This window comes from Hirundo rustica, chromosome 3 (genome assembly GCF_015227805.2).
Source record: "Hirundo rustica isolate bHirRus1 chromosome 3, bHirRus1.pri.v3, whole genome shotgun sequence".
Taxonomy (NCBI): domain Eukaryota; kingdom Metazoa; phylum Chordata; class Aves; order Passeriformes; family Hirundinidae; genus Hirundo; species Hirundo rustica.
The window spans coordinates 86,625,272-86,747,167 of record NC_053452.1 but is presented as its reverse complement, the minus strand read 5'-3'; the positions used below and the strand labels follow the sequence as shown (position 1 = coordinate 86,747,167).

General features: G+C 39.9%; 2 protein-coding genes across 10 annotated transcripts; one reads left to right on the top strand and one right to left on the bottom strand.

The window, feature by feature from the left end:
* The first annotated feature begins 1,244 nt into the window (after positions 1-1,244).
* SMAP1 (small ArfGAP 1) lies at positions 1,245-99,645 on the top strand. 7 transcript variants are annotated; one of them, XM_040058325.2, is made up of 11 exons: positions 1,245-1,627; positions 33,241-33,374; positions 34,062-34,147; positions 37,157-37,232; positions 50,146-50,220; positions 54,331-54,411; positions 76,342-76,420; positions 87,209-87,336; positions 95,216-95,408; positions 96,046-96,377; positions 98,664-99,645. In XM_040058325.2, exons 1-11 carry the CDS (start codon positions 1,510-1,512, stop codon positions 98,796-98,798), a joined length of 1,437 nt encoding a protein of 478 aa, XP_039914259.1. In that variant the 5' UTR covers positions 1,245-1,509; the 3' UTR covers positions 98,799-99,645. The 7 variants fall into 7 exon arrangements, with proteins under 7 accessions (XP_039914259.1, XP_039914262.1, XP_039914258.1 ...); XM_040058324.2 differs by having other exon boundaries at positions 1,247-1,627; positions 76,336-76,420; XM_040058326.2 differs by having other exon boundaries at positions 1,250-1,627; positions 76,336-76,420; positions 95,240-95,408.
* A 113-nt stretch (positions 99,646-99,758) lies between these two features.
* On the bottom strand, positions 99,759-119,471 carry B3GAT2 (beta-1,3-glucuronyltransferase 2). Of its 3 annotated transcripts, none has more exons than XM_058419685.1 (4): positions 119,325-119,471; positions 106,875-107,019; positions 100,280-100,428; positions 99,759-100,200 (listed from the first exon to the last, which is right to left on the bottom strand). In XM_058419685.1, the coding sequence occupies exons 2-4, from the start codon at positions 107,017-107,019 to the stop codon at positions 100,114-100,116; spliced, it is 381 nt and encodes a 126-aa protein (XP_058275668.1). In that variant the 5' UTR covers positions 119,325-119,471; the 3' UTR covers positions 99,759-100,113. The 3 variants fall into 3 exon arrangements, with proteins under 3 accessions (XP_058275668.1, XP_039914266.1, XP_058275667.1); XM_040058332.2 differs by lacking the exon at positions 119,325-119,471 and adding an exon at positions 118,063-118,651; XM_058419684.1 differs by lacking the exon at positions 119,325-119,471 and adding an exon at positions 118,282-118,647.
* Between the last annotated feature and the right edge of the window lie 2,425 nt (positions 119,472-121,896).

Here is a 121,896-nt window from a genome sequence, read left to right as displayed (position 1 = left end):
TGCTAAACCCTCTATTAGAATTATGTATTTATACCATATCCTCATTTTGCAACCTCATACCCAGTAACTCACTGGCCAGGAGACTCCCAGTGTAGAGGCAGACCTTACCTCTCTATTTAAGGGTGATCTAAACACATTTTCTCATGTTAGGTGATAGTTTAGCTACTAATTAACTTGACGTGTAGTATTTTCATTTTATTTCTGTTGCAACTCTTCCACATTTGGGGGGATATTTAATTCACTGTTGTCTCTGAGAAAGATGTAGGGAATGATTCAGTGATTTAGTGGCTGAGAGGGAAAAGACCTGAATTTCCATCTGCCTCATATAAGCATTTTATAGGCTATATATAGGCTTCAGCTCTTTCCAGAAGGGTTGGATTAGAGGCAAAAAAAAAAAAAAAAAAAAAAAAAAAAGGCAGCAAGCTAGAATTGATCTGACAAAAAGGATGTTACTGGTGAAGAGACTGTAACAGAGTGCTCAGCAGTGGCAAAGGGAGCTGATACAAAATGGAGGAAGAGGACAACACAGACGTGGTATTTTGAGGGGCAAAGTGTAGAGGTGCAGTCTTGGGCACAGAAAATCAGCCCGAGCCATGCTTTTCTGCAGATATTTTGGATCCAACTCTGACTTCCCTAGAGCATCTCACCACCCACGCAAGAGCGGAAAAGCACCAGTTTCCTCATTGTAAGGTCTCTGCTGCCTGTAAAGCTTTATTTCAGACAGAAACATGTACTCTTGGAGAAAGTTCAGAGGGCAAATTCCAGCTATGGCAGCGTCCATTCAAGCAAAAAGCCGTAAGAGCTTTTTTTCCTCCCCCAGCACTGGCCTGGAGAAAGAGACAACTATCCCAAGGTCACAGGGAGCCCCACTCTTATGACACCGGCAGATTCGTGGGCTGCGCGTTTTGGGGTATTTGCCACCGGTGGGTCGGTGAATACAAGGACGCGGGTGTGCCATCCCACGCACGCCGGCGGATGCCTGGGCTGTGTGTTTTGGGGTGTTTCCCGGCGGCCGGAGCGCCGCGGGCTCCGGGCCAGGCCGCGCCGCGATCCCCTCCCGGGCGGGGCGGGGCGGGGCGGGGCGGCGCGCGCACAGGTGCGGCGGCTCGCGCCGGGCCCCGCCCTTCCCTTGCCCCGGCCGCCACCTGGAGGGCGGGGTCACGCGCCGGCGGACGGATACATCAACTGCTGTCGCCAGGTGCCGCCCCTCATCCCCGGGAACCGCTCCGTGCCCTTCTAAAGCCGGGACGGCGGTTTTGCTCTTTGGGAAGCGCCGCGTAGGGGCGACATCGCGGCCTTAGGGACCCGGCGGACTGTTTGTCGCCCCGGGAATAAGGGACTGTCGCGGCCAGGGTGGGCGTGGTGAGCGCGCCACCGCGGTGGCGGCGGGCGGGGAGGGAGGCGGAGGCGTCCGCAAGTAGTTCCGGTTGAGGAAGTCGGCGCTCGCCGCCGCCGGTTCCCGTGGCCGCGCCAGGGCAGGAGCGTTCCCGGCCCCGCTCCAGCCCCGCCATGGCCACCCGCTCCTGCCGGGAGAAGGCGCAGAAGCAGAACGAGCAGCACCAGGCCATCCTGGCCAAGCTGCTGCGGGAGGAGGACAACAAGTACTGCGCGGACTGCGAGGCCAAGGGTACGCGGGGCGGGGGGCGCGGGGGCCCGGCCCGGGCGCGGCGCGGCCCCGGCGGGTCCCGGCTCGGGGCGGCTGCGGGGCCCGGCGCGGGGCCGCGCCACGTCCGCAGGGGCGGCGGGACCGGCGGGCGGCTCCTCCCGACAGCGGGCCCGGCGGTGGCAGCGGGGTCGGGCTCGGGGGCAGCGGCGGGGCGGGCGGACAGACAGCCTGACTCTTCCGTGGGCCGTGCTGCAGCCGCCTTGTCCGCCGGCGAGGAACCCCCGGCCGGGCTTTATGCGATGACTGGCCTAGCCCTTTCTTGAAGTTTCACGGCCGCGTCCGCTTCCTGCGCTGCCAGGTATCGATCCGGAGCGGGCTGTGGCCTTCGGGAAGGGACTGGCCGATGCCAGGGATATATGCCAGATGAGTTGAATGTCGAGTGTCCAAAACAATATATCCTGCCATGCTGACTCAGTCAGAATGCCAGGCTCTGTGAATCTGGATGTCTGAGTCTGGTTGAATGTGTCACAGATGTGGCTTTGGCGATAAGTGGAATTTTAAAAATCGTATCACTGGCAAATCTTATAGTGCTTTAGTGGTTGGTTGCGTGGTGTTGTTTTTTGTGGGTTTTTTTTTTTTTTTTTGTTTGTTTTTTTTTTTTTTTTTTCCCCGCGCACAGAGGTAGATATATGTTTGCATTTGTATTTACCTTGGATTCTGTAGCCTTCAAATGGAAAATTGTAGCACATCCCTCTTTCATCTAGAGTCAATTTATTAAGGTTGTACTCTAGGTAAGTTGTTAAGTGTAATGCTTCCTGAATAACAATTGGGAGTTCACTCTATATGGTTAATGCCAGAGCTGCTTTGTTCAGTTCTTCTCTGCATAAAGTGGAGGTGAAGTGTGAGTGAGCTTCGTTTGAGCAACCAGAAATGGCGCTGTTTGTAAATTCGCTTCCCATCTGTGTGTGCTACTTTTTTTTCACTGTGCTTACAAGGCATGCCCTGCACTATCAGAAGGAAGACGGTATTGTCCTAATATAAACTCTTAGAAGTACATGATATGGATTACAATAAAGATAATGGGTCTTTATATTTTGTAAATAACTCTGCCTAGCGCATTTCCTAACGCAGCCCCTCTTGCCCCTGACAGCTGGTTACCATGTACATGACCCTTCATAACCAGTGACTTTCTGGAGAAGGAATGTATGTTTTATATATTATTGGCACTTTGTATTTCTCTGCTGAAGGCTGCTTGGTGTTGCTTGCTGATGGAATTCCATATGAGTTGTTCTCTAGCATCGACCTGAGGGCTGTATCGCTCAAGATTAGAGTCTGGAATTCTGATTTCTTGTCCTGTCCTCCGAGTTTTCTCTTTCTAACTCTCTCTTAGTCAAAATGTTTGTTAGTCTCTGTAGCCCTCAGTATCTTTTGACATTTCAGTTCAGCAGTGCTGACACTTTCAGCTTCATTTTTCTTATGTTTGTGTTAATGAGTGTTTTTATTCACGGTTCTGTTCTTTGTTTCATAAGATAAGCTTTCTTTCATAAGATCAAGCTTTGGTGTATCTTGAATTTGGGTTTTTTTTTCTGTTCAGGTTCTGAAGGACCTACCAATATCTTGAGCAGGCTGTCTTCTGCTAGTACATATTAATTCAGTTTTCAAATTTCTACTAGAAATTTTTACTTAGGTAAATATTTTACTTAAGAAATATTTTACTTAGGTATCTACTAAAATCTGATGGCACTTTTGAAAGCTTCTTGCTTTTCTCTTTTGCTCAGCTTCTCCTTTGCTGTCTCTCTGCATGCCAGAAGCATGGCTTGCTTTCACCCTGTCCCCAGGAAAGCTGGCATGAAAATACTGGGTGATGCAATGTGAGGGACTTGTGGTTTGGCGGTTTCTTTTTTATTTATTCTGTTCTTCCCTTCAAGTTTAATTTGCATTTGCTTCATCCTGTTGTAGCAATTTTTGTTTTAAATCTTGTATCATATTAACTTTGTAGTGCTATCTGACTTTGCCTGTACTGTGTATGTTCAGGGAGTTTTTTTATAGTTGGAAGAAAGAGTATGGAATGAGAAGCTTGCTTTAGTTGCAGCTCTTCTAAAGGCACTTGACTGAGATGTGGCCATATATACACAGTTAGTGGAGTTTAGGAAGTTTCCTTCTGGGAAGGAGAGTTGTGTGAACAATGTTGAGATACCTCCGCTGTACCTTGAAGTCTGCGTTTGTGGATACTCTTTGTGTCCAGAAGACAGCTCAGAAAAAAGGAAGCATTATCAGTTAAGCTGAAAATCAAGCTTGTCATGAGCATGCAATGCCAGTGTTGAACTCTTGCTTATTATATTAGTCTTTGTTGAAACTTATTTACCAAAGGAAGTGAAAAGGCTGCAGCCAGCTGTTTTTTCCTAATGTGTTTCGTGTTTAATCCATGGTGTTTGAGTGCTCATGACTTTCTGCTGTCTGGCATAGCTGTAGTTTTGCTATTCTGGAATGCAGAGCTGTCTGAGGCAGCAGCTATTAACGTGGCTCTGTTAGCTAACCAGAGCCTGACAGCTGTCTGGCGTTCCCCAGCCTGTGAGGTCTCCTTCACCTCTTGCACCACTAACAGCATCCCTTTCATCTCTGGTCATGTTTTTTTATTAGTCTGGAGTTCCCTATGGTCAGCTCCACTGGAGAGCCTCTTCATCCTGGATTCTGCAGAAATTAACATGAAGCCATTTGTTTTTAACATGACAAAAAGTTTAGGACTTCTCTTGTGTCAGTCCTAGTTCAGTATGTTTTTAGTTTTCTTAATGTAATGTATTGTTTTTTCTTTGAAATATTGTCTGCTTTAGTTTCTCTTACTTGCCTCTCTTGTGTGAGCTTTGCTCCTTTGTCTGTCCTTCTCCTTTCTGTTGCCCAGTAGGACCCTCCAAGTTCTGTGTTTTTTCTTTTTCTGTCACCTAATTGTGGGGTAACAACTTAATGATTAACTCTAATTGTTTTAACTGAGTTGCAGTTGTCTTGGATCTTATTCTGGCAGTGTGGAGAAACATTGTTTTCAGTATGGTCTTTCGGGTAGCCTAAGTTCAGCATGGGCACTTAAGTGAAACTAATTCCTTTCTCTCACCCTAGGTATTATAGTATCTCTTAAACCCAAAATATTATATTTACCCTGGGCTTCTTTTGAAATAGTCACATCCAAAGGTTGTGGAAATCTTACAGATTATACTTGTATATCCATTTTAACTGCTGCTCTTTGAGGCTCTGGGAATTCTTAACTAGCTAGATATAGTTTAAAATTGTGCAAATATCCTTTTGACCCTAAAAATGTAATGTGGTCCTGTTAGCATATTTACCACTCGTTACTTTCATTGCATCTTCTGTAATGCTACTGTTGAACTATCCCTTCATATCAGTAAGGCTTTTTCTGCTGGCTTGTATTTCTTGCATCTAAGAAGGTGATGCAGGGTCTTGTCACCATCCTATCACTCCCAAGCTTTCCTTGCCCAGGTATAGAGCCACCATATGCATTACCTGCAAAGAAGTTTGAAGTATGCACCTTTCCAGTATTTATTGCATGCCTACTCTGTGTAAGAATTAGAAAAGCTATTTCTTGGTTGTCCTCAAAAGAATCTTTCTGTCATTAGCAGTAGTCTTGTGTCGATAACAAATCCATCTTTTGATTTGTGCAATGCAAGGTATGCAGATACATTGGATGGCTTTGTAAGGTGAAGAATGCAGCTGAGGACACTTCTGCCAGAGCAGCATTAAGTAATAATTAGGATTTCTGACCCTGGCAACAGTTGCTGGAAGTGAGCTTTATTCTGTATTTGCCTTTTGCCTGTTTAAATAGCTGCTATGAATCTGACTGTTGCTGCTAAAATGTGTTGGAAACTATGTGTTGTAGGCCATACGGTAGCTGCCATATGTCACCTTCAAATTGTAGTTCTTGCAGCTGTCAGAAAGACTAGATGATACTTCTGTGGGGAGGAAGCCTGAAAATTAAAGGTTCTGGAACCGTCTTTGCAATCACTGCGACTTTTGAAAAAGTGAGGAGGTAGGGATGACATTTGACAAGGCAGTTCCTGTGTACTGTCTGTTCTTTACATCCCTATCTGAACAGCTGTCTGCATAAGGCAATAGACGTCGTCCCAGTGTTATATTACTGGGAAGTAGTTGCACTCCTGTTTCTGATATTTGGAGGAAATAGTAGGGTGTGCTGACAGTAGCTTAAGCCACCCTGAAGCTTTGGGAGCGGCAACTGAAATTCCTTTGTGGTCCTTGTGTTTGTATAACTAAGTAAAGCTGGCAGGAATTGTAAGGATCTAGGAGAAGCTGTATCAGGTATGCAGACTATGCAGAAAGCTATTGTAAGGCATTTGAATTTTTCTTACTTTTCATTGTAGAGGGAGGGTAATGCATTTTTAAAATTACTTCAATACTGATATTTGAATCCTTTAAGCAATAACACCTCTTCAAAGTCTGTCAAATGAAACCAAAATAAAAAAGCTCAAACTGTTAACATCATTTGGGGACCCTTTGACTATAGGGACTATAATTTGCTATTTCTGTGTAGTTTGTACCTACTTATAACATGCTAGAAGCCTCCTAGACTTGTGTTCTTATTTCTTGGCAGTAAGGCTGGTATTGCTAGGATGCTGATATTAAATGCTGAATCAAGTACTTAGAAGTTGAAGTGTGTGATGAAGCACAAAAGGAGATTACTTTCAAACATCATTAAGAACAGTAATCAGTGTGTTATTTACAGAGACAGTCACACTAGACCAAGACATGTCCTTCAGTTTACAGGCTTGCTTCCTTAGAATATTTGTCCCCTTCAAGAAAAAACAATGTGAGTGTCCTCTGACATACCTTTTCTGTCTGTTGTGCTTGTATTTGGATGCTGTCTTTAATATCAGTGGATTGACTACTGAAGTCTGTAAATTCATCTCCCTATCAAGAAGGCAATTACCTGAGCTGTAAATCAGCTGCTTTAGATTTTTTTAAACTGTAATCAAGTTAAAATAACTTAATTGGAAACTTTCAGACCTTAGTATAAACAATTAAATAGATGTTTTGGGCCTTCAGGAAAGGTGAATAGATTTCTGTGTCAGAGGAAGTGTTCTGGGTGTCGTTTGTTTTTTTTCTTTAATGCTTCCTTCCTTTGTGCCTGCTAGTGCTTGAAACCTGTTTAAATGATCTGTTACCAAAATCCTGGTACAAAGAAGCACATTGACACTGTTGCTTGTTCAGCCAAATTAAAATTTGTTTAATTTGGTTATAATATTAATGAAAATACTTTTCAGTATTTAGAGTTGTACGGTACAGTCACTGAATATCTGTATGTAACTGAAGATTTGGCCTTCTGTCTTAAGAGTGGCAGGTACAGGGACTTGGGAGCATGGAGAGAGACTGGACAGGAAAGATTGTGATACCAATGTTTGTGTAGCTAGAACTTAACTTTAACTTCCCTGACAACTAAGCAATCCCAAACATGGTGTCTCTTAGCAGTGGGGGAGAAAAAAAAAATATAGCTTAAATAAGTGGGCAAACTGGCTATGGAAAGAAATCTGGAATATTCCAGATATGTTTATAGCTGTTCAGACTCTTTTGTGTAGACATTCAAGTCTTGCATGTGGTCTCTTCTGTGGCTGGGAGACCAACTTAAATAGTTGTGTATGATCATCACTTTTTGAGAAGGTACTTTGCTATTTACTTGTTTGATGTCTGGTCTTCTAACTGTCTTAATCTTGCCTGTATACTTTAATAGATAGTGCACTTCTTTCTCAAGCAGATGGGTAACTCTCCCAGCTCACTGCCCTTAGCCTGTGCAAAGCATCAGCTTTTGCCTCACTGTTAGTGTAAGAAAGCTCATTGGCAGAGCTCTCACTAGGGCGAGGCACTGGCTGCTCTACCTCCTCAGGTGAGGATCTTCCCTGTCTTTCTCCTAAGGTGGAGAAACCCCTGAGAGGACACTTGGGGGAATAGAACACAGCTGGATTGTGCTGGAGGTCAGTTTCGTGTGTCATGTCCAGTGCAACTTCTAGCTGTATATTGAAGTTCAAACACAAAGTACTAGCTTACTAGTAGCTGATCATGCTGTATGGATATTCTGTACCAATTGTTGCAAATATCAGATGTTACTGCAGGTCACTTGGATTGTTCACTTGAACAAATCACTTGGATTTGTTCTTGATACAAGAAGTTGCTGGTATTTCTTTGTGGTTTTGTTGCAGGGTTCCATTGCTTCTGCAAGATAAGCTTGTGAAAGATCATGTGAGCGTAACAGACTGGAATATGAATTGACAGATACAACTGGAGGTTGCTGGCCGTCCACTGAGGCTTTGTAATACCCTTCTATAAGGCATTTTGAAGGCAAAATTTTGATTCAGGGTTGTTTTTACTTAAACTTAGCAAATGGAATGATATATCTTGATCTCTAATAATAGCAAGGAACTGTATCACTAGAAGTCTTAGTGATAATCTGGTACTTAGCTGATAGTTTTCTGGCCTTTTGGTCAAAGATAGTGCCTCCAGAGACCCTTAGGAACCAGAAACTCACTTCAGTCTCTCTTGGAGCTGAATAGCTAGGATTTTTTCCCTGATTTCTTCCTACTAAATAAGACTATCTCAATGCTCTTGTTGTGTGCGCTCTTTCCTGTTGCTGACACTGGTTGGATGAGACTGAAAAAACTGAAGAAGTAACTGCTGTTGCAGCCCTGAGAAGGATAATTGTCTCCCCCAAGAAAAGAGCCCTTAAGACACCTCATTTGGTGGGGAAAAAGTATGGCAGCCTTAGCTTAGGACTTCTGAATGGTATCTTGCAGTGTTAGGTGACACTAGTGGCCCTGTAAGGAAGGGAGTTGTTTCCATCTCCTGACCCTTAGAGTGCAGAAAAATATTTTCAAATAAGTCACAGGAAATGTGTTTCACTTATAATAGAACAGGGTTATTTGCAAAGTTGAATGCTTTTACCCAAGTGGATCTATTCTTCAGGACTTTAGTGAACTTGACTGGGTGAGACCTAAAGCAGCATGGTGTAACTTTGAACTTAGCATTGCTTTGATAAGAGGCTGGACTGGGTGACCTCCAGAGGTCCCTTTCAACCTAATTATTTATGTGACTAATAATAGAAATATTTGTGGGACTTGTTATTTTTATTTTTTTATTATGTTGCAAATCTTTAGATTCTCTGAGGTGTATTAAACAGATGCAGAAATCCTTATGTGTTTAGTTTGCTGCCCTGTGTTCAGAAGTTATTGACAATCTAAGCTGTTTCTGTTGTGTGGACCACAAGGATGGGACAGCTTGTGAAAAGTGATTATTGCAGTTGATGAAACCATGCTCCTGCCTTTTTAAAGTGCAAAACAGCCCAGTTCTTTTGGTCAGGGCTACAGGTGTGTGTCTTCAAGTGGTCCTGAAGCTGCAGTTCTGCCACTCTTCAGTGATGTGAAAAGGTGCTGCTGCAGGATGCTGTTTTTATACCACTTGATCTTTGCTTTGTTCCTGGATTTCCTTTTGCAGAATGGAATGATGCTGTCTTCCCTCTTTGGTCTGAATGCTATAAAGAAAAAAGAACAACTGTGATGCAGCCTTAAGAGGTCCTTGTACATGATACAGAGGAAGCAATTAGATATATCCATGTGATAAGCAGACTTTTAGGAAGGTACCCTCTCCTGGAAAGGTGACTCCCTCTTTAATGCATGCATCCCATAGGATTTAAAAGCATCAATTATCAGACATTACTCAGAGAGTAGTCAGCAGTTGATTTAGCTCAGGTGTCACATTGTCTTAGACTGGCTCAGTAAGGTTCATTTGAGCATGCTTCACCTTTACTTTAGGAACTTTGGTGCTTCACCATGTCTCTTATGGCCAGAACTAAACTCTCCAAGACATAATGGCTTTGCCTTGTGAACAGATAAAGTTGTTCAGTGATACTTTCATGTTGAGGTGGTTCTGAAGAGTTAGGCTGATAAACCCATGACTAGTTAAATCCATCTTCACTGTGCTGTCAGCAAGTTGTTTTCAGATATTATAGCAGAGTAAAATGAGATAGGACTGAGCTATGATTTTTATTGCTGTTGCTGAGTGGGATAGCTCACAGCTGGAGGACTGAAATGGGTCAGTACAGTGCTTAGAAAGGGTGGGCTGGGATGGTGGTGAAGGGAGTTGCCTTTTGCTGTGAGAGCAGTGGGGCTGCCTGCAGCTTTACCTGGAGATGGGTGAGCCAGTTGAGAGCTTAGGGGCCAGAAGTAGTAATGAGGATTTCCTCAGATGACTCAAGCCTTATGTTCACAGGCTTTCTTGCTTATAGGGTGCTTGGACTACCCTTATTATTTTCTAGGGGGATAGCACAGCAGGGAATAAGTAACCAAGGAAGCTTCTGTGATGCATTGATGCCCATATCTCAGTGTAAGTGGTTGAGGACCTCTTTCTTGCAAACAAGCAATGGCAAGTTGAGGATGTAAGGGTTAAGAGTAGTCTTGGCGGCAGTGGTCATGAAGTAGAAGAGTTCAGGATCTGAACTGGACACAACAAAGCAAAGTGTGAGATTACAACCATAATCTTCAGAAAGGAATTCTTCTTGGAAGAATTGTTGGGAAGATTGTTCTGAGCAGAGAGAGCCAGGAAAGCTGATTGACTACCTTAAGCACTAGTGTGGCATATTGCAATGAATAGGAGACGGCAGAAATGCATCAGGAGTCTTGCTTGAACGAATGGGGAGCTTCTGAAAAAACTCAGACATAAAAAGAAAGCATGTAACAGGTGGAAGCAGAAACATGTGGTCCAGGGAGAGCCTGGAGACATCATCCAAGCATGCAAATGTGTCTAGGTCAGAAAGGCAATGTCTATGTGGAGTTTAATCTTACCAGGTACATGTGAATGGCAACAAGGGAGGCATTTACAGATGGTTGGCAGAAAAAAGAATGGAGAAAATTTAGGCCTGCTGCTGGGTGGGGAGGAGGACTGCTCATAAGAGATGTGGAAACAACTGAGACATTCAGTGTTGTCTTCACTTTGTTCTTTACTAGTAAGACTTGCTTTCAACAATTCTAGGCAAGAAAAGGGTACTCTCAGTAGAGAAGGATCAGATTTTGGATCACTTGTAGAAGCTGGATGTACACGAGTCTGTGGGCTCTGATAGGATGCAGCCAGGACTGAGACAGGGTGGCAAAGGTAATTTTGTGTGACTCTCATTAACTAAGGTCATGGTGACTGGGGGGTGGGTTTTGGGGGCTGAACTCAAGCAGATGTCCTTACTATCTCTGAAGAGGGCAAGAAGGAACATCTAGAGAACTGCCAGTCAGTCATCTTTGCCTCTGTTCCTGGAAAAGTGACAGACCAAATAATCCTGAAAACACACGCAGGAAAATGATGGGCCATAGTTGGTATGGATTAATCAAAGGGCTGTAATTTGTGACCAGTCTGATAACAGCCTTCCACACTGAACCAAGCAAGATGACCAGCTTGGTGGATGAGAGCAATGGGTATTTTCTTACCTTGACCTTTCACGAGGCTTTGGAAACTGTCTTGTAACTTCTTCTTTGGTAAGTTCATGAAATGCTTTCTGGATAAAGACCGTGAGGTGGATTGGAAATAGCTTAGAGGCTAAAATGCCAGGCTCAGGGTGGTGATCAACATCCTAAAGTTGAGCAGGAGGCCAGTCCCTTTTGGTGTAGCTCAGGGGTTGTTATTGAGGCCAGCACTGTTTAACATCTTCATTAATAACCTGTGTGACAGGATAAACCCCTCCCTTGGCAAACTTGATGGGATGCAAAACTGGGAGGAGTGGTTGATAAACCGGATGGATGTGCTGCTACTTAGGAGCAGGCAAATGAACAACTGGAAGAAATGAGCTAATGTTACCAAGTTCAACAAAGGGAAGTGCAAAGCTCTGTCCCTAGGAAGGAGGTGATGGCGGTGCAGAAGTGATGCTGTGGATCAAAAATTGCTCATGGATCAGTAGTGCACCCTTGCCACAAAGAAGGCAAACAACATCTTGGACTGAATTTCCAGAAGAGAGTGGTGAGTGTCTGGGAGGAGGAGATGCTTTCATCAGCACTGGTGAGACTGCATCTGTAGTGCTGTCCTATTCTGGGTTCCACAAAGAAACAGGGATGGACTGGAGCAAGTATAGCAAAGTGGCACAAAAAGGAAGGTTGGTGCACCTTACAGTGAAATAGAGGCTGAAAGCAGTGAGATTGTTTTACCTGGCCAAGAGAAGGCTGCTGGGGCTTTCTTATGCATGTGTATAATAAATACATGGTGACAGAAAGTAAGGATGGAGGCAGACTTGAGTGGTATCTAGTGATAGGACCAAGTGACAATGAATGCAAATTAAAACACAGGAAATTCCACTGCAAGATAAGTAGCGTTTTGTTTGTTTTACTGCAGGAAAGACTGAATAGGATCAGGTTACCCGGAGAGGCTGTGGAGCATCCAGTGTGGAACCAACAAGAATCTGACTGGGAACAGCCCTGAGTAACCTGCTGTGTTTTCTGTGCTCTGAGCACCAGGGCTTGGACTAACTGATCTTCCAGGGTCCCTTCCAGTCTCTGCTGCTTCAGATTCATTTCAGTTGTTGTATCCCTTACAAGCTGATATGGAGTCCCACTGCAGATGACATGTAATTTGTTTCCTCTTTCTCCCGAGTGTGCAAATATCAGTCTGTGTCAATTCAAAGTATATTCTTCGTTTAAAGTTGAAGTCCTTTATGGGAAAGTGATTAAACATTAGTAAATCCAGACTGTAGTAGAGCTTTGGATTTTCAAGAAATACAGAAATCTTGCTGTTGTTTGTGCATCCAGAGACAAAAAGGACCAAATCTAGCCATTTGAAGCAACTGGGAATTGAGATGCTATGGTATAAAGGGTTACTCATATGTTATTTGAAATGTTTAAGTCTAGCTAGGAGCATGCCTTCACAACTTTAACTGCTTTGTAGAGCTGGTAAAGTTGCTTAGAGCTAGTGTCCCTAGTGCCAGCAATTTCCCTGGATCTTAAAACTATGTGGTTTGAACTCCATGTTATGAGTAATAATGATTTCCTCTGGAAGACTGGAGAAAAAAAAAACAAACTATTGCAGATTCCTGTTTTTCTTTTGTTCTGGTCTTTTACTTGATGAATGTTTGCTGGGAGCTTGAGCAATATAAATTCTCTTAACATTTTTTTCTTGAATGATTTTGCAATAATCCATTCAAACAAAACTGCTTTATTGTCTTTGTGATAACTTAGCAAATTTAAAATTTGAATGGATACCTATTTAAAGTCATCTTTGTTTACAGGAGACTCTGATATTGCTAATTCCTGCTTATCTTCCACCATCTTGATCACTTGCTTTCCATTACATGCTAAACTTGTTTGTCTCAGTACATATTCTCAAGGAGCTCCTGCCCAGTGGTTTGAAACAACCCAATCAAGAGAACCTGAGTTCCTGCCTTGTTTCCTACTTATCCAAAATACTGATGAGGTTTGTCTTCCTCTGACCAGAGAAGCCAGATGTTTTTTGCTCTTAGGTAGCTATATGAAGAGGAGGAAGAACATGGAGGAACAGAGAACATCCTTGTGCTGCAAGTCTGTGGGAGATGTAGAGATATAGAATGCTGATGTTGCACCTTATGGAGTTGGTGGCAAGTTTTATGGGGGCAGCTGATCATTGGGGGTTTTTTGTTCTGCCTTTCTCAGTAGCCTTAAACTGTCAATTGCCCCTTTCTTCTCTTCAGAAAAGGTGTTTGTTTCTGGTAGAGTGGAGGAAAATGAGGTAGAGACTGTAGCTCAGTGCCTGTCCGAGTGGAGCTGTGGACAGCCATGTGTAATAGTTGGAGGCAATGTTGCCAAGCAACTGACTTTGCAGGTGTGGTTTGGTAAAGGAACATTTCTTTCTCTAAAAGCTGTGCCAGGCTATGATTTTGTTTTTAAAAAAGAAGAAAAAAAAGTAAAAAGCAAGTAGGTAACTTTCTCCTTTGCATGGATGAGAAAAGGAATGCAATATTCCACATTCAGCTGTTGATTGTATATAAGAATCTGTTGCATATTTGCTGAACTCTTTGAATGGAAGTGAATAAAGTTTCATATTATAGGACTACATTGGTAGGATTAAAGGCTGTAGTAGACCCCTAAGTTCTGCAAAAGACAATAGAAGTGATTAATCATGTAACCTGGTATTTTTGAAAGCAGCTGAACTTGCAGGTGCATTCAAAATATGACAGTGAGGGACAATCAGGAATGAATGATTATTTGAAATAAGCTCCTGGCAATGTGTGCTGAAGTAATTTGGGTTTAAATTTTTCATTCATAAGAATTTATAGAAGCAACCAATGTACTGATGTTTTTATAATACAGGGACTGATTATCCCATTAAGGGGTGTGTGTGTATATATATATGGGGTATTTGTTCAGTTGCCTGTTATCTGTGGAATGACAGAAGTGTCCCTTTAAACATGGCAAATGCCACACATTAGGAGCACCCTTTAGATCTTCAGGGGAAATGTGCTTAAGCACTTAAGCAGGGGCGAAACCAAAGAGACATGTCAGTAAGACACTGAGTACAGGCTTTTTGGTCTGTGTTCTCATTACCAAGTGAGATATACCATACCTCGTTATCCTCAATGTTAAATGCATTGAGCTGCTGTAGCAGTGTTGTCTGAGAGGGGGCTAACTTTCCATAGCAGCACTCACGGTGCTGTGCTTTGCAGCTCTAGAGGAGTGTTGATGACACATCAGTGTTTCAGATGGTGCTGAGCAGTGCAAGTGCAGCATCGATGTCTCCTCAGCCTACCCCCAAAGGCCACTGGATTGGAGGTGGGTGAAATTTTGTGAGGGGATGTAGCCAGGACAGCTGACCCAAATGAACCTAAAGGATAGGCTATAACAAGCAACCCAGTAATAGCTAAGAGAAAGCGAGGGGAAGGGGAGGGTTTATTCTTAGGGTGTTCGTCTTCCAGAGCAACCAACTGTGTACTGAGACCTCACTTAGGAAGTGGATATCACCTGCTGATAGGAGAGTATTTGTCTTCTAACTTCTGTGCGTGGCCTTTGCTTTTCTTTATTGAACTGCCTTTATCTTGACCCATGGGGTTTTTTATCTTATTTTCTCCTCTTTGGTGGATTCATGATGACCAGACAAGGTTTATCCACCACAGCTGCTGAGGGTTTCTTGTGTGTTCTAAGTACAAAGTAACTGTCATTCTTATTAGCAAAGACTATGGAGCCTTGGTTCAGTTTTCTAGGTGTTCTGCAGCAGAGAGCAAGCAACTTCTGAAAGAAGTGATGCTAATTACCCCTTGACACTTGCCTTGTTCACTGCGATTTCTGTGGAGCTTGGGTGTTCATGGCATTCCTGCTTAAAGAAGGTTACTCCAAAAATATATTTATTGAACTAAAGGATTCTGTCGAGTGTTTGGTCTTAAATGAGAATTTAAAAAATACAACAGATTCAAGATGGCATGCTTGAGAGTCTTGCTGATTTTTCAGAGCACATCTGGAGAATTAATAACTTCTTAAGCAAACTTAATCCTACTTGGAACTCATACTCACAGTTCTGTATTCCAGCCTTGAATGCAGCTGACTGCTTTGGTAGTGTAGTCCATTTCTCTTCTGGCATCTGAAGAAAATAGTATTTTGAGGAAAAATACTGTACATTTTGGAAAAATAACTTGCACAAAAAAACCCTTCCAATTTTCTCTTCTTTTTTTTTTTTTGAAATGCAAACCTACTTAAATCAGCTGTGAAAAGCACTACTTAAAAGCAAATTTGTTCTTTCTTTTCTAAGTCACATGTGGCTGATATAATGGTGTCTGAGTATTGATGATTGTCATGCTGGAATGTTTAATTGTGTTAGTTTGAATTATATTTAATTTAGTGTCATCACGCAGGAGACCAACATAGTTTTACAAAGCAAAATGAGGCCTTTAGAAGAATGCAAAGCAGATTTAAGCCTTGAATGTGTGGCATGGTGCATTTGAATTGGATATAAATAAGTTACTCTGTGGTTTAAAAAAACACAAAATTTTCAAATGCTGAACTGAGTTTTTCCTCAAAGAGAGGGTGAAATATACCTTAGAGCTGCTCAAAACAACTGAACAAAGCCCTAAACAGCATGATCTAATTAGATCTGATTTAAACATCAAATTAATCTAAGTGACCTCAGGAAGTTCATTTATGCCTAGATTATAGGTATTTTTGTTCACTGACTGAGGAAGTACAAAAGTTGTTTAACTGCTCTTCAAAAGATACATCTTGCAGAGCACAGATACCTTCTGTTGTGTGTATTGGCTCAAACCCAGCTTCAGGGAGGAGTGTTGAAGGTGTGATCCATTTGCTGACACTTGGGCAGGGTGCAGTATTGGGGTGTAGCTACCTTGGCGTGCAGGTCCTGGACATTTGTGCGAAGGGTTTGTGTCTATGACACTGGAGCTTCAAGGGAGAAAAGGTGTGATTCTGTCTGTCCTCTTCAGCCTGTTCTTTTCCCCGGTCTTCTGTTAATTTAGCACCCTGAGCTCCACTGCAAGTTGTGCTCTGAAGATTGATAATATCGTTACAATAAACTCAGGGGTCAAGACTAGAGTTGCATTTGTGAGGTAGGCCATTCCTGTGCCTGAGAACTGTGGTATATTAGTGTTTGAGGGTGGGCCAATACGTTCTCTGTAGGTGAGAGATGAATGGTGCAGCCTAAAAATCTACTTGATCTGATCTACATAACCTGAAGAGGAAGTGAGACAGTATACTGAGGAAGAATGTAGAAGAATATCTGCAGTGAATGTGGATTTTTTAGATGTGGATGCTAGTGGGATGGCAGAGCGACTCAGAAGATTGAGTGAGAAAACTCATGGGTTGAGATAAAGACAGGTAAAGCAAAAACTGTGCCCACAAGTGAAGCAAAATAAGGAATTAATTCACTATTTAGCAGCAGCAGGTGGGTGTTCAGCCTTTTCCAGGAAAGCAGGGTTCCATCACATGTAACAGTTTCGTAGTTACTCACTCCAGATGCCTCTCCTTTCTCCTTCTTACTCCAGCTTTTATTGCTGAGCACAGTGTTTTATGTGATGTCGCTTTGGTCAGATGTCTCAGCTGTGTCCCCTTCTGGCCTCTTGCCCACCCCAAGCCTCCTCACTGGCAGGACAGTCTGAAGAACAGAAAAGGCCTCAATGTTACATAAGCACTGCTTAGCAATAGCCAAAATATTGGTGTGTTATTGACACTGTTTTGGTCACAGATTCAGAACACACCTCCATAGGGCTATCTACGAAGAAAATAAACTCCATCCTCACACAAATGAGTATAGCAGAGAGGACTGGTACAAGAAACGATCTGGCTGGTCATCATAGATAATTTCAGTGTGTTTCTACTGTCTAGAGCCTGAAATTTGGTGTTTACTTTGCCTGCTCGTGTGTAGAAATATGCCTCTTCCTGCTGCTGAGGACTCCAGGACGGTGTAGATGAATGTAGACGAGAGATCTCTGAAGTTAGGTTTTAGAAGATGAGGTTTATTGTAAGGGATGTGGAGGCCTTGCTCTGAGCCGCCAGGCTGCAGCTCGTGGCAAGGCCTAGGAAAGTGGGGGAAGGGAGAAGTAGGGAGAGGAAATTCCTCAGGGAAGGGTGCAAGCAAAAAGAGAGCAAAGAGCAAAGAGACCGTCCAGCCCCCCGGGACCCCTTATCAGGGGTCTTCAAGGTGGGCTGGAACAAGCCTTGTGCCAATGGGGTTACAGATACCTGATACTTCAGGGGAGGGGTACAGGTGTGGGATGAACCATACATTGAGGGGTGAGACAGAACATTCCATTTGACCTCTGGGTCTGGCTGCAGGTAACTTTCAGATGGTCACATAACTGTTTTCCCAGAGATCCAGTATCTAATACATCTCAAACATCAAAACTTACTTTCAATTCTATCTCACTTACAGGTTTCTCATTCTCAGAATCTAAGCAATCATATTTATAGGGTTTTTTGGCTTCTTCCTTCCCAACATCTCCCCCGTTCTTATTAACAACTAAAACACTAGACACTGTCTTACTCATTACTTTTTTCACACACTGAAGTATGCAGGGAACTGCTACTAAAACTACAACTACTACTATTAAAACAATCAAACCTATCTTACAAAGTTCCTTTAGCCAAGGTGCAAAGCTCAAACCATCAAACAAATTGTCTAACCAGGATGGGTCATCTATTGTAATTTGGCTAGCTAAATCTCTCAATTCTTGCAATTGTTTATGAATGGAAACAGAGTGATCAGATAAATTCATGCAGCACAAACCTTCAAAATCTTTTGGAAAAGTTACTCTAACTAAACAGGTTTTTCAGGGCTTCTGTTGGATAGACAGATGGTATCAGAGCCTGCAGACTTAGCTAAAACAACTCAGACATTTGTCTTTGGTTGACTTAGGTAAAGCTTCACTACAAAAACTAAAACAAAAGAACAAAAGTAACATGCAAACAATAAAACTTCAGTCTTTTCTTGGGCTGCTTTTGGCGGATCATCTTCTCTTGATGATTCTGCGCAGCTCAGGTCTGGGTGCTTGCTTCTTGGTTTGCAGAAGTACTGGCTGATGTGGGGGTCTCAGCAGGCTTCGATGCGTGGTACTGCTTCACATTTTTCACTGGAACCCACTTGAGTCCTCTTTCTGTGGAGGCAAATGCAAACCTCTTCCCCCATGTTACAGGATTATATGGTCTTTCTAACTGTCTTGATTTTAAATTTTTAATTGAAACTGGGGGGTGTACTTTCAGTTTTACTTTTTTAGTGTTCAAGAAATGTCTGTAAATGTGAGGGTGAGGCTCTTTTGCAGAGCTGTTCAGAAAATTATAAACATACTGAGCTTTCTTCAATCTCTTTTGAGGTGTAGCTTGGGCTTTCCACCTTTCCACTTGACTTAAAATGCGTTTTATGGTTTGCTGTGTTCTTTCTAGGGTATTTTTCAGCAGTTCTTTAAAATATGGAGAGCAGATGCCACTGTCCTTTATCACTTTTTGCAATTCTTTCATGTCCTGAGATGGGATAGGTGTCCCTGTTCTGGGACCTCCAGCTTGCTGGCTGAATATCACAGGCATAGCTAGAGGATTTAGATTTTCTTCTTTGCAAATTTCTCGTGTGACTTCATGCCAGTCTGTCAGTTGAAGGTCATCAGAACATTTCTGGGGACCTTCCAAAATCGGGATTGGTGGTGGTGGACCCTCAGATTTGAAACGGCTGGCATCTGGAAGGGCAAAGCAGTTCTCTGTCTGTCCTGTATTTGTTAAAGTGGCTGTCACATTCCATCCTCCCCCTTCTCGTTGCAAGGCTTGTGTGCCAAGCTGTGGTTCTGTCATGCTTGGGCACGATGCAAGATGCGGCGGCAGAGGCAGGGATGCAGGAGGCACAGGCAGGAATGCAGGAGGCAGAGAGCTTCCCAGTGAAGACATCTGAGAAGAACTTGAAGCCGCGGGAGGAGTCGTCAGGCATGAAGCTGTTACTGCAGCATGTAGGTCTGGCGGTGGAAGAGGCGCGGAAGGATACATATAAGTCGCTGTAGAATCGTGTTGCTGTTGTGCTGTGTGCAGGGTCGTGGACGGGGGAAGGGCTGCTGGAGGCTGTGGTTGTGCAGAAACTGCTGAAGTCTGTGGCGTCGGGGGCTGTGCAGCACGCGCGGCAGTGTGGACTATTTGCGATGGCACTGTAACAAGTTCCGGCTGAGCGTAGGTTTCTGCATGGGGCTGTATCACAGGCGGTGACGCGGCCGGGCGCGTTGGCGCGAAATGCGAATGCGCTGCGTGCACAGGGTCGGCGTAGGAAGTCATCACGGCGGCGGGCTGCATGGGGCGCGCGGGACGTGGCGGAGGCGCAGGGATCGCAGCAGGAACCGTGGGAGGGATCTCTAAGAAGCCTGTGGGCACAGGACACGCCGGAGCCGCGGCTGGGGGCTCCGGAGAGTCACCGTGCGATGGGGACACGTCGGCAGGGGGTCGTGCTGCGAACTCGGCCACAGCCCCGGCCTCCGGTGCAGCCGTCGCTCTGGCAGGGACGGGGGGGGCGGGGTGGAACACGCCGCGGAGCAGGGACTGGGCTCGCACGGCCATCCGCCGTCCGTGCCGCGGCACTCAGCCGCTGGTAGCTCGCAGGCTGGGCCGGGGCACGCCGCGGAGGGGGGACAGGGCGTGCACGATCAGCCGCCGTCTGTGCTGCGGGAGTGAGCTGCTCGTAGCTTGCGGGCAGGGCCAGGGCACGCCGCGGAGCCGGGACTGGAACGGGCTGTAGCATCCGCCGCGGCGCGGGGCTGGGGCACTCTGCACGCGGCCGAACACGCGGGGGGGTGGTGGACATCTCCGCGTTAGTGTGCGCAAGGGGAACTGCAGGCACAGCCGGTACCGGCAGCACCGTGGGCGCCGACACCGCTGCAGCCGGCACCGCCGGCTCATAGAAGGGCGGCGGCGGCGAGGCAGCGGCGGGCACGGGCGAGAGCGGTGGCACCGCCAGCGCCGCATCGGCTGCAGAGAGGGGACCCTGCGCCGCCTGCAAAAGCGTCGCAGCCTGCCTGTGCAGTAGGCCTGCGACAGCAGCAGCTACAGCAGCAAACGCTGAGGCTGGCGGGCCGGCGGGATCCGCGGCGGGGAGGGGGGGTAGAGCCGGGGCCGCGTGGTATGGAGGGGGCAGGGCTGCCGCCGTGCCGGCAGCGAGAAGCACCGCAGGGATGCTGTCAGTGGGCGGGCTCGCAGGGGCAGAGACGGGGACGGGGCCTGGCACACTGGAGCGGGGGGAGGGAGCCCCGGTAACAGGAATTCCAGCCGTGAACGGGACCGAGGGCGCGGTGGGAGGGGCCGCAGGGTCCGGTGGGGGCGTAGGGGCCGAGGGAACGGGTGCCGCGGCCACGAGGGTGGGGAATGGGGCCGCGGCGCTCGGCGGGGCCGCGGAAACCGAAACCACGTGGCGCGGCGAGGGGGGGGAGGGGGGCGGGCTCCGCTGCAGATCGGTGGCCACGCGGAGGGGATCTCCGGGAGCGGCGTGACCAGGTGCCGCGGCTGCAGAGGCATTTTTTGTAGCAAAGATCTCAACTAGGGCCCTACAAGCTGGAACGAGCTCAGCAGCAGCAAAATTCTTCAGTGAAATATCATTAAAAAGTCTATTTCCAACTGAGTCCCAAAAGTCTCTGGTAAAGACGGCTGAACGGTCAGCATTGGGAAAGTTAACTAGAGTCCATTCTAAAAGGTCTTTCAGCTCTTGCTTATGTAAAGTACTGTGATTGCAGCGTAAAAGATACTTAAGTTTCTTATAGAGATCTCTATCAAGGGTAGAATGGCAGTGCCCCATTTTTACACCAGTGTAGCTCACCTCGATGTCGCAGAAGCAGGTCCTCACTCGAGATCCGACGTGGGGGTTGGCCAGACACTCCAGTCGGCTCTCAGGACGCTGCGCGGGGTCCCCTTCAAAGTCACGGCTCCAGGCACTGCTCCGGAACAGCTCTTCCGTGCTCGGGACTCCAACCTCCCCTCGGCGCTTCAGTGCGGGCAGTGCAAAGCAGTGCCCACACGCGCTCAACGCACGTGGCAACGTACCACGGCAAAACTCCCTCCGTGAGCCCCAGTGGCCGCCGCTCAGCAGCAGCCGTCTGTGCTCGAGGGACGCCAGACAAAACCTCCTCAGAGCTCCGAGTGTTCGCTACTTAGTAACGATCGTCGTGCTCAAGGTTTTGTCTTCGGCAACTTTAAAGAGCTCCAGCCTCACGCTGCCCTGCAGCGATATACTGTGCTCACGACACCGATTAGCATACAACTGGTAATTTACCGTCCATGGGGAAGTCTCTCACAGCTTGAAAGGCTGGGTCCGGCGTTTTCCACGTTGTGCGCCAATTGTAGAAATATGCCTCTTCCTGCTGCTGAGGACTCCAGGACGGTGTAGATGAATGTAGACGAGAGATCTCTGAAGTTAGGTTTTAGAAGATGAGGTTTATTGTAAGGGATGTGGAGGCCTTGCTCTGAGTCGCCAGGCTGCAGCTCGTGGCAAGGCCTAGGAAAGTGGGGGAAGGGAGAAGTAGGGAGAGGAAATTCCTCAGGGAAGGGTGCAAGCAAAAAGAGAGCAAAGAGCAAAGAGACCGTCCAGCCCCCCGGGACCCCTTATCAGGGGTCTTCAAGGTGGGCTGGAACAAGCCTTGTGCCAATGGGGTTACAGATACCTGATACTTCAGGGGAGGGGTACAGGTGTGGGATGAACCATACATTGAGGGGTGAGACAGAACATTCCATTTGACCTCTGGGTCTGGCTGCAGGTAACTTTCAGATGGTCACATAACTGTTTTCCCAGAGATCCAGTATCTAATACATCTCAAACATCAAAACTTACTTTCAATTCTATCTCACTTACAGGTTTCTCATTCTCAGAATCTAAGCAATCATATTTATAGGGTTTTTTGGCTTCTTCCTTCCCAACACTCGTGGCTTGAGCAGGGGCACTTTTTACTCAGTATAAACTGATTGGGTGGCCAGGCCCAGAGAGGTGAATGGAGTCACATCCATCTGGTCACTAGTGGAATTCCCCAGGGCTCAGTCTTTGGTCCAGTCCTGTTTAATGTCTCTATCAATGATCTGGATGAGTGGATTGAATGCACCATCTGTCAGTTTAGAGATGATACCAAGTTGGGTGGGATTTTTGATTTGCGGGAAGGAGGCAGGAAGGCTTCACAGAGGGATCTTAACAGGCTCTACTGAGATCAGTTGTATGAGGTTCAACGAGGCCAAGAGCTAGGTCCTGCCCTTGGGTCACAACAGTGCCTTGTAGTGCTATAGGCTGGGGGCAGAGCAGTTGGAAAGTTGTCTGCTAGAAGAGGACCTGGAAGTGCTGGTTGACAGCAGCGGAGCGTGAGACAGTGTGTGCCCAGGTGGCCAAGAAGGCCAATGGCATCCTGGCCTGCATCAGCAACAGTGTGGCCAGCAGGACCAGGGCAGTGACTGTACCCCTGTACTGGGCATTGTTGGGGGTGCGCCTCAAATCCTGTGTCCAGTTCTGGGCCCCTCCCTACAAGAAGGACATTGAGGTTCTGGAGTGACTCCAGAGAAGGCTAACAGAGCTGGTGAAGGGTCTGGAATGCAAGTCCTGTGAGGAGCAGCTGAGGGTGTTTAGCCTGCAGAGGAGGAGACTCAGGGGAGCTCTAATCACTCTCTATAACTCCCTGAAAGGAGGTAGCCAGGTGGAGGTTTTCCCTTTCTCCCAGGCAGCCAGTGACAGGACAGGAGGAAATGCCCTCAAATTGTACTGGGGAAGGTATAGATTAGATATTGGGGAAGATTTCTTCGCTGAAAAGTTTGTCAGACATTGGAGCAGGCTGCCCAGCTCCACTGCCTGAAGTGCTGAATCATCATCTCTGGAAGTATTAAAGAACAGGTACATGTGGTACTTGGCTGTGTATGGTTAATGGTATCTTTTCCAGCCTTAAAGACTGATCCTATGGCTCTTGGATAAATGAGTTTGAATCTCTAGGTTCTCTGTATCCTTTTTCAAATTTAGGTTCTTGTTGCAGTGGTTATGGGGGTGCATTTACCTTGTTTGTTATGTATGAGAAAGCACGTCTCTGGAGTTGCTGGGGACTGCACAGAGGTTTTACAGTTTGTAAAGTGTTTTCTTAAGGATCTCTTCAGTTTATTTGAGGAAAAATGGTAAAGGGAAGCTGATTAATGCAGTTGCTAGATAATGTCTCTTGTAGAGAAAGGTTCATTCTTTTTTATGGTGAACAGGTTACATTATAAGCTTGTCTTGCAAACAAATCTTACTGTAGTTAAAGGAAGAATTTCAATTACTGACTGAAGGGTAGTTTTGAAGCAGGTGCTTATATAATCTTTATCCTTTGCCTGGGTATGCAGAGAGGTTGTTACATCCTAACAGAGTAGTGTAGATTTATACATTTCTTTTTTTTTTTCAATGATGCTTTTACTTAATGCTTAGCTATCAGCTTATGAAAACATTCTGTAAGAGCTCACTGTTCCCCATTTTCCTTTTATTTCTGCATATAAAAGGAATATAAATTTTAAGCTTAAAACTGTGCTTTAACATTTCCTTGCTGACAAGGGAATAATTGCAGTCAAGACCTGCTCCAGAAGTTTCCTACTAATACTGTAGTACGTTACATAACCTTGTCTTTTTTAGAAAGTCCCAACTGCTGCTAACAGGAAGTGACAGCTTGCACACCTTGTTCTTGCAGCCTGAACTCTGACACAAGCAGTCTTTCTCTTCACGAGTGAGCAGGCAGGATAAAATTGGAATGCTACCCCTTAGCCAAATTGAAATTTTATTTCTGAAGCCGTTAGGCTATTGAATGTACCAGGATTGGCACCCCTGTCATCTCTGGTACTCTGGGGCACTGACTTTACTTTCCAAAGGGTGCTGTAGCACCCACAAGGCTGGTGGGTGTGCTGTGGCTGTGTCCTGTGTACTCTGCATGTGTTCTTCCCGTAAGTCACAGACATGTGCTCAGGCTGTGCAGGTGTGGTTGCCAGCCGAGGGTCAGGAGCTGCTCTCTTGATAGTTCATAAGTTGCTTATGATTCTACTTACCTGGGTAGTGTGAGGATGGATGAAATCTGAGGTGTGAAGTACTCTAAGTCAGGGATGCAAACTTTGGAAGATAGTTTTAAAGGAAGTTTCACTGTAAAACACTGAGAATACTTCTGTTAAAAATAAGTGTTTTAATGAGGTAGGTGTTCTTTTTAAATCCTGTCATCTCATTTCTAAGATAAATAGGAGGTCTTAGTGATGTTTTGGGGAACAAATCACAAAAACCATTAAAATCTCCTTTTTCTTCTAATTTGTGTGAGGAAGGATCAACTGTGTATTTGTGTATATAACTTTATGGTGAAATCTAAGTATTGTGTTTTATCTCACAGCTTAGCTTTTATGTCCTATAATCACCTAATATTTGATAAAATGGCTTTATTTTGGAAAAGAAAGCTTATCTTCTGACAGTCAAAAAGATTTTTTTTGTAGCTGATTGTTAAGAAGGCAAAAAAAAATTCTTTCACTTTGTCAGCTTACAAGATTGCTTGCGCCATGGCTGTTAGACAAGAAAAAGACCTGTTCATTTCAAGAATAAACTGACATTACCTGTGTATCTCCGATAGCTAATGTAACCAACCAGTCCTCTGATTTACAAACTGCACTTTCATATTCCACACTTAATTTTCTATATAAAGCTTCTGCTGTTTGAAATTACGTGGATGCCTTCCAAAATTAAAGTTGTTATGAAGCCAGCCACTTGATTTTGTGGCTTAAACATAGAATTGAAGGAACGTTCATGTTGCTGTACTTATTTTTTGGTTGAGGCTTGCTACAACCCTTGAAATTTCTTTGAAATCCTTTTAGCAATTTTTGATGTGACAGAAGCAAGTGGATAAGTAAGCTGAAGGAATAATTGAAACATACGTATTTCTCTCTCTGACTGATAGAGGTGGGATATGGTTGTGCAGGGGAAGAGTTTCATTCATGATACTTCTACAGAAGCTGTATTTGAGGTTATGAATAAGTTTGTACTTAATGGATTTTTGATGGCTTTCATGAAAAATGGTTAGCCGAACCGAAAGACAAACTTGGAGGAATTCTGCCCATTAAACTCTTTATCACCTACCAGACTCTGGCTAAAAACAGCTGAGCAGTGCTTCTAAGGCTTGTCTTCCCGCTGTTCCTGCAGTATACCATGAACCATATGAATTTAGCTGCTGTTAAGCTGGGCTCTGGAGCAGTGTACTTGAGTTGTCTGCCTTCAGTGCAACTTCATGCTGTTGAGTTTGATTTTATTTAAAAATATGAAAATGACCTGTTACAAACAGTTCTTGTTCAGACTCCTGTCAAGTTTTCTAAATGTGGTAAATTTTAAGTTCTCAAATTCTAGTCCAGATTCTTTGAACACAGGCTTACTAAGCTGGCAGTCAGACTTGCTAACAGCTACCATTTATGCCCTTTGTTGCCTTTGGTTATATAAAACAGTATTTTGCTGCATTCTTTGACACCTTAAAAGCATGCGGAGACTGAGCTTGTATGGTTTTCCCAGTTGTGGTATGGAGGTAAAGTAAGAAAGCCTCTTCTACTGTAAGGGAAATTATGCTTGATGTGGGGAGTAGATGTGATGTGAGAACGTGCTTCAGGCTATTTGTTCTGTTTAATCAGAAACTAATTCAGTGGATCAAGTGACAAGTAAATAGTCCTTTATCAGTAGTCTCAAAAGACTTAAGGTTCAAGGGCCTTGAAGAACATTTCATAGAATAAAGGTTCTTGTACTGTGGTTCTTGCATGATTTCCTTTGCTTCAAGATCTTTATGCAAGATCTTTTATTCTTTCAAAGACTTGCTTAATTCACATAGTCTGTTTCAGTGGACATTAACATTTCAATTAAGCTTTTTGTGTTGGGGGAGGGGTGGGTGCTGTTTTCTTGAAGGATTTGTATCAATTCCTCCACCGCATCCAGCCCAGGAGTGTGTGAACCAGAAGTGGAGATGGTGGGTTCTAGGTTCTATCTTTTTTATGAAAAACTAAGCAACCACCAATGAAATCAATAAGAGAACTGGTCTTTGAACCAGCAGGATTAGACCAAAAATGTATGATAGTAAATTATTTGTTTGGACCATTTCAGTATTATTTTGATTTAATTTCTGTCTCTAGTGTGTTATGTTTTGAGGAGAGGAACTTGGAGAAATCTTTGTAAGTTTTGCCTTGTTCTTTTGTTGTTGGAAGAACAAGTAGCCACTGGAGAAGGGACTGTTTTGCGTTGACTCCAATATTCTTGTTCTGAATTGAATTACATAAAATACAGCTGCTGCTTACTTGTTTTCCTTTTTTTTTTCTCTCTACCTGCTATGTAAGGGTGCTTGTCTCCTGTTCACAATCTTCATTTGTATATCTCAGCTTGGAGAAATCACAGATGTTTTTGAAAGATACTCTTTCCTAACTTGGTTGAAATCTTGAGTGGCAGAACACTTGAACAGTATGAATTGTGTGGGAGTAATGCAAAGAGAGAGAGAGAGAGCACTGCATGAGTATGCTTGGGTTGATGCAACGACTGAGGCTTTCTTTGGCCAAAAGTGATAGCTATTAACCAACCATTCAGGATGAGTCAAGTGTGTAGATTTTCTTGTAGTTAATTCTATATTCCACAAGATGGAGCCAGTTCTTTGGCAAATCAAGTCTGTCAACAGCAGCAGGATTTGGGGAAACAAATGAGAATTAAACTTACTTCACTGAGCTTTTTTAAAGGACAGGCAGGGTGCTGTTGAAAGAAAAAAGGAATTTTAATATGTCAGAAGTCCTTTTAAGATGTTGGCCCAAGATAAGTTTGCTGCAGACAATATTAGAGATGCAAAGTTAGTACTCTCTTATGTGTAATGCTTTGCTTCCTTCATTGTAGAATTTCTAACTGGTAACTGCAAGAATGTAAAGTGAAAACTAACTTTGTGTTTATGTTCCTCTATCATACATAGCTTAACCTAGCTTTAAAAAGCTAGTTTTGACAAGCTTTTTTCATTTAAAACTTTATCTCAAGACTTATTAATTTTTGGTGAACTGGTTTTATGCACATATTGCAAAGGATTCTGAATTGTTTGCTGAGCTGTAAAACAGTTGTCCTTCCCTCTGGCAACACGTGTGAAATTGAAAGGCTTCATGCTTGTTTTTTTCACCCCAATTCAGACCTCTGTGTTCTCGCTATAACTTAAGATGTTTTGTGAGAGGCATCAGCAAAGGGAGCGTTTCAGTATTAACTGAAGTTAGAATAGGCTGAACAGATGGTTGTGGACTGATGAAGGGAAGGAGACTGAATTGGTATAATAAAGGAAGCATCATTATCATTTGACTTCATAGTCAAATCTGCAGTGATATTATTCATTCTCCTTTGTGGATGTCTCCCAGTTATATACTTTTTGTTTGTTTGTTTGTTTTCTGCTCTTTTTAGTTTATTCTGCTCTCCACTGCTTGCCTTCCCCCCCGCCCAGCGTGTTTGTGTGACAGGTTCTCCTACTCTGGACCAGTCTTGCCTGATAATGTATAACATTTCCCACTAATTTCTTACTGCAGGTGGAAACTGAGTAGAAGATGGAATGTTGAATAAAATGTTTAAAACAGTTAAAAGATTTCTTTAACTAATCAAGTGGAGAGCTAAAGCAATGTTTCACACTGTCTTAACTGCTTGGAGTCATATAGAGTTAGTATATGAGGCTTTCACATTTTTTGATAAAAGTACTTTTCTTCAGCATTTAAAATGAACCATATTATGTAAGCCTTGTTGTGTACCTGATCCAGTACTATGTGTGTGCTGATGCAAAATAAAACTTGAGCAGCTGGAGTAAAACTGAAGTCTTGGACATACAAACACTAATATATTTTGTATTTTGTTTCCTTTGAAAGTGCACTATACCAGCTTCAGCATTACAGTTCCTGTCATTATTCTTGCCCAAAGGTGTATGTCAGCTGTAGTCACAAATAGATAGTTGTATCATCTAGAAGTGCTTTGGGAGATTTGTCAGCGTGTGAATTATTGTGGCTTCTTCAATCAGCTTCTTTTTAAAATAGTGGAGCAGAACACATGGTCCTTACTGAGTGAGTTAATGGGAACAGAGAATACAGTTGTATTTGGGAGTATGTGAGTATGTGCACAAACATTAAGCACGTGCAAGCTATGAGTCCAGCTTAAATAATACGAAGGAGAAATCTGTCATCAAAAGTTGTATCCTGAAAAAAGAAAAGTGTGAGGAAAAAATAGGAAAGATTTTGAAATACGTGGAGAGAAAAGCTTTTGCTTCACCAGAGAATATGTAAAAATGATGCCTTTTTCACAAATTCACACTTTGATGTGCACTTTAGAATGAAAGAATGGCATGTGAGATTGGATAACTTTTTCAGCAATTTAAAAATTGGCTTGAAATCAACTTATCTGAAGACTTTTATCTAAAATTATGTAAATTTCTTTCAAGCTCTTTATTGCTTAAGTTTTAAACAGCTGAAGTTGGTATTTGAGATGTTCACAGTTTTTTACTAGCTGTAGATATTTCTGTGAGTGGGGAGAATGTTGGTTCTATACAGTAACTATACTGGCATGGAAGTCTACTGTAACTGGAAATAAACTCTCCAGGTTTTTTCTTAAATTCATGAGTTACCTAAAACCTCTGAAAACTTAAAGATGTAACAGGCTATGTTGTTTCTTGGTAGCTACATATTTATTTCATTCTTAGAACCAGACAGTCTCTAATAAAGGACTCCTTAAATACGATGAATATGTCGAAGTTAGTGCTGTTTCTATGTACCTGGTTGAATTCTAATATATATTTGGGACATCCCTTTGATCAGTTGGGGTCTGATGTCCCTGGCTCCCTTCCTGGCCTCTTGCCCACACCCTGCCTGCTGGGTGGGGATGGAAAAGCAATCCTTGACTGTGCAGGACTGTCCTGGACTGTGCAAGCCCTGTCCAGCTGCAGCCAAAGCATTACTGTTACCAGCACTGTTTTGGTCACAAATCCAAAGCACATCTCCTCCATAGGAGCTGCAATGCAGCAAGTTAACTCTATTCCAGCCAAGCCCAGTATTGGGAAATGTTGCTTGATGTTTTCCATTTAACGTGTAATAGCCAAGACTCCAAATTAATTTTTGTGAAGCTGTATGATGGCTCAAATCCACCTTTCTGTTTAGCTCTTACAAGAAACTTGTGCTTGTGCTATGTTTAATTTTCCAGTCAAAATTAATAATTCCTTTTTATGAAAGCATCTAAATTAGTTGTCATTAAGACTAAATACACACAATAACCTTGTGGGCCTAAAAAAATAACCTCATTATTTTAAGGATTCCTTAGATTGTATATGACCTAATGCATTCAAAATCTTTTCATAATTTCTCTGGAAGACAGTACATACCTTCACAGCCACCTGCTAAGAACTGAAATGGGAATTTAGGTCTAACCAGTAGATGATGTATAGAAATATGGGAAAGAAAGTTTAGAGTGAAGAAAAAAAAAATTATTCTTATCTTGGAAGCAGCAATCTGTCTTAGAGTTGCTGAAGTTTTTTCCCTTATTCAGCTGGGCAGTGTTCCAGGGACTTGATAGTATTTTAGTGTATAGTATAATTATTGGTCATTTTCAGTTCTATGGCTTTTTTCCTAGAATTAACTTTAGTAATGGATGAAAGACACTGAAGATATTTTCATATCTTGGGTGACTGTAGAAGTAATTTCAAGTGTATTTTTATGTTGGAGGGGTGCAGCAAGCTGCTGAAGTGCACACTGACACTTCTAGTAAAAAATTTGATGGCTTTCAGAAGAACAAAATTACAATTCTATTAAAACTTATGTCAAACTTGACAGGTGTTTCGTGTTATTATTGGCTGACTGCTGAAGCTGTAGTGTATAATGCAGTTCTTGGTAGGTAAGATAGCATTACTAATGACATGTAAAGGTGTTTTAAATAGTATAAAATAGCTGTCATCAAGATTCTTGATGTCCAGTCTTCATATCTGATGCCAAATATCCATCTTCTTAATTGGCTAGCAAAAATATGTGCAGCAGTTAAACCAGGTTAGTCTTGAAAATTTTTCTAAAGGAATCCATATGTATCTTTAAGGACCCAGAAAAAGAAGCCTGTAAATATTTCTATTTCCTGTATACAGAAATAAGGATCCTGACTTCATAAAGAGTTAACAAAACTGTAAGTTGTTTATTGAGTCACTTTGAATTACTGTTAAACATTTTCATACAGAAATGTTTGTAGCCTCAGCTTTAGTTGACTGGTTAACTCAAGGTTTGATACACACACAGAAAATATTTTCTGACTTCTCTTGCCTAGTGCTTAACTGTGATTATGATTGATTTGGATTGATGAAAATATTTTTCATTTGAAGTGTTTAATATTGTATATTGTCATTACTCGGAATTAAATTCAGAAGTTACACATGAATATTTTTTATAACAGGTTTGCCTGTTATTCCACTGTTTAACTTGTTCCTTCGTTGCTTAAATATATTTGATTTCCCAAATTTATTTCATAAATAAGTACAAATTAATGAAATTTGAGCTTTTGGGAAAATACAAAACTGCTCTTTTCCCGGAGAAAACCATCTACTTCAAAAGTTGTCTTATTTTTGTTAACAAAGTTTCAAGTTGTTAAACTCCTCCTTCCAGTCTTGTTTCATTAATGTAGAATTTGCCTATCTGGGATCTCACAGCTGAGGCAGTAGCTGAATAATAGGAAACTCCTGTGATGTGTAGTTGTACAAACTCATCCGTGGTATAATGTTTGTAGCGGTTGTGTAAACACCCTGTAGGGATAAAAACTTGGACAGCACACAGATACTATCATTAAACACCTTCTGTCCCTGTATTAACCTGATCAAAACTGACTCCAGTTTTTGAAAGACACACGGGTTATACTTCAGGGGGAAAACTGAAGAAGCTGTTGGGTACACAAGACTTTATCTGTTTCTAAACTGTCGTGGCTAGATGAATCTTTTGCATAAACTGAGGTACTTGATCTACCTTAGTGGAGTGGCTAGGAAGGTTTTTAATTAAATTCTGGTGCACTGTTTTAGCTGAAACTTGATTAATAGGTTGATGCAAATGACCTGCAAGACTCAATCCTGGAGCACTAAAACTAAAAGTAGTATAAATTTTAAGTGGGGCCTTCCTATAATATAAATCTACCAAGTGTAAGAGTGGGTATTTTGTGTCTGTAGTGTTTTGTAGGGGGAAATAAAAAGGCAGATCAATAAGTTGCTAGTTGTTGAAGTATTTAAGACACAGTACAGTCTGACCATTCTTATGTGACTAGTAGTAGTTGTAACGTATAATTGTCACGTGGGAAAAGATGTGTTAGTTTTGCTGAATAATTCCTAGATCCCTTGACCCTTGAAATCTAATTTTATGATAGCAGCACTTATTTTGAAAACTGACAGTCATTTTAATGGCTATGGTCTTAAAGGTCAAGCAATGGACATCAAGTGCTCTGACTTTTTGAGATATTGAACAAGATAAATTAAAAGCAAGGTGATTACCCAAAATATTACCAGTATTTCCACTAGTAAGAGTAATGCTTCTTGCAGCAAACATGGGGATTTGTGAATGTGTCTTGGGATTTTCAAATACCAGTTCTAAAGAATGAAGTCTAACTACAAGGATTTCTCCTGCTTCCTTGTTTTGGCTATTGCTTGAACAATATCAGAGTTTTTCTTTTTTTGTTCCCCCAGAGTTAAAGGCTGAGTGGTGGGTGGGCAGGAAGCACACCTGCCATGTCTGCTGACTCTAATTGACTATTCTATGCCATATGGTAAAGTGCTCAAGCAACAAATGCTCAAGGGAAGGAAGAAAGGACAATCTTGGTTATGGTGGTGTCCAAAATAAGTGTTAGGAGTGCTGAAATGCAGCTTTCTAGGAAGGCTGGACAGCTGCCTGACGATTGAAAGTAATGAAGAATCCTTTCTTTTCTTTTTTTCCCCCTGTGTGTGCAGCTTTTGCTTTACTTAATAAAACAGTTCTCAGTCTGCAAGTCTTCTCACTTTGCTGCACCTTTCTCCATCCTTAGGAGAGGGGAGTGAGTGAGCGAGCATCTCTGGGTGTTTGCTGGGTCACACCAACAGTCCTAAGCTAAAGATCAGGAGAGGGAAGCATGAAGCTCTTTTGTAGGTCCCAGGAAAGTGTTCATACAGTATATTGATATTGTAGTGCAAATGACTGCAATTGCAGGAGTGGTCCATGTGTATATCTGTCATACAAAAGCAGAAAATAACTGCTTGAATTGTTTTCCAACTCTTCAATATGCCTTCTTGCTTTTGATGGTAATTATTTAATCTTTGCACTCCTTAGAGTTCAGAACTAGATGGGCTTCAAGGTAGTACTTTTAACAGTGGTGACATACAGGGTTGGGATAAAATAATATAAATGTCTTTAATCAGAGAATGAATAGTAGCTTCAAGTGAAAAATCTTAAGTGTTACTGTGATAATTTAGGCTAGCATACTTTGACTGTCCCAACATGCCACTGCAGTTGAGAAACAATGGTGGTTAATAAATCAGCCTGATTCTGTTAGAAAATCCAGTTGGCTGTGAATGGTAGTTTAGAAATCAAGGATACTGAACATACTCAGTTTTCCACCATTCTTAGATGAATATTGTTATCAGCTGGTTTTGCAAGTCTCTGTATAATCATTTCCCAAAATCTTGTATGCTGCTGTTGTAGAGTCTGTGCTATATGAGGTATTTGTTGCGTTAATATAAGATTGCCCTGCATTTAATTCCAAGTTAAGTACAGATGCATGTCTTAAGAAGCTTTCAAATGGAGAAAAAGGAGCAGCTTCTACTGGTTTCTGTTGATGCTTCATCTGAGGCATAGCCATAAAGATTATTCAAGATGTGAGCAAAAATCTTGTTGCTAGTAAGCCAGCTTTCTAAAGTTTGTTTGTTGTGTTGTTTTGGAGGTGGGTAGGTGGACACAACATACAACTTTCTAGATAAATTTTACTGGTTAATGTTTTGTGACATTATTTAGAAGTAGAAATCTGTGAATAGATTTGTTAACACTGGCAATTGTTAAAAGTGATAGATATTTTAGAGGAGCAGAGGTGAGCCTTTATTCAAGCCTGTTCATTCACATTGTTGGTATAGAATTATGCCAGAGAAAATTCTCACAGTATATGGAATTTTGAAAATAATTTATTTATTTCCCTATTCCTTTTAGGACCAAGATGGGCTTCTTGGAACACTGGTGTTTTTATCTGCATCAGGTGTGCTGGAATACATCGAAATCTTGGGGTTCATATATCAAGGGTCAAATCTGTCAACTTGGATCAATGGACGCCAGAGCAAATACAGGTGAAATATCTTCAAATATGTTTCCAATTTGGAAGGGATGCCAGGTGTACTTTTGAAAGGATTTGCACTTACCATGATGCCCAGCTTACATGCAATCCATTAACTTTTGCGTGTGTCATACTTCTACTGTAGTGCATCTAAGTTCATAAAACTCACTTCAGAAGTTGGTTTACCTCTCATTTCTGTATCGTTTAGAGGTATTCTACCTTGCCCCAGGGACTCTAAAAGCTAATTCTTGGTTGTATCTGTTGAAAAAGCATTACAAGCCTTTTTAGTAAGGGACAGTACCACTCACATATCTCCATGATAACCTGGCTGTGTTCTTTCAGTGTATCAAGCACTGACTCATCCAGCTATGCTCCAATCTGAAACCTCTTCCTGCCATCAGGCAAATTTTATTACTCTTTGTCTTCCTGGTGTCTGAAGAGCCATCCTGGGAGATCAAACCTTGTCTTTCCCTGGATGGGTTAGTTAACATTGCAGACAGCATCAATGTTGCTAGTTTTGTCCTCAAGTCAGGGCAGGCAGCCCTCCTGTGCCATGGTCCTATCTCCCAAGACTTAGGGCAACAGGGAGGTCTCCAAGTTAAAAACTCGTAATGTCATTCAAGTACTCTGGTAGCGTTCTGACTGTTTCAGAGTTTAAAGTATTGACAGACCTGAACTGTTTTCTGCCACTTTTCCCTAGTGCATGCAGGAAATGGGAAATACTAAAGCAAGACTACTCTATGAAGCTAATCTGCCAGAGAACTTCCGAAGACCTCAAACAGATCAGTATCCTTTTGTTTTGGCTTTCACATTGAAATGACTTTTAATGCAATTGAGATGTTACGACTGTTTCAAGGAACTGCTACATTTGTCAGCTTATGTTATTTATTTCATTGATATTGTTGTATAAGAAATGACAGTGGAAGTTGAGAACAGTTCAGAAAAGATTTAAATTACTTCAGTCACAGGAAATCTACTTTGTAATGAGATTTGGCAAGCACCATTTATTTTTGCTTTCGGAAGAGGTGACTTCATAAATTCCCTGTATGTAGGAAGTTAGTGATACTGGAGAGCTCTTGAATATTTTCTTTATCTTGAGTAAATGCTATCTGAAGTTTAGAAGCATTTGATCAGGAAATAATGAGCTGAATGGTAAAGTAAAATAAGCCATTGCATCTCACTTCAGTGAAGCATGGATTTCTTTCTCTAGGTGACTAGCATGGAAATACATAAATAAACCCAAGCTCTCTGAGGGCCACCAGTTGTGTTTCTGTGTGATTATCACTGTGTACCTGGACAGGAGGGGTTGGAAGAAAAACTGTCTGCTGGCAATAAATAACTTTCTTATGAAATACGTTTACTGAATCACTAGGATAATATATAACGGCATTTATTTAGATCTGTGTTCTTTTCTTGATTTGGTGAAGTTACTCCATAGATATGATTTGCTTCACCTGATCTTATTGTAGTCTTTAATTATAATGAGATCCTAAACACCTACTCTTGAGTGAGCTGAATCTTTCCCCAGCTACAGGAGCTGATAAACAGACTTTGTAACTTGATCTAAATTTACTATATACAAAGGTGATTCTGCTTCTCTTTATTAGGTATTACACTTGATATGTTATGACAGAAGATTTTTGCTTTTGAAGGGTTAGACTCTTCATTATAAAATGCACTTGAGCAAAATAGATACTTTTTTAATGTTATAGTAGCTTTTGAATTAAGCATACATCTTCATAAGAAAAAAATAACTAGAACCAGATAGCATCATAGTATTCTAGCTGTAATATTCTAGAACTTTATTTTAGCCATATGATTGAAATATTTTCACTAAAACTTACTCAAAAATGGATCTTGAAGATTTTCTTTTGTTTGTTTTTGCTGCAGCTAACTTAAATTCAATGGTGCTACTACAAGAGAAGTGATAATGCTTTAAGCTTTTGTTGTCAGATCAGACCAAAATTCTTAAATTTAGACTTTCAAAATAATTATTTTTTCACACTGTATGCCTTGAATAATTACATATCCTTTTGAATAGTTTTTACCTCTTAACTGCTGGACCTAGTCAATTGAATATATTTCATTGCCTGTGTTTTCTTTATTTATATTGTACTGCCAGGAGAGGCGATTCCAACATTTTCTGATTTATTTCTCAATTATCCCATAACTTTGGCAGCTAGTTACTTGGCATTCATGACAAGCTGTTGTGTTACGGTTGTTTTTAACTTTTTTTTCTTTATCCATTGTATCACTACAAAATCATCTTCGTATGTCATCAGTGTTCTGCTTGTGAACATTCCTATATTCTGAACATTCTTTCAGATAAATATTGAAAATATTTTGTATGTGATGGTTAATTTTGTATATGTTCTTCTATATTAGTGTTTAACTTCCTGTAGCACTATAATATGCTTCTAGTTTTAAGGCAGTAAAGTGGAGACACAGGAAAAATGTCTGTGGGATCTGTCCAAAATCTCCTGCTAAAGATCCCTCCTCATTTCTGCTTCTTAATCACAAGTGTGATTTTTCTAAGCCTTTTCTTTTTTTCCCTTCCCTTGTTCTTGGCAGGGATGCTGTAGTTTAGAAGCTAATGTTTAGGATAATTGTGATGATTTTTTTGTATGGCAGCTTTAGTTTCCCATTAAAATGTTTTTCTCAACAACAGCGAATAATGTTTTCGCACTTAGTACTAAGATAGTTGTACCTTCAAAGTGCTTAGGATGCCCTTTACAATTTATATATATTTGGAAAGAGGTAGAAAGTAGTGGTTTGATTTTTGTAACTTTTATGAAATAGTCTTCAGGTGACACTTGCATACAGTTTGAAACTATGAGTTTTGACAATATAATGTGATGCACAGAATGAAGGGATTGAGCACTCTGAATTCAGTGTTAATCTTACCCTTATCTCCACATACTATGTGTTATCTTCCCATCGATTGAGGAGAAATTGCTTTGGAAGTTTGAGGCAGTGGGTCTGAGCTTCCACAGTTGTAGTATCAGGTTTTGAATGGATAATCACATTGCTGGACAAAGTAGTTAAAATTTATTCTTCAGATCTTGGGGAGTCAGCTTTACTAAAATTAAAGTACTCACACTGCTTTGGATGAGCTGCTTTATGAAGCTGAGAGAATAATTGAGGAAAACAATTGGCTTTCCTTCTTGCAATTTGAGCTACTGAGTTGTCAGTTCTTGTTTTCTACAGCAATATGCTTGCTGCTGTTTCCATCTTTGCTTCAATATCTCTATCACTAGTTGTTTTGGCTTTTTTTCTCTTCCACAGGGATGTTTGTTTTAACAGAAGAATCTCATGGAGAACTCAGTGTAGTGTTTATGATCAGCATTTGATAAATGGTATAACATGCAAATCAGAGAACCGTTACATACATTTCACCTTTTTTATGGAGAGAAAGTATTTTTTTCAAGTTGGGATGGTAAACTGTAATTATTTACCATAAATGAGTACTATTGTTTGAGCATTTTCAGTACTACAGCCATGGAGTTTATAAATACCATATGAAAATGTCCTAATTGTGGAACACTGAGTTACTTATACTCTATCTTTCTTATATTGTTTTCTTCAGAGATTAAACTGATTAACTTTGCGTAGTAGAAAGAAGCTCACTTTGGGCACTGCAGCAACAGTTCTGTGTGGAGTGGATTGTTCTGCCGTTTTAAAAGTATGAAATGAGATGAATCAGGTGTAGTTTTTTAATTTGAATAACCAGTGAGCTTTTAGGTTGATGTTACTATTTATACAAATGCATATTTTCCTTAAACTATCTACTTCCAGAGCTGTGGAATTTTTCATCAGGGATAAGTACGAAAAGAAGAAGTATTATGATAAAAATGCAGTTAATGCCTTCAATGTAAGTACACACTTTAACCAAGAATTGTCTTTTTTTTTTTTTTGAAAGCTGTGTAAGAGAAATATAGCAAACATTATGCATGTTAAAATGTCTTTTACATTTGAAAATCTTTTGACTCAGAGCTAAGTGCTTTCTTTGCTATCTTTTGAAGACTATTCCTAGGTTCGATAAATTTTACCTGCATTGTCTATTACATTTACATCAGCAAAGCCTTATGATCCAACAGGTAGCTTTTTAATAACCCTTTATATTGTGTTTTTCACTCATTGGGTAGTTCTTTAAAAGTATTGTTTGAGTGGGGGGTTTATTTATCTTTTTCCATGTTACAGGGGTAAGATAGGATTACTGTTTCTGGTAACATGGTCTTCCCTCATTCTCTGTAAACCTTGATGAGAAATCCTAGGGTGTTTTGAGCCCTTCTGCTGAATTCCAGACTGTTGTTTGTGGTGAGGTGCACTGTAGTAGCAAACACAGGTGGTACAATGAGCCTGCTGTTAAATCCTGCAGCTGTGTGTTCACTACAGTAAGTTGGTGAATGTTTCTCGGGCAAAGGAGTTGTGAGAATTTGAACCTTTACTGAAGTTCAGTCTTGTTAGGTTATGTTTGTTTTTTGATACAACTGTTTCTGGGATGTATCATCTAGTTCATACATTTTTCTTCGTATAGTTGTATTTATGCTTTAACATACACAGCTTTGTACCTGCTTTGTTTAAGTATGGCCTAACATGTAGCTTTACTACTCTGCCTTAATAGGCAGTGAACTTTGACAGGGACAAGTGCAAGTGTAGGTGTAAAGCATGAGAGTTTATGGTGTATTTCCCATTTGAGAAAATGGATCTTTGAATGATGGTTTCATTTTAGAAGTGTGAAAAAAAAGCTCCCCTGGGAAGTACAGAAGGGTGTTTCATTAAGTACTGATGAAACGGGGGAAAATTGCTTCTCTTAAGATAGTAAAATACGATTGTGGTTTGAATTACAAATTGGTTACCCTTCTGTACTTTTATTCCAAAACAGAAAGTAGGAAGAACAGTTTAAAATTATACTTTTAAAAGAAGTTCTAAAGACACTCAAGATCTTTCTAAACAGAGAACCTTGATATCTAATGTGACAGTTCACTCCTGCCTTAATATATTTGAAGGAATTATCAGATTTTGCTTTATCATAATGCAGAGTAAGATGAATCACTTACCTGCCATAGCAGCAAGGATAGAATCCAGACAAGCTGAAGAGACACATGTTACTGCTGAGTACTTATTTCCTACTTGGGCTTTTCTTTCATTGGCTAGTGTAAATGGCGTAATCTTTCTGGGAACGAAACCTGATGGTACAACATTTTAGCAGCAGATGAGTTGTGCACATTCAGAGTCAGCTGTGTTTCAAGACCACAAAGCATCAGGTTTGAGGTGGACAGTCTGTAGTCACAGTTATGGCAGATCTTAAAAGTACATGATATTAAATGAGCTGGACTAACGTAGTGCCTGCAGTTGTTGTCTGATGCTCCTGCTGCTTATACTCCCTGGCTCTGGCCCTGGCCCAGCTCACGTGTGCCTGTAGTGCTGCAGCTGGTGTTCAGTGATTGTCTTTCTACTGGGTCTGGACCTGGCAAGGAAGAAGAGGAAAAGCTGAAGCTGAACCTCCATCCTGCTTGTCTGGTACACTGCATTTCTGCTTCTGGGTACTGTTGGCAGAGAAGAGGGGAGGTTACCCTATGCTTCCAGCACATGGGGGTCTGTGGGAAGTTTGAGGAGTGTGGAGTGAGAAAGGAGTGCATTTTTCCATGCCCATGTGCAGGGGGTTGGTGACAGTTTTTAAAGCTTTTGTTTTGCAGTCCTAATGACATCTGAACCACCTTCCCTCTTTCTACCTTGCTAGAAGATAGATGTAATTCCCTGGGAACTGAGAGGCAGCTGTGGAGAAAGGGGGAGTTTCCTGCTTGTAGCCTTCAGCTCCAGCCAAATGTTTTGGTAGCATCAAAGCACTTGCTGGTACAATACTTTGGTGAACAGTAGTGAATGAAAACAGTTCTTGTGAACTGTTCCCATGGGGTGTCAGTGCTGTACCATGTCCAGCTCTTCTGGAAAATTACCATATTTTTGTAAAGAGCACCTTGTGCCCTATTTTTAATCAAAATTAGTATTCTTGGTGGGACACATGAGCTTTTTAGCACATTTTTTTTGTTATCACCTTTGAAATGGAAATGCTTTCAGCTTGGATTAGGACTAATTTAAGTTAGAAGTGCATACATGTATTTTCTTTTGGTAAAATGAATCCCTTCTAGATATAAGCAGGTGATGCAGAAGTGCAGAAAGAGGGTTGCAATGCCTAAGGGTCACTTTCTTTAATACGGCGATTTCACTGAGGTGGCACGTAAAGATTTAAGGGGCTTTCCCAGATTTCATACAAGTTGCTCATGATTATTCCCATGGCATAAAAGTTGTTTTGATAGGATGATTTTAAAACATGCAGTACAGTATTTCTCTTAGTGTGATTTTGGTGGGTTCATGAGCCTTTCAAGTTTGTCTACCAGTACATCTCTGTGAATGTATTCTGTGTCTTGAAGCACAGGAGTATATGTCAAGGTTCAGTTTTTGACCGTCAGGATTCTTTTGTTACAATGAGTTACAAATGTCTTTTGTTGCAAATCTTTTATTATTCTTAAGTATAGAGGATCTTATATTTTGTAACAAGACTGTTATATTACTAAGTTTGATTTTTAGAGTTGCATAGTATAATGAAATTAGCTAGTGCAGAGGCCAGTAGTGCCATCAAACATGCAGATTAAAAATATGCAAATATGAAATTCTTTTTTTTCATGATTCACTGAAAAGTGATGAAGAATAAAGCTGTGGGCAAAAAAAGCATCTGTGATTTTATTGGCTAGTTGCATTTTAAATAGAATAATGCATTTAAGTAGAAATCAAATATACATTAGACTAATCTAATGCTGATTAAAAGCAACTTGAATTTAAAAATCTTTTAAATCTACTAAAATGCGTATTATCTCAGCGTTTTCTGATCTGTCATTTTTGGAAAAATGTGAGATGCTTTTTCTGTATCGCTTTTCAGGATTAAATGTGTGGCACAGTTTACTCAGCTGTTTTAAGTGGGTTATCAGTAAATAGTTATTCTCATTTTCTTGCTTAGATCCTGTGCATGCTTGTGGCTAATTTACAGAAAGACTTGAGGGGCTGATACCCTGGAACAATATATGTATGTTTGTCCTGTGAATAACACATATGATGTGGTATTGCTTATTGGAAAGAACTGGTTTTGTTCTCTGAATAATCAGCTTAGGAGCAGCAATAGCTGTTAGCAAGTAAACGTATTTTAAATATCTTCAGCATAGTACTGATGTCCTGGGATTAATTTTCTGCCAGACCTCATTCTCGATTTTTAGGCATACATAAGCTATGAATGATGTAAAGTATAGCTTAGAATTCAATAAATTGAGCATCACATAGCAGTGAAACAATTGGGCATCTTTATAAATAGTGCCTTAAGATACAGTAATAAGAACAGTTTCCTGTGCAATATGCTGTGCTGTTTGGCTTCATTTATTCTTGAAGGCTTCTACAATGCAAGTGAGAGCTTGCATTGCTTCTGTAGTTAACAACAGACTGTTGCCGTAGGTCAAGCAGCAAGCGGTGATTTTGGATGGTAAAACTGTCCTTCAGGTAGTACAGACATGAAACTAGGAATATTGTTCCACTTCAGAATTGACTTGATCATCGCTTTCAAGCCTATGCAAATCCTTTTATGTTCGTCATAGGATTTTTTTTTTTTTTTTTTGTATACAGCAATCTTAGAACTAAAAGGTAAAAGGTGCAGAACAGTTTAATCTGTAACCATCATAGTCTTGAAGACTGTTAAACCTTTTGTTTGCTTTGGACTCTTACTAAATTACAATAAAATAAAGGAGCTTAAGTATTCTAGAACACTCTTAAAAGAGTACAGCTTACAATTATACAAATACTTTTCCCCAAGAATCTGAACTTGTATGCTTAAATAAATGACTTCATGGATATTTTTCAGAATGGTTGCAGTAAATATAAGTGAGACAAATATGAGCCATGGAGAAATGCTCTGGAGTGTGGGGTTTTATGAAAGTAATGTCTGAACAGAGTATTCATCTTGACTGACAATCTCTGTATTGAGTCCCAGATACTTACCAGAGCTATGCAACTGGTTTTGTGGAGGAACAGTTGTTAATGAGGCTCATGATCTTACATGCAGTGACTAAGAGAAGTGGAAAAAAAAAAAAAAATCCTGTGTGTTTTAGGTTTTGTGGAGTTAGTGAGTCCAAAATTATTGGCCTAGAGGACTTCAGATTTGAAGCAGATGATTACAGTTTATCAATAAATAAAGAGGAAATGTGTAATTTTTAGAACCAAGCTTCCAGAAACAGTAAAATCTGTCTAGAATATACAGTAGGAACTGCTGGGGTTACTCCTTGAGCAACAGGACTGCACTGAAGAAGTTTTTTCTGGTTCACAACCCTAATAATTGAATTTGATCCTATCTACGTGCTGCTAAGTTAAAAAAACTGCTGAAGTTGCACAGAGATTCAGGAAATCAAGTTTGAAGCATACTTTCCCAATTGAAAAGAAAAAAAAAATTAGCACCTCCTCTTTTATGTAAAATAAAACCTGTAAAAAGGTAATCTTTCTTCTACTATTGTTTATTTTTTATCTAATTGTCTTGGTTTGAAAGACAGGTATCTGCTAGGGAGGGACAGGGCCTCTCTAGGAATGGGGAATTCCAATCCCTTCCCTCCAAGTTATTATAATTTAGAAGATTAAAGAGGCTTTTCAGGCAGAGCTATGGAGAAAGGAATAACAGTTATTTACTAGTAAGTATAACAAGGCAAACAAGCAACAACAACTACAGCATTAATAATAAACAGAACCAGGAACCTCGAGGGACTTTGTTTCACAAAGCCCGGGGCAGTCTGATCTCTTGGGACTCTGAGAGCACCAAGCTGGAACGGTGGAAACTCCCGGGCTGGTGGCTGGAACAGCAGGATGTCCCCGGCAGGCAGAGGGGAAATGTCCCAGCAAAGTGAGCAGTGCTGAAGGAGCTGTGATGGCTGGACAGGGCTGGGCCAGCTCCAGCAGGGCAGCCGAAGGGGGCTCAGATTTCCTGGGCACACAAGCAGATGATGGTAGATTTCCCAGGACCGGACTTTCTGTTGACAGCAGACTCCTCCCGCAGCAAGCAGTATTCTGACCGTCCTCTCCAATGCTAAGAGCAAGACAAACCCCCAGCTCCCCCAGTCCTGTCCTTTTCCCTCCCCCAAAACTCAGGTGATCTTCCCCCTCCTGACTTTCCACTTTTGTGGTGGTCAAGCACCAGCATTTAGTCTCTTAGCAACTTATGGGGAAAAATTCTCTAAGACAAAAAAAAGGAAGGAACCTAACCCCCAACACTAACACAATGACCCTTATGCAGTACAAGTAATGAGGAAAAGCAGTGAGGATAAAGGTTAGCTCTGTGGGTATCATCATAAACAATCTCTGCATCTTTTAATAAAAATAAGTGTATAGGAGATTGCAGATAGGAATTGCCTTATTCAGGAGAGATGATGACTCAGCTGAAGTAGATTTCAAATACTTGAAATCTCAAAAATCATGAACTGGAACAATCCATTCCACTACATGAAATGGGAATATATTATCACATCCTGACAATCTTTAGAGAATAGGAACCAAAATTTCTGTATTTAAGAAAGGGTGTGAATTATGTATGGAGCTGAAGTTTCATGTAACTCTTAAGTTCACTGAAGAAAAAGAATTATGGGTCTACATTTTTCATGTTTTCCTAAGACATTGTGTATAATTTAAGAACTATGAACTTAGGCAACTGGCTAAAATGTGTTGTGCACTTAGAGATTGTGATGGCACACTTTCCAAAAAGTTATCTTAAAGGAGATGAAATCTGTAATACATTTACTGCACTAAAATGTTAGGTAGGCATGTTAAGATGTTCAAATTGGGGTATGAAAGGGCACATGAACATTTCAGTTTATTGCAGCCAGCATTCAGAAGCATTCAGTCGTTATTGTGGAGGGAGTGGTTACGAATTACCCCTCCCAAAAGCGCAGTAAACTTACTGGGTTTTTTGGTGGTCTATGAAAAACTTTGGAATCAAGTGATAGGAAGTGTTTTTAAAATATGTTAGTCAAGATCAATGATCATCAGAAGGGACCCTGGATGAATTATGACTTAAAGCCAGCGATAAGGAAAGGAGGGTAAATTATTTTCAAGATCATTTTGTTAGAATGGGTTAAGTTATATTATTTGCAGAATAGCTATGGTTGGAAGCAACCCTTGGACATCATCCTGCTCCAAGGCTGCCTAGAACAGGTTGTTGAGTCTCGTGTACAACTGAGTTTTGTATGTCTCCGGGGGTGGAGACTCCATGACCTCTCTGGGCAAACTGTTCAACCACTCCACAGTAAAAGAAAGAAATAAAATACATTTATTCTTATGTTTCAATGGAGTTTCCTGTGTTTCAGTTTATGTTCGGTGCCTCTTGGTCGTGTTTCTGGATGTCACAGGCAACAGTCTATCTGCCTTAGTCTTTGTTCCCTGCTCATTCCCCACCCCCCCAGTTTTCTTTCCTTCAGACTAAACAATCTGATCTCACTAGGCCTTTCTTTGTCTGAAAGATGCTCCTTTAATCATCTTAGTGTGCCTTTGCTGGACTTGGCTTCAGTGTGCCCTTGTCTCTCTTGTGCTTGTGAGCCCAGAATTGGCCATGGTGCAAACTTGTGTCCAGCTTGTCTGCCAGCCCCTCCAGGTCCTTTCCTGCAAATCTGCTTTCCATCCACTTCATACTGAACCCATACTGGTGCATGGAGTTATTCCTCCCCAGATACAAGTCTTCACTTTTCTTTGAATGTCAGGTGACTCCTGATGGCCCATCCTGTCAGTGGTGCTCTGAATGGCAGTACACGTATGTAGTGCATGAACCACTCTTCCTGTTTGTACCCTTGGCAAAGCTGTACTCTGCCCCACTGCATGGCTCATTACTGAAGAAGTTAAACAGTGTTTGCCCCAGTCTCAATGCCAGTACCACAAGTGAAAGCCCTTCAGCAGCACTTTGCCAAGCAATGAATAAATGAAGGAGCTGGAGAAGCCAGGCTGGATTTTCAGTAAGCCAGCTGCATTCCCAGTAGCTCTGACACACAAGGTCCTGCTTTCCCCACTTCCATAAGTACTTCAAGGAGTACTTCACACAGCTGGACCACATTGCTACGAGTTGCTATGTCCAAGTGAACAAAACTTTGCCAAAGATGAAATCTCTAGTGACTACCTTGCCAGTTTAATATGGATCATGAAAATGTAAATGATCTTGCATGCAGCAGAGCAAGGCACTAAGGGGAAAAGAAGGTATTGTTCTGAAGTGCAGGGAAATTCTCACTAAAGACAATTTTCCCTAGAACAAATGCAGAAAACACTGGTTAGGCTGGACAGGAAAAGATGGAGAGCAGTTCAGTAAGAGATGAAAAGCATTTGTTTTGTTTATCCAATGTCAACATTTGACTAAGCCATGGCAACTGTCTGTAGTTATCTCAAAGAGCTGATTATTGAAAGAAGAAAATAATCTAAAAAAAAGTGAGCAATACATGTGTTCTGGGTTAGAGTTGGGAAAAAATGTTTTTTATCAAGTCTACTAAACATATCTGTATTTCCCAGAACAGTGTGTAATTGTGTCTCTGATGTAAATGTTACAAATGCCTATAGCTCTGCGCACGTTCAGAACTACTACTGGCTTCTTCCATAGCCGACCATTGCTCTGTTTTGTGAAACATGGGACTCTGAATCTCTCTTATGGGTGTCCAGTGTTACAGCGTAGAATAGGGGAGCATTGTGGTTTCATCCCAGTCAGCAGCCAAGTGCTATGCAGCTGCTCGCTCTGCCACCAGCAGGATTGGGAGGAGAATTGAAAAGGGTAAAAGCCAGAAAACTTGTGGGTTGTGATACAGACAGCTTAATAGGGAAAGCAAAAGCTGTGCACAGAAGCAAAGCCAAACAAGGAGTTAACTCACTGCTTTGCAAGGGCAGGCAGGTGTTCAGCCATTTCATGTGTAATGGTGACTCAGGAAGACAAATGGCATCACTCTAAATGTCCCTCTTCTCCTTCTCACCCACACCTTATATAATGGGCATGATGTCATGTGATATGGAATATCCCTTAGGTCAGTTTGGGTCACCTATCTGGGCCATGTCTCCTCCCAAACTCCCATGCAGCCCCAACCTCCTCACCAGGCTATCAGTGTAAAAAACAGAAAAGAAGGCCTTGGCTGTTTGTAAGCCCTCCTCAGCAATAACAAAAACATCTCTATAATTAATCAACCCTGCATTCAGTGCAAATCCAAAACACAGCCCTTTACTGGCCACCGCGTTTAAAACAATGCCTTGTTAGTTAGCCTTAAGAACTTCTAAAAATTCATCGGTAAGTGTTGTTAATAGTACATTAGTATTCTTATGCTTCTTTCAGTATTTCAAGAATAGACCTCTTTAAAAAATGTCAGGCAATTGATTTGTGTGTTTATATCCATCTACTAGCAGTCCATAATTGCTACTGCTTTAGGATAAATTACTGATTTTAGTATTGTCAACATTTGTTGGAGATACATAGTAATAAAGTCAAAAGTCTGCTGAAATAAGAAAAAACATATGTAGCTGCTAAACTTAAAACCTGTCAAATGAAATAGAATAGAATAGTCCTCTTCATTTAGGCTATTGCCCTGCATATTGTGTGTGTATAAACTGGCCACGCGAGGGCACTTTTGTATTTGGTTCAGCTGCAGACTTCCTGAGTGGTTTGAGAACATGCTCATTCTTTAATGTCTTGAATCTTCTGCAGGATAGCACCCTGCATTTCATATTTAAATGGAAGCTTAGTGTAGGCTTATAAAGCTTCAACATGAATCCTTTATAATAAAAGGCTAAATAATGACATGCATTACATCAATGCAGGATTTCAGAAAAACTACAAATAAAAACACATGAAAACTGTGCTTTGTTAAGTACTTACACCTTAATGACTGATAGTGTTTGTATGACTGTTATGTAGCATCAGAAGCATGTCAGTACAAACTAAACTAAAGTAAAATCATTCTTAGTTTTTGTAGGTGGTTTTCTAATAACTTCATTTAGTTCTTGTTTAAAGCTTACTTGTTTTTTACTTAGAATGGTAGTCTGGTCACCAGATTACAGCAATACATTGGGCCAGCTACTCTTTGTATTGTTGCTTTTACACGAACCGTTAACTTAGCATGGGTAAGTGCCATTATTTGGGCAGTGCCACCACTAAGTAATAACAGATAATACAGAAGTGTTTTAGGGAGGAAAATGGGACAGGTAACACATTTATATGCAAAAGGGGCCAGGAACTGGACTGTAAATCTGCAGATTCTTTATTTTCTGGTCTTATATTTTTTTATGCACCAAAGGGTTTCTTACAGAGCACCAGTGAAACTGAAATCTTACAGTACTGTTGCATGTGTATGTAATTTCTTGCTCAGCACTAAAGGTACCAGATGCTTTAAAGAGAGTATTGAATTTCATTATGCAAAATGGTTAGTTTTGCTGTATTGTCTTTCTAAAGAAGAATCACAAAGCACAAACAACGGAAGGAGATTCAAGAATTGCTAAAAATTAAGTGACTGCAAGTCTTCCAGTCTGAAGTGAGATCAAAGTTTTGTGGAAAAATGAGAAATGTGAAAACTTAAGAAACAGCTCCTTGCTGTCATTCTTTGTTTTAGGCAATTCTTAATTAATTTCTTAATTAAAATATGTAACTCCTCTGAATTTAAAAGTTAAAATTATGTACTCATATGCTAATTGTCATTCTGCAGTACATTGGTAATACACACAATCACCTAACTTTATTCTTTTTCTAGCTGTATGTATGATTAATTACAGAGGTCACCACTGATTTTGTTTAATACTTTAAGGTGCTAATAGTCAAAGACATTGTAGGTGACTGCTTTCCCGAGCATAGTGCAAACGTGTTGGCAGAGTAGATCAGTGTGTGCTTTTTCACTTGGATTCTGGAATGGGGTTGGAAATTGCTTTTTGGATTTTGATGGAGAAATTTAGGTGGCTGTCAACCAACATTGCCAGATCCTTTTCCCCCAGGGCAATTTTCCAGTCACTCATCCCCAAGAGTCCCAAGTGCAAGAGCTGGAACTTCATCATGTTGAACCTTGTACTGTTGGCCTTGGGCCATTGACTGAGCCTGTCCAGATCCCTCTCTGGAGCCTTCCTGTTCTTCAGCAGATCAGCCCTCCTGCCCAGCTTGGTAACATCTGTAAACTGAATGGTGCATTCCATCCCTTCATTCAGATCCTGGATAAAGAAAGATATTAAACAGCACTGGCCCCAATACTAAACTCAGGGGAACCCTGCTAGTGACCAGCCACTCTTTGGTTGTGACTTTATTCACGACTGCTCTCTGGGTCCAGCTACCCAGCCTGTGTGTACCCAAGGAATAGTGCACCTGCCTAAGCCATGAGCAGCAAGTTCCTCCAGGAGAATGCTCTGGAAAATGACGTCAAAGTTTTTGAAAAATTCTAGGTAGACAATATTTACGTGTTTAGCTTTGTCTAGCCACTCATTTTGATTTGATTTTTTTCATTTAGCTTTTCTTATCTGTTGCAGACTGGTAGATAAATTCAACACAATGCAGTGGTGATAAAGCTGTTCAGCAGCTCAACCTTACACTGTTGCTTTCATTATATAAACTTAATCTGTTCTTTATGCACTGTAATGTGTTTTCTCTCAAAGATTAGCTTCAGTCATATGTCTTTTGCTCTCTTGCTTAGTTGAATATTTGCCTGTGAGAAGTGTGCTTTCAAGTGCTCTTTTTTGCCTGAAGTGGTTGTAGTGATGCTGATTGTCTTTAAACATTATGCTTGGGCATTTCTCAACTTGTACATCCTGTTCCGTATCTCAGGCTAGACAGTGACTGCTTTTCGCTCTGTCTCATGGCTTGCATGACACTTCTTCGTTGGTTCTATGATTCCATTACTTGATTGGCAAAACTATAATAATTGCTTTCAGGCCTTCATAGGATTACCTTCTTCTAGGTTAGGTAATCCTTTATATTATGAAGAGGATTTGAAGCTTGAGAACTATTATGGGAGGATGGAAATTGATGAATACGTACAGTGCTGATTTTCCCCCTAGCCCCCAAATGAAATTCTGCTTTCCTTGTTCTGTGTGGCGAGTAGCCGTTACCTGCTGTTCACCTGTGAGAACTATCAAGCTTAAATTCTCCTAAAATCCGAAGTATACAAAAGAATGAAAAAAACTCCAAATCCAAACTAAAAATTCCACTTGTTAGCACCTTGAAAGTATACCTGAGATGATTTGTTACATTTTTACTCAATTGAAAACTCAGAACATGATGTTGGAGTACATAGTTCAATATATTGTGTAGTTACCTAATAATTTTTCTGACATTATTTGGTTACAATGTGGTGCATTTGGAATAAACAGTATCCCAATGTTCCTACAGCAGCGGAATGCTACTGTTTGTGAAACTGCATCATTGCAGCAGGTGTATCCATAACTCTGCTAATAACCCAAGGATTTTAAAACAGTAAATTTAAAAAGGAGAATTCTGTTTCACATTTCTGCAGGTAAAATTTGGTTTTAAAATTAAACCTTATAAAAACCTTTCCTGCAGCTCTGCACCACCTTCCAGCATAGACATAGTTTCTGACTTTGTAAAAATTCTAAATATGTAAATTCTATTAATATTCTAGCTGTATAAATAAAGAAACTGGTAGGATTTTCTGTAAGAAATAGGCAATATTTAGACATGAGATATGATGGGGTTTTTTATCAGCTTTTCTATCCATGTAGTGCAAGCTACTTTTTTTAAACTAAATAAAAACATGTCATTTAAATTGCTTATTTTGGTCCAACATAATGACCTACTCTGTTATAGCTTCATTTATTTCTAAGTTTTCCTTCTAGATAATAGAGGCGATACAAAACAGTGTAGAAGTGTCAGCTTTGTAGCTCTGAAGATCTTCTCCATATTTGGAAAATGTATTTCAGTTGCATTTTTATAATAAGGGGAATAGAAAGCTAGTGTTTCCATTAAAGTGATCAGCTATGCATAAAAAAATTGGATAGGAAGATGAATGAAGGTTTCTTTAGAGAAATCCTATTTTTTTGAGCAAACTGTATCTGTTGCACATTTAACTTATACCTTTTGAAGACTTCTGGAAGTCTGGTGGTCTTAATAGCAATTTTACATACCAGTTCCCAGAAAAGAAGTGTGACTTGTCTGAGATCCTTCAACCTGCTGCTAAGATGTGGCTTTATATTAACCCTGAGCGCTTTATGTACTTGGAGTGCTCTTAGAGAAGAGTTAATTAGAACTTTAATTAATGTGTAACTTTCAGAGTTATTTTGCATTCCTCTTAATAAAAATATTCAGTTACATTGAACAAGAACAAAGGCACTGTCTTTTCTCCCCCTCCTCTGGGACAGTCTGCCTTCATGCTTCAGGACATTAATATTTCAGTAGTGTTACACTGGATAAAAATTGAACAATGGATGAAACCTAATTATTTTTCTTAAGCCTTTGATATGATCTTATCCAGGTTAATTTTCTTATATTCTGTCCTAGTGAATTTCATTATAAGTCACACTTTCCCACCTGAAACATTTCCTTTAACTTACTCAGAAAAAAAACCCGCAACCCTTTGTCTCTTTTTTATGTTTCTTCTATGTTGTGCAACCACCACCACCAAGATAATTAAAAAAAAAAATTTAAAAATGAAAAAAAAAAAGGAATGAAAATCATGTCTCTCAGTGGCCTCTGCTGTCTCCCTTCCCAGCTGTTCTTGCTTATTTTCTTTCTCATTTCTTTCCTCTGTTTTGTACAGATATCATCTGATGCTGCTCAGCCTTTGGCATCTTCTCCTTCTCTGCAAGCTGCTGCTGAGAAGAGCAAAGCAGAGGTATATTGGTTTTGGGTGTAACTCTTATCAGGTTACTGCTTTGCACAAATGTCACTGAGCTAACTTGAGAGTTTGAATTGCTGTTAATACATCATGCATTTGAAATATGTCTCTCCTTTTTTCTTGGACTAGCTAAATGAAAAGAGCCAATACAGCTGCAAAGTATATGTGTGGTTGTTACCTCTTGGTGTTTGTATGTCAAAATTCTGGTTATCTTCGGATTTAGTGTCACAAAACTGTGGAAAACCCACTTAATTCCCAGCTAATGGGCATGAGTGATACTGTCCTGTCTCATCAGAAATAATTTCTGATTTTTTTTTGGTATTATTTGCTTGTTCCAGATTCTAAATTATAGGTATTGTTCCAGCCATTTTGTTAATTCTCCTTGGAGATAAATATAGAATTAATTTGACTCATACTGGTTTTAACATCTCTTCTGGCTGGGATATGTGTGTGTGCTAACACATTTACTTTTTAGATGGGTCTTTGAAAAACAAGCAAGTAGTAGATGAGGCATCATTTATATAAACTTGTCACAATTTGCAACAATAATAAAATGCATTTTTAGAATGTCAGTGTCCAGTGTTAGATTCTTTTGGATACTTCATTCTGAATTGAGACTATACAGTATATTAAATAATTTATGATGTGAACATAAATCAAGCTTTTTCCTTCTAAATACAGAAAATTTGGAGAGAAGTTAGAAACTATTTTAGCTCAGCTATATTGAAACATTAATTAAAATTTAAATGACAGTGTCATGTGGACTAAGACCACAAGCCTTGTTGAATTTGTCATGTGTTTTAAGTTGTACCAGGAGTAGCAGCAGTCACTAAGAATAAAACTTGCCTTTACTTTCTTATCTGCCTCTATTGGTGCCTTCACATTTGAAAGTTCTTCTGAGTAACTAGTATGCCATGTTATAAGAAATGAAACTTGGAAAAAAATTTAATAATCTTTGCTTAGAATTTAAGACCAATATAAAGTCAATTTAATTTTATTATCTTCATAATGCTTTTTGACTGCTTTTGCAAGTAATGAAGCACTTGAGTTGAAGTTCTGGCATGAATGCAACATCTGAGAAATGTTTTTATTTAGTCTGAATTCATTTTTATCTAATGGAGCTGAAGCAGAATATTGGAATCAGGAAGTGTGAAGATGAAGGACTTGCGGGTTTTCAAGTCCGCAGTGAAATTTAAATGAATGAAAATAAAGTTGCTGGGAATCAAGACTGTTTCTGTATACTCTTTGAGGTGTGGAGGTAGAAACATGGGAGAAAAGTTTATTTTAAGTCTTAATATATTCACTATTAAGCTTTCAGAGATTTGTTAAGGGCAATAAGAGGCATATATTTATATTTGGTCATCTTTATGGAGTGTTTGCCATATGAAACTTGCTGCACACTCTCCTTGTTCTTGAAGTCCTGGAAAATAAATGTTTCCAGATACTTTTTACTCCAGAAGTGAGGTTTCTTTGACAAAATATACTTTAAAAATGTTGTAGTAAAGCTGGAAATAAGGACATACTGAAAAAAATGCAAAAAATTTTAATCCTGCTTTCACTTAAATGTATTCAAGGAAATTTAAGGTACTGTGATTGAAAAGTAAGAGTACTTACACGACACTTCAAACAACCTTTCCCGGGAGGAGAGAAATCAAATCATAGAATTGTAGAGTCATAGAATGGTTTGAGTTCCAACCCCCTGCTATGGGGATCCATAGACTACTAGACCAGGTTGCTCAAAACCCAATCCAACCTGGCCTTGAACACTGACAGGGATGGGGAATCCACGGCCTCCCTGGGCAATTTGTTCCAGTGCCTCACCATCCTCACAGTGAAGAAATTCTTCCCAGTATCTAATCTAAACCTGCTCTCTTTCAGTTTAAAGCCATTCCTCCTTCTCCTGTCACTGTCCTGATAGAGCCCTTACCCATTGTTCCTGAAGCCTACTTTAGTTACTACTATAGGAAGACTGCTATAAAGTGTCCTTGGAGTCTTCTTTCTTCTCCAGACTCAGACAACCACAGTTTTCTCAGCCTGTCTTCAGAGAGAGGTATTCCAGCCACCAGCCATTTTTGTGGCCCTTCTCTGGGCTGCAGTGGGTCCGTGTCCTTCTGCTGCTGGAGGCCCCAAATGCAGAGGAAGGGTCTGTGAAAGAGAGCAGAGGAGTAGAATCATGTCCCTTGACCTGCTGGTCACACTTCTTTTGATGCAGTCATCTAAGTTTCAGTGGGAGAGAAGATTATGTTTATTTAAATTATTCAACTTGAGAAGGTTGGAATGGGATGTGGGAACAGAAAATGAAAGACTTTTCAAAAAGCTGTTGCTCTGACGGTGTAATTTCTGTATTTTTTAGAATGCAGGTTGGTACTAGGGTCACTGAAACAGTAATGGAAGAAAGGCTGAGCTTCATTGAAAGGCATGGCTATGCATTTGTAATCCTAGTTCAGTAAGACTGTAAGTCTCAGGTTATTATGTGACCTCAGAATAAAATACTGCTCTATACTTGTTCCAGTCATACAGACATTTCCTGAACACCTTGTGCTACCACTGGTGAGATACAGTATTGGCAAGGCCTCTAGTTTGGACCACTGTGTTCACTTTTGTGTTCTTATATTCAGTGAAATCTAAGTTGGTCTCTGTTTCTTTCCATCAAAACTGATGTTCCAAATCCTCCTACTGGGGTTTCATGACTGTGGTCGTTGCTTTCTGTTGCTTGTAAGCAGGTGTTTGGTGTGGTAGTCTAATTATCCAGGAACAGAGAGTTCAGGTTAATGCCTGATGAAATAATTCACATGGTTTAGTTGGGACTTGGGTAGCCCCAATCCATCTTATAAATTTAGTGAAAGGTTTGAAAATGGATTACTGGAATTTTTGAAGAATGTGTTACTTGGATCCTCCTGTGCCCAGTCACCTCCATTAAAAAAAACCAAAAAACACCAGCAAGAAAACCCCTTCATCTGAGTGTTAGAACTATATTAAGTAAATGCCATGCTATAAAAAAAAATTAATTGTATATACTGAGTATTAAGGAAAAAAAAAAAAAAGAAAAAACCACAAACATTTCTTACTGACACAAACTAGTATCTTTTATTTTTAATACTGGAGCTGCATGAACAGATCCAGCCTCTCAACCTTCCTCCTAATATTGGGAAACTTGTAAACAATAGTGTTTTCTGAAACAAGGCTGCTTTGAAGCTTTGAACAAATGGGTACAAGTCTAATGGCTTAAAAAACATTTAGGTGCTACTGTTTCACTGTCTTTATTCCAGATGGTGAACCCTTGTTTTATCCATTTAGTGTTCAAATATACTCACTGGTGCTGCGCTGTAGTTGTACAAGGTAAATGCAGGCAGACTAACACTTGGTCAAAGCAATTGCTAACCTAGAAAGTATGTATCTTCATGTTATTCCTTAAGGAATATTTTGTGCTTTGCTTCAATCAGATGGGTCAGTAATTTTGGCACATTCCTTCATTAGAAACTAAAGTGAAGAAATTTCTGTGATGTCATTATGATTAATTCAAAGTAAAGGGATCTTTATATTCACTTTCTGGAGCAATGTAGTGTCTCATGAGTCAGCTGGCCTGTCATATGGCCCAAGTCAACTTTTTTATGTTCAGGAGTATTTTTTAAGACTACTGGATTATCTTTTAAAAATTAGTACCTTTCTGCAGAAAGCAGCATGCACTTTACCTTAGTCTAGTTCCTTGGTCAAAGCAGCTGATAACCATCTCAGTGGCAGAGACTATCAAAGTTAACAGGTATTTACACTTGTAGATGTTTTTACTTACGCTTGTAGATTTTTTTTTTCTCTTTAGCTCTACTTAGCTTAGGAGAAGCAATACTGGTTCTTTTTTTCTTCTGCTTATTAAGCAGAAAAGCAGATGAGCAGGTGAAAAAGTGAATTTCTTGAATTTAATCTAAAAGTTATAGTATTTTTAGTATTAGTATTTGAGCAAAATGAGTCACTTCAGGAAGGAGAGCAGATAGAAGCATAAACTCTGATTTAAAAGGGAGTAACCAAAGATCTCTGTTTATAGTGGTATGGCTGTAGACAGTCAATACGTTTGCAAATTGAGTACTAGCTAAATTCTTTTTCTTTTTGCAGAAGGAAAAAGAAAAAAAGAAAGAAGAGAAAAAGAGAGAGAGAGAATCAGAAAAACCATCAAAACAGTTAACAGCTGAAAAGGTAATAAGACTTTCTTTTTTTCCAGTTATTTAAAAATAGCACAAAGTATTAGATATGTTTAGAGATTTTGGGGAAAAAATTAATGTGTGTATGCATATATATTCCCAGCATTCCAACATGAGAGTTGTAATCTGGTTAATCCACATGAATTGTTTGCTTGTGCTGTTGCTTGCATAGAAAGGTTGGTTGACCATACGATGAGGAATGTGTTTAGGAGGAAGGAAATGGGTTAAGCTTTGTTAAAGTTTAGTCTCAGACCATAAATCTAATTAAGGTTTTTAAGATCACAGAACAGTCTTGAGATGGAAGGGACCCACAAGGATCATCATGTCCAGCTATTGGGTGCACAGCCCGTATGGGGATTGAACCCACCAATCTTGGTGTTGGTGGCACCATGCTCTGACCAGCTGAGCTAACCTCAGGGTCATGGACCACTGCTATTCTTGCACAGAAAATTGTATGTTTGATGGAGTCCTGTATTATCATCTAATACTGTCTTTCATAAATGAATCCATTTTAAGCATAAATGTATAATCTATAGAATTTAATTAGTAGCACTAAGTAACTTGAAAATTTGCAACTAAGATAACGTCACAAAACATGGCAAGCGAACAACTTAAGGTGCTTCTTTTCACAGCTATGTTAAAGCATAATGAGCAGCCTTAGCAATGTATATACAATTAAAATTTCATGTGCACTTCTTTGGAGAGTTACTATTAAATAAAAATGAAATGGGTAATTTTAGTATTAAATATATTCATTTCTTTTAATACAGATGTTATCTCTCAGATCTTATGAATCCATTAATAAGTTCAGGTCTGTAGTGCAGTCTGCAGAATGCATTGGAGCCTCCATCTGTCAGTTTATTCCCTGACAGTGCTGTGTCACAATTATGAGAAATGTTTTGTGTTCAGAGACTATGATTGCATATGTGTTTCTAATTCCGTTTTCAAATAGAGTATTTTTTCATTTTACATAATAAAACAAGATACAAAAATAATATGCATGCATACTTGGAGCGGGGGGCAGGGGAAGCCCTTCCCCAATACAAGTATATTTTTTCTTAAATTAGAAAGCAAGTTCGGAATGAGTTTGTGCAGAAATAGGTTTTGTTAGGATAATTTGTGAAACTTCACCAAGCTATTATTATTGATATGGTACAAGGTTCAAGTAAGTTTATGGATGACAATAAAAACATTAGACTTGTTGTTTACTGAAGCTTTATTGGGTGTCCAGCCAAGTTAAATGTTTTATTTTGGTCCTTATAATAGTATACTTTAGTTATAAAGGCTAAAAACATTGCTGTGGTTTGGAAACATTAACTTTCTAGACCCCAAAGATCTATTTTAGGACTAGGAGAGAGGGTTTCCCTTTGTAAGGATACATGCACCTCGTTATGTGGCTGGGAATATTTGGTTAAGTGAGGGGAAGTGGCAGCAGAGCATAGTTACAGCTGAGGGATTATCCTACCACTTGAAATTAAAACCAATTCTAATGCCACTGATTAGATTTACATTTGAAAAGTCATTAGATTACCAGTTAATGATTATGTAAATAATAATAAGTATTTTGATTTTAAATGCTGGTACTATGAAATGTGGAATTTGGTAAATATATCTGTATTAGATAATAATGCCATTGTAACAGCTGCAGAATGTTTGAAGTACTGCAGCATATTTTATTTCCTTATTAATCTGTCAGCACTGACTGCTCAAATGGAACTCATCTGTGTGTCATCTTTTTAATTTAAGACATTCTTCAAGCTTGGGCTTTTAAAGGATCATTCATTCAAAATAAACTGCATTTAGACTGTTAACTTTATATATTTTTAAAGTAGTTGTGTTCAGTAGTCCGAATAAAAGAGAGCTGTATCATATATTTGTTTCTGCTGTTGTGTTGGTGAGGTAGAAAACCGAATGTTTTTATTTTCATACATGGAATAATACATTGTTGCTTTTGTGGTGTGATTCTGCTTTAGGGAGCTGATAAACATTAGCATTTCAGTAATACTGATACACTTCACATCCAGGTAGAGACTGGCTACAGGATCTTTTAAATATTGCATCTTGAATCAGCAGGGGAGTGCAGGCATCTTGACTATACTATGCATCATGTTTTCAGCAATGAAATCAAGCAGTAGATGGTTATTTTTCTGAGTTCCTGGAGGAGGAAACACAGGAATCTGCACACTTCACATGTAAACTCACTGGTTGCCTTTACTACAAGGATGTTTTATCTCTAGTCTAGTTATTCCAGGCTTGGAAAGATAATGAATTAGAAAGATGTGAGCAAGCAGTTGGCAGTTCTGTCACAATTTTGAGACTTCTTTTAGATTAAGGTAATTCAAGCAGTGTTTTAGCTATCCTATAGAAGAATCAGTAAGGATAGAAAAAACTGGAGAACTTAAACTGATAAAAAGATGAATCTAGAGAAAACTTCTTATCTATTCTCAAGTGTCATTTACTCCTACAAGTCTTCAGTTCCTAGTAACTTCGTTTTTATCTTTTGTTGAGATTAAATTTCTTAGCTCTTAAAACAAGAATATGCATCCTAAAAATTTAGAATGTTCACATTCAATTCTCATGTTCTTATCTGTGCTTCGTAGAGCTGACTAATTTGCTCCTACATCCATTTGAGAGTTTCTCTTGTCACTAAATACATCCTGTCACTAACTGATCCTTAGCCTTTAGCAAGCTAAATTTCTAGCATGACTTCTTTTGCATTTTCAAATATTACTGAAAGCTTCTAGCATTGCTTTAATAAGCTTGTGATCCCAATTTTGCATTAATGTGTCAGATAATTACGGCATAAAATATACTTTGTCGACTATCATGCTTTAATAAACAAAGAGCATCACCTTTTAACTGATTTAATAATAGTGACTTTTCTTACTGAAATTGCTTTTCAGTAAAGAATTGCAATGTGCTTGATGTGGTTTTTGGGGGAAATATTTTTTTGTGAGTATTCACATCGGAGAGTTCAGATGTAGTGTAGAATTTCCTCAAGATCAGAGAGATTTACTGCAGAGTAGTGAGTAGCAAGGATGCTTGTTTGACTCTTTCTGGGCTGTTCACTTACTCTGATGAGATTACTAGGTAATTTGTAGTACAGCAGGATCTTACTATGTCAGCTACTGATTGAGTCTAGTCCAGTGATTAGCATTATATTAGAAGCAGCCAACAATGAGATGTTCCACATCAGATGTGCAGAACTCTTAATAAAAAACATGACATTGCCAAGCTACTGGCAGCTGTAACGTTTTTTTCAGTCTAACTGAAGGAAGTTAAGAAACCTGCATGAGTTACCCAGAATCTGTCTTCCCTTTCTCCCTATGCTATTTCCACAATTGCAGATCTCAAGTTTCCTTAGTGCTTCTGCCTAAAAGACCTTATCCTTACAGTTACTTTGGAGAAACAGGAAAAATAACTGAAGAATACTGCTGTAACAATTATTTTCTAGTTTTTCATGACATGAAAACTGGGGCCAGGTTTTTTGAAGCTGACATGTTCACTCAAAGCCCAGCTTGTTTGCAAGCAGCAGAAGTGCAAATTTTAGCAATACAAAAAATGTGTTGAATTGTAGGAATAAATAATCAAACTGAGCTAATTGTCTGCTTCTTAACGTTTCCTATGGGCCAACAGCAGGATAATAGCATAAGACAGACTGTAATGTAGTGAAAGCAAGTTTTACATGTTCTGTACAGACAATAAAGATTAAGAGATTTTTAAATTGCCTAAAAAAGTAAATCTCATGTTATAAGAGTGCATTTTGTTAATGGAGAGGGGAAAGACGTCTGTAGTTTGGCCACCAAACATGTTTTTGTTGGTCGTTAGATAAGAAAATCTTTAATTTATAGGCAGGAAAAAGCAGATAGACTTGGGCTAGGCATTTTTAAACTTCATCATCCTGCCTGCCGTTTCATCAGCTGTTGAGGAGCTTTCCCTTCTTATTAATTACTCTTCTGCACAACTGAAGGTAGTGAAATTTCCCAAATCTGCCATGATTTTCTTTTTTTTTCCTTTCTTTTCTGCTTAAGCTGACTGAATGAGTTCTCTGTTCAGGAACAGAGTAAACTACTTTTCTATTTCTAGCATGAGTAGAATTTTTGTTCATCCTTGAGTAATTGGATGTGTTCAATTTAGAATCATTTGGTAATTAAAAAAACAGTATATAGTATAAATATTCTACTTGTGCATGAGAGAGCTCTCAAAGCCTCATAGCAGTTTTCTGAAATCAAATTTAACCTGTGTAGATAGTTCAGGTAAAGTTTCTCCTTGGAGCATAGAGGAGCACTTCAGGTAAGCTCCACGCTATTCTTCATGCAGCAGGTTGGAGCAGGTTCTGTGTGCACTCCACCTGCCTGTACCTGTTTTCCACTGAGAGGAAACACAGAAAAGTAGATGAGGTGCATTTAGGTCATTTGGGCTGAGCAGTCAGGGGCATGGCTGGGACATGGCCACTGTGTGAACTGGGGAGACTGTGCCCCAAGGATAAACAAGAGCTGCAGAGTGAGCTGAGGAATACTGTTCACAAGCAATCAAAGATTATAAGGAATAATATTTCATTTTTAGTAAAGGCATTTGCTTTGCGCTACTTAGAACAGAGAAGTTGGGCTGAGCTGTGTGAATGACTTCTTGAATGTCAGAGCAATCAGGACTGTTTGGTTTTTCAAGACATATTTGTTTTTGTACTTCTGCAGTACAAATTCAAATAAAAAAGGCATCACTAGGTATGATGCTGTGAGGCTCTGGAGTGCTCCCAGAGTAAAGAAAAAGAAAATTCATGTGCCTAAATGTTCAGATTTTTGTAGGGTTCAACTTTTTATGTAGTCTAATTTTTAAAGAAAGGAAACATGGTGTGCAGCAGTGCTAACAACTCGGAATTAAGCCAGAAGTTATTTGGAAAACTGTCCATGGAAAACTTGGTAAGTATTTCTAATATCCAAAATTAGAAAGTTCAGCTAAGTCTTATGACACTGAATGCTTTGGAAGTGTTTGGATTCAGCACTGTGTAGCTTTCTCCACTGTTTAGTTTAGAGGTTTCACATGAGTTGAGTACTGTCATGAAAATATTGTGATGTTTTTGCTGTAAAATACTGCATGTTGAGGACCATCTAAGTTATGGAAGTAAACCCCTTTAAGACAAGATTGTGTTGTACTGGGACAGTAAAGTTACATGGTTAGGATATAAAGAACAAACTGCTGTTTTTTCCACTAAGTACTTGTGCATTTGCAAACTAATATCAACACTCAAAGATTTTTTCATTCTGCTGAACATATCAGGATGATGAATGGTTCTGAAGGACTGCAGCAGTTACACTTGATTAACTGGAGTTCAATATGACACTATGAGTTAGTTTGTTTTATTGTATTGCATTTTGAATTTGAAACTGGCTCTTGTTTTTGTATAAAGTTATTTCAAGTGACAGGAATGGGTCAGTTGGAGGTTATTTTTTCAATGTAGTATATCAAATGCTGTTTTTCTTCCCCAAAATGAAGACTAAATTTGCAGATTAAACTTGGCAGTAACAGTGAGCTGCCGCCTCTGAGTCAGCTGGTACCAGGCAGCACCAGATGGCCTGTATTTCAGAGGTACAGACATTGGTTTATTTGTATTTAAAATGAACTGGAGAACCCCTCAAAAGTGGGGGCAAGTCATACTAGCAGCCTTTCCCCTTCATATAGGGACAATAATATGTCATTTAACCAAACAGGAAGAACTTAACATAGCTTGTTAGGATGGTGTGTTTGTTTTCTCCCTAAGACAGCTAAAACTCCCACAGAAATCAACCTGCCTGGACAATTAATGCAAGAGGAACTATCAGTCCCCCTAATTTCTCAGGGATGTAATTTGCTTATCCAAATTATTACAAATTATCATCCTAATAATTCTGTACAAGGAGAAATGAGTTGGACCAAATAGTGTTTTAGTGTTCTTCACTTCTTTAAAACTGAGTAGCTCTGTAAGAATGCATGGGAGAAATGAAAGCCTGCAGAATATTTGGTGTCCACCTAAACACCGATTTGGTGAAAGTGATCTGTTTAAGTGTTTACTTTTAACTTACAGGAATAAGTGGATTCACAAATATTGACCTGAATGATAATTTAAATGCAGAATCCTATTATAAATATTCTAAATGTTTTCTTTGGTTTTATACTTTATTGTTGATAATTTGCTAAATCACTTGAACAGTTGTAATAACATTTCCCTAGACATCCTAGCATTATTTGCCTGAGTGATTTCTTTTTAAAATACCTTTTCCTTTTGATTTTTATATAAAATGAAATATTACTTTAAATTGTAACTTCAAAAAATCATGTGTATCATGGGAACAGAAAAATAGAAACCTGTTTTGCTCTCTGGTTGAATGCATAGTCTTATTTATACTCTTAGGCCTTGTTTTATTAAATTCAGACTAAGCAGATAAGAATTAAAGCTCAGGATTTAGGATTATGTGATAAGATACAGGGCAACCTGTTTCCCTGCCTCCTACCCCCACAAAGGGTGAAGAGTTTTAAGGCTTCTTGTTCTCTCAGTCTGCATTTTACGGTCAATGGGCCTGTCCCAGCCTGGTTTTACATTTCTAATCATACCTTCTCAGTCTTACAGAAGAGATCAGATTATTTTGGGTTCTTTAGTTGTTTTTAATGCTAATCTGGAGGAAAGCAAATCAAATTAGATTCTTCCCAAAATAGTGCTATTCATTCATTTTGCAAGTAACAAAGGACTTCTTCTGTTTGAGGATTGCCATGAAAAATAGTCTTACTTAATGAAACTAATCTGTCATGGCTCTTATTACGTATTTGCAGTTGTAGACAAAGAAATTAAGAAATAGATATTGCAGGTAGAAGCAATGAAAGAAACCCCTTTTTTGTCAGAAAAAAAAGGAAAAAGTTTTTATCTTTTTAATGTTGGAAAAGGAGTCAGCGTTCAGGAAGGGTATCACTTTTTTTTCTTCAGCCCAGTGTATGTTTACTAAATTAGCTTCATCCTCTCAACTCTGGTCTGCAGCAGAACTGTATTTTAATGCAATTTTTAAAAATTCTATACAAGTAGAATGTAAAAATAACGAGAAGGAGCTAGAGTAGGGGCTGCTTTGGTTAAATTTGCCTTTGTTTAACTTGCCAAACTGTTTTTAGCAGAAAGCTCTTTTAAGTTTGCTTAGTTGAAATTGATCCTCTGTTGCTTTTACTCCATGCAGCTTCAAAACATAACACTGCCTTGGGTTTCAGTGGATAACACTTATTAACAGATGGCATTTTCAGCTTGTGATAAGCTTCATCTTTTTTCCTGGTGACATTGAGACAATTAAGACAACACTACATGTGCTTATTTGAAGAAATATATTGTTTAAATACATATGCTATATTGAAGAAAATCAGGTGGACACATTTAAGTAAGCACGTACTAAATCAGCCTTAAGTAATTTAAGTAAGCACGTACTAAATCAGCCTTCCTTGTTGGTGGATGCTGTCTTTAGAAAAAATACATTCTGAGACATTTGAAACCACAGGACCATGCATGATTAAAACTGCAAATATACAATTTAATCTAAAAAGTTTTATAAAAATTACAGTACTAGTTAGGAGATTATGTACAATCAATCAAATGTACAGGAACAAAATGCACGATGCATTTACCTAAGTGGTACCAATACATGGAACTGAATGTAAAGAAGGATAAGGATCAGATAAGATGAAGCTGATAAGAGGAGAAAGACTTTAACTTAAATAATGTCTCTCAAAATATAAATCTTATCTTGTTTTGAATAATAGGCTTCCTTTGTTTTCCTAAAATAATGCAAGTATTGGAGCATGGGCGAAGCAATCAAGTGCTTTTGTGTGTTCTGTTTGATTTTACCATGCTTAAGATAGAACGTGCTTAATCTCACTCTGGTGTGTGACCATCAAGATAGAGCAGTGGGCCTAGTGGGAAATCCTGTCAGATGTGCAAATCTCACTGAAGAGTAAAGATACTGACTTACTTTTAATAAAAAATCATTTTAGATGTCACTGGAAATATTAACTCTCAAACATGAACTTAAGCTTTAAATGGATGATGATAATAATAATATGCCATAAGATGTTTCAGCAATCTTCCGGTGTCATGCAACAACTTTGTGTGTCTTCCAGTTTAAATTCGTAGTTGACATAGGTATAGATTGTGCACCTTTTTGCTAGAAAGAGTATTTCTTTGGACTGCTGAATTTATTGCATTTTAGTAGTTGCTTTTGGCACTAGAACAGTTGCGTGGAACCTTTTATGACTCTGGCATTCATACTGTTGCATAATTATGTCTTCACAAAGTGAACTCAAAGGTAGTTGGAAAACAGCCCTGTAGCTGTGGTAGAGGTGGAAGCAAAAGAAGATAGAAGCAAGGTCTTTCAACGCAATTGAAGGAAATGGACAAGTTTCTCACTCTAGGTAATTTTGTCATGTAACAACTGTGATGCAAAATTAAGTTACCAGTTGCCTAGTTGTTCAAATAACTGGCAGTTCTTTAATGCTAAATTCCTTACATGTATCAGTCAGAAATGTTAACCCATCTGCAATGAATTGCCTCTTGGCTCTGTTGAAAAAGGAATTGCAACCATATGAGCTTGTGCTTCAGTTTTACTTGAAATTTTTCTTTTATACAATTGGTACCGGCAGCTAGAAGAAAATGGGGCACTTCTGAGGTTGGTCACCAGGCATGCCACTGTACTGTTGTGAAATAAATCTGTCCTGCCTCTGCTCACCAAGTATTGTCTCTCAACTTGAGAATATTGTACTTCATGTCAGAGTAAAGGTACTGCAGGCTTGTCTCTAGGCAGAAAGTGTATTTTACACTGTGTAACAAGGGTGCTTCTGCTCAAGAAAACATACAGATTTTTTTGTCTTACCTGTTTAACCCTCAGTTTACATTGTGAGTAGATACCATTGTGTGTATCTTTTTTCTTGGTTTAAAAGTGGATTATTTTAGTGTAAATGAAACAGGTTGAGCTGAATCTTAGCATAAATGTTGAAATGGATGACTGAACAAACAAATCAGAGACCTTGTAATATCACTCTAAAGGGCCAGTTTTAAAACTTTGGCATCTTTGAAGCTGCGAAGATAAAAGGCTTTGAGGCTGTAAAGATAAAAGCTGTAAAAGGCTTTTACATTTTATAAGGATGATTTAAATATTCTATTTCAGAATACACAGAAATTTCATATAGGTTCACATTTATTTAAACTGGAGGATTAGAAGCAGAAAGAAGCTTGACTTACTTCCAGTTGAGATGGAGGCAGTGCTTATTGATAGTTCATGTTAAAGATTATGATGGTATGGAGGATAAAGACACAAAAAATGGAGCTTGCCCAAGTACAGAGAAATCCATTTTGATATTGCATATGATAGGCTGAAATTACTTAGCTTTTAAAGTAATTGTTTCAAAGTGATTAACTTTGAAATGAGAACAAAAATGAGGAAAAAAATACCCTGACTGGCAGAAGAAACTAATGTAGCTAATGATGCATAAGTATTTATTAAATATTTCTCCCTCTCACTAACTTCTGCATTTATGAAACAGAATTATATATATGTACGTGAGGATGATAAAGTACCAGTCAGCTCTCTCCTAACTTCTCTAGTAGTTAAAGAAAGCAACAAGCTGATACAGAAGTAAGAAAAGTAAACCTGTGGGGCTCTTTCAGTTGGATTAGCTGCCACTGAGAGAATTGAATTTCTGTGGAGCTAACTGAGAGATTTTTTCAAATGCATCTCTAGAGAAATCGTGTGCTTAGACTTCATAGAGTGTTTGTAGTATACTGTTCGTGATAATCATAGAAATTATACCAGCCCAGAGTATGAGTCCAACACTGAGTAAAATGTCCTAACCCAGAGGTTGTTTATATGAAACACTATTCAGTGTGGTGTTGTAAGACTAAAACATGAAGACTGTAAGAATCAGATGGATGACAGCAGGGGACAGAGTGGAGTAATCTAATCAGTAAAAAAGAGAGCCAGTGATCTGCTTCTGGTACATTGAAAGAAGGTAGTGAGGTGGGTCGAGGAAAAATATTCTGTCCCAGGAGTACCAGGTATGTAAGGGGTGATTACATAATAGGGTATAGGACTTGTTCTGGGATGTAGAGAGAAAAGAATTGGGGGATGGGACGGATAATATCGTAGCACGTTATTATGGGATGTTTAGGTGACAGAGACCAAACCAGGGGAATATGGAAATCAAGGTGGACTGGGGTGTAACAATCATGAGGAATCGAGGGGAAAGTGGATAAAAGGAAGCAGTCACGTACGTGCTGGTAGCTGGGCAGGTTGCTGGGCAGTAGGATTGTCTGAGCCTTTGTTCGATCTCTGCAGGCTGTTCTGTATTCTTGCCAAATGCTATTTGCAACTATTGAGTGCGAGGGCATTGTCTCTTCTGTGCCTGTGTGTGAACACTTGCAAACTTCAAGCTCAACTATCAGACAAGTGGTGTAAGAGGCTGGTGCTGGCCACTTGAAAGAGGCTGCAGGCCTGAGGAATTTGAGGGTCAGCACCTGCAGAGGCCAGTATATGGAAGCCAACTATTTGCAAAGGCAGCATGCCTAACAAACATACTGTGATCACGCTTGTGTGTTAACGGGTAGCACATTTCATGCTGGATTAACAAGTGAGTAAGATACAAGCACGTGGAAATTTCTAAGGTATGAGCTGATTGCTGATGTGGGGTCTTGATATTGAATGAAGTTTCACATAAAAAACATTTTTCAGAAAAAGAAAAACACTTTTGTTATAGTTAAGGAAAAGGCTGAGAAGCATACATACCTTCATGAATAAGGATGGAAAACATTTCTTTGATTGCTTTTTTACTATGCGCTCAGTCAGTTGCCATGTCTGAAACAGCTCGTTCTTTTCTGCAAATATATGAAGGAGGAATTAATTACAAATAAATGCCCTTTAGTTCTGATTGGGCACAATGATGTTGTATTATGTATTACTTGAATGGTTTTTGAAAAGAAAGTTATAAAAGGAAATAGTTTCCAGTTTCATGAGGAACTGGAACTAATATAGTGGCATTATTGTAATCTTGCTGGAGCTAATGAGTGCAATAGAAATCAAATAGAAATCTGTAATATATAACCATAATATGGGATTTGAAAACTAAAGGTGTATTTAAAATAGCTTACAAAAATACAAACCATGTTTATTGCATTTCATAGCTTGCAAACTGAGATGCATTAAAATACTTTGTCCCTAACCCGATTTATAGATCTCATAACGAGATAGTGGATTAGCTGTAAGATGGATCTGTCTAGGTTTTTGCTTCACAGTGATTTCTTCTGTAAGATGCAAACCTCAGGTTTTATTGGATTAAAAGCAGAATTCTTCCATTTTATCTAAATCAAGTTCCATGACAAGATAATACAAAATAGGAAAAGGGTTGATAAACAGCCTTTTCTCTGCCTTTTGTGTCCTTGTAAACAGGTCCTTGCTTTTGGGCTCAACTGTAGTAATTTCAAAGATTTACAGCTGCAGGGAACTCTGCTCAAGTCTTTGCCCCCAGAATCTCTGGAAAACTTGGATACCTCTGCACTCAGATTGTGCACCTCTGCTGTTCTGCAGTCTTGCCATCCCTAGCTCAGCCTCAAGTTGCTACATCTTGTTGTGACCATTACCTAGCAATCATCTTGCTGTCTTTTGATAATTTTTTGAAGTATCAAACTTAGGAAAAAGAGCTTTTGCTCTTTTTTCCAGAACCTAATCTGAACTTTTCCACTTTAGGAACCTAATATATTTGAATCTGAATGTGTAGAACTATTATTTCAAATGTGGCTGTTATTATATAGATTTAATTCATGAATATAAGAATAAGGATTTTTCTCTGATACTTTGCTGTAGTCTCAGCAGTAAGTATAAAAAGAAAGCCAACTTATTTTAGGAAATTGTACTTCTATGTGGTTCATACATCGTTTTGAGCAAGGTAAAAGGGCCTCTGAGATTGTCTGATGAATTAGAAAGGAGCTAAACCAATTCAGCTAAGTACAAGACAAAAGGTTTTAAGCCTTCTTGGAATACATTGACTACAGTAAATGAGATCTGAGCTAACATTTTAAATTCAGTTAAAAAACAATGTTAGTACTACTTGGTCAATAAGTAAGAACAAAGGAATAGTCTTAATCCATTTTCACAGAAATTATTACCGTATTAGCCTAGACCCAGATAAAATCGTATTAATGGAATAAGATTATGGTGCCGGGTCTGTTATTTCTGCCATGAAGTTTTTAATTCAAATGACTAAAGATATAATGCACTTTACATAATCCTGCTCAAGTATCTTGCTTTAATTGTGAAAAATCTAATGAAATCCACATACCCAGGTTTTTAAAGTGAAGAGGTATATCAAGGACCGCTTTAAAAAGTCTTCCTGTGGGTATGTGTTTTGACTGAAGGACCTTCATGTGTACAGAATCATATTTAACAAAACAAAAGGCGGTTTGGTTTGGTTTGGTTTGCTTAGTGTGAATGCCTTAAATAGGCTTACCTAGGTAAGTGTGAGTAGTTCCATGTCTGTGAGTGATCCACTGAAATAATCACAACAGACTCTTAAATAAAAATCTACATTTTCCCCTTGGCTTGGCTCTTTGGTTCAGGGTAATTCTGGTTTGACAAATAAGAATGGTGACTTTTTTGTTGTTGACATGCAAGGTTTTTCTCTTGCAGAGCTGCTACAGTCCATACAACTTCACAATGATACTGCCATAGTTTTCAATATAGTACAATGGTTTTCTGGCTTTTTTTTGCTAGTTAGGCAAAATAGGAGTTTATCACTTGATAAAAGTATCCTCAGTTCTGAAGAGTTAGTCTAATTTCTGAATTTCTTCATCTTTAGTTGCAAGTCTGAAATAATAAGTGCTGGTATTTTATAGGAGGGTAAACAAAATAGCACATTTCATCTTTAATGCCATTTAGATTAAATATGAAAATATTAGCTTTTACTTTTCAGGTCAGGTATGAAAGCTATAAAAAATATTCTTTAAAAATGCTAGGATGTGTCTATGTGAGTAATGCTGTAAATGGATACAGACTAAACTTTTTAGAGCATAACTGTCAGGAAAAATCGTATCTACAAACGTATTACAAGATACAGTAAATTACTAGCATTATTTTCTCATATGGCAATTCTCAAACGTTTGTGCTCTCCTGGAAGTTTTATTGCAGGCAAGTAACGAAGAGGGAAGGAATCCAGTTACTTTATGCACAAGGCATACAATTCCTATGTATTAAGAGCAAAGGAGAGCTTTTGTTTAGTAACCATGGAGGTGTATATGAGCTCTAGTGAGTAAACTGGAAACTGCTTTTAAGTAAGCTAGGAGTGCTTTTCACAAAATTAATTGATGTATCTTCAACTTTCATAAGGCTTCTTGTAGTTAAGGCAGGGAATGTGAGTTAGAAATGCATTGTCATCAGATGTGTTTTAAACAGACTTGAGTTCTAGATTCATATGAATTTTTCATTGAAGTGGAAAATTGAGGAAAAGGTGTGAAGGAAAATGAGAGCAGGTAAGTGGACTGGACAGCTGATGAATCAGATTTTTGGCAGTGACTGATGTCTTACTTGAGAGTAGGAGAGATTTTTAGATTGGTAACTTATGACTGCTCTGACTGTTGTGTTTTTCTACTTTAGAGCTTTTAATCATGTGGCTTGTGTCCTGTGCTATGTATGCTACTCCTTTAAGTGCTCTCACCCAGTGTAAATGAGAATAAGGTCAATGATAATCCTAAATGCTGGTGTTGAAATCTGCTAAATTATTTACATTATCATCTTGCAGTAGTGAATTCGGCAAAATCCTGCTTGTTTTTAAAGGATTTGGTGTGGTTTACATTTTTACTGGGTGTCATGTCTTTTAGAACTGTTAAACCCTTAAAATCAGTACACATCATGATAACTCGCATAAGGTTACAGAAGCAGAAGATGGAAACTTGAATCTGCCATTTATAAAGAAAAATAATCACAGTGTTTTCACTGTGTGCTGGCACTTTTGAACCATGCCTTACCAAAAAGGTTTGTTCACTACTGTCAATTCCAGCACAAAATGTCCTCAGCTGCCTGTCAGAATTTTTCGGGGAGCAGGGATATGCAGAAAAGTAGCCCATAGATTTAGACCATAGGCCCTGGAATGTATGATCATATTAAACAATGTTTTGAAAGGATACCAGTGTCCTTACTCATTTAACAAACTTGTATTATTTTCCTATTTTACTACAATAGTAATTTTAAAAAGGCAATGGGTTTTGACTGCAGAACAATGTATTTGATGCTAGATCTGAATATTCTTACTGTTTTATCATTCAAAGTGTAACACTTATTAGAAAACCTCATGTATGTTGTCTGTTCTGTCAACCAAGCAAGCTGGCGTAAAGCTTTCTACTTCCCTCTTGTCTTTCCCTGCCCATGTTGTGCACCCTATAGCCAGATGTGTTTGGGCATGGTGCTGAAAGCTGGGAAAGAACAAGCCTATTTTGCAGTAAGGGAGCATCAGTTGAAGCAGCTGTAGACCTCTTAGCATTCTGTTATGTATGTGAATTTAATAGCTGGGTGACAGTCAGTCATGGTGGTACTGATCCTCCTTTTTATTTTGCCCATATATAACCATGTCCCCAATAGGCAACATCCTATGTGCTGTACTATAATCTGTACAGAGGAAAGAGCAGAATTGACTTGGCAATGTGCGCTTTTTTTTTTCTTTTCTTTTCTTTTCTTTTTTTTTCCTTTTCTTTTTTTTTTTCTGAGCTAGAATGAATCACTCATTTAATGATTATCTGGCTGAAGAAAATTTGATGAAATACCCCACTGACACACTGGACTTCCTACAGTATGTGACTTAGGCTTTAGGTGTTATTCAGTTTTCTTTACAGTCCCATCTCCTGCAGACTTGCAGTCCAAGTTTCTGTGAGAAAGCATTGCTGCTTATTCTGGGACTTGGAGTTTACCTTTGGATGAGTCAACTGCAAAACCGTAATACTCAGTTTCAGATCTTTGAGGCTTGTGTACATTGAGCTTCAGTGGGAAAACTGAATTTGGGAAGTCACCGTTACTTGCTGGATGAGGTTTGTGTATAGGTTGATTGACTTAGGTTCTCCTTGCATCTGTTTGACAAAGTCTATAGATTGCCAGAAAAAGGGAAGAGAAAGTGGTTGTAAAGAAAATCTATCAATAGGGAAGTACTGCTGACTCTAAGTGCTTGACAAGGTTCTTAGAGGCTGGCTTGCTTAAAGCAGCAAAACAAGAAATATAACTGTGCAAAACTATCAAAACTAAAATAATACGGTTATCAAAATATCAGCACTCAGCAATAGCCAAAACACTGGTGTGTTATCAAAAGTGTTGTAGCCACAAATCGGAAGTATATCATTGTATCAACTGCTGTGAAGAATGTGAACTCCATCCCAGCCAGACCCATACAGGCAATTAGTTTGTAAAATATACAGAATAAAGTATAAAGTGCCTATTAGTTTGTAAAATATGCAGTATAAAGTACCTATTAGTTCCCTTGTCCTTGTCAAAAAAAAAAAATAAAAAAAAATCTTTATTCACTAATAATTTGCTTTAGAGTAACAGATAAGAGAGAGAAACAAGTCCGTAAAATCAACTCTAGAACTTAAGGTGTGAATAAAGTAGTTAACACTGTTACTTGCTGATTTATTTGGTTTCATTTAATGCAAGAAAATTATTTCGCATAAATTAGGTTGAACTAGAATGGTGTAACTAGTATATTGAGGGCAATACATTGTGAGAGCTCAATAAAGGCCAATATTGATTTCTATAAAATGGAGCTTTCTTTTTTAATTTGAGATATAGCAGAGACTTGATTTTGTGATGAGTTTTTTTGTGGGTTGTTTGTTTGTTTGTTGGGTTGGTTTTTTTGGGGAGGCGGGGTTGGAATTTTGGTTTTTTTTTTTTTTTTGTGGTTTGTTTGTTTGTTTGTTTTGTTTTTTGGTGGTGGTGTTTTTTTTTTCTGGCCTAAACTGGTGTTCTTACCCATTTTTTAAAAAATTAAACCTCAGATAACTTCTGTCGTTGCACAAAATTAGTAAAGAAAGAATAAAGGAGGGTGGCACAGTAATGCAACATTAAATGCAGGTTGCTGAGTTAAAAGATGCTCTTTCATGATGGAATGGAAAACATTCTCATTCTGTGTAAATTCAGAAGTTTTTGACAATGGTGTTCTTTTCATCTTTAAGGACATAGCCAAATCTGCAGCAGAATAAACCTCTAAACTTTGGTACAAATTTTTGTAGCTTTTCCATCAAAATCTGATAGACTGGAAATTACCTTAAAATCTTAGCGCTGGTATTGGATAAATGAACAAGACTGACAAGTGACTAACCCTGCCATTTTCTAATGGTAGGGAAATCAGCAAGGTGAATGAAATCATAGGCAATATCTCTATGAATTACAAGAAGACTAACTGGTGTAGCTTCCACTAATTTCAGTGTGAGATCAAAGTAGGCTTTTGCACTTGGTTGCCTTAAAATCAGGTAAGTTAGAGGTGACCTGGTTTTCTCCACTTTTGGATTTTGTTTGTGATGGTTTCTTAGCACAGAACAATACAGTCAGCCAAGGTGCACTGTGGAGGTATATGGAGATTACTAGCATATAAATTTCTATCCAGTAATTTCAAGCCAGTTGATTTACAGTGACAGTGTCTGGGAAATTAAGTGAAGGTCCAAATAGTCAGTTCTGCATTTCCATTTTAGTTAAATAGAAAAGAGGTGCTGCTTCTTATGTGCAGATATAATTTCTCAGTTGTCCATTTTGGTAGAGGTAAAGTTATGAGGAATTCATAAATATTTTTAAATATTTGCTTTTTAGATACTGAAAGATGACCAATCTTGTTGTGTAAGGACTACTTACAGATGTGGTATTAGCACCCTACTGTCACACTATTGTTTTGCAGATGCACAGCAGACAGGATTAAGACATCACTTGATTTGGGTATAAAATTAGGAGTCATTCATCACTGGATACTAAGAATTAAATGAGAGCAGAAGCTTGAAGAGGGAATTCTTTCCATGATGGCACCTTTATCCGTTATCAATGCCATCAAAAAACTTACTGAAGTAAAGGAAGACCTTTGTGATGCTCTGCCCTTGTCTGCCAAACCAGTCATGACTGTTAAAAGTTGTTGGTTTGGTCAAGCATGGCTTCCTCTTGATGAAGCCATGCTGATTCCTCCCATTAACATTCTTATCCTTCATGTGCCCCTGGAATTGGTTTCCAGGTTAGTTGTTCCACTGCCTTCCTGGGTATTGAGGTGAGGCTGAGGAACCAATTGTTCCCTGAAGTAAGGACTGACAGAAGAGCATAAGAAGAGTGGAAAGTTAAAAGGACAGCATTGGAAAATAAAACAGTGAAAGATTATTGTATCCCAGTTACCTGTCATCTACAGGATTCAGAAATTTATAGTGCCAATACTGGATCTGAGTAATGAGTGTGTTGCTCCTGTACTGAAAACATGTGCTTTATAGGTGAAAATATTTGTAAGAGGTTGCAAAGTTAATTCTTTATTTGCCTCCTTAATTTGGCCAAAGTATCTAATACCTGCTGAATGTGGGGTAATTTAAATTGGGCTTTGTAGCTCTTTTCATAACAAGGACTCAAGTTTTTTTAGGTAAAAAATTCCAGGTCATGCTGGAAAATAAGCTGATCATGTGGAGGACGTAGGAGAATCAACTCCCTGGAAGCTTATTCTGGCTTCAGGTTTTTTCAGTGATATTTGTAAACAAACCATTTTCAATAATCTCAAAATAATTGAAGGCAGCAAACATTTCTTGCCTTCAGTAGGTCTCCAAGATGAGAACCCTGAAGGGTAATGTAGTGGCCATTAGTGACAACTATGAAAAATGGCCATGTAAGGCCTGCATATCAAAGATGTCTTGATGTTCTGCTGTTTGCAAGGACAGTATTTCAGAAGAATGTACTGGCAGCATAAAAAATGATTTTGAATGAGAAGCTGTTAATACATGATTTTGAATGAGAAGCTGTTAATACATGACCTGAAGTAAATATATCTAGAAATTTATATAACCATGTACTTCATTCACTAAACCCACATATATTACTAAGACAGTCTTGAATGTAATAAAAAAATAGTAGCCCCAGTAACCTTGAATTCTCCACTTGAAAATAAATGCACAAAATTGTGTACCTGTTCATTCTACTTGCCTTTTTCATATCAGATCCTTAATGCTATTTTTAGTTTACCTAATGCTGCTGAGTCTCCTATTTTTAATGCGGTCGTATTCCAAAGGGCATAACAAGGAATAAGTTATCTAGTACTGGTGTCAATACTTAAAAATAATTGCTGTGGGAGTCAAGGAGACTAGTGATAGAAACTGAGATGAATCGTAGTGCAGCAAGACTCCCAAGCATTTGTCATGCTGCCTTGCATCTCTACAAAATGTGGTATTTTTTTAGATAAAACACAATACTAAATTAAACAGCAAGTTTAAGAGATGTCACTGTCTTGTTATGCAGGTTTTTTTCCTGTTGCACATTTCTCTGCTCACTGAGTGGAGTACTTAACATCACTCTCTACAAAAAGCTTAGTCATAAATGAGTCCTATTGGGGCAAAACTGCTAAAAAGAAATTAAACATCACATTTCTCCTTATGATTTGAAATAAAATTTTCTAGTGACTCCAATGTGGCTTTCTTTTTGTTCTTGTCCAAAAGTTTCAATACCTTGTTTATGCCGGAATTGTATGGGCTGGAAGAGACCTCTTGAGGTTCTCTGCTCGACCCAGAAGTACAGCATGATCAGAACTACAGAACACTGAAGTAAGCCATTGCTTTTTGTTATACCTACTTCAGGTGGACTGCAGTGCAGAATCCATGGGACTGGACAGAGAACAAGACTCTCTCAAGAAGCAGCGTGGTAGTGAGGGTCATTTAGGTATTCTTAAGAGTAATTGTGTCCATCAAGTTTATTATTCTTCTTCATCCTACTGGTGCCAGTCGTACCTAATTTATGCCTAAGTACAGGTGGCTTTAGAGAAGTCCCTCTCTATCTGTGAATCATGGCAGACCTTGTGCACCAAACAAATACCTACTGAATTTGCACGAAAGCCCTCCTATGTGCCATGAAGCATCTTAAACAGAAATAAAGGTATTCCAAGTTACAGGATTGATTGAAATCTCAGACAGGAGGATAGGAAATTCCAGGAAATGGTGCTTGTTATGGTGAGAAAATGGGGGGAACAAAATAATTTTGCAGGTAAAATTAAAGAGGAAGATCTTTTGTTCCAGATTGCTTTGTGTGTCTGCTGTTATACGGATGTATTATTGGTAAATGTTAGGTGACTAATGTGTTCTTTCATTTTTCAAACTGAAAGTTAGAGTATTGGTGAAAACCGTGTAGCTGCAAAAATGTTGAATAGTGCTTTAAGGAGAAAATCTTCACCAAGGAAACAAATGCAGTACTAATGGGTAGAAATATTTGATGTACTAATGAATTTGAAAATAATTTTGCAGCTTTTCTTGAAATAATTAACTGTGAAGTAACCTTAAAACCTAGTCATTTACATACTGGCAAGGGGAGCAAAATGGGATGGAAACCTTTATCAAGAAATAATAGTTATAATATTGGAACGGGGCATCTTAAGGGATAATATTTTTATAGAAATTCATATTTTTATACCTTGTATCTTCATTGCCTTTCTTATTTAGAGAGTGATGACACAAATATGCATTTAATATTTATTGAAAATGTTTATTTGAGGAAGCAGAGGACCTAAGTAGATTATCCCTCCCATATTTTTAAATTTTTAGTTTAGATAATGAGATTCATTTGCCACAGTAATAAGTACCAAATAAAACAAAGTGCTATTTGAACTCTTTCTCGTTAGTTTTCATTAATGTATGCAGAACTGTTTGACTTCGGTGAAAAGTTTGCATTCACAACTAACCTGTCGAGCTTTAAATTATTTCAAAATTGTGGGTTTAGGTAGTTATCAGACTTTTAATGCAGTGTAATGAATATTAGGACATTTAATATCATTCTAACAGTTTTTCTTTTCAGTTGAAAGAATTAATTCTATATTCATAATTTTAAGCTGTTTAAGCAAAAGGAACAAAAGCCAGTTTGATTAAATAAAGGAGCATGTCAGAAATGCTTCTTTTTACAGCTTCTATTACCCACAGCATTTCTTACAGAGATGGAGAAAACTCAAATGTTCAAGGTTTTATAGCCCATTCTGTTCTGAAATACTAACTGTTAATTCTGATTCACGTTTATAATAATAATTTTGTTGGTTTATGGCTGTCGTTTTATGGCATATTTGCTGAGATACGGTCAGTTGTAGAAAACTTAATTTTGAATTGTCACTTTTAAAAGATTCTTGATATGTTGTCATGGTTTACTTTCAAAAATGATATTTTTTTTGAGCATTTGGAATCAGTGTGCTATGCTCCAGATTGTAAATGCAATGTTGAAAGCTGTAACACAGTATAGAACCAGGGAATTTGTGGACTGTTTTTTCATCAGGCTATTTCCCAAACAGCTGGATCTTGAGCAAGATATGTCAAGTCAACGTAAGGATTTTTGGCAAGAAGGAGCAAGTGTTTCTCTGAGAGTTTAGCAAGGGTCAGATTATGTGTGATGATACCTGTTCGCAGTAGCTGCAGGAATGGAGTTCGGTTAATTGGAGCTCTTTGCTGAAGGTTTTCAGGGAGGATTTGCTCATGCAAGATGAGTGTCTGTAGTGTAACAGGCTTCTGTTCACTTGGGCTGCCCTTGAATACTCTTGAGTTTTCCTCACTGCTCTTGATGAACACCAAGCTCCTTACTCTTTATCCCCCTTTTGCAGGAGAGGAAGAAAGTGAAGGATTACCTAAACCAGATCTTTATACGATTCTGTTGAACATTAAAGCTTTCCTAATGCTAAATACTAAGATTCAATTACTTCAGCAACCTCAGGAGCCTCAGTGACCCTGTGAAAGCCACATGTATGCGATAAAGATGTGAGTGAAGCAGATTCTGTTGGTGTCAGCCCAATGCCCAGCCTGACAGTGTCCTGCCACTGTTACTGGGTAATCTCTTCTAGTTGAAGGCTGTGCTCATTGCAGTCCACTGCGGGTTTTTGTGATAGGTGTGGAGCAAAGGCACATTAAATGCACGTGAAGAAATGCGTATGTCGCTACTATTAACCCGTTGATCTTCATTTTAGAAACAGATGTTTTGATGGATTCAGGGGATAAGCCTGATACTGGTGTGAGAAGAACTATAAACAGGTTTATGGAGTAATTTTCATAATCAAATTTCACATCGATACATCATATATTTTGAAGTCTCTAGGCAAGAAAAGACTAGGAGTTCCCTTTTCAGAAGGAGAAGAGTGTTGTTATTAGCTTTCAGGTATATAAAGGAAAAGGTCATGAACTGGTTGTGTGCATTGGTGCTCAGCATCTGTAAATTCTGCATGTTCTGCAGATGTTATTTGCAGAAAGGCAAATTAATGTCATTAATATGCTTCTAATTTTTAAATTTAAGCTTCTAAAAACTTTATTTTTTTCTCTTTAATGCAGCAAAACTGTGTAGTTTGGTTGCTGAAATGAGTTGGTAAATTATAGACAGCTTTTTGCTTACTGCATGATATGCAGTGGTTCAATTTAAGATTTCGGTTTATTTTAAGATATCCAAGGTATCCTCAAACTTAGATTTATTTAGAATTTATTACATATCAGTGAAAGTACAACAATATTTTTTACAGTCTTGTGCCATGTCCTTTTTAACTAGAACTGTTATATACTTCATTAGTACTTCATCAAAATCATTTTGATAAACTAATATGGAAAAGGACTTTTACTTCTGATACTGAAGCAGCATCTTGAATGAAAAATTTTTAAGCACTGAATCTTTTCAGACATGTTACTTGTGTTTATTTTTGTTTCCTTTACAAGCCGCAGAAGAAAGAGGATCAGCAAACAGAAACTAAAGCAAGTCCAAAAAAGTCATCAGAACCCACTATTGACCTTTTAGGACTTGGTAAGTGTTGTGGTTTCACGTTCACTAAATTCTGGTTGCCAAATTTAGTATAGTAGTTTTAGTGTTTATTCTTTTTTTGTGGGAGAGAGATTAGGAGAAACAGCAAAGCAGGTTCAAGCTTAAAAATGAATAAATAGTTTTATTAATGCACACTAAAAGAATGGAAAAAGAAAGTTGGGAGGAAAAAAAACTAAAAAAAAACCAGAATGAAACTCTAAAAACACTCTTCCCTCCCCCTACAAACTGTTAACTTTCCTACAAAACAACATAAAGAGACAAAACCTGTGATTTTCAGTCAGTTTCACCATTTGAAAATAGTCTTTCATCAATTCTTTAGGAGAGGAGTCTCTCTTAGAGTCATGGATCCCACTGACAACTTAGAGCAGTTCTCTTGTGGGTTTTTTAGCTGTCACAAAAACACCCGCCTGGAGAAACCTGCCTTTGTGACCCTCCCAGGAGCAGTTTCCCAAGCTGCTTATGGGTCATGGGTCTTAGACTTTTGCATACTGGGGTGTCACCTTTTAAAGATGAATAACTATAAAGGCAAAGGATTCTTCATCTCAAGGCACAGAGATATCTTCTCACTTCTTCACTGGCGCAGAGGGCTTCTCATGTCTATATCTGTTCAAGCGTCTTATAGGATTAATATCATTTATTCTATCACAAACACCTTTGCTTAAATCCACACACAAATCTAAACAATCATCTCCCCAAGTGCATATCTTTCCCATTATTTAAAGGGATAGTCTACATATGAAGTTCATTTCCATTGCTCAATAAGGATGGAATAGCAAACTCCTCAATCCCCTGTCCCAATGGTCTTTTCGCTCTTGCTCCATTGACTTCATGCTGTTTATTCTTTATGTTCACTCTGTTTCTTTCTTTTCTCTCTCAGAGAAGGGTTAGGCTTTGGAAGCTTCATGTTGCCAGGAAAGGGTTAAATCTGCCCAGAGTCTTTTCTGTCTTGCTGCAGTTCATGGTGTTAGATTTTCAAGTCCATGCTGGCGAGGGGGGAAGAACTCAAGAAGAAACATCAGAGATCAGAGCACCTGGGCAGTCCAGAATCACAAAAAATAAAAAAAAAACAGGCAGGATCGTAAGTGCCTTTCCAGCCCACCCCTTGGTGTAAATCAGGGAGGCCTCAGCCTAAATGGTGCCCATAGCTCTTATCAGGGGCCCAGCAGAGATCTAGAGATCTCTCCCTGCTCCGGGGAAGTTTGGAGAGAGCAGTTGTTGTAAAGCAGCAATCTCTCCTTCCCCCCTTCACCCGGGAGCCGATGGAATCCGGCCAGGGCTCAGGCCAGCTCCCCACAAAGCGGGGGGGAAGCAGCAGGCCCAGCTCGATGTTACCTGTCTCTCTCTCTGACCAAAGGGAAAAAGGCTGACCTGCAGGAAATCAAGGGGCTTTATATGGTACTTACAGAGTCGTAACTGACATTTTTCAGTGGTCAGAACAGATGCCAATATTCCAACTAATCCTCTGATAGGTCCCTCTCCTTTCTAAAGCAATTCCCAGGTCCTGACCCAGAAAATCATTCCGCATTCCTCTATGACTTAAAAACTAAATTGTGCTAACCCATGACAGTAAGCAATACATAACTGGCTGAAAATCAAACATAGATATGTAATTTTATATTATAATAGATATACTTTTATTTTTTCTATGATTACTGAAAGATTAATTTGAAAACTATAGAGTGCATGCTTGAATTTAAAACTATAAAGGAAAATGCCCCTGGGATGCGGGTATATCAGTACTTACATTTTGCTAGGGAGAGTAATGAGATCCTGTGGGAAGGGGAAGTTATCAAAATGATCTTCAAAGGCCTTGTGGATTTCAGTATTTCATTGTTTATGGTAGAAGTGTACTTTTTAATGAAAATGCTGAGGTCTGAATATCTGTAAAATACATATCATACAATTCCTGTATTAGTTAAATAATGGTAAACTGTCAGACTGCAGCTAATACCTTGTAAAACTAAATACAGTGGGCATTTCAGTGTTCTTTACTGACTGTAACCATCATTCTTTTTATCTAATCCACCTTTTTGTTTTCTGACTGGCAGGTAACTATGGGTTTGTCCTATAAATAAAATAGTTTCTAGTAAAATAATTTAATTGACACTGTCTGCCTATACTGTTGTGTATGAGCCAGTCTCATAAAATATGTCTTTCATTTATCTAGTGTTCCTCTAAATGTGTTTTTTCCTTTTGATGGAATCTTAAAATTGAAGTGGAAGAATAAAATATTACAGTATTTTTATTTCGTTTTGAAATTAAGCATTAGCAAAATCTTCTACAAGATGTGTGTCGATATTAAGAGTATTCACTTTCTATCAATGTAGTGGTTACTCTTAATTTTCTACCTAATTTTTACATTATATTGGAGGAGGCTAATAAGTCTTAAATGTAATTCTAAAAACTTTGCTTTGTATAAAAATGTTTCAGGATTTTTTAATTTTTTTGTTTCAAGGAATGGATGTGACAAAACAGTAAATGTTTTCTCTGTTTTAAAATTCACACTCCCATCCACTTTTCCCTCTGATGTAGAGCTAACTGTAAAGTACTATTTTTGCACGGGTTATGTGTATGTTGTCCATATCTCATTCCAAGTAATTGCTACTATAGGTGTGCAAATCTTAATTAACACCATAGAATGAATGTAGAATGAGCCTGTTAAAAAAAAAAAGTCATTTAGACTTGATGGAAAGCTGATTCTCCTTTATTTTCCTTTAGCAGACCAACAGCCTAATTAAAAACTAAAATTTAATCAATATGTGGTTTTGAGATTGCTAGGCTTCTGTATTGTTTTGGTCATGATTTGAATAGTATCTTGGTAACACTGTTTTACGATACAATAATGAACTCAGATTACACTGGCTAACTTGAGATGTAATGTGCAATTGAAAATAGTATTATAATTGGTATTCAACAGCTCTGCTTCTTCAGTGAGATATAAAAAGGGCAAAGTTTATAATATGTGTGTTAAAACCCCATAATTTTAGAGGAGGGAATGCTTAAAGATCTTTTAAATAACAAATTGAAAAGCAGTATAATAAGCCAGTAGCACTTGGAATCCACTGAGCTGCAAATGAGATAGGTGTTAATGAGATCAGACCTGCATATTTCATTTGAAGAGTTGTCTTTTAATTAGCACCTGCAATAGAAGACTTCAGATAGTAAAAAAAAGATAGTATTAAAAGAGAGGTCACGTCAATCCAGTGCATCCTAGAACCACAGTGTAGTCCAGGTCGGAAGGGACCTCAAATGACCTTCTGGTCCAAGGAGTCCATGGCAAGGGGAGCGTAGAGATCATTTTGCATCCTACCTGGGCACAGCCTGCAAACCTCCAGCAGTGGGAATTCTGCTACATCTGTGGAGTTGTTCTAGTAATTGATCTCATGGTAAAAAATTACTTGTTGACAAACTTGTACCTGTTGCCCTCTGTTTTCCATGTGTGCCCTGTGTGTTGTGAAGAGAGAGGCTGAGTCCTCTTCTTAGCTGCCCTTTAAGTACTGGCATACTGGGATGAGTCTCCCTGAGCCTTCCCATCTCCAGGGAGAAAAGACTGACCTCCTTCACTCTTTCCTCAGAGCAGGTCCTGCAGTCCTTTGGGTTCATCTTCATGCCTCTCCTTTGGACCCTCTCCAGTCTGTGTCTGGCTTGAATTGCGGGGGCCAGAACTGGACACAGGCTCCAGGTGAAACCTGGCAAGTGCTGAGTCTAGTGGGATGATCACATCTTTGCGTCAGCAAGTAACACCCCTGTGGATACATCCCAGAATTTCACTCACCCTTTTTGCTGCAGTGATGCACTGCTGATTAAAATGTTTGATATGTCATATCAAATAATATTAAAATGGATATGATTACTTAGCTCGTTCTTCTTACTGAGCAGACATTTTTCTAATGAGGATTCATTCTCTTAGGACTTCATTTCTGCAAGTGAAGAACTAGCTTTTAGTAGGGCAGCTCAAAATCACTTGTGATAGCAGATTAAGTAATTTTAATGGCTCAGAATTCATGCTAGAATAATTTTGGCTTTCAGAACAGCCCAGCTTCTTCACAAAGTATTTTCTTGAGTAACCCTCACTGCTAGGTTTGAGTATGGTGTTAGTGTCTGGGTCATTGTTCTTTTTGTCTCTGTTTTGCAGTAGTGACCTTGTCAGAAGGTAAACTTCCTTAGGTAGGATTTATCCTATGAAAATTGTAGCTGGGCAATTTTCTAAAAGGAAACTCTCTTTCACTTTTCTTTACAAATTGCAGACATATCAAGAAAATAGGCCTTGGTGAATTGTATCTTTAAATCTTGTAATAGGAGAAGAGGCATAATATGCTCAGTGACCATACTATCACATTTGTGTTTGTTCTGAGCCCTTTTTAAATAGATTTTTGTGGTTCCCTTGATTTTCTGATCGGGGGTTGTAACTGAGATGCTGTTTAGGTACTTGCTTTTTGATGATTCAACAACATTCATGGGTTTTGGCTTTTTGATTCAGAATAGATTTTAGTTCAGAACTGCGCATACAGAAAGGTAGGGAAATGGACCTGTACAAGCTAAATATTGTTATGCTCTCTACAAACAGTAGTATTAGTATTCTTGCTGTACAACTCCAAATTCTTTCCCTCTCTTCCCAAGCAGTGGGAAATAACAGCCTGTTTCTGTAGGCCAGGCCTAAAGCTGCTTTTTTAGTCATGACTGCAATTATTTGGATCTTAGCCGTGCTGGAAGAATGCCCTGTTGAAAATGTGGAGGCCTAAAACTGACACTAAAATCAATAATACAGGATTTTATAAAATGAATTTTTAATAGGATCATTATAGGAAACAGTCTTCAGTTTAAAAGTCACAGTGTGTAAACCCCAGTTCTTCAGCACTTAAGTGATTGGTAGTGCTGTATTTTCATCTCTGGTGTTAACCTTGTGTTCTGTGCACTTTTTTGTTTGGGTTTTTTGTTGTTGTTGGTTTTTGGGGTTTTTTGGGTTTTTTTCTTACAAGGTAGGTGTCTCCACTTATGCCAGGTCAATGTAAATTATTTCATAATATTTTGAAAAAGAATGTGTGATAGCTGTGTACAGATGTCCATGGAATATTGGAATGTTACACAGGCAGTCTGTAATCATTGTGTTTGCCAAGGTATACCACCTAGAAATTACTTCGACATATAGAGGAAAAAAAGGAAAAAATAGTATTTTTAAATTATATTACCTTTCAGAATTACCAGAAAGAAGAAAAGTGCATTTTACATATTCTGCATCATTTGCCATGTTTAGATGTGCCCTTCATAAAATAAACAACTGCATTTTTTGGATTAACCACTGTAGTTACAACAAATAAGTTGAAGAAAACAGATTTATTATGTTGTTATTTATTGAATTTGGTGTGTGGGGCATTCATCTGGCAATGTTGGAGGTAAAATATTGTAAAAGCGGCTTATCTTCTTCTGCATGGGAAGTATTCTCTGAAAGAGTTCTCTGAAGTTTTGACAGATTAATCACGATATGAAATGTGGCTGAATGTTGCATAACTGAGAAATGTACTTTTGTCAGGACTGTTGGTAAGTACCAAAGCAGCATGATTGGTCCTAAGTCAGAAAGTTGCCTTTAAGAAATAGTAAAGATACATTCATAAGTACATAAATATCATAAATGCAAATATAGATCATAGACTCCTAGAATCATAGAGTAGTTTGAGTTGGAAGGCACCTTTAAAGATGATCTAGTCCAACCCCCCTGCCGTAAGTAGGGACATCTTCAACTAGATCAGGTTACACAGAGCCCCATCCAACCCAGTCTTGAATGTTTGCAAGGAAGAGGCAGCTACCACCTCTCAGGGAAACCTTTCACAACCCTCATTGTGAAAAATTTCTTTCTTGTATCTCGTCTGAACCTATCCTGTTTTAGTTTAGAACCATTACCCCTAGTTGTATCACTACAGACCCTAATAAAAGTCTGTCCCGATCTTTTCTGTAGGTCTTTAGGTACTGAAAGGCTGCAGTGAGGTCTCCCTGGAGCCCTCTCTTCTCCAGACTGAACAGCCTCAACTATCTCAGACTTTCCTTACAGGGGAAATCCATCTGATCACCTTCATGGCCTTTCTCTGGACCTGCTACAGCAGGTCCATGTCTTTCCCGTGCTGGGGACCCCTTAGCTGAATGCTGCACTCCAGGTGGGGTCTCACTTGAGTGGAGTAAAGAAGTAGAATCCCTTCCCTCAACCTGCTGGTCACGCTGCTTTGGATGCTGCCCAGAATACAGTTGAGTTTCTGGGCTGGAAGTGCACAGTGCTTGCTCATGTCCAGATTTTCATCCTCCAGGATCCAAGGGTCCTGCTCTGCAGGGCTGATCCCAATCCATTTGTCCTCAAACCTGTATTTATGGCATGGATTGCCCTGACCCCATGCAGGACCTGGCACTTGGCCTGGTTGAACCTCATGAGGTTTGCATGGCCCCATTTCTTGAGCTTGTAAATATGTTAACATTTATAGTATTGCTGCAATGTTCAGATTATGTTTAGGTAAGCAATATATCTACCCAAAAGGAAAACATTTTTAACCAGTTGAGGCATTACTAGCTTTCTGACTTTCCTCATTTTATTTTCAGAAGTATTATATAGAAATTGCCTCCCTATGAATGCTTTTTCCCTTCTGCAAAGATTTTAGCAGTAAATACATTTTTATTAATGCGTTAAATAATTCTGCAATAATTTTGACCAGACAGACCTTGTTTGAATCTTCACCCCAGATTTTTGTTGGAACTATTGGCTTTTTTTCTCAGTTCTGCCTTTCTGGTAATGGTATAAAAAATAATCATATGCATATTCTCTATTTAAAGGCTTGGTATGTCTGTCATAAATATTTGTAGATACAAAAACACATGGGTGCTTAGTAACTAAGTTCTTGTAAACAGTTTAGTCCATAAAAAATGAGTTCCAGAAATGCAGAGTTTAAGACCAGATCTGCTTTTTTGCTGTTTCCTCTCCTGGCGTTCCTTTGAAGCCCTTCTGCTGGTCTTTCTCACTATTGGTGCAGATAAGTATACCAAGAATTGATGATGTATATGAAAGCTATGATGTGTATGAATAACAGAAGGTGGCACTGAGTTGGAAATTGTCGAGTCAGGGATTAATAAAATCTATACAGAAGAGGAACTGTAAAAGTAAATTTCACTGGAACCCATCTGCTATCAAACTGAAACAAGACTTTGTCATCTGAAATCAGAAGCATCATCTGCTGTTACAGTGTGGCATACAGCAGTCAGATATTATCTGTAATATTGTCATAAACTGTAAGAAGAGAAGTTTTGGAACCACATGTGGGAGCAAGGGTGAAGAACAGCATCTATTGACTCTCCACATTCCCTTCTCTGCCTTGCATTTGCTCTCATTGCAGTGGTTTTTTGCTACATGTGAGATTTCATTCCTGTGGACGCGTTCTCCAGAAAAGTGATGGAAATACTGTTTCTTAAAAGCTAATTGCTTCAAAGTAATCCTGTGATGGTTGAAGCTATAAATTTCTCAAAATACTCAGACAGGCCCATATAACTTAATCTGATGTTTACCTGTTCCCTGGAAAGGTCATAGCTGTGTTTCCTTCTGTCATATACACACAAAACCTTTTTTAATTGGGTTTTAATGGTAGATGACACAAGTCAAATGAATAGTGTTATACTTAGAATAAATTAAAACTGAGAACTCTGCTGAAGTATCTTTCTTATATTACAGAAATATTTTAAAATGAGAAGGGAAAGGAGGAAATACATCCCAATCCGTGACCTGGTGTGTTGAAGTTGAGACTATCCATAATCTCTGTTTAAGAACTGTGAATTATTATATTGAAAAACAAGACTATTCATACCTGCATGCAAATATATTTAAATGGAAGCACAAATATTGCTACAAGTAATTAACTGGAGTGAAAACGCTGTTAGTTTTTTTAATAAGAAACTTAGTTCTTTCAGTAGGGAAGGGGGAAGGTTTTTGGAGTCTCTTTTTAACAGGTATAAATATTCCACCTATTACATTTTGAGAAATCAGTAAAACAGGATCATCTATTAATACTATTCATACAGGCTTAAAACAGTGTTGTAAACAGTAATTCAAATGTCTGGTTTCTGCACCAGTGGAGACAGGGAGGTATTTATTCAGTAAGAGATGAAAGGCATGTGCATTACCAAATAACATTCTTACAGAACAAATCTAACAAAAACCTGGGTTTTCATAATATTAGTTTATAAGCACCATATTAAATACTTGAAAGATACTATATTTTTGCAAAAGGGTTCTGTCATGAATGTTCTAAATATGTGAAATGCTTGTTTCAGTAAATGATTGCATTTGAATTTCCAGTCTTCTATGTTAAACACCTTTAACATTCAGAGAATCTAAACTATTTTGGAATATGACAAGGGAGATTTTTTTAATACATGTGCCTGACTGATAAAATTAGAACATTAAATTATTAATTCCTGACAGTCTTTTTGCTTTAAAATTATGCACAGTTCATTCCTAAATTTATCTGAAACAGTGAACCTTTGGGGAGATGTTTTTGGAACTGCCAGTCTGCAGAATGACCTCAAAAGAAGCTTATGCTTAAATGGCCACTGCATTTGTTTACACACATCTCAAAGCACTAATGTGCATCAAATAGTGCAGCAGATTGTACAGATGGTCATTTTGCTGTCCATTGGCTTCCATTCATCAGAAATAAGGGAAGGAGGAGACCTTTGCATTAAGGTGTAAGTAGCTCTGTCATAATCATTGCTGAGTTTTTAACTTTGCTTTTCAGAATCATTGCAACTGCAGCCCCCACAGCAAAGTCAAATCACAGAAGAGCAGTAAAACTGACTGAGGTGGCTACTTCACATTCCTCAAGCCTCTCACTTTTTACTCAGCATAGAAGATCTAGTAGTGTCAACTCATTCCTGTGGCCACTTTGCCTTCATGGAATGCAGACAGAAATGAGAAGGCATCTGTCATGGTTTGACCCCAGCTGGCAACTAAGCCCCACACAGCCACTTGCTCACTCCCCCCACGGGATGGGGAAGAGAATCAGGAGGGTAAAAGTGAGAAAACTTGTTGGTTGAGATAAAAATAGTTTAACAGGTAAAGCAAAAGCTGTGCAGGTAAGCAAAGCAAAACCAGGAATTCATCCACCATTTCCCATGGGCAGGTAGGTCTTCAGACATCCCCAGGAAATCGGACTCCATCATGCGTAACAGTGACTTAGGAGGACAAATGTCATCACTCCAAAGGTCTTCCTCCTTCTTCCCACTGCTTTATATACTGTGCGTGGCATCACGTGTAGGGTATGGAATATCCCTTTGGTAGTTGGCATCACCTGTCCTGTGTCACCTCACAACTCCTTGTGCACCCCCAGCCTCCTTACTGGTGGAGTGGGGTAAGGAGCAGAGAAGTCTTGGACACTGTGCAAGCACTGCTTGGCAATAATGAAAACATCCCTGTGTTATCAACTCTGTTTCCAGCACAAATCTAAAACAGAGCCCTATACTGGCTACTGAGAGGAACATTAACTCTATCCCAGCCAAAACCAACTCAGCATCTGTGGGTAATGGTCTTCTGAGTGGATTGTTTGTGAATGCAGTCTTATGATGTTAGTAGCAGTGCACGGTTTTCAGTGTACTGAGTGTAGTGTTTTTGGAACACCCTCCTGTGATGTATAAACAGCTGTGCCAGTCATGGTAGTGTTTCTTTTGCAGAGAAAGTTTTGACTTAATTCAGCTAGTTTGTTCTTACCAGAGAAGTCTGACTTTTGCACTGAGACTGGTTAATTTTAGACTTAACTTCTTCTATTGCCTATAAAAGCTTTCTTAAACTTGCTGTTAAGACTATTCAGTCATAAAGTTCGGCAGAATCTAGAGTCACCTTTGTATTTGTCAAGCTCTATATGATGGCAACCCACTTGTGATATGCTTAGGTATAAATTTATTAGCCAATTCTTACCACTTCTTCTTGGGCAGCTTGAAATCAAAAGAGAAATGGTTGCTTTGTTCCTTAAAAACACTGTTGTGATATTTTTGTCCCTGTATCTTTCAAAGTACTTTATTGCAAATTCTCTATAAAGCATAATTCTTCTTTATTTGTCATGCATGCATCCAGTTTGACCTAGATCAGTAAATGTGTTCATATGTTAAAGTGGTTTACAGACACCAAGGCTCAGAATGAGAGCCGTAGGTTCTTATGGATAATTAGCTCAGTGTGCCTGGCAGGTGTGTTCATATGGAGCTATGGAATAAAGTCTTTGCAAAGTACTTTTGAAAAAGAGGAAGAATGGACTTTTTCCCTAATGCAAAGTTTATTTATGTACTTTATGAGTAAATTGGCATATCAGGAATAACTTCATGGATTCTAAAATGCAAATTTTAATTCTGGAGCACAGATGATTGTATTTTGTCTGATACATGGTTACCAAATTTGGACCTTCTCAGTGAGACGTCTGTTTAAAATCTTACTAGAAATGTTGGTGTGCAGAGACTCCTGAAAAATGAGTACTATGTACTGCTGTTGGTGTGGTTGCCCTTAGGGAAATTTTAAGTGGGTTTTTTGTGATTGATTGTTTTTTTTCTTTTTTTCTGAAGGACATTAATGCGCCATCTTCTTTGGGAAAGAAGTCTGTACAAAATCTGAACAATATCACAGTCTGAAAAATATCTCAGAAATTGAGCACATCTTTGATGGGGGCAGGGTAGGAGGGAATAGGCAGCTTTAATTATTCCCATGTTGTTAAGATATTAATAATTTTCACTTTAAAAGTGATTCTGTTGCTTTTTTAGATGGTCCAGCTGAAACATCTGTTACAAACGGAGGCACTGCTGCTGTGACAGCACTGAATGATGACCTGGATATCTTTGGCCCAATGATCTCTAATCCTTTACCAGCAGCTGCAGTACCTCCTGCTCAGGTAAAATTTAATGACTGTATTTACTTATATCTATGTGTAAATATGTGCATGCACATCTGTATTTTCCTTCAGGGAATTCACAGAGAAGGAATGCATACTTCTCAACACATCTGAAGCACCTTATGACTGGAGATGCTTAAACTGTAGCATTGATATTTTTCTTATCTCTTCAAGCTTCTGGACTGCTTGGATATAGAAGTAGATGGTGTGGTCTTTCCATCTGGTTATCCAGCTAAATTGGATTCTGTCTTACTCTGGTGATGGTAGTAATGTTTTCTTTTATTATTATTATTTTATTTTCTTAAGACAAATAATGTCTTGTTCTTTTTTTAATAGGTATTCCTGTTCTCAGGTTTTGGGCATCAAGTCGTCCTTTTTAAGACCTCTTATTGCTTTGTGATGTTGATATTTAGGAAAGGCTGCAGCACATGCTTCTCTCTTAGACCTGCTAAAAATTCAGGGTCTAAGGTTTCATACTCAAAATCAAGAGTGGATATCAAGAAAAATTAATACTGCTACCTGGGCTTATCTGTCTTTTCTCATCTTGGAACTGGTATGTCTTGCTTTCCTCGAGGGAGAGTAGCGTAACTCCTGCACCTGGCCTGCTCCTTCTTATAGCCATGATAATTTGGAAACAAACCCAACACCATGCCCATTGTAATCTGGAAAGACAGCTTTGGGACACAAAGAAACTGCTTGAAGCTGCAGCTCTCCTAAAGTAGCTGTCCGACTTGAAGAGCAAGGTGTTGGTGATGGACACGTGCAGGCTTCCTTAACCCAGACTAGCTTCTGAGAGGGACGTTTTGTAGTAGTGGTGGGCTAACTTCGCCATCTGGGGCATCTTGTTAAGGCCATTTAGAAGCTTACTGTTGTGTAGGGCTTTCTGTCTCACTCTGCTGAACCAGAAAGAATTGTGTGTATTCTTGAATTTATGATTTTGGGATATGTGATTTGTACTTGTTTCTCTTCATCCTTTAGTTTTCGTAGTATGTACAATGGAAGGGCTAATGATGAAGGGGAGTTCTGAATGCCTCAAAGTATAGATGTGTTATTCAACAGATTTTATTTGCTATCCTTTGCTCTCCCTTTCCCTGCTTGCTGCTGAGGGCTGACTGTGTAACATGCTAGACAAGGTTTCAGAGACTGAAACCACATTTCTTTTTAAACACAATGCTACAGATAGAGCAAACTTCCCACCATGCATTAAACTACCCATAAACAGTGAGGGAAATAACATGTATATTTGCATTTAGATTTGGACGCGTTAGGTAAAATTGCAAAGGAAATTTTTGGTGTAGATTTTCTTATCTCTTGTAGAAGTCTCTAGTCAAAGTACTAGGAACATCAGTATTTGAATGCTTGTTGTCTGCTATTCTAATGACTTATGTCAAAATTGAGCTCTGTAGAGCTAGATGTGAAAAGCAGTAAACTCCTTTCTAGCTTCCCTGAGTTGTTTTTAATTTATTACATTTGGGTGTAGACTGAGTAAATTCAAATCTAGAATGGTGACATTTTTACTTGGCCTCAAAATAAAGGGGCCAGTGATAGTATTGTACATAATGGGTGGCGCTGAATTCTGGTTTTCCCCCTTTTCCAGCCGTTCTGAAGCTGGAAGTGATGACTTCTGTATGTAGTTACTGCGTGCCCAAGAGAAAAGAGCAGCCTGAGAAAGAAGAGAAGAGCCTTCTTTTGTTTCTGTTCCATGGACATGTGATGTGACCTGCTGGTTAAAGAATTATTTAGCTGTAGAATGCAGGAAATCCAAAAAAACGCAAAATGTTTAAGAGTGAAACCAAAGCAAAGTGAAGGGTGATACCCTAGGTGATGATGAGTAGTGATAGGTTAAATAATGGAATAGCTGCTAAAGCATACTGAATTATATGTATGTATAACATTTTAAATGCATTTCTGTGATAAAAATTTGATCATTGGACCTTTTGTGAGAGGAACATTTTGTCACGTTGTTCATCTTCATGCTAGTTTCTAGCATAAAGTATGGTACTTAATAAATTGATTAAAAAGCGGTAGAAAGAACAATACTATTCTCAATATCTGGTATCACCTTGTTTATATACTAGAAAGCATGAATATATTCACTTGCTGTAAACAAACCTTTCCAGATTTGTAGTGACATTTTTCTTTCTTCTGACTGCTGTAATAAGGAAGAACAAACAGAACTCTCAGTGAGCATTTTTTTATCAAGCACACGATCCTTATGGTGTATTGCAAGATTTAATTCTTTATTATCTTCCATTTTTAATCAGTAACCTCAAAGAAAATGTAATGTAATCAGATAATCTCTATCTGAGATAGAGACAGGAACATGGGTAGGTAGCAGAAGACAGTCTTCTGATGGTGATTACATGATTGTTTAAGTGGGGCAAAGAGAGTATTATTCTGTTTTTCTTCAGGATTATCAAGACCTTGCACGCATTCTGTTTCAGGATGGTGGTGTCTAGTCTGGGAACTGAGGCAGGGAGGGAGTTGCCTCTCATTTAGCAGTGCTATGAGTATTTGTAAGATCTTCCACCTTGCAACATGGATAAAAGTTGTAGGGGAGTCAGAGAAGAGTTAGGAGAATACAGGGTGCCTTATTAGAGGGTTTAAGGACTTCGTCTGTTTACATTTATTGAAGTAAATAAGAGGTGTGATTATAATGTGAAATTATTTTGTACAAGGCTGTAAATGGTGAAGTGGGCATGAACTCAGATCAGCAGTTGAGTAACCCTAACATTCAGTTCCTGTGCTTGAAATTGGAAAATTTAAAGTCCATGGCCAAACCTTAACTTGAACTTGTTTGAATATCTATTAACAGAATGTACTGAAATTTTAAAAAGTTAAGTAGAAGAAGGGGATCAAATGTGAAATAGCGTGGCTTGCTTTCTCACTGAGATATTTACTATTATGTTCTGCATTGTAGGTGTGTCTGAGATGCCACAGTGGGATTTGAGAGCTTTTCTTTTGAAAAATAAGGGAATTTATTGGTCCTCCTCAAACTGATATGTATGACCCTTGAGTTTTCACGAGATTGCTTTTCTTTTCCATTTTAACCTGAAAGGCAGCATTTTATGCTAAATGCACTCCATTTCATGGCACTGTGGAGCACAGAAATGTCTGTTTGAATGTTTTATTATGAGACTGAAATATCATGATGTCTGCAAAACTTAAGATTTATGTCCATTGTCAGAGCCAAGACATGTTTTTCAAGTGAAGACAAAAGCATTTGTTTCTCCTTTTTCAAATGTGACTTGAGCGTTGATGATCATGAGCACTTAGACTCTGCTTTCAGATATGTGTCTTTTCACAGTTTTCAAAAACATTTAAAATGTTTCTTCCCACGGTTCTTTATAGCTGGATGCTAGTGCAAACTGGTGAATTTGTAAAGGACTGGTAAAGAACAATATGTGGCAGAGTAATTTTTTTTAATAGAATTTTGCCTATTAGCTAACCAGGGGAGGGTTAAGAAGAGTTACCTTAATCATCTCCTACAGTAGAACTAGATAAAAGGCATGTGCCATAAATTATGCATTATTCATGGGCACAGAAAGGAAAGAAGAACATTTCATATGTTTAACGATGTTTTTTCAAGTGAAGTGGACATAGCTAAATTATAGGTATTAGAATAGGGTTTGTTGCCAAACACTGTATGGGAACTGAGCAATAGTCTATCATTTTTACCAAACAATTTCCTAAATTGTTTTAGCCAGATGGTAATTTCAAATTTTGTATGATATGTCTTCCAGCAAAATTGTGATCTTCATTATTTAGTGAAATTTTTAGGGAGGGAGAGAAGGGGAGAACTGTGAGGTATTGAGTTTGGAAGTATTAATTTAGTGAAATATTTAATGTAAGTCTTTCTCCAAGGAGGATACTAAAATCCAGACAACTTAAACTTTTTTGGATTTTGTGTGTACGTGTGTGTCTGTGTGGGCCTGATTTGAATTGTACTGTATTGGGAGCTGAGAATCAGTTCAGTGGCTACAAAAGTGTATTTTCTTAGAAATGGTGTATATTTTTCAATGATTCATATCTAAAAAACTTTGGTGGCATATTTTAGATAAAGAGATGTGCATAAATACTTGTTTTACCCTGAGGCCAGGTGTGTGTACCTAGTATGGTTGCCATAGATTTGCAGACAAGCTTCAACTTACTATTGGGTGATCTTAATGTGTCAAAGTCCTCAGATTTTATGTAAAAATGCATTCTTAATAACAAGGGCAGGTTTAGATTAAATATTAAGAATAAGTTCTTTACTGTTTGGGTGGTGAGACTCTGAAAGAGGTTGCCCAGAGACATTGTGGATGCTCCCATCCTTGGCAGTGTTCAAGGCCAAATTGGACAGGACTCTGAGCAATCTGATCTGGTGAAAGGTGACCTGCCCATGTCAGATGGTTTGAACTTGATGATTTTTAAGGTCTCTTCCAGCCCAAACCACTTATGAATCCATGATTTGTGCTCTCCTTATATTTACTATTAAATAGTAATATACTGCTATGTTAAAGGTTCTTTAAATGTCTTAGATGGAGCACAGTGGAAGAGCTGGCATCATACTCTAGAATCAGAAGGAGACAGCTAAACAGACTAGCGAAACAGGATTTTATTAAGGGAAATCTGAAGAAGGAGTTAGAAATGGGACTGCAAGGAAGATAAATATTTTCAAGCCTAGACAAGGATGATTGCAAAGGAAATGCTGTATTTCTTGTTGTGAGTAGTGGACATGCATCAAAAAATAAAGTTGAATTTTTAATCTTATTGTAAGGTTAATTATGTTCTTGGATATGATCTGAGAAAGTGATAGAAATCTTAATCTGACTTTTTCAGATGTTGCTGATAATTCCTAAAAGCAAGAGAATAAATGAGATTTCTTAGTGTTTTTCTTTGTGAACTGAATATAGTTGTGCTCATTTCCTCATCAGTTATTGCCAGGAAATAACAGTTGATTATTTTTAATGGAACTGGGTAGATGTCTAGAAACAAAATTTGCAAAATCAAAACCAGGAAGAATTGAAATAAACATTAAGACCATTTACAATGCAAAGATAAAAAGAGTAAGCATTGCATACAGAATTTAAAACCTTAATAAGAATTTAAGACTTCAAAATATTTGGTACCTCACTTACGTAAGAATAATTATGTGCTAGGCTGTATTTTCTCTATGCAGGTAGCTCTTCCAGTCAGGAGGGAGAAATTGAAAATGTTGTGTTGTGTGATAAATAACCATATAAATGGAAAACAGTAGTAGCCTGGCTTTTCTACAGATCATTCCTGCTTTCCTAGATACCAGACAGAGACATGCAGGTAGCAGGAAAGCAGGAAAGCGCAATATGCTTTTTTCTCTCCTGCAGTCCTTCTCTCAACTCCATGTGTCCCACTGTCCACTTCCCTCTTTCATTTCCTCTGTTGCCACCTCTCTTTCAATTTGTAGGAAACATTCTGTTGCACTAGTATCATGAAACTGCTTATCAGTATGATCCTTAAGCACCTGATGAGCATTCAGGTTTAGCATAGCAACTGTCTGAGAGTACTGTGTGTAGGAAAATGATTCTATGAATGCCAGGTGTGTTTTTACAGAGGTCTTGGGTAGCATGACATGTTAGAGATACAAAAATGTTAGAGATACAAAAATCATGTCAATGTTGGTTGTTTTTTAACTTGGATGCCACCTGCTGTTTTCTGCCACGTATTTTGCATTACCTTCCATTTATTCAGCTGATGAACACTTCAGGGAGTGCTTGTCCGGTGCTTTGACTCCTTTGAGGATCTTCCAAAACCAAACTGAATGAAGAGACATTAAATGAACATTTAATCTTAGGTTGTAAACATAATATGATCAGACCTCCAGGTTTCCAGCGCTGCCTCCTAGAGAAAAGCAAACCCCTTCCTTGCTGCCTGCTGGCAGCGGAGGGGAAGTCCCCTCTGCCTCTGCTCACCCACTTGCGCTGCTCCTGTGTCCTCCTCCCTGCAGCCTGCTGAGCACGGCTGTCGCACGGGGGCTGTCCCAGGCAGGCACCCTGTGTCAGCAGGAACATTTCACTCATGGGCCTGCCTGGGTGTATGCACAGAAGAGCAAGTACTGCTGCTCAGGATGGGCTTTTACCTGAATGTACTGTTAAATCTGATTCTGCTGGTTTTAAAGACTGGTAATGTCACACTGATCAAGAATTGTCTCAAGTAGAGAGGGCTTCCTACTACCCACTTAAATAAAAATTGATTTGCTTTGCAATCAGAAATTATTGTGAGAAGGAAGAAGAAGAAGCTTTTTTAGTATGTACAGAAAGAAATTGATAATAATAATAACACTGGCCAGAGAGGTTTCACAGGTCTTTTTCGGTTTGCTTTCCCTCTGTAGTGCTGTCAGCCCACTCTTGATTGCTCACTAAGTCCTATTGACTTTGGCCCAAATTGGCTGTAGTATAAATGCAGGCTTTTCACTTTTCATAAAGTTCCACACCACCCCCCCCCCCCCCTTTTTTTTTTTTTCCTTTCTACAGCAGTTTTGGAATTTTTTCACCATCAACTATGTGAATATGCACTCCTTTCTCTTGCTGGTTCCTGGCAAATTTATCTGGTAACAGAATTGTTCTGTGGTTTTTTTGTTCTTTGTTTTCCCTAATCTATAGCACCACCTTATGCTAGAGGTTTTAGCACTTCAGAAGTCACACACATTATGAGTTTTTTGAAGCTGCATATTGAAAATTTGTATTGTGGTGTTTGTAACAAATCCAGTGTGACCATAGTGGACTTAAGTCAGCAGCACACCAGCAAAAGCAGTATATCGGAGATAGTTGCTTTAGGGAAGACTTAAAGGGGTGCTCCATATCTGGGTATTTTTAGTGTCCTCTGGTCTGTCTGCTAAACTTGGGTATGGGATCTGAATAAACAGACCTGGTTACATGTTGAGTTCATTGACAGTGGTATTCCAAGGAAGATTTTCCTTTAGTGTGGAAGAGTTCATACAAGCTGTGGGTATACAGTAGGTACATGCTAAAGAGTTGGGGATCATTTAGCTGGGCTAAACTAAGACCATAGTTTAAGTATGATTTGCAGTCCTGGCTCTTTTGCACTGTGCATGCAGTTGATTTGCATTAAAAGTTCCCACTGGTAACAGGATGAGTTGTGTCTTTTAAGGAGTATAACAAGAACTTGTGTGTTGCCTGGTTCCCCGAGAAAGCCCCCATATGGAACTGTAAGGGTATGAGCAGCAGTGTAGCAGCACTGAGAGACACTTGGATGTAATTTGTTTACAAAACATTCTATTCCAAGAGCAGTACAAAGCCTGCCAGCCTGCCTGTATTTTAGTTTTTCAGTTGTAGATTGCAGTAAGTTTTAGATAATTACACTTTCTCAATAAGTGAAACGTACTTAAAGAATTCTAAGCCAATTATAAACAGTGTATTTTAGAAATTTTATTACTTGAAATAGATAACCAAAATTTTGCCTTTTCTCCAAAGATACATTTCAAAGCACTTAATCTTTTGTTTTAGCTCTTCTCTAATCTATTCTGCCTATGAGAGGATTAATGAGATGTGAATTTTAATCTCCTTATTGATTTCCTAATTATTCTTCATAATCTAACTCCAGCTCTTGAGTTATTCTTCTCACTGATGAAAAATGTAGAAGCAACAGGAATGAATAATCTGTATGTGTACGCCCTGAGGCTGAGGTTGAGAATTTAGTTTTCTTTGTTTTGTAACCTCCATCTGGTCTGATGGTTCTTCCATATTGCCTGTACTGCTTCTTTCTGTGTTTAGTCATACCACATACTTTTAAATTGTCATCCACTTAAATTTAGTTTCCGTAAATTAATGAGGTTTTATTAAGTTGAGGGGCTAGTCTGTACAGTAAATATTTATGATCTTTTACTGGTTTATTTCAGTAGTCTGTCTTGTCTTTTATTTCCCAGAGCACTTCCACTAAACCAGCAGCTGCCACCTTGTCTGGAGCAGCCGGGGATCTTGATCTATTTACTGAGCAAACAACAAAATCCGAAGAGTCAGCAAAGAAACAACTCTCCAAAGACTCCATTTTATCACTGTATGGCACAGGAACAATGCAGCAGCAAAATGCTCCAGGTAAATAATGTTGTGAAGGTTTCTGTGCAGTCCTATTTTTAATCTTTATCTAGAAAAGTTATCTTCTACAGGTATAAAGCTGAGGTTGGATACCTGCTAGCTATATTCAAATGAAGGGTTTTATTCTCAGCTTTTATAAAACTGAGAAAAATTACTGAAATGTAATACGGATGCTAAAGAAAAAACATAAATGTGATTTTAATTTATTTATAGCTGTTCAAATTTTCAAGTGTACAATTTACTGACAGATTTGTGAAGTCTGCTTCTGCCATGTAATTCATCAGTGAGGTTCTGAGTCTCCAGTGTTCAGCCAACAGGCTGTCAGGATCCCTACAGAATTGTCAGAGCTTTGGTTTATCTGGTTTGTGTGAACACAAAGACCTCCAGTAGAGCAGTTGAAAGATTCTGGTTCACCAGAGGGATGCCAAACATTTCTTGGCAGTTAATCTTGTGGTGAGTCCCTTTCCTTTGAAAGTTTAAAAGCAATTTTTCGCTTTTACCAGAAGCTAAGTTGGCAGCACTGACATAAAGATGGACAAAGTTATCCTTAAAATTATCTTGGTGCACTTCTGACTTATGGGATGGGGGAGGAAAATCACAAGACACTTCTGCTGAAAACTTCCCTTCTCTGGTACAGGTATGTTCATGGGGTCGTCTTCTATGCCATTTACCACACAACCATCAACTCACTTTCAAGGCTTTCCAGCCATGGGAGTTCCTGTGCCAGCAGCAACTGGGATGATGGGAAACATGATGGGACAATCAGTGCCAGTCATGGGACAAAGCACGGGCATGATGGTAGGAGTGGGAATGCCCAATGGATTTACTGGTACTGCACCAACTGGTGTGATGGGACTTCCTCAGACTGTCGTTGGACCTCAAGGTGGCATGGTGGGACAGATGGTCACACCACCACAAAATAAGTATGGATTGCAACAAAACCAACAAGCTCAATGGAACCTCTCTCAGGTAAAGACTGGCCATTCCCAGACAAGAGTGCTTTAGGAAGGATGATGCTTTTCAGATACAAAATGTGTGGCTGTAGGAGGAAGGTCAAGTGTAGCCAAGTTAAAGACTACTGGCTGTGAACTGCTCAGAGGCACATGTTAACAAACCAGTGAATAGTGCAGTGAAAGATAACTACTACGAAAGCAGAGAGTAATTTTGCCAAGGTAGACCAAACTCAGTGCTCTGCTTCCATAGCTCTTCTCATCCTGTCATCAGAGTCAGCCAGGTAAAAAACTTAGCTCAGCTAGAGTTACAAAATTCTGGAATGTAAACACAGCCTTATAGCTAAAAGTGGAATTCAACTGCTTGAGGATAGCCATTACCAATGAATACTTTCATTCACAGATTTCAGGATTTTTTGGTGGTGTGTGAAGTGCTTTGTGCTCTTAACGTTTTCCTGTAGATAATTTGTTTAGGTGCATCTGCTATTTATCTGTAGCATTTCCATCACATTTTTAAACACGTTTAAAAAGTTGTCTAAATGTGTTAATGTACATGTAGTACTGTATTTGTACATTTTCCAAGGAAACATCTTGAAATCAGGTATTTGAGGGTTTATTGGGGCAGGGTGAGGCAGAGGGATCAGACCTAAATTATTCCCTTGGAGTTCGATGATAGCAACTATTTTTTTCATGCTATTGTTTGCGTTATGATAACAATATAATAATTCCATGCTGCTTACTTAATAAGGCAGGAAGAGAATCTTAGTGACTGACTTAAATTGGATGATATAAATTTTTACTGTTCTCCTCCGTCTTACGGTGTGAACATTTATGAAAGTAAACAGCATTTCCTACATGGATAAAACAGCTCTTGTTTGAAAATAAAGGCTGTCATTCTGCTTTGAAAAATAATTCTTAAAGGTGAGAATTTCAAAATGTCACATCAAAAAAATCTGTGGATATACTGGTGGCAGTCTTTTCCTAGGTATCTAGCTTTAAAAAGACCCGTATCGGCTTTGAAATTAAAATCTTGCCTCTTATCAATTACATGTTAAAAGTTGGCTCCTAGAACAAGCTCTTCACATGTTCCTGTACCCCTTGCACATGAGATGTCAGTGTGATGACATTCCACAGTCTGCAGAACTCTGATCTAAACTCTGTCTCTAGCTGAAAGGGGGAGAGCTTGCTTTACCAGACTAATGTATTTTATATAGTCTGCTGCTTAAGAATTCTACTCCAGAAGAGGTGAACTGCTGGATAATGTTTTCATCAGCTTTTTTTATATTTCCAGGTTCAGTGGTGGCTTGTTTGCTGCAGATACACAGTTCTGTGTGAAAGCACACAGAACATAATTTTACCCTGAAATACTAGTTTGCAATTTTAAGTAAAATTTTCACCAGTGTTTCATTTTGCCACCTGGTATTGTTTGCTCATGTATAAATGAGCTCTGAGTTTTACCTAGTGCTGCCTTTAGGTTGAATCAAATGTTATTTATCCAACCTCTCTATTCATTGGCTCTAATTATTAATTGCTCCAAATGCTCTTTTGCTCTCAAACTCATTTTGACATTAAGCACTTAAAATTACAGTGACTAGATATTTGTAAAGACTACAAATAGTTTTGCAACAGCCCTGAAGTGAATGTGCTGAGTTTTGAATTCCTTCCTACCTTTAACTAGATGTTAAATTCACGTGAATTTACTTTCATGTGGATTATTTTACTCATTTTTTTAAGGAATTACAGTATCTTGAGTAGATTCTTAAAAAAGGATGGTTAGATAATACTCAAGTTTATAAATCCACCAATTGTTTGTTGATTGTCACCTAAATGGACTATTTCTGTAAAAACTGATGTAGTCAAGATTATGAAGTCTCCTAAGAAATGTTGCTGGGAAAAAAAAAAACCTGGAGTTGCAAGTGCAGGCAAGACTATATTACTGGCTTTGGTGTTTCCTTATTGCAGCAGCTAGTTTTGTTTGTTAGCTTTCAAACTCTGAAAGCAAACTTTTACCAACCAGCCACACTGGCCACCTCTTTCACATGCTGTCAATTCTCATGTGACGCATACACCAAATGCTACAGCCCCTCAGCTTATGTATATTTGTGGTTGAAGGGCTCCAGAAAAGCTGGTAGTGTGAGAAAAAGCTTAGAAATTTAGATGGAGTTAGTATTTTTATTTAACGGAAAAATATTCTTAGGGCAATATAACGGGTGGCTGGTTGGAGGCAGGATTGCTTTTGGCCAGCCGCATGCTGTGTTTCAGTGCAAGTGCTAACCAGGCTCGTGTGCGTGTGTGTGCTTTGCAGATGAATCAGCAAATGGCTGGAATGAACCTCAGCAGTTCCAGCAACGTGATGGGCTTTGGCCAGCCCCCCAGCACAGCCGCAGGATGGACTGGAACCTCCTCTGGCCAGACTCTCAGCACGCAACTGTGGAAATGAAAGTTGCAATAGAAATCTTTCCCAGAACAGCCACCTAACATTCCTTGTTCAAATACATTTACGTTTGCTGTTCCTTCCATGTACATATATATTCTTTTTCTTTTTCCCCAGCTGTTCAGATTAAGAATATAATGACTGACCGTGTTGTGGTCTATATTGATTTAAATTTGATGTAGTGAAAAGCAGATCACGAATATATTTATACATCATTGGAAGCATTTTCATACAATGCATATGATTTCATAGACCATATTAAGAAGCTGCTTAACCACATACTGATTTTATCCCTCAAAATTTTAGATCAAATGTTTGCATATAAGGGATGTAGCTATCATGTTAGTAATATCCAAAAATATGAACCCCAACTCCCCAAAATGACCCAGTAATCCTGTAGAAGGTACTGTATGAACAAATGTTTAATCATATATAAATAGAATGTAAATGTATCACTGAGCAATGTTTTCTAGTGTATCAAACAAATTTTGTTTCATCATACATTTCACTGTGATGTTGTTATGGTGTGCATAACAAGGAATGTGGTTATTGAAAGAAAGATAAACCTGGATGTTACTGTATTTCTATAAATCAATAGTTTATTCTTTTAAAAATGAGCATTTGATGCATTTGAGTTTCCTGTGGTAAAGTCTCCCGCCTGGCTGGGGAGGCAGGCACACAGTGTTAAAGCTGAGAACTGACAGCACAATATGCATTCAAGGTAACTCAGTGTGAACAGATATATTTTGTCTTGCAGAGAGATCCAGGTTTATGACAGTGATTGTGTTTACATTTTATGGTGCCTCGTAATGATAAAATGTTATTTCCCTATATTAAAAGGATAAATCCATAAGTGATTGTGGTCTTTTTATTTCATCGTTGTATGATCTATTTGACCGCTACTTTTAATGAAATAAAACATGTTAGGTTTGGAGGATCCATTTATACAGATATTTAGACCAACAGTTTGTGAGTTAAAATCAGTTTATAATTACACCATTAAGCTGGATAAATACAAAAAGTATATACATAAATAATGATTTTGAAAATACTCCATTGCAGCCATGTTTCTGTATGTGGAAACAGCGTTAAAACAAAGGTAAGTGTCAGTTTATTAAGCTGAGAGTTCAGAAATGCATGCAGACAAGTTAGAACAAAGCACACCCACTTGATTTGCTTATTAGAGTCTCTGAAAGCTTCATTTTGTTTCCACAGCAGTCCGTCAGGTCTCAGGCAGAAGCGGATGATTTTAGCTGTCTGAACTGGATCACGCGCTGGTGCGTCCGTTGTCCTGCTCTTGCCGTGGGACTGTCCCCCCACGTCATACCTCAATATTGACTGTGTCCAGGTGGTACTTTGGCTCGTTAGCTAGATTCACTTTCTCTGTTCGGGTGTGCCATACAAGAACCTAGAAAACACCCTGTGTGTCAGTAAAGTCATCTACAGGGATGACTCGAGAGCTTTTCACAAAGTGTGGCGACCGGTACCTTTGTGCAGTTGTTTGCTTTAGGCTCCAGTTCCTCCACTGTTGTTATCTGTTTCAGAAAATCCGATTCTTGCATTCCTGGTTGAGAACCACGACGCTTGAATACGGCTTTGGGATGTGACAGGATCACTTGAAGACTCACAGCAAATCCTTGGAGAGAGAGAGAGACAGAGAAAAGGGTTGAGAAAAACCTTTAGGCCTTACATTTTTCTGCAGTTATATTATGCCTAGAAATATTCCATGTTCTTTTTAAAAATGTGTATATTTGATTATGTGGATAGACAGTATTTGGTAGGTTTGTACATCCTACATTGTATTGTTTTGTTTTGTTTTGCCTTTAAGATACAATCAGATTTTTTTTAATTGCACCATATTTTCAACATGTTTAATGTGTTTCCCATCATGTAGGTATTATATGCTTTCTTGCCTGAAAAGTCAGGTGTTGCTAAAATTTTGGGTTAGTCTTCCTTTCTACTTTTAATTAAGAAATAAAACTCAATTATAAGTAAAATAAAATGTATGAAATTTATACTGTACAAATTGTTCCGCATTCCAGGGTGAAAGTCGGGAAAAAGGGTTAAAATATGTTACATCTGTGATAATTTAGATAGCTTTAGCCTGTAGATTTTTAACATCTTTGTTGAGGAAAGACGAGTCATACTAATGCTCTGTCTTAGGAATGACTTTTAGCACCAGTAGTCTGCCAGGCGGTCTCAGCTGGTCTGAGCCTGGCACAGCATGGTTCAAAGGATTTATTAAGTGTACACACCTCTCTGCAATTCTTTTCTCTAGTAACATGCATCAGGTTCCTCAAAGGGAGACTGCAAATGGAGAAATCGCTGGTTTGAACAAACTCACCCTCTCTTGAGAGAGCTCCCAGGAATCTCTAATTTGCCGTTATTTATAGAACTCTCCCATTTTCCTTCAGCAATGTTCAGTCATATGTATGATTCTTTACATATGACTCAAAAACTCCACTGATAGACTTGCAAAGAAAAATGACATCTGTAACTAACTCTGATTTTATCTGATTTATCTGATTGCCAAACCTACCAAAGAAGTCCTTTCTTCATCGGTTCAGAGTGGTCCCAGCTGTCCCTTTATGACACAAGTAGTAACAGTTTTGACATCAGTTCTGGAAAACTCCAAGAACATTTAATTCTAGTGCCAGTATTAAAATTTTATCAGTTTAAAATTGACCATAAATTCCTCTAACTTAATGTAGTTCTCACTCCTTTTTTTAGTAGAAATGTCTTGTTACTATGTTTTCCTTGAAAGTATCTGTGACTTTTACCAGGAGCCTTTTGAAGAGGAAAATATAAGGAAATAATAAATACATCACATGTAAAGAAAGGCACACTGAAACCACTTTGTCATGCTCTTGCTTGTAGGAAAGCAAAGGAAGACACCAGAAAGTTTCTTTTGTTTTCAGTAAGGATTTGGACCCTGATGAAGGCTATGGGTTGGATGTAAACTGAGGTCCCAGTTCACTGATGGACACAGAAAACATTTATACATTATATCTTTTATGTAGCTTTATACATCCTGTCCTGCCTGCGGTAGACAATAGGTGTCTGCACGGACCGGGCTTACCCACATGCAGCAGCGCAGTCTTGCTTCTCACTGCATAATGGAGCACAAGGTGGGATCTATCCCAGTGCTCTTGGTAGGCAAGTGTGATCATTTGGGAAGAGCTGAGGGTGGGAGTTTAAACTCAGCTACAGACAGTATTCACAGCCAACTTGCTGCACCTTGAAAGGGGGCTGGAGACTTAGTGCTGATGAACAAAATTGTCTGCTTGAGTTAAGTAGTTTTGGTTAGGTTTTGGTGGCCTTTTCTCCTCAAATAAAACAAACTATAAATTTTGGATGCAACTGGGCTTTAATAATTTTAGGCACCAAAAAAAAAAAAAGTTCTTTTGCATGGGGAAGGCATTTTTGGAACCCTGATCTGCTGTGTGAGCTGTTCTTTCTTTCTGAATATATTTAAGATTAAAGGTGCGCATGCATAAAGAAGAAAATTAAGTAAACACCAAAATCAGTGTCCTAGATTTAGTGCACAGAAAGAATCCCATTCTAAGCAGAAGAGATGCGGATTTTCCGCTGTTTATGGTGTCAATGTGGCTCCCTGGACCCACAGCCTATACTTATCTGTACAATAATTTCTCATAGTTTCTCTTGTTGCAAGACTTGCTCACTCTGTTGAGAAAATTGCATTGAGTTCTGAGGGTGGATTTCTCCTACACACAGATGTTCAAGTGGGCCATGGCCCCTGCATGTGACACGTGCCCTTGCTGCCATGCTATTGCAATATCATTTGAGGGTGCTGTCAAAACTCAGGCATCAAGTAAAAGTTAAATTATACACTGAGTCTTGCAGGTGGCAGAAACATGGACTACTGTGCACTGACTGGCCTGAGGTTTGTTTCCTCGGTCAGAGTCCATGCAGTCTTTGTTAAAATAATCCAATAAAGCAGCAACTTAAAGAGATAAAATAATTCAAGGAGATTTATCTCCTGGCTCTCTAGTACTTAGCTAGTTCTCTAGCTCTGTTTTATAACAGGTTTATTTTCACATGTATGACATTTTTTAAGAGACTTGAGAGAAAACCACTTTCTAGTGACAACTTTGACTGTATCAGATGCATCATTTTGGTGTCAGAAATAGAAGAGACAGCTCAGGTTTTGACCAGACTGGCACTAATTATTTCTCTCAGTAGATAGTGATCCTGTGCTAATAGATAAAAAGACACTGTTGTTTTGAATTCTATCACTAAACAGATTTATCTGTGATTACTGTCTTCAGCGTAGCATAACTGAACAGTGCTTACATGCATACAGTTATTTTACTTAGTCATTATCCCTGCAAGGTCACACTAGGCTTAACTTCACCTGAAATGCCACAAGACAATTTCATAGCTGGAGTGTGAAGAGGTGTTTTGAAGGTTTTTTGGTGTTTAATGCAAGGTTGCAAATTAAATCTCATTGGCTGAAGAGCCATCTAGATGAGAATTTGTGGGAGGACAAGATACCTGGGAGACATAGCAGATATTACATCTGTTCTTTCAATGTAAGCGGCTTCTGTTAATTCACACCTTGCCTTGTGTTAGATCCATGGCTTCTGTTAAAAGGTAGAACTATTTTTCTTCGTCCAGTTAAACTTGAGCCAGGGTTTGAAGATTTTGCTGTCATGGCTAATGTCATTGCTTCCTGGATGTTCTAAACAGGATAGTAGCTGAAGGCAAGCCGGAAACTTGGATGTTTATCATTTCTGGAGTGTATAAATGGTAATGCTCAGTGCTGATGTTGAAACAGATGTGCTGGTTTCCCCATAGATCAAGGTCCCACCTTTGGCTTGGGCTTTGTAGCTTTCAAGTTCTGTTCTCCCTGTGGTGTACTTTTTGGGTTGCAATAAGGCAGAGATGTCTAACCAGGAGATTTTGTAGTTAGGAACAACGGCATCTGCTGACATTATTTCACCATGAAAGAGGCACTTGATTATAAACTCAATGTTTAAAATAGTATTTATCCTTGGATGGGAGGGGAGGTTGGGAGTTTGGTTTGGTTTGGGTTTTGAGTGCTGGCTGCCATAGCCACTTAAATTTTTTTTGATTGTGACTTCCAGCAGTGGCTCTTCCAGATTCAGTCAAAATACACCATGTTTTGCAGTGCTGTGAATAGACTGGCATTTTGCTCAGGGAACCCTAAGAAAGATGAGATGTACTGAAGATCTCATGAATATAGCAAAATTCTAAAAATATATAGTAAAACAGATGGTTGCTCAGGCCCTAGTAGAGGTGCCTAGGGCAGAGTGGATGAGCTTTGGACCCCAAGTCCAGAATCTGCTGCCCATTGATTTACAGTCACCTATTCATCTCTGTGACTGAAGCAGCCCCTGGAATGCTAATGCAAAGCAAGCATCTGTCTTCTTGAACAACCTTCACATTGGGAGAATCACAATCTAGCTTTTTTCTTGAGTAATCCAAAATTCTGTCACTAGGAACAGGTCAGAAGTAAAACAACATGTAATATAGAAGATTTGAAATCAGATCCATACTAAATAACGTTGTGCCTGCCTCAGAATCAGTGTCACATTTTGCTTTCCACGTTCTCTCTCACTTTATTTCCCTGACAGTAAGCAAGTCTGTGTCAAACTCTAGAACCCACTTTGATTAAAAACTGAAGAAGAAGTTTGGAAATACCTGAAGTAATTTGTATGGTGTGTTGCTTGCCAGGCAAGAAGCAAGATGGGAAATGGCTACTTTGCTTTCTGAATCCAGTTTAGCATTGGAGAATAGCAATGCAGCTGCAAACTTCTCAAAATAAACAATGTTTAATGTAGTGACCTAATATGATTGCCATATGCAAGTGTGTTTCAAAGAATCAGGGGAGGTTGGCCAGCTAAGGTCATTGAGCTGAACCCATTGAAATCAGGACCTGTCTCCACTTGCAGTAGTTTGAATTTGGCCTTTTATTTTGCTGTTTAGAATATGAAGTTTATGTGCTTAAAGTCAAGGGTGTGCTTCCTCTGAACAGCCACAAGTTAAATCAGTGATCCCAAACCTTTCAAGCTGTCACTGTTATTACCCAGCCTCATGATCAAATTCTTGTGAAAATCACTGTGAAATGTCATTCACTAAACTAAAGGGAGCCTCCTTACCAGTGCATTGGGACATGATCACAGGACATTAACTGTAGACAGCTGAAATGTTTCCATATCAGTGTTACTGTATGTACCTATGCTGTTTGCATGGCAATATTTTTAAAAGAGATCCTTGATCTTCCTTATGTGCAGCATTCAGTGTAACCAAAGTTGCTTGTATGTGGAAAAATGGAGAAATGCCCAGCTGTGGACTACAGCATGGACCTAGGTTTGGTAGCAAGTCCCTGGAGGTGTGTTGGGAAGTCAGGAGAGAAGGGCAAGGGTAGGAAACTGCATGTTGACACACATCCTGTAGCCTGCACCTGCTCAGAAGCCTAAGGATTTGCAATTCTGTTCTGTTTGTGCCCTGCCACTCTATTCCCAAGGGGATTGAAGATGCAAATTCACATCCTTTTTTTTTTTTTTTTTTTAAGCAGCCTACACTGCATCCATTTCTCTCCTTGCTGAAATTAAAAATGAAATTCAACTTTTCCAGTATTTTTTGAAGACTAATAGAAGTTCTCTCACAAAGTAGTAACTCTTTGTTTGTGATTGTGCAATAACTTCCTCTACTCTAAAATTTAGTTTTGGGGGGTTTTTTTCTCTATGACCCTCCCTTACATGACTTTGGTCAAAGCACAAGCAGGTAATGCTCCTAGTGGAGCTGCTTTTCTCTCATGCCAGTGATTCAGCCAGCACCTGCAAGGTAAACGACTTAAGAACTTTCCCTGTATATCTTTGTGTCTGGGTTGGAATCCTCAGCCGATGTTGTGTAGTGGGTTTCTGCCTGCTGCTAATGAATTATGCTCTCACCTTTTAATGCCATCAGTAATCCCTTCTAGAGTACAGTATCAATATGTATCAGTAAATGTACAGGGACTGTTAAACTGCACAGCTGCATGGTTTGGGGCATTGAATACCTGCCTCACCCCTGAGGAATGCCTTTATGTGAACACCCAAATACTTATTTTTATGCCAGGTTGTACTACTTACTTGAAATGCCTCTACAGTGCAGAAAAATTCACCTGATAACCTTCTTGTCTTTGAGGTGATAACAACCATTAGTCCTCCTTTATTTACTCTTTTTAACCAGTTGGACTGTAAATACTGTATGTATTTTTATCAATAATTTCAACTAACAGTACTCTATTAAGATGAGAAAGGACTGTATACTGTCCTTTTCCCTCTCAAAAGATAGGGGTATCAGAATTTTTGAAACATGTATATTTCTACCCCATTCTTGCCCTTGTATTCCTACTTTTGCTCTTCCCTCCTGAGTATAGATGTCTGAGTGCAAATACCGTATCATGTGCTGGGAAACAGCTTCTGCTGTATCAGAAATTGGACCTGTGCACAGTGGTGATTCATGTGGCAGTTGTGAATGTATACAAAAGATTGTCTAAGCATGGACTGCCAGCAAGACAGAGCTGTGTGGTGTGCAAACGTCACTGCAGAAGATTGATTAGATCCATTTTGAAGCTTTTCTGCCTTCATCTACCAGGTGACAGCTGTCAGTGATTTTTCCCCTAAGCCCAGTGTTTCAAACTATATCCATCTACAGTTATCACTGTCATTCCGAATAACCAATGCAATATGAATAATTTCATGATAAAGTAGCATTTTACAACATGAGGTCTAAGAAGGTCTGCATTTGTACTGCCTGGTTTAGATTGATAAAATGACAGGCAGGGACTCCTTGCAAGAATTGCTAGGATGAATTAATTTACAATTAACTTATTTCAGACAATTCATACAACATAAAAGTTGCCCCATAAAAATAAAAACCAATTATAGTGAGTTCAGATACCACCAAGCAGCAAATTAATTAGACAAGATGTACAAGCTTCGACTTCCAGGAGAGTTAGTGCCAAAGGGCTTCACTGCTATCACTGTGGAAATTTAAGAAGCCGCTCGAATTGAGGAATGGGAACGTGGATGTACCACAGAGGCTCCTCACCTGCCATGTCAATAGCAAAGGGCCTGTCAGCTCTCCAGCCCGTGTACCAGCCGACGACTTTGCCGTTCTCCACGACCGGGCGCTCGTACCGCCGGCCTCCCACCAGGCCCACGGGCCACACCGACACCTTGCGCGTCGTCCGCATCTGCAAGAGGCAGGCACCGCGTCACTGCCGGCGCCGCGCGCTCCCACAGGGCTCTCTGAGTGCTCGTGGAAACCCACGCGCATCGGCAAGACTAGGAATTCAAAAGCAGTTCTAGCTCACAAGATCGCAGCCCAAGAGCTGCATGTGCCCACTCATTTTCTGTGAAATCTCCGGCTCTTAAGTCCATAGGCATCTCAATTCTACTTTAAATACCCTATCCATAATATCTTTTATACCAAGAGGTTTTAAAGCTGTGAAAAAACACAGGACGTTTCGTTCTTGTTTGTTTGGGGTTTCAAAGGCAGTGTAGATCTTTTTTATCTGCAAGACTACAACATTCTGACGGTGGGCTTATGTCTATAGGTTGCTGAGATACTGTAGAAACAGTGAGAGAAAATGCTATAATAACGATTAATACACACTTCACTAGGACAAGTACAATTAGTTTGGAACTTGTTAAAAATGCACTGAATAGAGGAAATTATGACACACAACTTTTTCCTACCTGCAGCAGACCTGAGATGCAGCTCAGATCTATCAAGGATTCATGAAAAAATATTTCTAGGGCTAAGTATTTTTAAAATCTGGGGTTTTTTTCCCCTTTAAAGGCTCTGCTAAATTTCTGAGAAAGAGAAAAATCAGGCCAGGCAGGATGCTTATATCACCAGCAGCAGTTTTTCCCAGTGGTGTAAATTAACTAAATGCAAAACTGGAAATGTGATCCTTATCTAGCATAGAAGAAGCCATAGGTACAAAAAAATGACTGTAGCAAGAAGTGTGCATGACTGGGAGTCACTTAAAGAAGGACATAAAGGTGCTGGGGCATGTCCAGAGAAGGGCAGCAAAACTGGGGAAAGGTCTAGAAAGTGAGTCCTATAAGGAGAAGCTGAGGGAGCTGGGGGTGTTTAGCCTGGAGGAAAAGCAGGTTCGGGGGGACCCTTATCATTCTACAACTCTCTGAAAGCAGGGTGGAGCCAGGTGGGGGTCAGCCTCTTCTCCCAGGTAACATTAGGAAACAGCCTCAGGCTGTGCCAGAGAAGGTTCAGGATGGCATCAGGAAAAGATTTTTCAATGAAAGGGTTGTCAGGCATTGGAGTGGTCTGCCCAGAGAAGTGATGAGGTGACCATCCCTGGATGTGTTGAATAAAATGGACATGGCACTTAGTGCTGTGGTTTAGTTGATATGGTGTTCAGGCAAAGGCTGGACTTCATCTTGGAGGTCTTTTCTAGCTGTAAAGATTATGAGTCTGATTCAGTGACTTCAGCTAACTGGTTCAGTGGTCCATTTTCTTCAGTAAACAGGAGATAATATGACACAAACCTTGACACACTGCCTCCGGTGGGAAAATTGGATATTCTGGCATGAGAACTTGAGCAAGTGAATGCAGCGACACAGCAGCTTGCACAACTTAACCACACTGGTTCAAAAGCCACTGTTTTAACTACTGTCCTTTAAATATGGTTCTAGTTAAACAAGCATTAAACTATTTCAGTGTAATGTGGGCTTAATTTGATCTCTTCTAAAAACAGTCTCGTCTTTTGTTGTAATTGAAATTTATTCCTTGGGGAAAGGTTATCCCTTTTTCTTTCCAAGCACTCCTCTCAGCAAAAACAAACACAGTTTTACATATTTGTAACTGCAGTCCCCTATCGATGGATGCTGAAGTAAAAGACAACCTTGGTTAAATATTAAACACTTCCTTCTCTCTCTGCCAAGGTGAAAGATTTATCATGCATATCATCAAGACTCAGAGGAGTTGCACCAGAAAAAAACAAAGACATCACATCAGCATGGTTCACATTTCTAAGCTAGAAACATTAGCAGATTCTTAGAACTTTCACATAAAATATAAAATGCATATTTAAAAATCCACAAAAATGAAGGCACACACAGAGACATGCACCGTCTCTCCCTCCAATTGTGTCTCTTCAGATTTGTTTATCAAAAATTCCTCTCTTCCACGCTAATAACTGTTGCAGCAAACTAGAACATCTCACTCAGTAGCACCAGCCCATAGCGCATAAGAGCAGGGTATGTATTCAGCTGGCAATATAGGGAATTCTTGTGATAAGGATTCTGTCCAAGCCATTGCCTGGTTAATTGCCAGTCAGAGACTGCCATGAATCTTTCTAAGGTTATTGATAAACTGTTCTTCCTGCTTAACTCTCCAATCTCTCCCACTCCTCCGTGGAGGAAATGCAGAGTTAGCAATTAGCTATTTGGATGTGGGAATCGGCCAAACCTTCTCATGAGGGTCTTTAAGCTCTGGATTTAATGACACCTCTCCTTTGCTTATTTTGCTAACAGCGTATTTACATTAACATCCAAACATACCAGACATGAACACAGGGAATCTTCCTCTTGGGCATGTCTACACAACAACATCAAGCTAAATTCACCCAACAGTGCAACAGCAGTAAATACCATGGGATAAACAGACATGGTGCCACTAATACCTCCTGGAGGGTGTGGATACCTGAACAAATTATTAGTGTTCAGAACAGCAGTACTTTGGCCATCCTGTGCCAACTGTCTGTACCTAAACTCAAAATGCCACAAGACAAGGGCAGGCACACTCTGACTGCAAGAGAGTGTCCAGAGCACAGTGCACCCAAGCCCTGCTTGTGTGCACAGGGAAAGTTTGGGCAGCTGTACTGCAAAATGAGCCAGGTTACACAGAACTTCTGAGCTGGGTGGCCTCAGCATCTATGCTGGCAGAACCAGATGGATTTACATTAATGCTCTGCAATACACAGTGCGTTGGGAAACCTTGTCAATTAAAAGTATCTCACTGACCTCATAAAACCAGCATGAAATGACCCAAGAAGTTTTAAATTCATAATCTTGTGTCAAATCTCAGTGTCTACAGCTATGTCAGTAAAGCCATCACACATCAGAAACAAGTAACCCTTTAAAGAGCTCCTGCTTTTGTCCTTGGGTGTCTTTATTCTCACAGGTTACATTTCTGAAGAATGAAATAAGCAGGTGTCAGGAATACAGCAATTCCTTCAAGTAAAAGCTGAAAGAGCACATCTAGACCAGTACTTATGCTAATTCTGAAATACCTCACAGCCTTGGGATATGCTAGGCAGATGAAAGTAGGAATATTTCTTTTAATCTTCTGAGAATAGCATTACTGCAGTTAACATACTGATATGTGAAGGCTGTATTTATGTATGATGGGGGAAAATCTATTATTTGGGTTAAAAGGGCCAGCTTGCACCTGGAATTTTATTGCTGCTAATCAGGACACAAAAAAATGATTCAAAAATGTGTTAATTCAGAATAGCTTTAGTGCCTAGGAGTTACAAACAGCTTCCTAACTGACACTCCTGTCATTGTAATGACAGCAGTAGCACACACTGTGTTAACACTCAGCATTTTAAGTGCTGGTCGCTTACATGAATGGTATTCACCTTACTTACACTTCACTCTGGGCAAGTTAAGCACCTGCTCTGTCCTAGTTAGACTTCTGTAGTTAATGAGATAGGACCCCACTGGCAGGATTCATCCTGCCTGGCTCTCTTAAGGTAGATATGCTTTTGTCCTCTATTTACTTTTTGAAAGGGGGTCTTGGGCATAGGAGGAGAGCAATGCACTGGGTGGGGAAGATGGTAGAACAAACCCAAATGAAGCAGGAGGGGAAGGAGAATTGGGAAGGAGTGGGCAAGGAAATGACAGAAGAGATGAGTTACAATTGACTGAAGAAATGCCAGAGAGGTGACGGGCATACAACAGTAAATATAATAACAACAGAGTAATCACCGAAGAATGGCAAGTGAAATGCAGGAAATGGAGCTGAGCAGTAAAAGTGAGTGATAAAAGCATTGCTAAATTTAGCATCTCATTAGTCAATCAAGAAAAGCTGCTTAATGGGATGCGCTGGACTGATGGGGAGCGAAGATATCAAGCCAGTAACAAAATACAAAAACCCAAGGGGAATGAAAGCAAATGACAGAGAAAAGGAAATATGGCTCTACATCCTGCAGTGCAAAAGCTTCCAGACTGGAACAACCATCTTGGTATTTTTGCAGCATGATGTCAGTATGTTTCTGCTTGGGATTCAAAGCCCTGTGTGAGGGTAAACCTGCTGCCACACACCTTGTAAGCTTTTTTCTCCCCATCATTTTAACCACCGTGTGATTTGTGATCTGTCCCGGTCAGGCTACAGGTTCACATCCTACCCCACACCCCTGCCCATCCCAGTGATACTCCAGCAGATTTCTATGCAAAATTCCATTTTATTATTACCAAAATCAGGATCTAGAGCTCCTTCACTACAACATATTCACAGGACAAAATTTTATGGGTTAAGGCATAAACACAGCCAGGTTCCCTGCCACTTCTCACACAGTCCTCTGCATTACTCATAGGCCATTTAAAGTCAAATTCTGCTTCAACAAAAGGTGTGTGCGAGCACTTTGACAGCCAGACAGTGATGCTGTTCCTGTTTACCGAGTCTTTGGACAGAGCTCCTGCCCCCACTGACCATCATTTCAAAGGAGGCACCGAGGCATAGAAAACCTGTGCCTGTGGCTTTTGTGGTTCAGGAACTGGGATACTTAGGAGTTAGGAACATCAAAAGGCAAGTTTGTTGTTGGCAAATTTGACTGTGAAGGGTATTCTCCACGGGAACACTTCTAGAAGGGATCTACAAATCAAAAAATGTGTCATTCATTGACATAACCTCCTCTACAGTTCTCAAAGGTGATCTGCTTCACCATCCTCCCTGCTAGAAAGCTTTCTTTCTAAGCATCTTCTTTAAACCTCCTCTGCTGATTTGTACACAATCTACATTGCAGAGGGAGGAGATATTTATTCCCCCTTTCCTCCAGCAACATTTTATATATAAGGTACAATGATTAATGTTTCTAAATTATACCAGCATCCTTGGGCACAAATGTCAATACTGCTTCCCTGCGGAAGAAAACTGTACCAAATTAAACTAAAGCAGTTAGCATCCAATTTCTGTGCATTGGGATAACTTCCAAAACATTTGCTACTCATTTTACTTTTGGGCCCTCCTATCTACTGGTTGTCTCATTCTACTCCCTATCGTTCTACTGGGTTGTGTTTGCCGCACCTCTGAAGAGCGGCTGACCCTGTGTAATTAATTTCACAGTAACAGTATCAGTTTCACAGGTAAAGCTGCTGCCGCCAGTGCAGAAACAGAGTACTTACTTGGTATTTTGTAACCAAGCATAAATACCTTTTTTTTTTTTTTTTCTTTTTTTTTTTTCTTTTTTTGTCACTGTTTCCTCTCATTTTTAAGCTATTTCATTCTCTGGCAGGCTTTTCTAATCCAGCCTCTTTAGCATAGGTATTACATGTCTACGTGGAAGAAAAATGTCAGTGTGCATTTAAAATCTGTCATGTACTTCTAAATCATTTATATACAAGAAAGGTATTTAATGCACTGCTAACTCATATTTGGATCACTTTTTATTCTGAAGAAAATAACCAATGACTACCAGCTAATATTTAATTCTGTCTAGACTACTGAATGTTATTTTTAAGACTATTGCAAAAAAATCTGATTTTACCAACCAGCTCCAAGAGATTCAACAAAAGATTTTCATGTTTTCAAAGACAGAGATTCACTTATATTACTTTTAAATCTTTTGCATAAAGATTTTTTATGGATCCATTAAAAATACATAGAAGTTAGCTTGATACTGTGTATAAAGTTTAGGACAGTTATGTGTTATTGAAGGAATGCTAACCCTTCTCTAGTCAAAGCTGGAATACATAGCAAATATTCACCTCTTCTAGAATGCATTTCTTGAGTTCTTCTCAAAATATTTTATAATGATGATCACAGGAAAACTGAAATCTGTGTGACATATGCAAGTACTTCTGTTCTATTTCTTTCATAACAAGGAATTCTTTTTTTAGGCTACTGAAATGACTGTTAATAGCCATTAGAAAATGTGCCACCATCATACATACCTTTTGATGGGGAAGGGCAGGGATACAAGAGAATTCAGTCTGAATCTGTGGCTCTTTGAATCTTGAGCTACCTGTAAAGGCTACCTCAGCTTAAGGAGAGCTGGATGAGCTCTGTCCTCTCATACCTCCTTTCCAGCTTTAGCTCTACCATCACATCCAGGGCACTCCTGTGCAGGCAACAGCTACAGCAAATTGAATTCTGCTCCACAACTCAGTGGGCAACAGGACTAATGCTAAGCTACTGAACGTTTGGGGTTTTTTTACCCCTTAGAAATGGCAATTAGGGCTGTGAACTACTCTGAATTCCATGCTGCAAGGCTGTATCCAAATCACACCTTAGAGTGTGGATTTCTCCAAGGAGACCCAGTCTGCAAATCCTCTCCTTGCACTCAGACATGGCAGTGTGATGTGCCACACTTGCATGCTCTAGGCACCCAGCAAACATTGCTACGAAATTCTGGACATCGATGACCAGAAGCCTGGGAGTGGCAGGGAGAGAGAACATGGTCTTAGATATGAGCATTTCAATTTCAAATATATCTCAATTTAGGTGTCTGAACAAAACAAAAGCGAAAGTGGCAGAAATAACCTAGATAGAAATCTCTAAAACTCAGTCATTTTGAATGCAGCAAGCTCACTTTCAGAGAGATACTGAAGACCTTTATTCTTCTTCTTGTACTCCTCATGCTGCTCACCCCTCACCTACAAAGGTTTCAGGGCAGTCTGCACAATCAACAGCAGAGTGGATCTCCAACACTAATTCCTCCAATTTGCATACATATCCAAACATTGACCACAGAAAGGATGGCCTTTGGCCAACCACTCAAAATATGGAAAGAGCAGAAAAAATGCCTGAGACATAGAAACATAGGAATTTTGTGAAGAGTTAAGGGAAGTGGAACTTAGCTGTCTATCTTCAGTTTCCAGTACTTAGGCTAATCCTGTTTTCAAAATCTCTTTGTGAAGGTGGAATGCCAGTATTATCTAAGTGTTTTTTTTCCTCTGGAAGTTTAAAAATGTGAAATCAGCAGTTGCTAGGCTCCAGTCACAATATTACAATAACTTGCATTCAGAAATAAGATGAAGCACAAATGCACCAGAAACTAAAAGAGTCACTCCAAAATGAACAGCCTGTGGTAAAAAATAGAAGCTATGGTGAGTCATGCAGAAACATTTGTAAAACATCTTAAATATAATAGTTGGAATTTCAGGCCTCTCAGAGGCTTTTTTATGAATGTAGGCTGACTTTTAATGCAGCGTGTATTTTCAGAAAGCAGATGTGTTTTTGATGGAGAGATGCACAAGGACACCTTCAGATGAACAGAACATACCTGAACAGAAAATATATAAATTATTTCTGACATCTGGATCCCAAAATAATAAATGACAAAATACAATATGCCAGAAGCACAGACACTAAAGCAAAAACATGATTTTTCACCTCACCACCACTACACTCTCAAGCAGAAAGAGTTGGGAATAACTTAAAAGCCACACCTCTACTCCTGGAAACAGTTTTTCATCATTGCAGCAGCCCCATTCAGTACTCAAAAGAATTTCACAATCACTGAACAGGTTGGTTCCTTCCCTGCAGCCTTTCCATAGAAGGTGAACCTTTCCAAATGCTAAACTGAGCCAATGCTCTAGCAGCAGAAAGACAAACCAGGCTCTCCACCTTATTCTAGAAAGGACAACTAAAACTGTTTAGATCCTGCCCAGTTTTGAGGACATAGTTTCACCAGTCAAAAACCGACCTATCCATCCACATACCATTGTAGGTCTTAGGGAAAAAAGATAATTATAAATAATACCCACAGGTTCCAGATTTACTACGGAAGGTAACATCTTCCAGACTACCGTAAACTGTTTGGGTTTTTTTCCTGATTTCATGGAACATGCTTAGCCTAGGTCTACTGGACCCAGCTCACTCCACATTAAATATAAAATACTCATTCTTATAAGCACCAGGCAGAAGTACTTTGGACAGAGATTAGACTTTCTTGATCAAAAGCTCTCAGAAGTGTCCCATGACATTCCATGCCAAAGCATGCTCCTTTTTGATCATGACCTCATGGCTTATACACTACAACACACAGTAAAGCCTTTGCTGATCTTGCTTTGTCAAAGGGCTCCATCTCCAGTAAGGACAGCAGGGAAACCCATGGCAAATGGGCTGCCTTAAACACAACCCTTCATGAGGTGCAGTTCCCTTGATCACCTTCTGCTCCGCAGCCCTGCTTGTTTGACCTCTGAGCAAAACACATCCCTAACACAAATGTTCCTCTCAGGCTGGCTTTACAGTCCCAACTGCCCTTGGTTCCCATCTCCCCAACATCTCCACTGCTGCTACCAAAATCAGCTTTGACTCAGCAGCAAGCCATTACAAAAAGGAGAGTCCTGCTGCTGGCACGGTGGGACCCCCACACCCCTGTGCCCGTGTCAGTGATGTGGTGAGAGTCACACAGCCAGCACAGGATGGTGCTGGGATGAGAATCCAGAGCTATTATTCCTACATTTAAACCACTCTCTCCTAGTGAGCAGACTGCAGTTTATCAGACCTCCTTTGGGAAAACAGCTGCTGGTCTGGAGAATTGCTCCTGGCAAGGCAACAAACTGAAAAAACTCTCTCTCAGGTATAGTTACCAACATTTTCATAACAGGAATTACTACCAGATTTCATCTGCAAAAGAAAAAAAAAAAAAAAAAAAAAAAAAAAAAAAAAAGAAAAAAAAAAAAAAAGCAGCATTCTGAAGCTGCTCTCTTCATGCTTGGAGAAGACAAGTACAATTTATGCTCATAAATCAATCAATTCCTGAAGGAGGGATCAGGATTTACCACAGAGCTGTCAAGTCAGAATCCATGAATACATAGATTTTCTTTTATCGAGTCAAAAAGCAACCAGCCCTCTAGCAGTGCCTTGACTGAAAAATCAGGCTCCTGGCTCACTCTCAATGTAACCTCCCACACATAAATCGCATCCCGTTGGCAAAGCCTGCCAAGGCACTTCCCTTAACTTTGCCAGGTCGGCAAGGCATCCCTCGTGTTACTACCACAGGCATCCCGGAGACCCTGCCAACAGCTCGTTAGTGACCCCAAAACACAGGCACAGGAACTCGCAGCGGCAACCGAAGCAAAAGCTCCTTCTCTCTCCTGTAACTGAGCTTTCCAAGCTCCCCATTTCTCAGGAAAAACTCATTGATGCATGCGTGTCTGCCCGTGAGCACAAGGCTCAGAACAAACAGCTCTTTCCCAGCGGCTGAAGGCAGGGGAAGGGGAAGCCGAAGGGTTGCAGAGGCTCCTGCTGGAGGTTACAACTCTTGTTAGCAAGAGGAAACACAGCTTGCCTGTTGTGTTTGCAATTTTCAAGGTTAACTCTTCAGACAGCTTTATCCCATCACTTTCCCGAATTTCCTAGCTAATTAGAGAGGTAATTTCTGCCTTTCTGTTTCATAATTTGCAGCAATTAGTAGAATAATGATAGAAATTTTAAAAGAATAAATGTGACCAGAAACCTTTTCAATAGCTGTGGAGCATTCAAAAGAAACACCAGCCAATACTGTTCCTTCAGCTTGTCCCTAATGTTGTTACTCAACAACAAAAAAACCCCTCCAAACAAACAGTAGGTATTTGTCTCCAAATACCTTTTGTCCCATAATATTCCTTGTGCCAAAGCGTTTTTTTTTGTTTGTTTGTTTCAATTAACAGACTCCCCAAGATTCAGTCAAATTAGCCTTATTTCCACAAATACATGTGAGCACTCCCATAACATCGAACATGGATATGTGAAATTAATCTGCATTATAATGTCCCGAGCACAGGTACACAGCACAGGTACTATGAGGATTTTAAAAAATCAATTGCAACAAAGGTTTAGCCCCTAGGCAAAGGTCCTTAAATTAGCAGCTTCAAAGCTGAATACCAAGTGGGCAGAAGAAGTAGGGCATCCCTGCTGAGTGGGGACCCTGCACCTGCTCTACACTGGAAATGGAAAGGGATGCATTACGGACCTAAACACGAACGAACCAAAGCATTTCTAAACCAGCTTTCTCTGGGGAATTGCATGTGCTTCACATTTCTGTCCATCAGTCCACTTAAAGTCACTGACTGTAAAGCACGCGAGGAAGAGCACCGCCCGGCAGCAGGGATGGGTGCTCACCTCGAACTGCAGCTCTGTCCACCGGCAGAACACACAGACCGCAGCACGTCTGAAGTGCTGTGCTGCCAACTTACTTTCCTGTTTCCCTCCCTCATTTCCCTGCCAAGGTTACTCTCCTGGCTGTCACAGAAGACGTACATGATCTTTCTTCTACTGTTTTATGTCCACTTATTAAACACCCTCCTTCCTGCCAGGGGAAACCCAGAAAGAAAGCTGGATACCCTCTGCCCCGAGCGCTTGCCAGTTCCCACCGAAGTGAAACAAAGCCCTTCACCAAGGCAATGAAGACAAAAACAGGTCCCTTCACAAAAGAGACTCCCGAAAGAGCGTTCAGTCGCTACACAAGAGATTTGGTGCTTTTAAGAGGGAAAAGCTTCAAAAAGGCAACTCCACGTGAAGAAGCCGGCTCTGGCTTAATTCATTAGCGCCAAGGAAAAAAACTGTGAAGACTGGCGGCTCCTGATGCGAGTTTGCCCTAAAGGGAGAGGGATGCAGCCTGAAAAAAACCAAACCGGAGAGCACTTTTCAACCCAGTTTTAACAAAAACACAGGATCCCTTATATAAACCTTAAACTTGCCTCGCTCGGCAGCAAAGTGAGAAAACAGCAGTAAAAACTTAGGGGAGTATGGAGAGAAGGGACAAGAGACTTAAAATCAAGAGAGCGGTGGTCACACAGAGGCAGCGCCGGGGAGCCCGGGTGAGGGACGGGCGCTGCAAGGTCTCCGGGCGGGGAGCGGCCTTGACTCCCCCGTGCCCGGTGTTTTCGGGTAAGGGGCACCGAGCGCGCCGCAAAGCGGGGATGGGGCACAGCCGCACTCGGGAGCCTGAGGAGGGGGAGCGGCAGGAGCCAGAGGGGAGGCGGGGAGCGGCGGGGAGCGGGGAGCGGGGAGCGGTGGAGCGTGGCTGCCGAGCGCGCCCCCCCCGTCCCGCACGCACCTCCTGGAACAGCTCCAGGCTGTAGGTGTTGTCGTCGTCGGCGAAGAAGAGCACCCCGGGCTGCGGGGGCGGCAGGTGCTGGTGCCGCTGCCGCAGCCAGGCCAGGCCGGCGTTGCGCTGCTCGGTGGCGCGGGGCAGCCCCGGGCGCTTGTAGCGGCGCGGCGTGGGGACGTGCAGGTGCGTGCAGGGCAGCCCGGCGCCCGCCACGAAGCGGGTCACCAGCTCGCTGCGCGCCGCCGCGTCCTCCACCAGGATCCAGTGGAGCCGCGACACCTGCCGGAAGGTGTTGGCCAGGCGGGTGAGCTCGGCCTTCTGCACCGGGCGGCTGTAGGTGGGCGTGATGGCATAGATGGTGGGCAGCGCTGCCTCGGGCCGCCGCCGCGGGGCGGGCGGCCGCGCCCCGCCGCTACCGCCCTCGGCCCCGCCGCGGGGGGACGGCGCGGGCAGCGGCGCCCGGCTGCTGTCGATGTCCAGCACGATGATGACGATGAGCACCCAGGGCAGCAGCAGGAGGAAGCGGCTGAAGAGCAGGGACTTCATGCTGCCCCCGGCGCCCTCCCGCCGCGCCGCCGCTCAGCGCCGCCCCATAGACGGGAGCGGCGGGGCCGCCCCCACCGCGCTGCCCGCGGGGCGCCCGGGCGGCGGCGGCGGTCGGGGCGGGCGCCGGGCGCTCCCTCCCTGCCTGCCTCCCTCCCTGCCTGCCGCGGGCGCGGGGACCGCCGGCGGGGCGGGTCGGGCAGCCCCGCGGTGCCTGCGGCAGCCCGGCGGGACGGCCGCCTGCCCCGCTCCCGCCGAGCCTCTACTCCGCCAGCGGCCGCCTTTCCTCCTCCTCTTCCTCCTCCCGCTTCGCCCGCGGCATCGCCGGACCGGGGCTCGGCGGGGGGCTCTGGGGAGACGCTCTTTCTCCTCCGCTTCCCCGGGCGGCTCTGGCGGTGCGCGGGGGCGGGGAGGGGAGGGCGGGCGGGGAGGCGGGAAGGAGGGTCCCCGCGGGCGGGGGCTCCCGCCCCGCCCCGCTCCGGCTGCCGGGCCCGGGCGCCGCGGGGAGGGGGCGGCGGCTCGGGGAGCTCCGCGCTTGGTGCCCTCGGGGGAGGCGCCGGGCTCCCGGCGGGGACGGGGGCTCGGGTGGCGGCGGGGCGCCGCTTCTCTCCGCGCGGGCGACAACTTCGGCCCGTGGCCGGGACGCCTTCCCCGGGACAGCGCCGGCCGGCCGATGGGCAGGGCTGGGCTGGGCTAGGCGGACGGGTCCGCGCCCGAATACTCACCCCTCGGAGCGGCGGAGAGCTTCGTTTCTGCTTCGGTTTGGTTTTCGGGTTGTTTTCCCTTCTCGGCCGAAGTAAGAAGTTGTAAATAAGGCGGCGATTTCCCGCAGCTCCCCTCGGTGCCCGTCAGTCGGTGCCGCCTCCCGCCCCGCACCGTCCGCGCTCCCTGGACCGCATCTCCCCGTTGTTCGGGCGTTCAGCCTCCCCGGACATCACACGGACTCGAGAGCTCCCTCTTAAAAAGCATACGTATATCAGAATTTCGTAATAATCCACCCGTCTTTACTTTGAGAAAAAGGCATTCATTCATCAGGTGCTGCAACACCCATGAAATGCACAGTCGAAAACCTCTTACAAATCCTTTCCTCACAGGGAGGTTTCCGGTGCATTTTTCAACACTCCCTGCTGTCATAACTAAATACTTTCTTACAGCTTGAATTATGCCTTTAAAACTTCATGCCGCATAAGAACACAGTAGCACAGCAGTAGAGTTTGCAAATTACTGACTTCTCCACGATTCTGTTGAAAACGTAGAGTATGAATGATGTTCTCACTGGCTTCCGAGTTGAGATAAGAAACAGAATGATTCGTCATTGATACTTTGATTTTTGGTAGAAATAACATGGCTCGCAGAAATCGGGAATGCCTGCACGCCAGCCCCCGGGGATTACACCACTTCTTTCTTTCCTGGTTTATATTCATCCTTCACATCTGCATGTGTATAAACAAACGTAGATAATGTGGACACTATGTCTATCTGTCATTCATATCTATCTCCAATTGATTTGTTATTCAAAAGGACACACACATAGAGGACATCGAACCGATGTAATGTAAGCTGAAATTTATGAGAAAGTGAGTGAGACACCTGGCCAGGCACTGAACATCTGAATGAAGAAACATCTGTGTAGCAGAGAGCTAATCAGAGTTAGCATGTCTAGTGGAGGAGTGGAAGGGTTGTTATGTGATAATGAAATAATATGGAGGAATGGAGCAAGCATAAATAGTTCAGTATGTTCAAATCAAGAACACCTCAGACACAAAATTAGTTGCCAGCTTTATGCTGATACAGTTTATCTAGAGGACAATCGCCTAAGCTGTGTCTCTCCAGTGACTGCGCACACTATCGTTTTCTCATTTCCAGTACAATTCTATTTACAGAGATAATTCGTTCAAATAATGCAAACATGTTGTATCAAAGCAACATACCAAGAAGATACTGTTTGTTCTCATTTGCAAGTCAGCAATCATTTGGAGAAGTTAATTCTAAGCTTGCCATTTTTAGATACTCTACGATGCCACGTCAGGATTCTTAAAAACTTATTATGACAGAACCTAGAAACTCAGGGTTACAAATGGATGTGTTTCATTTGCATTCTTTATGGCCAAATATATTTTAATATTTTAAAAGTACTGTTTTTCCCTTTATATTACCTTTCATCCAAAACCATTATCTTTTGTTAACCTGTTGTATTCAGAGCCTATAGAGGATACTTAGTAGTTTAGGACTACAAGACCTTAGTAAAGGCAGCAGTAGGAATAGCTGAATGTGATTGCAGCACTTTAGGAAGGAGCACAAACAGCAAGCACCAGGGAGGTATCCCGACGAGCGGTGTGGTGATCTTCCATCTCTTTAATTGCATTCCTGCAAGCTGGTAACTCTGTTTCTCTACGCTTGATAACAAATCCTCGCTGCCTTTACTCCTATCACGGCCCCTGTAACAGCAGTAAGAGACACGTGGTTGTTTGATAACAAATTGCAAGGACTACGTTTTCCCCTAAGAACCATTGTAACATTTTCAGGCGCCACAGAACAGGCTCAGAGGTCGTGAGCCAGATCATCCGGCGTGATATCAAAAAATGCAGCAGCGGTTTCTGTTAGCTTCATGTGCAGGTTATTTTAGATGGAATGGTAAAAGATAATGAAGGCACTACATCCAACCAACTGCTATTTATTAAATTGCTGCTTCCTGATAAGCAAAGCAGAATGATGTTCCTCTACAAATCGGAAGAACCCAGCCAAATTACCACTCCATTGGTGGGGGACAAACTTTCTACAGAGATAGTTTTTTCAGCTGAACACCTTAGCACTGGTTATTATAAAAATTGTCACATCTGATTTGAGGCCTCAGGTGCAACTCTGAAACAAAGGACGAGTTTCTAACTTGTGATGGATGGTACCAATCACTGTGTGACTCAGGCTGTTCCTATGGTTTCACACATAGTATGCAGCACAGTGCATATTCTGGGGAGTATCAGAGTGTGTGGGCAGGCATTTCTCTTTAGGATCTGGTCCAGAATTGTTTGTTTGCAGTAGTTTATGGCTTGGCTCATCTATTATGGTGTTGTGATTGCTGCCCCCATTCTCCAGAGATTTTTTTTCAGAAATATGTCAGGACCTGGCATGAAATTTTTCATTTGTTTTCAAAAACAGCTTCCTCTGCCTCAGTTTCTTGCACTTCTTACCAGCAGAGGATGCCTGACTCTGGCAGGAGAATGCTTAACACAGTGACAGAAAACAGCCCATGTGTGCAAGCGTGCACATGCAAACCCATACAAAAGCAATCCCATCCCT

Coding starts and splice junctions, on each gene's coding strand:
- B3GAT2 (XM_040058332.2), bottom strand. CDS start 118,602: ATGAAGTCCCTGCTCTTCAGCCGCTTCCTCCTGCTGCTGCCCTGGGTG. Junction 107,020..118,062: donor GCCTGGAGCTGTTCCAGGAG/GTGCGTGCGGGA, acceptor TGCCTCTTGCAG/ATGCGGACGACGCGCAAGGT. Junction 100,429..106,874: donor CTTTGCTATTGACATGGCAG/GTGAGGAGCCTC, acceptor TCTCTCTCCAAG/GATTTGCTGTGAGTCTTCAA.
- SMAP1 (XM_040058324.2), top strand. CDS start 1,510: ATGGCCACCCGCTCCTGCCGGGAGAAGGCGCAGAAGCAGAACGAGCAG. Junction 54,412..76,335: donor AACAGTTAACAGCTGAAAAG/GTAATAAGACTT, acceptor TTCCTTTACAAG/CCGCAGAAGAAAGAGGATCA. Junction 87,337..95,215: donor CTGCAGTACCTCCTGCTCAG/GTAAAATTTAAT, acceptor TTATTTCAGTAG/TCTGTCTTGTCTTTTATTTC.